The following is a 144179-nucleotide window of genomic DNA, read 5'->3' as shown; positions in this document are numbered from 1 at the left end:
TTCTCACACAACCAATTTATCACAAAATACATTTCTTGGCAACACAGCTCTAGCAAAGCTTAGGAAAAAGTCGAGGATACAGAAGAACGATAGCTAGACCAGGCAAAAGTAAGCTAGAGTTTATTAACTTTTCGAATCTTTACTGAACCATATGTCCTAGGAGTACTGTATTTATGGTCGTATGTTTATTGGACTGTAAGTATGCATGCCTACTGCCTTTGTTTGTATATGTAGAAATATGATCCCTAAGTTGTGATATGGCGAAAGGGAGCTCTCAGATCTTGTGACCCTCAGGGGCAATGAACAAGCCTACATCTTCACATTAACACCAAAATAATGTATCATGGATAAAGCAGGCTACCACATTGCAAACAGTTTCTCCCGCCATACTTCTTTACTAACAGTTTAATTCTTCTGCAGTAGGTAGTGAACTAGACCAGACTACCAATCCGGACCTTGCTCCATTACTGGCTCCACTGCCCTTTATATTCAGCTTCTAGAATCCTGAACTTAATAGATAGTTGTGATCCTTTCCTTGGATCTAGCACCTGCAATGCTCTATGGTCTGGTGCTCTTCTCTAGATTAGGTTTTCAAGTTGATTAACAGGTTTAGGAGATTAGGATAATTCTTACTACTTTGTCAATTTTATGTGCCTTGTCATCAAGGTCTTGCACTGAAATTCCAACACGTTCTATATTTCATGACATAGGTGGTGTCTCTGCCATAGACCTGGCGGTGAAGACCGCTGCATTATGAGCCAAACCAACACAATGCCGCCAGGGTAGCACCTCCGGCCCGGCAGCTGTGAAAGCGCTGGCGTTATTATGACCCGGCAGACTGCCAGGCTTTCCGTGGTGGTCGCACCGCCTCGAAAACCCTGGAGGTAACAAATTAGGTGACACGAATCTCCATTCCTGTCGCCGGCACCCTCCCCCCCATCCACGCCTTCCCTCCACATCCATGCACATGCAAACACCCTCCCCCACTTCCATGCACATGGAAACACCCCCCACCCAACTGCACACAACCATACACACACCCCGAGTCACACTCACATAGATGCACCCCCTCCTTCAAACATGCACACCCCCACCGCACCCATTCACGCACTCCCCCTTCCTGCATTCATGCACACGCACTCACCCTCTCTGCATTCATACACACGCACTGCCCCCTCCACATTCATGCACACACCCAGACACCGCATCCGTTCACGCACCCAGACACTCCCATTCGCACACATTCACACACCCAGACACCCTCATTTGTACACATTCATGCACCCAGACCACACACATGCACCCAACACCCCCCAGCCCCACCCATCCCCTTTCGGACAATCAACTTACCTTTTCCGGTGAGGTGGATGTCCGGGAGGGGATCGATCCTGGTGTTTTCCACAGCCAGCCCCGCACCACCGACAGGACTCAGCCACGCTTGTTGGCGTGGCGGTGCTGGTGGTGGAACCACCTCTCTTCCTCATTTGGCCAGGCCAACGGGGTTAGATTTCCACCCGTAAATGGGCGGAAATCCCTCCTACCTCAAAATATGACGGTCTTCGGACTGCCAGCACTGGCAGTCTGTTGGCGGCAGCAGCTTTGGCGGTCTTGGAAAAAGACCGCTGAAGTCGTAATGACCACCATAGTTCTAGGGATGTAAATAACACACACACACAGTGATGTTTACATATAGAGGCTGATGCTCTGAATGTTTTCAATGAAATAGTAATGCGACCTTTCAGAGAGATAGTTATTGTTTTTGTAATTTTGTGTGAAATGCAGAAAAAAAGTGTGTACTGCATTCTGCTGGTGAAAAATGATACCACAACCTAGATTTCACTTTAATCAAGTAAATCGGTAGCGGCAAAGGATACACAACAGTAATACTCCTCTTCATCTGGTTAAATTGTTCTTGCTGTCATCCATTTACCCACTATGAGTCTATGGGCACTGGATGAAGTCATTCCACATGCTTCTCTGTCAGACAGGGGGCAGAAGGACTGCACCACATTATCGCTCCTCAGGCAGACCCAGTGTGTTGAAGCAAAACCCTTAACGCAGGAGAATGAATCACTGGTATTAGCATGGGCCTCTTCAGCTCACTCAGGACTAGATTTGCAAGGCCCTATCACCACCGTAGCATCACTTTCTGAGACACTCTGGTGGCGCTAACCACTGTTCCATATTTAGAAGGAGGTGTAACACTACTTTTTGTAAATTTGGGCCCCTCTGATGGAGTTTTCTGCGTCAGAGGGTTGTGCAATGGGTGTTCCAGTGGACGTTTCATCGCAACACCCATTGCTTTTGACGATGCCCCAGATTTACGAGAAATCGTAAATCTGTGGCAACGCCAAATACTAACGCCACCCTAAGGGTGGCGTTACCATGTCAAAAGGAAGGGGAATGCTTTTATTCCTCCTCGTTTTTTGCTTTTTTATGCATATATGGAAAAAGTAAAAGGCCTTGGATGATTGTTGTTGTGCAGGAATGTGTCCCTTCCTGTACATAAACAATCATTCAAAAATGACACTTTTGTACTTCTATGTGGGCTGCATCTTACAGCCCACATAGAAGTGCTGAATCACCATTGTAAATTGTTTATATGCAGGATGGGATAGCTTCTTGCATATAAACAATCACTCCCCTCAACACAGACACCCTTGCACTATGGTGCAAGGATGTCTGCATTGGCACAGGTAGCTTAATTTAGTGCTGGCGCAGGGAAAAACACAGGGCTGTGCTGTATTCTTATGAATACGGCATAGCCCTGCATTTCAAAACTGGTGTGGTGCCGCTGATTTTGGCACTGCACCCGTTTCTTGTAAATCTGACCTTTAGAATCTTACATTCTTTGACTTTCACCCACTTGCATTCTCTGTTATTCAGGCACATCTATGTGGCAGAAAAGATAAGGATAACCATGGCACCTGGCATCGTACCAAGTGTAAAGCATGAACAAGCACAACTATTTGTCAGAAAAGAACAGTTTCAGTTCAGAAGTACCACCTGTCCTAACATCTCAAGGAGATGCATAACCTATGGTTAAATGGCTCACCCTGGACCCTCAGGCTTTGCTATAAGTCCTACCTTCTAAAAGAAAGACAGAAAACAATCATGAGTGTCCAATCAGAGATGCTGGCAAAATCTGAATAATGTGGCCTTCAGGTAGTAATGGAAATGTGAAAGAGAAAAGTGCACACAGAGCACTCAAGCAATATACATATATAATACCAAGATACTTACACTGCAAACCCCATAGATGCCAATTAATCATGGGGTTTTGAGGTGTTTATCTTCGACAAGGGCCTAGATGGAATACCACCATACATGGGATTCTCTGTGCCTCAGTACAAGGCAGAGATAGCAAACCCATATTCTACACAACGTTTAAAATGTATATTCCTGAAGTATAACATGAGAATAGGTGCTGTTAATTCAACAAAGTTGAACATGCTCTTGAATGATTTAAACTCACTTGAAAACTTGTTTAAATAGCAGAAAAAACCATAAAAATAATTGAATAATGGACATTGACAACTAATGGGAAATAGGAAACAGACAATAATAAAATAATATAACCAATTCTATATGGATAAATTCAGAATGACACAAAAAGAGGGCAACTGTAGGCATCAAAAACCTATGCATTGTTGGGGTTCATGGACAATTGTAGATTAAGATTACAAAACTGTTGCGTGGGCTCTCATTATCCTAAATGAGACTACTGGATTTCTAGGCAGCAGGATCGATAACGGTGTGGGGGACTGAGTCTGACCCACGTGTAAGGAACTCTGTCACCCTAAATCCGGTTTTTGCTCCGGCTAACTAGCAGTGCCTCATTTCTCCCACGGGGAAGAAATGATTAGGCAGCCGAGCGCATGACATCTTTGGAACTTCTCAGGGAAGTCGTGGTCACTCAGATCCAAACCAACTCTCTCATTTACAATATGGTCTCATATACAAATGACAGAGACAGTATAAGTTTTATATAATGTTTTAATAAAACGACTGTATTTTAGATAATAAGGCGTGAGCCGCAATAACCAGAACAATACAACATAGTAGGATTGAAATAGTCACCAGGAGAGTAAAACATAAGAACAAAGCTATCATATTGCCTAACAGTTTCTACTCTCCCTCTGCTTGTTCTATTTAGAGCACAGCATGTTAAGCTTCTAGCTTGCCTTTCCGAATCACCGGGGAAACATAAGCCCTCATACCTGAGCAAAGGCCTGTGATTTGGTTCAGCATCTGCAACGAGGCAGTCAGCGTCTAGCTGTGGGTCTCTGGTCGGAATCTCCCTCTTGCATGTATTGGGACAAGGAAGTGATTTTATAACTAACATGTCATCGTGATCACAAAATGTCCCTACGCAGGAATGCCAAATCTAAACTCCTACCACATCTATCGGCAATGTACCAGACTGTATCCTTGACTGAAGAACAGAGTGAATATGTTATGAAGAACTCCAGTGCTGAAGTAGGCAAAACAGTGATATGAATAAAAAACAACACCGTAGAACTGGCTATTTGAAAAATAACAGTACGAAGCCTAATAAAAAGCATTTAGAGCAAAGTGCACAGAGGCTCTAAGCTGTCAGCAAATGAATAAAATACATTCAGGGCAAAGTGCACAAAGGCCTAAAGCCTGAAGCTAATGCGCAAAGTATACGTAAAACTAACCACACTACAAAACCACATCTTTAAAAATGTGTAACATCTTCTTTAATTCACTCAACTACACAGCTGTTTAAAAATGTAAAAACAGATGATCATTGGAAACCTTTCTTTTAATGCTTGCAAAATATAATCTCCCAGTTCACATGCTATATACCTTGTTCTAGAAAGCGGCCACGTAAAACTATATTATCCAACATTTTGATAGACTACTCCTCAAGTATATTCAAAGCATCACCTACTTACTCAATTTACCATGGAAAACCTAATAACTTCGGAGGTTAGATACTAACTAAAAACTAGGCTTGGGTGGTACACTCCCCTCATCCAGCAGAGTTTGCGAAGTTTTTCCCATTCCACGCTGTGCTACGAGCAGAGAGTTCTGGAAATACCTTGCCAACTGCCGCGTGGAAGAGTTTCTTCTTCTGCGTGGCTTGCCAAGTGAGGAAATGAAACACTAGACTGCATCCTGGGAAGATTTCTCAAGGCAGGCAGTCTTAGCAAGTTGCCACTCGAGTTGAGAAAGAATCAGCTCAAGTAGTAAATCTACATGAGCGGCAGAAAGAAGTAGCGCCTTTTGGTGCACCGCATGGTACCATTCGCACTGATTGTGCAGCAAGGGACAATTTTCAGGCACTGAAAATCAGTGTTAGCACCGTGACGTACCGAATTTTGCCCCTCACAGAACACCACAGAATCTTGCTGAACACCATAAAATCTTTGCGGAACTCTGTGGAATCTTGCTGAATTTTTAGGCACCTCTGTAGTATTCCAAAGAGTGAAACTCCACAAGTTCCACCCAGGCCTACTAAGAACACAATTTCCACTACTGCCACATAAGATCACTATAGTTGTTGGCTCAAAAGCAGGATGATATTATTAAAAAGGCTGGGTTGGCAACTTACAGTATTTCATCCACAAGAGGAGAAAAGAAGGCGTTAGCATGTCCATAGCAATGGTCAGTGGTTTTAGTATTGCTGATTATTGACTTTTTACTTTTGGATTGTTTTGGAGTAGAAAACATGTTAAGAGATATTTGAAGTGTTGATTTGATGCATAAGGATAATGGTATGATGTTCTAAACTCATGTATCAGCATGAGTGTATGAATATTTTATTTAATTATGTTGGTTACTATGTTATTGCTTCAGGCACTATATACCTTTTTTGTCCTTTGTTGTGCTTTGAAGTACAGCTTCATAAAAATTTTGCTCTATTCCTTGTTTGAATGTGATCAATACCATTGATTTTGAAGTTGTCAGCCTAATCTTTATACGTTTGGGGATGTTTAAGAAGTACACATTGTTGACTGCCGTAATTCATGTATATGTATATATATATATATATATATATATATATATATATATATATATATATATGTATATATATATATATATATATATTTATATATATATATATATATATATATATATATATATATAGATAGATAGCTGCTCTCACTGTTTGAATTCCATTACATCCTACCTTGTGCGCTTAAAACCTAATTTAGAATTTGGCAGAGCAGGAGTCATTCCGACAATCAGCAGGGCTCAAACTTTGCCAAAACCATGGTTTGACCACTCATTTAGAGGAGAGAAGCATAAGATTTTAGAAGATGGACCCTCAACTAGCTCCTGCATCAGAAACATCTGACCATATATTCCCTATCATGTAGCTATCTTGTCACATTGATGGTGCCATGCCCTATATTGAGTGTGGTGCCCATGACTAGATTTCGATTTATGGACTGCCATCCACAGCTTGACCATTCTGGTCGGAAAATCCACCAGTGGATCCCACATACAGGGAGAACAATCCCTGTATGGCAGGGCTATTGCATTTTCTGTTTTTCAAGAACCATCTCCCATTCTGACTGAGAGTTGATTCCTGAAAAACTAAAAAGAAGTTGCTGAGCAGGTACAAAAAAACATGGTGCCCACTCAGCATGCCCTTCAGCCTTTTGAATAACTGCCTAACTGGAGGCACCACTCACTGTGTCTCCCAAACGCACCACGCCCTTCACCACGGAAGGCTAGACGATAGCTTCCACTTAACTGCCATGCCGCCGGGCCATTCACCACGATCTAAATGACCTGTGACGTAAGGGTGTGTGCATGACCAGTTTTCTCTGAAAGTCCAGATTTCCAGTGCAGATGTTTAAGTGTCAGTTATACACCTATACGTGATGCCAACAAATGTGCCAACATTTGTACATTGGGACCACATTCCCCTTAGTCCCTCAATACAATTTGCACAACACCCTCCACACACGTATTTACCAGTAACAATCAGTAACACCCCACCAGTATCTTGCAATTAAAACTTAAACCCCATGGAAAGGCGAATGCCTGTGCAGGCCTGGTTTTACTGGGCGTTATTCCCTGTTCTGTTGGGCTTAATGCTAACATTTACCACCTGACCTGATGAATAAGTAAATGTGGCCTGAGACGGGGGCTCAAGGTGGGAGTGGAAGTAGGATGCTCAGAGGTTGGGGAACGAGGAGAAAGGTACTCTCTGCTTGCTGGGAAAAAAACCAGCAGTGATGGGGACAGAGACCTCAGGTAATTTTATCAGTCGTTCTCTAGGCATTAAAATTGGGCACAGTGAGGACAACCCCCATATGGTCGGATAGGCAGGAATTCCACACATTAATTCCGCTCCACCCAACTTGTAGCAAGGGCCTTAAAATGACACTGGCTACATGATAACATACTTTTCGCTGCTGCCGTGTTTCAGTGGGAAAATACCAACTCTAAGGGAAGTGATATAAGTGTATTTTTTTTTCTGTTCGTTGTGGCCCATGGGGGATTTCCCCTTTTTTCACTCACAGTATACTTGCAGTGAGTGATTAGATACCAACCAACTTTTCTCATTTTCTAGGCGACTGTGTTTATTTCCTTTGGCACTTCTCCAATTGTTTTTTTTACGATTTCTTTCCAAGGGTAGGAAAATACAAATCTTTGACTTTATAACTTACAACTTTCAGATAATAGCTTGAAACACCCAGAACAAAAACATACATATGGGTATTTTATGCCCAGTGTTGTTATGGATTCATTTGAACTCAGAAAAGCCGCATGTTGAAAAGTTAATTGCATTATAATTCATCACATATTTAACCATGTACAACATCTCCTGCAGAACTGCAGCAGAGAGACTTATTTGCGCTGGCATCCCTAGCTGAAAAAAATTGTCAGCGATCCAAGCCATTGAAAGCATGTGGAATTTCCGAGTTCACGAACTTGGTAGAGCACATTGGCAGCAGATTCAGTGCACGTGAATCAGCACATCTCCTTACTTATGGGTCCACGTGTGGAATGTTTATCGAAAACAGATATTTTCTTCTCTCTGTGGATGCTGTCATTTAACCGATGTAAGTGGCGGAACATTTAGGAAGTGAATGCGCGTTTTATTTTTATCATGAACTGTCCATTCTTCCTAGCTATCTAAATATATTAATTGCATGGCTGGCTGCATGGCGTTTAAAATGATGTGTGTATATATATATATATATATATATATAGATATATATATATATATATATATAGATATATATATACATAGATATTATATAAATTCGCAAACTGTGGTCACAAATTGCATACCATCTTTTTGATCACAATTTTATTCCGCTATCTGGCCATTGCACAAATAGTTCGGGTCACAAAATAATGAATCACAGGGGTCACAAAACGACCTGCCTCCAAATATATAGTATGCAGGTCTCAGTTTGCTATCACCTATGATTGGCTACAATCATAGGCACAGTGACCTGCAATGAACCACATACAACCATCCACCATTCCTGTGACTGTATTCCAAAAGGGAACCTTTTATTTAAAGCAGGCAGAGTTCCCTATAAAAAAAAAATACTACTACCCACTCCCAAAACTGTCACCAGGATTCTCAAAGGGAACCTTTTCAAATCGATTACCTCCCGGCTCGGAAGTCTGTAACTGATCAACAGGAATTACAGTCAGAAAATACTGATGCATATGCTACCAATTCACAATTTGTGTAGAAAGCTCCTTCCAAATTGCGAACCAATAACAATTTCTCAACATATTTTGTGAGTCAGAAAAGCCTTTCTGAATCGGAAATGGTTTTGGAACGTGAGAAAAAGTGATTTAATGCCGCACACTCTGTAAATTATTGATTCTCAGGGTCTGCACTCACTAGATCACTTTGCACATATGGGGCCATGTGTGTGACCCTCAGTGTTTGCGACTCGCAATTTGAATTTTTTGCAACTCGCAAATTGTGAGTCGCAAACATTGATGTCCAATAGAGTCTGAGACACTAATTGCAATTCCCAAATGGGTTGCAAATGCCTTGCCTCACAAATATTCATGAGGCGGGTTGCATTTTACAACTCATTAGGAATGGCTGGCACTCACAGGGATGGTGGCCTGGTTGGGTCAGCAGACAACCAAGTTCTCTTCATTTTTTAAGAGTAGGCATTGGTCTTTGTGAATGTTGGTGCCCCCATACACAAAGAAGAAGAAGTTCCTAGTGGCCCCTTTCCTGATTGCGAATGGGTTACTGTCTCCTCTCCTTCAAGGAGTCGGTAAAGTATAAATGTTTTGTGACCACATTGCCGGTCACAAAACATTCATACATACACAATGCGACTCGCTATTAGGAAAGACATCCTTTACATGCCCCTTCCTAATACCGAATCACAAAAACAAAATGCGAGTCAGTAACTCAGGGTAATTTTGCTTTTGGTACATGCCAAAACGCATTTTACTGGAGGACAGACACATTATCCTAACCTACAGACTTGATCGGGCCACAGTCCAAGAACTGTGTGCCCAATTGGAGCCAGACCTGATTTCAGCTATCCGCCACCCCACAGGTATCCCCCTTCTAGTGCAGGTCCTGTTAGTGCTTCATTTCCTGGCAAGTGGTCCCTTCCAAACAACAGTGGCCATGGCGTCAGGGATGTCTCAGCCAATGTTCTCCAACGTGTTGACCAGAGTGTTGTCTGCCCTGCTGAAACACAGAAGCAACCACATTGTATTCCCCCAGGTGGAGGATTTGGCCACAGTGAAGGCTGACTTTTATGCCCTGGGACACATCCCCAACATCATTGGTGCCATTGATGGTACCCATGTAGCATTTGTCCCCCCCCGCCCCCCGGAGAAATGAACAAGTGTTCAGGAATAGAAAAAGCTATCACTCTCTGAATGTGCAGATGGTGTGTTTGGTGGACCAGTACATCTCCCATGTGAATGCCAAGTATCCTGGGTCTGTGCATGACATCTTTATCTTGAGGAATAGCAGCATCCCATATGTGATGGCTCAACTCCAGAGGCACTGGGTGTCGCTAATTGGTGAGCCCAAGGTCCCCACCCAGTATATATTGGTGTATGGGTATGGGGTTGTTCCTAAGGGTGAGTGTGTGGCTAACAGGTATCCCTCGATATTTGCAGGTGACTCTGGTTACCCCAACCTCTCATGACTACTGACCCCAGTGAGAAATGCCAGGACAAGGGCAGAGGAACGTTACAATGAGACATATGGGCGAACAAGGCGGATAATTGAGAGAATCTTTGGCCTCCTGAAGGCCAGGTTCAGGTGCCTCCATCTGACTGGTGGATCCCTGTACTACTCACCCAAGAAGGTGTGCCAGATCATCATTGCATGTTGCACAACCTGGCCTTGAGACGCCAGGTGCCTTTTCTGCAGGAGGATGAGCCTGGAGATGGTCTTGTGGCAGCGATGGAGCCTGTGGACAGTGAGGAAGAGGAGGTAGAGGATGAAGAGGTGGCCAACAGACGTTCTCTCATACAGCAGTACTTCCAGTGACACACAGGTAAGACACTGTAACTTCACTTTACATTGCAGTTTTGTGTTGGACATTGGCAGGGCTGCGTGATTTCCCTATGTCTATGGCCACTTACTGTACCCTTTGGCATCTCTATTTTCAGATCTCTGTGCCCTACTCTGGCTCCTGGTGTGTTTACTGCTGCCAAGTACAGGTCATACCAATGTATATATAACTGTATATATGAATTGCAATGTTTACAGATTGTTGAACTAATACAGTTTTCAATCAATTGACAGACTCCAGACTTGTATTTGTTCCAAGGGTGTTAATTTAAGTGCTAGGAAGTTGAGGGGGATGTGCAATGGGCTTGGGTGATGGTGGAGGAATGTCCAGTTAAAGTCCAGTCTCTTTGTTTCACAGGTGCATTGTCCAATGGGGCAAAGGAAGGGGAGCACTGGCAGTTCAAGGTGGACAGGGTAACAGAGTGGGACACAAGGGTGACAATCAGGAGAGTCTTATTTCCTGGCGGGAGTCCTGGCAATGTTCTCTGGCTTCTGCATGGATCGCAGGGACCGTTTGTGGGGTGGTTCTCCTTCTGCAGAGGGTGGGGTGCTGGTTGCCTGTTGTTCCAGTGGTGGGGCCTCCTGTCCACTAGCGTTGGCGGAGGTGGAGGGCTGTTCTTCGGTGTGGCTAGTGTCAGGGGCCTGTTGGTGTGCCACTGCCTCCCTCATGGTGTTGGCTATGTCAGCCAACACCCCTGCAATGGTGACCAGGATGGTGTGGATGTGTTTGAGGTCCTCCCTGATCCCCAGGAACTGTCCCTCCTGCAGCAGCTGGGTCTCCTGCAACTTGGCCAGTATCTGGTCCAAGGTCTCCTGTGAATGGTGGTATGCTCCCAGGATCCCTGCAAGTGCCTTGTGGAGAGTAGGTTCCCTGGGCCTGTCCTCCCCCTGTCTCACAGCAGTCCTCCCAGCTTCCCTGTTGTCCTGTGCCTCTGTCTCCTGAACCGTGTGCCCACTGCCACTGTCCCCAGGTCCCTGATTGTCTTAGGTTTGTGGGGGTGCCTGGGGTGCCTGTAGTGTTGGACACACTGCTGATTAACTTGTCCTGGTGACAGTGGTATGGGCCCACTGGGTGGGTGCTGTGCTGGTATTTCATGAGGGGGGAGGGTCTGTAGTGGTATGGGACTGTGTCTAGGTACCCGACTGTCCTGAGGTCCCTGATGGGCCAGGTTGGTCATCGTGATCCCGGAAGCAGAGCTGCTGTCATCACTGTGGGCCTCTTCTGTGGGGGGACTGGATGTTGGTGGCACCTCCTCTCCGGTGACGTTGAGTGCGGGTCTTGTGGGGATGTAAATGCAGTGTTATTGTATCTACATGTGCCATCTTGTGCGTGGGTGTGTTTCCCTGTATGGTTGTGATTGCCCTGTCAGCTTTGTCTTGTGTGCGTGGTGATTTTGTGGGCTAGGTGATTCTCTCTAATGGGCATGTTTTAGTGATGGGTGTCCCTGACTCTTCGCCATAGCTCCATCTTCCTAGCAATGGAGGTCTGCTGCACTTGTGATCCGAATAGATGTGGCTCTACCCTGATGATTTCCTCCAACATGACCCTGAGCTCCTCCTCTGAAAACCTGGGGTGTCTTTGGGGTGCCATGGATGTGGTGTGAGTGCTATGTGTGAGGATGTGTGGGGTGATGTGTTGCGGTGTCTGCTTTGAGGTGCGTGGGTGGTGTATGGGTGATGGTGTTCTATGGCTCAGATTGAGTGGGTGCTCCTGGCTTGTCTCTCTCGCTGTTAGCTATCTTTTTTTTCATTGAAGGGCTTGTGGGTAATGTGTGTGTGTGTTTTATAGTGGTGTGGGTGTGTGGTGTGTGTATCAGGTGGGTGTAGTGTGAGTTGTGCAATGTAGTGGAGTTTTGTAAGTGTGTGTGTATTATGAGAGCGGCGGTGTATACTGCCAATGGTTTACTGCGGTTGAAAGACCGCTGCGGTGATTTGTGGGTCCTGATACTGTCGGCGTATTCCTGTTGGCGTAACGGTGTGGGTTTTGGTACCGCCAGTTAATCACTGACCTTTGGTCTGGCGAACTTGTGTGGGTGTCTGTATAGTGGCAGATTTCTCTGTGTGGGTCATAATACCCGTAGCGGTATACCGCCATGGTCATGGTATGTTGGAGGCCGTCAGCACTGAGGTAGGTGGCATTTAGCACCAATATTTTAATGAGGGTCCAATTGTCTCCAAAAATTCATCAATTGTTTCACCAAATTTAAGTTCTCTCTAGCTGAAAATCTATCTTTTGTATTCGACTTTTGGCATTGGATTGAACTTGAGATGTAATGCTTTTTTGATTTGACGGTATGTAATTTTTACTGTTTCACCAGCAAGATTTTTGAGGTATTTGACAATCTTTCTGTTGTCTGTTTCTTCCAGTGCATTAATGAAATCATCAAACATTTCTATCCAGGCAGTCAATCGGTCACCAATATTTTGCTTTTTAGCTGTATCAAAGGAAGAAGGTGGTTTCAAAAAGGCAGTCGCGCCATATTTTATGCATTTTCCAGCAGCTATTGAAAAAGTTTGCATTTCTGACCACCACTTGCAGCCTTTCAGTCAGTCTTAAGTGAATCACCAGCCTTGTAAGTACAACTCCCATATTGTGTCTTGGGTTGCGACACCTGAGTTGCTTTCTACAGGTCTTCCCGGTAAGCGATATACCTGGTCATCACCACCTCTAATGCTTCTCTGCATTTATCTGCTTCTCCTCTCTTACATCTGGGTTTCACTATTCATTGTATTTTCTGTAACTGGTTGTTACTGCCTTTTGTGTTTCTTTGTACCTGGTTGTTGCTGCCTTTAGCGTTTTTGTACGGTATGAGTGTCACATAGCGGCGCAGTACCTCTTTCACTGCCTTATTAGCAAGTTTTTGGCCAATGATGCATAAACATCTCAATGAGGCTTTCATTATCTTCAACTGCTTCACATTGGCTGGAGTGGCACTTTGACTCCACACATGACACACGCCAATCTTCGCTTCGACTGAAGAACGTGTGACACTCACAAGCAGTATGTTGGACCACAGCAAACTCTGTGGGACTGCACTGTCGATCTTCGGGCTATGTATTCCCTATCTCGTTGCCAGTTGTAGCATCTTCCCCATCCTAGGTACTCATAAATGACTACGCCACACAGGAAGCTTGGTCGTACATGTTTTTATTGCTCTCTGTGTAACTGTGAACTCAACATTCTAACCTGAAATCTATTCACCGCACCCAAACACTTATGTCACAGTTCTACTGAGTCCATTAGGAACCAAAAGGGGTCCATCATTGCTAACACACAAGACACTACAATTCATAGACCACATTATAGCATAGGCACATATATATATATAAATTTCCCTTGGTTAGACAGACAACACCACCAGTGGGGGATATTCACCCTACCAGTGACTAGGGCAATACATAATACCAGTGGCTACAGTAAAGATGGAAATTTGGGATAAGGTGGTAGTGGCAATGAGGATGGCCATGTTGTGGCTCTTTTCACTGCCTAGCAGGGTAATCTAGAACTTTCTCCAGCAATAGCAGAAAGTAGATTTGGGGCCCTAGCTTTGAGGACCTGTTTGATTACACTGGCATTACATTTTGTAACTATATTTAAAAGGAATTACGTTTGGCAGAGACAGCTAGCTACTGCTATTATCAGATGCACCAATTGGGTACTACACCACTCCATTAGATCTCAATCATCCTGACCTCTTTTGAAATTTGAGAAATGACAAATGATCATGATCATGATGATTACCTAAATGATAATGATTAAAAGCACATACAAGGCATTCATGGATGTTAACAGACCTTGGAAGATGATGGGATCATTGGGATAGGGGCCCTAGTGGGCAGAGTTGCAGCATTTTTTCACAAAAAGTGAATGGAAAAAAATATTCGGAATAATGAGATCCACTGTAAGGAACGCAGCTGTAAAGGAGGTAACTGCCAAATTGTATTTAATTGGTGCTACACCGGCACCAATGGTACCAGTAGAAAACTAGATAAGTGTTGGTGGGATTGGGGGAGAGAGGCACATTAGCTCACTTACTGTGTCACTTCACTGGGTTCCAGAGATTTAGAGTTTTTGGAGGGATGTACTGAATACCATTGACAATACGTTTGATATTGATGGCCACAGATTTCTAGTGTATGTAGTGCTGGATGCATTAAATAATCAAACATTCATTTTACAGTCCTGAGTGGATAAAAACATGACATTGTGTTCTCTCTGATGGAAAGAAGTTTACAGGAGTTCAGGGACAGGTTACACAGACTGTGGGACTGGCTGAGAATGAAGAATACACGGTTGCAGGACCAAAATGTAATACCTTTTATGGTGGAATGGCCCTATTCTTGGATATTCACTGAATTCAGGGAATTCCTGCTGCCCGATATCTAAGGGTCCTTGGTATCATCCTGCAGTGTTACTTCACATTACATGGCTTTTGGGGTAACAACACAGTTTGGAAGGTAGGACCTGTACTATTGGAGCCTAGCTCTGCATCAAAGCATAGGAGTCCTGGGATGATCTCTCACTACAGTAGCTAAATGTAGGTTTGTGCTAAGGGGCCTGAGAGTTACTATGAGGGGGTAAGTTACATTTAGATTTTGCTGTGAAACTAACATATTACTAATGTTGTCCACCTCACTGGCCGATGGTTGTAGGAGGATACATCTGTCAGTGATTCTAAAAGATAAATAAAATAGATTTGATTCCAAATATGTTAAGAACTGCAATGCCATGTCTTGTGATATTGCCAATACTTTGGTTATGGGGTGGTGATTTGCCACATTAGTTAGAGCTACAAATTTAGATTGAAATCTTAATGTCCCTACAGCTATTTATGTATTACAAAGCTGTGATGGTGCATCCCTTATGGTTACTATTCAATTACCATTGAAACAGCATTTTTTATTTGCTTATAACATTGGGACTATTGATGGATTTGTACCTTATTTGACACACACAATTATTGCAGCCAGATAAGAATTAAAATGTCAGGATTTGCAAAGATCCACCCAGTGTTATAAAAGTTGAAGGGTGGGATCAAAGGAAGCATGTCTCATTTTAGGTCTCATAGACTTTTTACTACATCCCACAATAAAAATGGTAAAGAGACTACAAAATGAGTAACTATGTAATATGGCCCTAATTTCCCGTCAAGGGGTTCTGGTGCAATCACAGTGCATTAGGTCGAAGGACCACTAGTTTGTATATTCCACCAGAACCCTGAGAAGGCAATATAGGACCTGTTAGAAATGGAGTCTTTGGTTGGCAGTCAGGTTACCCCCTGTCACTCTAGTCAGGGTAAATCATACACAATCCAAATTATCCTGTGCCCACCCCCTGGTAGCTTCACACTGAGCAGTCAGGCTTAACTTAGAAGGCAATGTGTAAAGTATTTGTGCAATAAATCATACAATAACACCATGTAGCACCACAAAAATACACCACACAGTGTTTAGAAAAACATGTAATATTGATCTGATAAGATGCAGGTCAAAACAATTAAAATGCAATAAGTATATGTTGAGATATCACTGAAAAGTTATATAAAGTGTCTTAAGTCTTTTAAATGCAAACAAAGTCTCTTTCAAGCTCAAAGTACCTGGTTCGCGTGAAAAATCTCCGCAAAGAACTGCAGAGGAGGAGAAGCGTGGAAACAAAGTGGTGTGCGCCGATTTCTCGGGCCGCACACGGCAATGCGTCATTTAGTTCTCATGCAGGGACGGCTGTGTGTCAATTTCTGGCACGCGGTCGTGGATCCTCTTCGTGTTGCGGGGTTTTCAGACGCCCCGGGGATGATGCATGGATTTTCTGCGCTGGCAGGAAGAAGTCACAGGAGCTGCGTGGATCCAGTGAGTGTTGTGTCGAATTTTCTACCGCACGGCAGGTGCTGCATCAATTCCTCTCTGGTAGTCGGGCTGCGTCGTTCCGGCTCGGCTATGCATCGATCCAGTGGGCAGAGTGTTGAATTTCCAGTCGCTACGCTGGCGCTGCATTGATCTTCTCGTTGTGAAGTTGGGCTGCGTCGTTCCAGTTCGAATTTTGCCGCACAAGTAGACCTTCTTGTAGAGAGAAAGTCTTTTTGGTCCTGAGACTTCAGGGAACAGGAGGCCAGCTCTATCCAAGCCTTTGGAGAGAACTTCTTCACCTCAGCCAGAGAGCAGCAAGGCAGCAGGGCAACAGCAAGGCAGCAGTCCTTCACAGGAAGCAGTCAGGTGAGTCCTTTGGGCAGCCAGTCAGTTCTTCTGGGCAGGATTCAGGTTGTGGTTCAAGTTTCTTCGCCAGGAAGTGTCTGAGTTGGTAGGGGCAGAGGCCCTGTTTATATACCCAAATGTGCCTTTGAAGTGGGGGAGACTTCAAAGAGTGGCTTAGAAGTGCACCAGGTCCTCTTTCAGTTCAATTCTCTCTGCCATGGTCCCAGTAGGGGGTGTGGCAGTCCTTTGTGTGAAGGCAGGTCCCCACTCTCCCAGCCCAGGAAGACCCATTCAGAATGCAGATGTATGCAAGTGAGGCTGAGTATCCTATGTTTGGGGTGTGTCTGAGTGAATGCACAAGGAGCTGTCAACTAAACCCAGCCTGACGTGGATTGGAAGGCACAGAAAGATTTAAGTGCAGAGAAATGCTCACTTTCTAAAAGTGGCATTTCTAAAATAGTAATATTAAATGCAACTTCAGTCAGCAGGATTTTATATCACCATTCTGGCCAAACTAAATATGACATTCCTACTCCTTTCAGATCAGCAGCTACCACTCAAACAATGTATGAGGGCAGCCCCAATGTTAGCCTATGAAGGGAGCAGGCCTCACAGCACTGTAACAACAAATTTAGGAGTTTTACACTACCAGGACATGCAAACTACATAGGTACATGTCCTGCCTTTTGCCTACAAAGCACCCTGCCCTATGGGTTACCTAGAGCATACCTTTGGGGTGTCTTATATGTAGAAAAAGGGGAGCTTTCGGCTTGGCAAGTACTTTTAAAAGCCAAGTCGAATTGGCAGTGAAACTGCACACCCAGGCCTTGCAATGGGAGGCCAGAGACAAGGTTAAAAGACTACTTAAGTGGGTGGCACAATCAGTGCTGCAGGCCCACTAGTAGCATTTAATCTACAGGCTCTGGACACAGTTAGTCCAATTGGGTATGATCCAATGTTACCATGTTTAAAGGGAGAGAGCATATGCACTTTAGCACTGGTTTGCAGTGGTAAAGTGAGCAGAGTCTTAAAACCAGCAAAAACAGTATCTAAGAAGTGGAGGGAGGCAGGCAAAAAGTTAGGGGTGACCACCTTAAGGCTGTCAGGTCTAACAGGACCATATTACATTTAACTGATTGCTAAACTTGGCCTCCTTGGCCTAGTCTCCCCTAATTTTTTACCTCTCCTTCCCAGGTAGTTGATGAGTGCTTTACTCTGTTTTTGCTGTTTTTGATACTGTGGTCACTTTACCATTGCTAACCAGTGCTAACGTGCAAGTGCTCCTGTGTAAAATGTATGTGTGACTGGCTTTCCATGATTGCCATATTTGATTTACTACTACAACCCTAGTACAGTGCACTAGAGGGGCCCAGGGCCTGTAAGTGAAATGCTACTAGTGGGCCTGCAGCACTAGTTGTGCCACCCACCTAAGTAGCCCTATAAACATGGCTGAGACCTGCCACTGCAGTATCTGTGTGTGCAGTTTTAATCTGCAAATTCGACTTGGCAGGTGTACCCACTTGCCAGGCCTAAATCTTCCCTTTTCTATACATGTAAGGCATCCCTAAGGTAGGTCCTAGGTATCCCCATGGGCAGGGTGCAGTGTATGTTACAGGTGGGACATGTACTGATGTGTTTTACTTGTTCTAACAGTGAAATACTGCCAAATTCGGTTTTCACTGTTGCAAAGCTTATCCCTCTCCTAGGTTAACATGGGGGCTGTCTTTAAATATTCTTAAAGTGCAGATTCCCTTTGAGAGCAGATGGAAAGGTGGAGTTTGGTCTCTCTGGACTCACAATTTAAAAATACATCTGTTAGTGGAATTGATTTTTAGCTTGTTAGTTTGAAAATGCCACTTTTAGAAAGTAGGCATTTTCTTGCTTAAACCATTCAGTGACTCTGCTGTTTGTGGATTCCCTGTTTGGGTCAGTTTGACAGTTAGGCTGTTTGCACCTCTCCCCTAGACAGTGACGCAAAGGAAGCTGAGGAGTAGCCTGCATAGCCTGGTGAGAGGGGAAGGAGGAGTGGCCACTTACACCTGAATGGGCTGTGCGTGCCCTCACACAATGTAGTCTCCAACCCCCTGGTGTGTGTCTGGGGCCTGGCCTGGGCAAGGCAAGATCTTGTGAACAACAGAGACTTTTCTTTGAAGTTTTCCAACTTCAAAGGAAGAAAGGGGTATAAGTAGTGGCCCTCAAACCCCAGATTTTAGATCGCTTCTGGATCAATGAGGAACTCTGCCTAGAGAAGAGCTGAAGGGATGAGGAGAAGTGTTGCCCTGGCCTGTGACTGTGTTTTGTCGGGCTATCCTGCAGTTGCTGCCTCTGTCTGTGCAAGGGGACAGAGGCTGGACTTGTGCATTCCTGCTTGAGAGGTATCTCCAAGGGCTTGGAGTAGAGCTTGCCTCCTGTTTTGAAGCCTCAGGGATAGCAAAGGCTTCACCATCCATTTTTGAGTTTGCATGCTGTGGACTCTAGCTTGCCAGAGGGTGCCTTTCCAGTTCCTGGGCCCCTGGAAGTGAATTTCTGGAGAAAACCTGCCTACCAACGCCAGACAACACTGTGCATCTTCACAAAAGATGTTGCTGCATGAAAATTGCAATGCCACCTGCCCCGAAGCCGTGGACCTTGCAGAAGTGCAATGACCCCATTGACTCTACAGGCTTCGCGTCACCGCAGCCTCTGACCCTGCACGAATTCACAGATCGGAGTGTTGTAAGTCTGACGTCTGTGACATCCGATGTCATTACAGTGCCTGCAGCCCTGTGACGTCATTGCGACCCCGTAAGGTTGGCCCTGGAGGCATCGTGACTTCACCGGACTCAGTACCAGCCGGAACCAAGGCACTGATAATTCACAACCGGCGCCGCCTCAACTCCCCCGCTGTGCAGTAAGGACCACATTGGATCCAGGAGTGCCTCACTCCTCAACTCCGTGCACTGGCCTGTTTTCTACTTGTTTTGCTAAGCTACTGTACCTGGGGGTCGTACGGAAGTGGCGTCAGTGGTGTCGCATTGTAGGAAATGACTCCATCACAATGCCGCTTAACAGCAAATTGCAGCATTTGTGCCTTTAGGCACTATTTTTGAGTTTTTAATTGCTAAGATCATATTTTTTATGGTGTATTGTGGATTGTGTATCATATTTGGTCTTGTTTATTTCGATAAAATATTTACTATTCTTCTAAAGTTGTGTTGTGTCATTTTGTAGTGGTTCACTGTATTAGTGTGTGTTTTGGTACAAATACTTAGCACATTGTCTCTGATTTAAGCCTACCTGCTGTTGCCAAGCTACCAAGGTGGTGAGTGGGGGTTAGCTGAGTCTGATTCTCCTGACTAGAGTGAGCATCCTTCCTTGGACAGGGGGCAACCTGACTGCCAACCAAAGATCCCATTTCTACCACCCATTAGGTTTTTTTTATATTTCATGTTTATTTTGAGGCAGTTAGCTTCAAAGGGGTGTTTCCTCAAACAGAGTAATGTTCACTGAAAATAGTAAGCAAAATATTAGACTTGTCTATAATAAAAAGAAGAGAAAAATGCTTTGTAACACAGTAAAGAACAAAGGATTTTAGAAAAAATTGATTTTCTTTGTTTAATAAACGGAGTCTGTTAGCAGAAGTGAGATTATTGAAGCTGGTGTTTGCATGTTGCCCCAAACATTTGCCACATAACCGAGTTATAAGTTTTAAAATGTGTTTAACATTCACGAATATTATGTTTATTTAATACTATTATGAACGCCCACCTTTAACAGCTACAGAAGCTTAACAGAAGAATTGCACTGAGACCAACACTATGGTTATCTGGGCTAAATGTGATTACTTCTTAGTGGAAAGCTTCTGTCTGCAGGTTTGGAGACAAAATTCACAAGTAATCCTTCATAGGAATAAAATATCAGGCCCGAGGGGACGGAGTTGCGAGCTGCCGAACTACTAAGAGAAAAGGAAGCTATTAAGATGGGGAAAAGGTACAGTGAAAGAAGGAAAGGGGGCGTATGGGAGAGAGGAAAGCAAGAAAGAAAAGATCGGGAGGGTATAATAAAAAAGTGGATAGGTATAGGAAAGGGAATAAAGGAAGATATGGAGGAAGGGAGAAAGCAGGGAAGGCTGATAGGAGTGAAAAAAAACGTGTAAGGAAGGTCTACAGAAAAGGAGAAAAGAAGGAAGAACGGAAGAAGGCAGACCAGACAGAAGAAAAAGGAAGGAAAAAGAGATGAAATGATGGATCGATGAAAGGTGAAAGGATTGGTGGATTGATGGCTGATTAGACGTGTGTATAGGCAACAGTATCGAGGGTAATGCCCATATAACCCCCTGATTCTGGGCTATCAATATCAGAACTTGGACATGTGAGCAGATGGATAAATGGAACGGTCATTGTCTGTAAATGTAAATATGTGGCTGTAAATGTAAATGTTTATTGGTTGATTGATTACTTAAAACCATTATAAAATGTTCTAAAAACATTAAAATCATTAAAATATAGGACAATTACAACACAAATCACAGTACTTCATGATTAAAACAAGTTAAAAAAAACTAGTTTGAAGTGAGATCCTTATTTTTGCTGCTACTATCAAATTGAAGTTTCCCTTTATAAACATATGCTCGATGGACACCGTCATACAGAGTAGTCAGAGCGTTCTCTCTAATTAAATGACATTTTAAATGCGTATTAAAATCATAAATTACTATGGGCCTCATTATGACCCTGGCGGCCGGCAGTAAGCTAGCGGAACACCGCCAACACCGCCATGGAAAGGCTGGCGGTAAGGGGAACCTGGGGTGGGACCCTGCACTGCCCATGCACTTGGCAGTGCAGGGGCCCCCAGGCATAGCCCTGTCGTGCATTCCACTGCCCGAATTTCGGGCAGTGAAATGCGCGACAAGAGCTACTGCACCCGCTGCACATCAGCATTGCCGCCGGCTCTATTACGAGCCGGCAGCAATGTTGATGTGACTTTTCCGCTGGCCCCAGCGGAAAAAGTCATAATAGGGAGCCAGAAATACCGCTGCCACTGGCGGTATTCTGGCTCCTGCAGCCTCGGCGGTCTTTTGAAAACATCGCCGAGGTTGTAATGAGGGCCTATATCATTTGTCTGGATTCAGCAGGTTATCAGTAATTCATTGATGACGACTCTTAGACGTGATCTATTAATGGATTTAAAGCTGGGGATCTGGAGATCAAGCGAACAAAGGCACTCCAAAAAATAAGCTCTCACAAGCAGTCGTATACTGAGAATTAATCATTTCCTGCCAACAAAGCTTGGCTAAAGTGTTTGATTCAAATAAAAATAACACATGAAGACATTTTGAAAAGCAGCCTGTACTGCTAACGCATGATTTTGGTATCCAAACTCAAAACGGATTTCAGTGTGGCCTATGTCCTTTGGCACTTTAAAAATGGATTTATAAGCCTCTATTTGTATCTTATTCAAGAGACGAGCGAGAGGGCCACAAAAGATGAATGATCCATAGGCCAGTCCAGGAACCAATTTTGCCCACATAACTTTAACCGAATGTGCATAGTTTGAGCATAGTAGCTTGCTTTGCAAGATCTTAAAAGGGGACTCGTTAGCAAAAGCATAGGTATTAGTTGCATTTTTGCAGTCAAATGGTAAAATAGCCTTTGAATGGCACTCTATTGTCAAACATAATACAAAGATATCTATATGATCTCACATATTCTCTAGGCTCGCCCCTGATAGTCCAAGTCCGAAATGTCACATTAGGATGACCTGCTGAGATGATTTTTGCTTTTTTAGAGTTGATTTCCAAGCCATTAGCAGATACATAGCCATTGAAAGCACTTGTCTGCTGTAATCCTATTGATGTATTGCTTTGTAGTACCGTGTCATCGGAATACTGCAGGTACTTAAAGGTGGGCACATGGGCACTCATGTTTTCCAGATGTTTTGTGAGATCAGCCATGAACAGTTTGAACAAGCAAGGCACAAGAACACAGACCTGCTTCAGGTCCCGTCTGGTGCTACATTTCTGGGACAAACTAGTACCCTCCCCCCAACTTCAACTGAACCCACATATCGGTATACAGCAAGATTAAAAGATCAAGGAGAGAATGAGGCACACCCCGAGCTGCAAGTTTTGCCCATAACTGGTCTCTTGGATCAGAGTCTAATCCAGCCTTCAGGTCCACAAAGTAGATATATATCTTCAGTTTCTTTAAAATACCTCTTTCGCTATAAGAGTAAGGATCAGTAGGGTAGTTATTGTCGACTGGCCTTTCCTAAAGCCTGATTGATAGATGGGTATTATATTTTGTGCAGCAGACCAATCTTCGAGCTCCTTAAGGAGGTATGCTAATATTTTTGACTCAACATAAAGTAATGAGACAATAGTTTGAAGGATTATCAGTCTGCCCAGTCTTGTAAATAGTTTAAATAATACTCCCCTGCTATGCTTCCGGGACATACTTAGTTAAAATCTCTGCCCACAGCTCAGGATTAGCTTTGAAAATAGCGTTGGGGAGGCTGTTTGGGCCAGGTGCTTCATTCATTCTAATCCTTTTAATCGGGTTAATAACCTGATACTTGTTAATTCACTCCATCAGGTGAGTTGTATTTTCTGACAAGATCAAACGTGCCAAAGTAGATTGACCTTCTGTCGTAAACGCCCTTTCCTGACCTACATTTTTCATAGGTATGGTCAATTTGTGCTGCTGCACAGGTTGAGATCCCAAGCATCCACCATACAAGTCAGACAAAAAGCTACCCCAGGCAGCATCTGGAATATTGGCAGAATCGGCACTACAGCCATTATTTTGGAGATCATTTACAATTCCCAAACATGCCTTTATATTGTTTCTTTTACTGAGATGTTGAAGTTTTATTCACAAGATCTCATAATAGGCTTTCCATAAATCCTGATTGTTTGATCTTTGCTAAAATCCAAGCGATCTCTTATGAGCAGAAAACAATGTGTGATTTAAATGCCTAGAAAGGACTTTGGTTGCTTTATTAAGCACACTTTTATATTGATGTAGCTTTGATGAGCGCCATCTATTATTCGAAGTGGTTATTGGGTTCCCTCTACGTGTGGCTTTAGAAGAGAATGTCTCATGTAGTGCCAGATGAATCAAACAAAACAAATGCATTTTGGTATGTAACAAGGCCAATTTGTGATTCGGTAACTTGTTAGCGAATCGAAAATTGGATTTGCGACTACATACCGATTCGGTATTAGGAAGGGGCGTGTTAAGGGCGTCCTTTCCTAATACTCAATCGCAGAGGTATGTATGATTGTTTTGTGACCGGGAGTATGGTCGCAAAATAATCACAGTTACCACCTACTTCAAGAAGGTGGTAACCTATTCGCAAAGGGGAAGGGGTCCCCAAGGGACCCCTTCCCCTTTGTGAATGCATGCAAAAATGTTTTTTAAGAGCAGGCAGTGGTCCCACAGACCACTGCCAACTCTTAAAAAATAAAAAGAAAACATTTTAGTTTTAATTTTTAAACGCATTCCGTTTTCCTCTAAGGAAAACGGGCTGCATTTTTAAAAAAAAAGATTGCTTTATTGAAAGGCAGAGGTATGTATGATTGTTTTGTGACCGGGAATGTGGTTGCAAAACAATCACAGTTACCACCTACTTCAAGAAGGTGGTAACCCATTCGCAAAGGGGAAGGGATCCCCAAGGGACCCATTCCCCTTTGTGAATGCATACGAAAATGTTTTTTAAGAGCAGGCAGTGGTCCCACAGACCACTGCCAACTCTTAAAAAATGAAAAGAAAACATTTCATTTGTAAACGCATCCCGTTTTCCTCTAAGGAAAACGGGATGCATTTTGTTTTTAAAAGATTGCTTTATTGAAAAGCAATCACAGACATGGTGGTCTGGTGAGCCCAGCAGGCCACCATCCCTGTGATTGTAGCCATTCGCAATGGCTTGCAAATTGCAACCTACCTCATGAATATTGTGAATAGCAAATACTTAATTGTGATTCTCAAAACATCGCAATTAGGTAATCGCTATTGGATACAATGATACATCTGGCCCTTGGTCTCCTGCATAGTTCGTTCAAGTGTCTTTCTCTGCTACTACTAAATGGCAGTTTAGTTTGAAGATATGATTTGCTGTTTAGCAAAATGTATTATCTCTTGCTGTTTAGAAGAATGCCAAACCAATCTTTTCAGATTATAGATGGTTTGAAGTTGTTAGATGACGTTTACTTTTGGGTGCTAAGAGACATAAAGCGGTAACACTATTACCTGCGTGTTGTGATTGCTCTTTTTTTTCATATATCTTTTTATTGGGAGTAGCGTAGTCAAGACATAACCACATACAGCAATAGATAAAAAGGTGAAAAAACAACATAAGCAAAGCAATATCCGATCCAACATTTAACCATGCCACGTTTCATAAATTAATAGTCCTACAGAAGTTGCAGACTACAAGTAAATCAGTAAATCAGGGGGGACAGCAGCCCGATCATCAGAATCTGATGTGAGTTAGTGGAATAGCGTAATTAACTTGACCCCCAAGCGGAGCCCAGACACTCCCAAGGAGCCAAACTCAGGGGGAGCAAAGCTGCCCTCAGCATGCACGCACGGAACAAATGTGTGAAACCAGGTAACGATCCATATGGGGGGGATGCGCCCGCCACCGTGGGAGACACTCAGGGCAGGCCAGCGCTAACACTCTAATGGCACGCGGTGGACTAGCGTGCAGGGGGGACCATGGAGCTATTTAAGAGGAGGTGGAGGTAGTCTCAGAGCATTCAGGGGGGGCATGTGTCATTTTTGGCTTCAATGTGTACTATGAATGCGTCCCAAATTTCATAGCCTCCATCTGACAGAACCTTTGAATGTAATAGCCGTAGGGTTTGTGCCTCTGCCTGGGACCGTTGCAGCAAGTCATGCAGCCACATTGTATGTGTGGGGGCATGAGGGGCCTTCCAGTGAGTTGCATTAAGGCATTTAAATGTTATGTAAGCCAGGTCCACAAATCTATGGAGATGTTTGTCTCCCTTCGCATAACGACACAGCCCCAGCAAGCAGGAAACCGGGGACAGGGTCAAGGCATGATCGGTGATTTCCGCTATTGTTGTAGTGATATGGCCCCTAACCTCCACTAACGGTGGGCAGTCCCAAACCATGTGATAAAAGTCTGCTAGCGGCTTAGCATATCTAGGGCATAAGGGGTCTGAAGTAGGGAACATGCACTTGATGTCGGAGGGAGACAAATAAGAGTGGTGTAAATGGTTAAACTGGGTATGGCGAAGTCTAGAGTTCCATGAGATGCACTTAACGGAAGAAAGAGCAGTGTTCCAGGCTGCCTGTGACAAGGGAGTAGGGAGCACTGCATCCCAGAGGCCAGGACAGGCCTCCGGTAGTAGACTGTTGTATATCAGTGTAATTACCTTTTTGGTGCCCCTAATAGAAAGAATAATCGTGAGAATTTGTGATGTCTGTGGTTCATCATCCCTGAGTCCCAAGTGAGGCGCAGTAAGTGACGTATTGAGCAGTATGTCAAGAAGGCACCTGCAGGGATCCCTCTGGTTTCTATTAGTTCATTGAACGTCAGTAGTGTAGCCTCCGAGTAGAAGTCACCCACGATCACAAGCCCCGCCTCCTGCCAAGGGGCCATGTTGTGGTGCACCAGTAGATCTCGGGCTCTTGGTAATTGCAGCAGTGGGATCAAAGGTGAGTATGGCACGTGAGGGCCCTTTCCGTGTACATATCGCAGCCAGCATGTTTTAGCAGTGTCTAATATGATATGACCACAAGGTGCGGGCATGCCCTATCCAGTAGCCAAGCCAGCGGCTAAGTTGGGGCAAGCGAGTCCATCAGCACCTCCCTCTCAGCTAAGCATTGACCCCCTCAGCCAGCAAGCTGGCCACTACAATTGAGCAGCAGCGTAATATAGTTTGAGGTTAGGCATACCCAGAACCCCGTTCTCCCGTGTGTTTTGTGTCTTGGTCAGCGCTACACGACGTCTGTTCATCCCCCACAGCAGTTCGGTTAGAATGCTCTATAGGGACTTAAAGAGTGAACGGGGGAGAACTATCGGCAGCGCCACAAAATGATATAATGATATATAAACAAACCCAATAAAATAATCTGGGGAGGATGAGCATTTTGGCTATGGCCACTCTGCCCATGAGGGATAAGGGGAGAGAACCCTAGAAGGGAAGAGAGCCTCTTATTGAATGAATTACTCAGTCTATGTCACCCTCCCTAATGTCCTCTATGGTATGGTACACCTGAATTCCCAGATACTTAAAGGTGGTGTGGCACCAAGACAGGTGGTACACTGGTAGGTCTGGTTGAAGATCCAGGGGGACAGGTGTTAAGGGGAATATACAGGATTTAGACCAATTTACTGGGAGTCCAGATATTACAGCAAATGAGTCACGTGCCTCCATGACCCCGGGCATGGAAACCATATGGTCTTGCAGGTAGATCAGGGCATCGTCTGCATATAGAGATATAGGGCCTGATTACAACCTTGGCCGAGGGTGTGTAATCTGTCCAAAATGTGATGGATATGCCGCCCACCATATTACGAGTACCATAGGATATAGTGGACTCGACTCGTAATACGGCGGGCGAGATATCCGTCACATTTGGGACAGTTTAACCCTCTCCTCCAAAGTTGTAATCAGGCCCATAATATGGTAGGTATGTAATTCCGGGATGCCCCATTGGTGTGTGTGTTTACGAAGCTGAGCGGCTAGGGGTTCTATGGCTATGGCAAACAAAAGTGGAGAAAGCGGGCAACCTTGTCTAGTACCCCTATATATGGGGAAGGGGTTTAAAATATTCTGCCCTGTTTTAACCTGAGCCAAAGGGTTAGAATATAAGGTGATAATCCATACTATGAACCCCCTGCCAAAAAGGCATGGCGCCTAACGTCTTAATGAGGAAATCCCAGTTAAGAGTATCAAACGCCTTCTCAATCTCCAATGATACGGCTTCTCCCCGATGGTAGGTCCCCGAGTTATGATGCAAAATACAAAATACTCGTCTGATATTCTGGAAGGTGTGAACCCTGTGGATCACAGATGTCGGTGTCAATATAAGATCAATTCTAATGTCAAGGGCATGGACAGGGGAGTAAACGGAAAATTCACAATCAGTGGGATGCCCCATACGCCATAGGTCGCATAGGTTATTTGCCACCCTCCAGAACTCAAATTCATGAGAAGTGTGCCTATTTGGTGCGGATGGAAGTGGGGGGGGAAGAGCAGTCCACATGGACGTCGGGAGCACAGTTAAAGTCTCCCCCCATAAACTCTCTCCAAAGGGGTCCCGAAGCAACCCAGGCGACATCGTATACAAGAAGCCACTTTGGTTGGTATTGGGTGCATATAGTGCTACTAGGGACAATGGAGCACAATTGAGAAGGCCTTCGATGACTACATATCTGCCATCGGGGTCCACCTGTGTACGATCGACCGCATAAGGCACTCCGGGGCCGATCCAGACCTCCACCCACGGGCAAAGGATAATGAGGTGGTTCCAAAGGTCTGGCCCTTCCAACTAGAGCGTAACCTCCCCAGGGTGGCATCCGATAAGTGTTTTTCCTGCAGCATAGCAATATGCACCAAGTGTCGCCACAAGTAAGCGTGCACGCAGTGTCTCCTACGCAGGGTGGCCATACCTCTGACATCCCATATGATCACATTATAGCATGATGTTTGTGTTCTCGATAGTGTAGCCATGTCTATATGATAATGTGAAAATGTAGGGTACCCGGAGAGGATGGGACCACCCTCAACCCGGCAGGACTTGACTGTGATGACCTCGAGGAAGTGTTCCCAATCCACATGCTATGGCTGCTCCCCCCTTTTATTTCACATAGAATGATGAGTGGCAATGAGAAAACAAACCCAACAAAATATAAAGAAGAGAACCCGTGCAGGTCGAATAGATGAACAGCATCTTGATCTATTAACAACATAAGAACAAGGTCAAAACTCAGCCTGGAAGCAGGCGTGGGGAACAACTGGTCCATATGGAGTGGGGTTCAGGGGGTGAAAGCCAGGCAGCCAACTCTGTGCACCCGGCCCGTCGAATGTCAATCTGGTACCTGTCCCCTCCTGGCACCACCACATTCTTTGCGGGCAGCGGGCAGCTCTGAGTTTCAATACCATTCTCCAGCATCCCGCACCTCGCGGGCCAATTCCAAGCAGGTGGTTGACCGAAGGATCCTCGGAAACGTGTCCCCCCAACAACTCTAGAAGCAGGACTCAGATATCATCTGCAGATCTCAGGGTGAGCATTGGTCTGTATGGGGAGCTCCCAGAATAGGAGCAGTCTCCCTGATCAATGTCTGTGACTTCGGGCTCTCGCAGGGTTGTAAATGGATTAGAAACAAAATATGAAGTCTCAAGCAGCAAGGGAGAGCGGTCCGCTCCCGCCTGGGCCAGCGAGGGCCTCGTTCTCGTCCGCGTCCGGATCCGGCATGTACCTTTGGGGGAGGTCCACCACTCCTCCGAGTCACCCGATCGTGCTGGGTGAGCAATCCCCTTGGCATGAAGCCATGTCCAGGCGTCCTCCGAGTAGGCAAAGATATGTACCTTGGGGTCATCTTGTATGAACAGTTTCGCAGGGTACAAGAGGGCATACTTTATGATGTGCTCACGGAGGGGTTGTTTCACCTGGTTGAAGGAGCTGTGCTTCTTTTTGACTTCAGCGGTGAAGTCAGGGTAGGCGGAGATGAGTGCGTTTTCAATTTTCTGCGGACTTTCTTTTCGGAAAAGCTGTAACACCAGGTCCTTGACCCGGTAATTGAGCAGGCGGGCAATCAATGGGCGGGGGCTCTCCAGGCGGAGGGGGCCTGCCCGGCACCCGGTGCGCCCGCTCCACCGAGAACAATTTCTGAATTTTGCCCTGCAGGACCGTGTCAGATAGCCACTGCTCCAGGAATAGTTCTGCATTTGGGCCCTCTGCCTGCTCTGGGAAGCCTACCAGGCGGATGTAGTTGAGCTGCAATCTCCCTTCTTCGTCCTCCGCTCTGCGTTTCTGTGTATCAACGTCCGTAGACAAGCACAGTATTTTTTCTTGAAGTTCTGTCATGGCTGGGCACAAGTCAGCCACCACTTTCTCTGTCTCTGTGACTCTCTCAGACAACGTGTGGTGGTCCGCTCGCACTGCATCAATCTTTAACTCCAAAGTGACAGCACCTTTTCAAACTGCGATGTGTGAATGTGTAATGTGATATCCATTTGTTTTAAGGCCTAAGAGGTCACGTCCGGGTTTGCAGGAGGGGTGTCTTGGGTAGACATGGTCGCCACCGGCGGCCGAGTAGGCCTCGGTTTGCCCATTCGAGCTCCAACCTCCGGGGCACTGCCTGGATGTGTGGCACTACTATTAGCACTCCAGACAGCGCAATGTGGGCCGCGATCGCCTACGGAGGTGGAAGCAAGCAACCCCATGCGATCAGCGGAACTCGGAACTCGGCGTGGGCCCCAGACTCTCGTTGGTCAGGTCCTGCACCCCACGCAGTGGGCAGCACTCGCAGTGGTCCGTGGCGCTCAGTCCACAGCACAGTCAAATTTGCAGTGCTTCAAAGGAGCATTACCTCAGCTCCTCAGGAGGGACATAAGGACTACTTGAACTCGTAGTGTTCCCTCAGTTCAATGTCCAGGTACTCGCATCCGGGCCCATGGGCCAGGCCATCCACTGCACTCCTCCATTCGGGCCCAGCTAAAGTTCTCGGCGGCTCTGAAGCTGCGTTGCTAGGGAGCCCAAGCGCTGCGGTGCCTGCAGGGTCCCCTCAGAGCAGGCGGCAGACGCCATCAATTATCCAAGCCAGGAACAGCCAGCTCCACTCTCGCCGGGATCAGTGCCTGGGTAGCACCTCTGTTGCCCCAGGTCTCGGGCCGCCCATGCGCATAAACACGCGCCCCTCCCGCTGCCGGCTGCGTCAGCCCCCAAGCCGGGCCCCCGCTTCCTGATGCTCACCACTCTCGGGGCTGCGTCCTGCCCAAGCAGTGTTTCTTGTCGTGTCCATCCGAGGCGACGCACCTCATCTCAACGAGCCTTCCAGGCAAGTCCAAGTGGCGTCCTAGCAGCAGCGCCGTCACCGCACCAAAACTGCACGGATCTCCTGACGGTGGCCCAGGGTTCACGGCGATCGACCGAAAGAAGCCGACGATCACCTGGGTTCAGGAGTTGCGTTAGCTGGGTGCGGAGCTTGGGAATTATGCTGTCCCGGTCTTGGCCCCGCCCCGTGTTGTGATTGCTCTTAACATGGAGTATAACATAATGCCTTCTGATATGATATTCCAAGGCCTTGGAAATGGTGGTGTAGTCAATAATTCATGAAGATTTGCAGTTTTTAAAAGTCCGTACTGACAAAGACTATTCTTCTATTTATCATTCAAAAGTATCAGGCCAAGTTTGTGCAATTGATTTCGACATGAGTGAATGTTACCATTGCTTCTTTTTTCAGATCCTATTGTAGGAATTGGGCAGGTGTTAAAGTCCCCAGATACAAATGATTTTCCTGCTGGAAATTGATAAGAGAGATTTTTAATCGTTTCCCAAATGGTAGTCAACTGAGTGGTCTTGATAGACTTCCTTACGCTTAGATAAACATTCAATAAAATGATTATGTCTTGGCCATATAATTTCACACATTGCAACCAAGACAGTTGAAAATCAACCTCCTAGACCTTCAGGTTTAAATATGTGGGTATATATATATAGGGACCACTTTACGCACATCACTTGAGGAAAGTGCGAATTGCTGGAATAAGAAATTCACAATACCCAATAATTTGGGAGAATGACTCCGTCCAAGTTTCTTGAAACATTACAATTTCTAAGAAACTGCATCAGGATCTAATAATAACCTGGCAAGTCCGTGCACATTTCAGAAGCATATCTTGATCAGCTTCCATAATTGGTCACTAGTGGGCAAACATCAATCATCAACTTCAGACTTTTGTTAATATTGATGGCAGCCATGCCCAATGTCCAATCTGAACATGCTTTTTTTGAGACCTTTTTACAGATACGCAATCCGGGCTTCAAATTTGTTATTTTAAGTGCAAGAGCTGTTCCAGGATTAAAAGGTGGGCCAATGGCTCACCTTAATAGAGAACCATTATGGTTAGGACACTTAGCAGATCTTTGATCATACAGCTTTATTTTCTTTATTGATTCTGTAGGCATTAAAACGGCTGGGTAATTTGCTTTTGTGCACTTCTTAACTTCAATACCCTATTTTTCAAACTGTAATCGACAATTATATATCTTGTTGGAATTCTCATTATTTAGCCATGTAGTGCAAGTAGTTTTTTGTGAAGGAAAATGCTTATTGTGTTTAAACTGCACAGCTACAAGGTCATCTGTTGTCATAGGCGAAAGAGCTGGTATTGAGGCCGTTAATTTCAATATATTACCACAATTAATATTGTGGGGCCGTAAATATTCGTACAGTGGACAAAAATGAATTTTTGGGGAGGAATTACTAATTGGCCAGTTGTTTTGTGCATAAGACCGTTTGGCCAGAAATTGAGGAGATGGTCAATGGATGAATGGAAAGATGGAATAAAGCATGAATGATGAATCCGTGATAGGTAGGACGGGTGGGGGACTTTTCTAGAGATAAGGCTTACTTGCTTTTTGATTGGGTGGGGGGTATTTTAATTTTCTGGCTGCTCTCTTGATTTCTAAAGCAACACCTATATTGTACCAATAACCCTACTGGTCAGGTTTACTTGAAGGAATCATTAACCTCTGTCATCCAAGTGGTAAAACGTTCCTCTACATTTTTAGATCGACTGTTGTTCTACCCTGACATAGAATATGTCGACAGGGAATCATGTAAGCACTCGAGAAACAGGAGTAGCCGATGTTGTGTTGGTACCTTCTGTAAAGGACTGAGAAATACATTATATTGCACCTCTGTTCACTGAGTGGGTAGTCAAGAAAGGTGTATTTTCATCGAAGCGGGGGTAGCATATTTAAATAATTAATCAAAGGATAGTGTATTTATATTTCCTTCACCAAGAACTATTAATTCAAATAATCAATGTGTCTGTACGAAGCGGTAGCACCTGACAACTGATGAGGCCTGAGGACTGAGCATCTGCCAAATGTAGGTTAGCTGTTTCCAAAATATGCATGCATCGCCTTAGGGCGAATCTCATTTGTTTCAACCATAAGCAGTCTTCGTAGATGTCACGGATCCTGAGTCTGCAGAATTAGTTTTGCCTTTAAAAAAAAGTAAATTCTGAAACAAAAAAAATGAGTTGATAAACATAAGTGATGAATTTAAGCTACTGAAATCATTGTACCCTAAACAGTGCCAGAAAATGAATACAGCTAATCCTGTGTTTTTGAGTTTGTATACGGATTTAATAAATAGTAAGTCTAGGAACGTAAGTTATTTGTATACAGAGATATTGTGAGCTCACATATGCAACATTTGTTTTCTCTGAGTCTGTTTCTAAGAGCCTCCACTTTTCTGATATCCAAGCTGATAAAAGGAAATGCCAAACCAAGTGCCTGATTTATACTTTTATAGCACCTGAGTTGCGTCATTTTTTGACGCAAAAGTGGTGCAAACTTACAAAAATTCATTATATTTTGTAAGTTTGCGCCGCTTTTGCTCAAAAACTGATGCAAATGCGGAGCTAAAAAAGTATAAATTAAGCCCAAGTGACTGTAAATATTGTCCTATATTTTCCTCTATATTTGGGTGCTGTGTTGTACAATTTCATAGTTTAAGTGCAATCATTTTAATTTCTGGACGCCCCTTGAGCTACTGAAGCACAATTTATTTTCTACTGCCCATGGGTCACTGTTGAGTGATCTTGACGCAGTATAACCAACATGATTATGTATTTTCATATTTACTATATTTACATTCATTGAGTTTTAAGTGTCTGGTTTCACCTTTTTGAAAAAGAGAATTACAATACAGCAAAATGCATTTTGTTTCATTTTGCAATGTGCTTTCTTTATTATTGTGGACTTATCAAGAATTGTATTTTTGTGCATGATATTGAGGTGTATGAAAAAGCCTAGGGGCCATATTATGCTAAGGACACACTTTTCTTGGTTGAGCCACGGCGCACCTTTAAACAGGTGAACCATGTACAAACAAGGAAAGTGTGCCCTATTACGTTGAATGTGCAGCCCTCAGTGCAGCCACAAACTCTAGCTGCCCTGGCGCCAGCGCATTCAAGTGAAATATGGAGCCCTTGCTTCAAAGCCACTCTGTGTTTTACAGTGCAGGTAGCACCCCCACGCACTTTCAAGGGATTAGAGATTACCTTGCAGGTGGGTGCAGTGAGAGACTGCACCCGCCTGCAAGGAAATGTCTGGAGGGTTCAAGGGACCCTATTTCATCCCTTGAGAGGGCTGGCCTCATGGGGCTCATTGACAGTGTGCCACCTTTTTGTGGTTCACAATCAGAGTGCATCCTGTCAGCTTCTTTGCCTTTGCACCCATGTCCATAACATGGCATGGATGCAGAGGCAAACAGATTCCCTCATCTACAGTAGACCACAAATCCCTTGAAAATGAGGGAACACTCACTTGAGATTGCTCTGGCACTACATGTGCACCAGTGCTATCAGTATTACAGAAGGGGCTGCACAAGTTTCTGCACTTCCATCTTTAATAGTAAAATGCCCTGGGGACGCACAAAGTGGGAGGACATGCCCATTGCGCCTTGGGGCACTTTCTGGAATATGGTCCCAGGTTTACTAGACTGCTAACCTCTCCAAAGTACTGTCACTCATGGGTAACCTTACATCGGCAACACAAGCAAACACAGATATAGTTAAATCTTTTTGAGCCTCTTGACTGAGATCCACTCTGCGACACTGGAAACACCAAAGCGCATGTCCACCTGCTGTTTCACCTTGGAGCTCTGGCATTTTGACTAGCACTGTAACTATGGTTTGGTAAACAGCCTGAGCCACGGGTTCTCTTCAAAAACGAGGTGTCTTTGTAAGTACCTGTCCTGCATTCTCAGCTGATGTGCAACTGCAGTGGTTGTCTTTCAGGGCCTTGGGATGACCCTGGGAAGTAACAAAATAATGTTAACTACTGCACTTTAAGGGCTAGGTGAAAGTGTAGGCCATCCTGTCGGATTAGGGTCAGCTACGCAATTGTGTAGCCTGGTATGTATACACCTACACTTTAAAATGAATAGCTTGCAGCTTCTGAAGCTGCTGTGTTTCCTGACAACTCTGTTGCTGGGCACATTTCTGGTACACTTAACATTCATTAAGTCAGCATTTTGGAATTTAGGATAATTGTAATGAATAATATAAATTGCATATCCTATTTTTAATTTGGCATTGAAATAACAAATAAGCCGTTAAATTTGCATTAACTAATCTAGCTTTTAAAATTATGAGATCTGAACTAGTGAAGGCTGAGCCAGCTTTGGTATATTGATGAGATCCACTCTTGTGACTGGAGGAGTCCAACCACTACAATCGTCTAATCTTTAAGCGTAGTAACATTTCGGCTTAAACTGTTTTCTGGGCGAGGAGCTTTCAAGAGAACACATGCAATATAGAAGAAGTCGGGGGGGGGGGGTTGATCTGGGCTCAGTCACTGTCCACTTTCCATTGAATAGTCTAGAAGTCACCTCTTTTCCATTAAGAAAAAGGTCTGAGTCAGACTCTGTGTATTTAGAGTTCTGTGACACATCCTGGAATAGTGCCAGCAAAAGTTGATAAAATGCTGTTCATTTTAAATGGACTCCACTGATTATATATGGGTGGTTTAGCAAGGATAAAGGGCCCTCGTCAGTAGAAGGAACTTAGAAAAGCCAAAACATAATTTGGTGGCCTTTGCCAGGCATTTATTTTTTGTTAACAGATGCCCCCCTTGGCAAGGGACATGATTTGAAACCTTCCTCGTCCAGCTAGTTCCCCTCATGGGCAAAGGGATAATCTCCATCTATACTTTTCCAATACATCGAAAGGTCTGATTCTTAGACACCTCACACTTTTGTCCTCATAGAGGTGATGCAGGCATTCGGGAAAAATGTTATTAGATCTCAATTGACTACCAAGTGCCTTGAGCTCTTATTTGGCTCCAGAAGGAATGATAATTCTCTCAAATTCTGTCATGCTGCTATTAAAGTTTGCAGCTGGAATAGACATGATGCTATTATTGGGGTATACCGGCATAATATACAATAATGATAAAGGCATCTGTATATTAGTCTCCCTTAAAGTGATGCTAACGTTGCTGTGGCATGGACTGCGAAAAAAGTCAATTTGAATCAACGCATTCCTGTTATTGCATTCCCAATAACCATCACAGCAGCTCCAGGCTACTTCTGCATCACAGCAAGACATACCTGTCAACAAAAGCAGCATTTACAAGCTATCCTTTTCTCAATTTATTTATGTACTGTATATCAAACAGGCGGCGCTCCATCTTTTCTTCCCATGCCCTAACGTTTTAGGACAAGGAGAAATTGCACAATCGGAATGTGAGAACTACCCTCGGATTTTTATTCTGATCATGTCAAGGAATCTGGTTAAGCCTAGGTACTCTGCTTGACATATGACACGCATGTGCATTGGAAGATAGTTTTGAAGCCCTCTGTTTTACATTTGATAGGGCCCTAAATTCACATTTTCAATAAAGAAAAGGAGAATTCCATGATTTTGGGACTAATTTACATACTTGGGAGATATGCCATGCAGTCTCATGAGGCATCCAACATACAGAACCAAATCAATGCAGCTTGAAAGCCATTCTAAATTTGGCAAGGCGGTAATATATATAACATGTTCACCTAAACTGGCTTTACTTGTCAAACATTTAAACCAGTATTCTCTACTTGGTGATCCGTTCCTGAAAGTACACAATAGATGTGAGCTGAGCCTAAAAGAATGAAAAAGTAAATTATGCGTAGTTATTTGGAGACTTATTTCACAGACCTCTTCCCATTCCACGTACACCCCAATCGAATTCATCAATGCAGTAGTATTTATTCTGAACTATCACATGAGAATATGTGCTGATATGTGGTCTGAACTTATGAATTTACTTGATTTCTGGTCCTTGAATTAGGGTGACTAGACCTCCCAGATTTCTCCAGACAGACCCAATTTTCAAGGTCTGTCCTGGAGTATAGACAATGTTTGGTAAACTAAATTCATGTGCCAGTTTTTGAAGAGGGTCTTGCAAGCACGACCATGACAGTGTAGTTCTCACGTTTTCAGCAATGGTCTTATCACACCAAGGAGGGAAAATCTATGCTTGAAACATGCTGCCTTCTTTGCTGCTTTATTCATGCAGCAAAGCAGGGGTTCGTGAGGGGCGAATCAGCATTCATTGCATCACTAAAGTGCCTCTGGGACCCATCCCAGTATGAGGGAGGTAAGATCGGCATTTGTAGAGTTAGGGTAACTCAGACCAGATCAGGGCCTCAGGTAGTTGTGAGGTGTTGTGAGGTGGGGTAGGAGGCATTTCAGTGAGGATATAAGGATCTAAGTTGAACTGCTCATCTGTCCACCACCTCCATCTCCCCTTTACAGAAACACAAATTGAAGCTTGTCCAGTCCTGTTTTCGAGTACTTTTAGTTTTTTAACCATAATAAATAGAGGACTACAAGTCCAAGAATGCAAAGAAAACTGGACTAAGTTTGGGTTGGTCAAATGTTTTTGAAATGGAGGGAAGCTCAGGGCCTCTGAAACACATAATTTTTTACTATATGTTGTCTTTTTCATCTATTTGTTGATTTCTTCCGTGTGTTCCTATGTTTCCATGTTGTCATTGTAAAGCATCCATGCCTCGGGTGAGTGCCAAAGTTTGTCCTCTTTCTATATCTAGGAATGTCCACATTTTTTTCTAAATATCTGATTACCATACCATAAATAAACATCTAAAACATCTAAGGAACAACATCTAATCATATCAGAAAGTTACAATGGGTTCCACACGTTGGTAATTAATATAATTCTAAGAGGAATGGGTACATGTGCATAACATATGCACCTGTAGCAAATTAAGGACATTTGAGTGCTGGAAACCAGACACCACCTCTGAACTGGAAACATCCGCTTCCAATGTACTTTTTGCATAATGTCTGCTTTCTGTGCAAACCCTGCAGAGTGCATAGTTTAAGAGCAGTGACAATTCATACTGCTGTCATACTGTGACATTTGTAATTGAACAATAGGGCTTATGTGAGTGGGAAGCAAGTGTAGATTTCAGACAACACCTTGCTCAAAACTACAATGAAGACTCTATTACACAAAATGTGCTCTCCAAAAGTGCCCTGAGCAGCATACCCTTCATGGAAAGAAACATTTGTTGCCTCCAAAATCTTGTGCTGGCGACACAGCTTGCAGTTTTAAAGACTGGCTACCTAGAAATTCCAATGAAAATGCACATACTCAGTTCAAACTCACTACTGATACATTTCTCAAGATAGTTTCTCATCAATGAGCTCAGAGCTTGTAATAGTCCACTATGACCAAGTCCAGAAATTAATGTGTCAGGACCCCTTTGAGAGGGCCAAGGGGCAAGCAAAGGTTACTGGGCCCAACTGTGGCCTTGTACTCCTGATATCCTAAGGCCTGACTTACTATGGATTATGTATAACTGAACCAAGTACCCCTTTTGTTCATATGCATAGTCAACTTTGTTCAAGGCTCTTGGGGGGAGGTAATGATTTGTGGATACAAGGGAGTGAGCCCAGGCTCACAATTCTAAATGCACTAGCAATAATTAATTGTCCAGCCAAATACACACTTTTATGAAAAAAGAAAAATATTAATTTTTCTATTGCTACCAAAACTAAGGAGAAATGCAACATTCACAAAGAATTGTGTTACCACGTCTGACCTTAATAAGTAAACTTGTATGGGGACGCAAATAGGTCGATGAACCTTTGGACTTGCAACTAAGATGATCCCACCATAATTCCAGTACATGCAGATCAATAATCAATAAACAATATCAATAATCAACAATAATCAGTGACATTAATAATCAATTGGAGTCAGTAACTGTCACACACCATGACCTTTCAGTCATGAATAACCACACCTTTTAGTAAAAGTTAGAATATTTATTTCCCTATATTAACAATGCTAACTTCATGTAAATTAATCTCAAAATCAAATGATACGCATGCAGAAACAACACTGGCTGTCCAAGTCTGCGGAAGAACCTCAATCTAATTAAAGCCTGAACTATTACACATTCTAAGGGTACAGTGCAAATTAATAACAAGAATAATTGTGCAAACAATATCACATACATCTAGATTCAGCAGAGAAATTCATCAAACATTATTCCCTATTGGCAGACTTTCATTAGTGAGAATCCTTATCTAACTTCAGATTAACATCAGCATATTGGGATTCATGCAAAAAAAATTAGAAACACAAATTTGGAAAACATCTAACTATGGCTCTATCAAACAGTGCGGTTGGTACCGATGAAAGAAAAGCAAATAGACATAACAGACACATGGGTACAGTAATACCTCTTCTCAATTGGATCGGCAAGCTAAAATAGTCATCGTCATCAGGACATCAGTTCAGTCAGCAAGGCATCAGGATTCAGCATCAAAGTTCATAAACGCAAAGTCCTTAAGCAACTCAAAAGAATAGAGTTAAACCCTCCAGAAGAATAGAGAGAATGGTGACCTCTCCCCTCTATGCAGTCTTGTTAAGTTAAATTCCCTAAAACTACTTCCCAAATCCCTTTTGGCCAAGGGATTGCATGCTGCCACTTTGTCCAATTAAACTAAAACTTCAAATCTATGAATTCTACCATTACTCCATTCACATGTCAGTGATTGATTTCTACTGCAATGTTCTCATCATCCAGCTCGTCAAGTAACAATATTGCTGAAGCTTCTACTCCAGTCAGTGTCTCCATGGTTCTCCTCATGAGAAAGTCAGTCTTACACACATTACACACATATTGTTACATTTAGCAAGAACAGCATCTTCTAGCAATCGGTTCTCATGAGAAAAGATTCTCAGCTACGGGCACATTTACACAATACAATGGAAAATCACATTTAATTCTCTAGGACAGCCATTTTATTAAACTTTAGGAAATACAGCATGACATGAGGAAGGGCAACTAGTCCAAGACCTTCGCTAAGTTAAGGCCTACAATCAATAAAGCTAATACATAATGCATAACACACATTAATCAAACATATACTCAACATTTCATAGTATTAGACTATTAATAAGTACACTTCATGAACATTGGCGGCCACTTATTGTGATCACATTTTCAAATGTGTGCATTATTTTTCTATTGTTATTTCATTTTCCATGCAAATCCATTACTCAAGAATACATGGACTCTCATTAATATTTCTATTAAAACACCTGCTCTAGCAATCCCTCCTCTGATGACTAAATGTGTCATCACACTAGACTATTACCCACAAATGTTTGCATCCGCTAAAATTCTGTTAATTTAATCCCTTCATACTTTTGTTCCCTTTTTGAATTTTCCCCAAAATTTTTCCCTTTTCTTTTCTTCCCTCCTCTGATCATTCTCTGACCTTTTCAATGTAATCCTTTTGCATAATTTACACAGTCCACATATTCCTATTAAGCAAACCACAATAATTAATAGTCGCTGCCAGATTTTCAAAAGAATCCCATTCCAAATGTTGCTGAGCCAATTTCCCACTGAAGCAAAACCCTTGCCAACTTTTTCCAAACACCTGGTTCTTTCAATTCTTTCAAATCAGCACTTTCATTAGTCAGATTAGTAATTAAGTGTCTAATTTCTTTACTACTATTAGGAATACATGAGCAACAATGCCTAGAATAAATCATTCTACAAACTCCACCATCCTTCGCTAAGAGAATGTCTAAAGCAAGACGATTCTGAAGTCATATCTCTTTCAGCAGCTAATTCAGTATCCATCAGGAGTATCGCCCCTGAAAAATTTGTCAGCATGTTATCCACAATAGTAGACAACTTTTGAATCTTTATTGAATTCAGAACAACTCCCACAGAAGGAATCATTGCTCCAAATATATCTCCTACTATACCAGAAGGAGACCCCCTCCTCTGTCTCATATGATGTAATTCAGTCACTTTCAGAAACATCTTCAAATCGTTCATTTGATAAATCTTTGGGAAAACTATCCCCAAGTAATATGTCCCATACTATCCTCTTGGAAGACGGTAGTAAGCATTAGTACCACAGATGTAATAAATCCCAGGAATAGCTTGGTCCTGTCCATTCAACATTAATGTCCATTTACTCTGAAACAAAAACACATTCCTACATTCGGTCGTTCCCACAAATAAAGTGTCAGTGCGTAATCTAGGCATCTATATATGTGCGTAATCTATATATATATAGAGCTAATTTCCCTTGCGTTTTAATTGCACTATAAGTATAATCATTCCTGTAAGACCTTTTCTCTAAGCCTTTTTCTTACTTCTCCTTCAACGCCTTTCTCCTGTCATCTGTGTAATCTAAGAAGCTTTCCTCTAAAGGTGTAAGCAAGCATGGTAAATTACTGCAGTGTGCATAAGCTGTGCCAAACATCAATGTAGGTTCAAAGAAATCTCTAAGTAATACTACGTCATTATCCTTAGCTACTCTACTCAAATACCTAATTATAGGGACAAACGAGAACACCACATCGTAATTCGAGTAAAAGTACTGGATGTACTCCTGGTTATACAATCTTGTTAGTAGCAGACTACAACTCATCCCATATGTTAGTGGCAGACTATGCTACATAACTCCTTCCTCAACTGATGAAGGAATCTGCGTACACACATAGCAATTCCTCGCATCCATTGTCTCAACATACTCACTCAACAAGCGATAGAAGCATTAGTACCCTCATACAAAAACGTCTCATCTAACTTAAACCTCTCTATTGCCACTAGTGCAGTAGTTGTCTCAAAAGCAGAAGTATGGTTAGCTTCACCCTTATCAAGAACAGAAATATCCACAATCAATACTACAAACAATATCCCACATTTAATTGCCAAACCAAAACTCATACATTTACAGCGCCTAGTACTTCTACCTTGCTGACTAACGTTACTCATGATCTGCAAAGAATAAGAAATCAGGAGAAAAATTTGGAAAAACTGCATCAAAAATCAAAAACAAACAACTCTTCTTTCATCAGTCCTTTACAGCTTTCAGTCTCACTTCCAGGATCCCTTGTCAAAATCGGTAAGCAGCTTGTCAAAATAAGGTCTCAAAAGTCAAATCAGGTTATCAATGTCTCTTCTGGTTACTTTCAACAGTCTTTTGTCATTATTTCTCTCAGATTGTTTCAACAGTTCGGTTCATCAGCTTACTTAAAGTGCCAAAATATTGACCCAGAATGTCTCGATCAAAAATAAAAGACAAAAATTCCTGCTGCCATTCACTTGTAGTTGTATATGCCCAATCAGGACCTATGTATCTTCGACTTGCTATTCTCTTTTTTTTTCAACTTTCGATCCCCATTTAATTCTCCTTCACTTAGATCTTCTCTCCTTGATGTATTTACTTCCTTCTCGATTGTTGTCTCAACAACCACTGCCTTTCCGTTTCCTTGCGAATCCAGCCACTTATCTCTTTTCAGTGGCCCTTTTGTCAGTGTTCTCTTCAGAGTCGAACTTGAAACTTCTCGTTTGTTTGCAGTGTTTTCTCTTGATGGACCTGCAACAGGTTCAGGAGGAGTCAGATCACAGTGACTTTGATCCACCTCAACTCCTTTCCCCTGTGGGTCTGGCAATTGCTGTGTTTGTCTCTCAATATCTTCTGCTTCTGGGAAAGTCCTTCTCTGACTAGGCTCTCCTGCTGCCTCAATTGAGATAGGCTCTCCATCACCTTCCTGGAGGTCTTCTCCTTCATCTCGCACAGGAGTGACTGAACCATCCTCAACGGGCTCAGATCTGGTCTCAGTTCCTCTTTGTTCTCTTTCCTGCCCTGAGACTTGTTTTGCTGTTGTTGGTATTTTCAACAACTCTTCTTCATGATCCAGTGGACATGCCACTTTCTTCGTGTGACTGGAAAGGATCCAATTCTGAATTCCAGCGCACTTTACATCTGTGGTAGTTGTCAGAACTACCTGGAAAGGTCCCTTCCAACAAGACTCCAAACACGTTTTCCTCACGTGTTTCCGGACCACAACCCAGGCTCCGGCTCTCAGGTTGTGCCCTGTGTCATGGATTGGTGGCAGTGTGGTAGGCTCCACCTGCTGAGAGTAAGAGTGAACCACATCAGCCAGACCTTTGCAGTAGTCCAACACCATGTCATCTGTAATGTTGACAAGTGCATTTGCAGGCACTGCTGGAAACCTCATGGCTCAACCCATAAGGATCTCATGCAGCGACAATCCTGTCTTCCTGTCGGGTGCGTTTCTAACGGACATCAAAACTAAAGGCAATCTGTCAGGCCATTTAAAATTTGTGGACACAAACATCTTTGCAACTTTTGACTTCAAGGTACCTTTCATCTGCTCCATTCGTCCTGATGCTTCAGCGCAGTAACTACAATGCAACTTCTGCTCAATGTTCAATGCTGCACGCAGTAATTTAATTACTACATTGTTGAAGTGACTTCCCCTATCTGATTCTAAAGAGATCGGAAACTGGAAACACGGTATCAGTTCCCTAAGCAGTAGTTTCGTCACTGTGAGACTGTAATTTCTCCATGTAGGGTAAGATTCAATCCAGTGAATAAAAATGCAAACATTCACCAACACATATTTCAAACATCCACACACAGGCATCTCAATAAAATCCATCTGCAATCTGGTGAATGGACCCCTGCTCTTCCAATGTGGCTCAAATTGACCACTGACCCTTTCTGCGCATTCAATTGTTGGCAAATGACACAACGAAGGCAAACTGCTTCAGCAACCTGTCTAAACCTTGGGTTGAACCAATCATGTTTAAACAAACGAATCATGGCATCTCTCCCGACATGTACTTGACCATGATAATACCTAGCCATTTGAGACAACAGACTGTTTGGCAAAACCAATTGACCCTCTTCTGAAACCCACAACTCATCTTGTTGTTGCACACATTTCATTTTACTCCATGAACGTTTTTCCTCCCTGTCAACATTATTCTGCAACATTTTCAATTCCTCTAAGGTGTCAATTACTTTTAATGCAAAACTTGGACATATTTTGTCTTCTTCAGGTAACATTTCCCACTTATCTTTGAACGATATACAGTTCAATGCGCAAAACCTTGCAACTTGATCCGCATATCCATTTCCCAATGATACGAAGGCCTGCGGCTTCAGATCTGCACTGCATTTCACAACAGCAATCTTTTCAGGCATTTGAATAGCATGCAATAGTTCTCTAATCATTTCACCATTTCTCACTGGTGAACCAGAAGAGGTCATGAAACCTCTCTGTGACCACAACTGGCCAAAATCATGGACTATTCCAAATCCATACTGGTTATCCATACAGATTGTAACTTTCAGCTGAGCAGAAACATGGCACGCTATAGTAAGGGCAACCGGTTCCTCTACTTGGACAGAATACACTCCGCGAAGCCAAGAAGCTTCCAGAATACCAGTAATTGTACACATGGCATTTCCTGCTCTCAGTGTCCCTGCATTGTCTCTCAGACAAGAACCATCAACAAAGATAATTTGGTCATTCTCTTCCAATCGGGTATCTCTCATGTCAGGTCTCGGTTTTGTGCACAAGTCAGTTACTTCAAGACAATCATGCTCAATGTCTTCCAATTTCTCAATTTCAACATTTTCATTGGGAAGTAAGGTTGCCGGGTTCAGCACTGTACATCTTTTCAATGACACATTTAGTGACCCTAGAATACTCATTTCATATCTGGTCAACCTCTCACCAGTCAAATATTGGGTTTTCGTCCTGGTAAGTAGAATCTCAATAGAGTGAGGGACCATTATTGTCAGGGGATGTCCCATCACAATGCCCTCACACTGTGTAAGGCTTTGACCAACCTATGCAACTGCGTGCAAACAACTTGGTAAGCCTGTTGCAACTGGGTCCAAAGTAGCTGAAAAATATGCTACTGGGGGGTTTACACCTCCATGGACCTGTGTCAAGACAGACAATGAACATGCATCGCACTCATGACAAAACAATGTGAAAGGTTTTGTGTAGTCAGGCATACTGACTACCCAAAGCCTTGCACAGAATCTCAATTCAGTGAGCACTTTCATTTTAGCATGGACTCATAAGGAATCAGTGACTTCCTTATGAGTCATCTTCTGCAATGGTCTCGAAATAACCGAAAAATTTGGAATCCATTGGCGACAGTAGCCTACCATCCCTAAAAACATTCTGACATCTCTCTGTGTGGTCAGGGGATTTATCTGCAATATGGCTGTAATCCTTTCTCTGGATATCTTTCTGGATCCTTTCTCAATCTGGTGACCCAAGTATTTCACTACTTTATGATAGTATTGCAATTTAAGTGGAGACACCTTATGGACATTCTTTCCCAAATGGTTCAACAGGGCAATCGTATCATACTTGCACTCGTCCTTTGTTTTGGACGCAATCAGCAAGTCATCAATGTACTGTACCAAGGTCGATTGGAAAGGCAATTCCAATGACTCCAAATTATTTTTCAATATCTGATTGAATATGGAAGATGACTCTGAAAACCCTTGAGGAGTTCTGCACCAGCAAAAAACTTGGTCCAAAAACTTGAAACAAAAGAGAAATTGGCTGTCCTCATGAAAAGAAGGCCTGCGACAAATCAATGACAGTGAAACACTCAGCATCACATGGAATCTGAAACATTATCTCAGCTGGATTTGGTACCACGGGACAACATTTGACCACAATCTCATTTATTTTTCTCAAATCCTGGACAATTGAAACTTTCCCACAGTGCTTTTGCAAACCATTGTCAGTGAATTACATGGGCTGCTCAATGCTTCTTTCAAAACCCCTTGTTTCACAAAGTTTGCAATTATCTGTGCAACCTTCATAAGGACATATTGTGGCATGTGATACTGTGGAATTTGAGGAAAAACTGCTGTTGGCTTTACAGTAACTTTAACTGGCTCAACTCCCTTTATCAGACCTACTTCTTTTCCTGTCAAACCCCACACTTTCTCTTTAACCATTCCCTGCGAATCAGGATGAAGCTCAATCACTGTGAACATTGGGAACATTTCCCAGAGGGTACTTCTCATTTGTAGTTTCACACTCTATCTCTGGGGCTTGGTCAGCTTCATCATCTCTATCCATCTGAGTCTCAATTCCATCATTTGAACAAGTAATCAAGCATTTGGTCTTAGACAGCAAGACTCTTCTCAGTAGGGATACTGGACTTGAATCGCAGACTACAAATTTGTGCAATCCCTGAAAGTTGCCAATTGTAACCTTAACTGGTTCTGTACATACTGATTCACCACTCCTACAATCTAAACTGTTCTCCCTGGAAGGGGCAAGTTTGGAATTTCTGCACTTCACCCTGTAGAGCGTGTAGCTCCTGTGTCAACCAAGAGTGAAACTCTGTGACCCATAACCTTCCCCTTCACATAGGGACCTGTCTTATATGCCTCTAAGGAAGTTGCAAGCACACATGGCTCCTCATCTGAACTGTCGCACATCCAATCATCATTTATTCCATTCTCACTGTGTAACTGGAATTGGTGTACTGTGTTATTACTTTGGTTAAGCCGCTGACCTGAGACCTATTGAGAAAGCATAATCTGTTGCTGTTCCATTGGGGCTTGATGTATTTATATTTGCTGTCTAGGTACCATGGGAACATGCTGCTGCATTGGCTGCAACTGTGTCATTTGTACACATGGCATTTGCACCTGCTGCATGGGTTGAAAGTTCTGCACTTGATTCACATTATTTTGAAAATTTGTATTAGGACCTCTCACTCTCGGTCCTCTCATGTTCTGGAACAAATTGATGTCATTACTTTGCCGAACAACACCTTCCTCCACCATCATCAGACACTCCAGTCTCCAATGTCCAATGGCTCTGTAAACGTAACTTGGCAATCATTTCTTCATTCCCTGCACATCATTCTGAACCCTTACAGTACCCAAGTCTTGACCATGATTCGTATTACCTCCGTGGCCGCTATCTCTCATCTGGGTCTGAAACATCATATTTCCCTGCTGTTGCTATGGTAACTGTTGTGGAAAATTCCCTTGCATGCCAGCCTGAGCAGCTTTAATCTGCCTCACCATCGCCTTCTCTTTAAGCTTTCTCTGCTTCAACTCAGTCTCATCACTACAGTACTTTGCATACTCCAACACCTCATCAATCAGCTTTGCTTGCCAGCAAATCAAATGACTCTTAATCATCTGGCTAACCTCAGGTCTCAACCCTTCCACAAGTCTGAACACAAAATAAATCATGTCTTTCGCCTCTATTGTCTCTGTACCACTGTAGTATTTGAACGCCTGTAACAATCTCTCATAATACGCATGTATAGATTCCTTTGCTTCCTGAGCTGTCCTGTCAATCCTCTGCTAATCAATGTTCTTGGGGGAAATTCTCGTTTTCAAAAACTCAATCATCTTATAGTAATATTTCATTACCTCAGGAGATGGTGCACCTGTATTCTTGTCTCTCTCTCTGGTTCGCTTGTCAGCCAATCTACACTCCTCTTACACTCTAAACACAGATGAGCTGGAACCACTATCTCCAGAAATGTACCCAAGTCCTCCCACAGGCAATTTGCAAGTTTTACAAACCTGTCTGTCTGCTGGTGCCACTCTACTGGCTTTTCTCTCAATTTTGGATAATCATTTGTAAATGATAGAATATCACTTCTGCTCCAAGGGACATGAATAGAATTCCCTCCAGGAACCTCACTCATCGGTAAAATCTTCACTGGATCTTTATCCTGCTGCACATTTGCAGTCAGCTCCACAGAATCCCTTTTTCTCTTGTCTCTTTTATTTACCCATCTGCCTTCCCATTTGTCTAATGCACCCCTAGTCTGGGCACTTTGAAGCAATTCCTTAAGGTGTGCCTTCATTCTGACAGATCTCATGTGTTCAAAATCTTTAGTCTCAAAATCTAATCTGTAACTTCTTTTCAAATGCTTTGTTTTCTCTATTTCTATGCCATATTCCTCTGCCAGGTCTGCTAGTTTCTGATGCACATTGCTCACTTCCTTTGTAATCTTCGTGCACAAATATCTCAACTCTGCTTCTGTGATTGATGCTAACCTGTTCACCCCCAATTCTCTCAATGAGTTCACCCGCTTCCCTGCTTAGCCTAGCATAATTCAAACACTCCCCTACCTTAGGGGCACTCAGCGGGGTATTCAGCTTGTCTAAACATTCAATCAACTGCTGAGCTGTCAAACCTTGCAACAAAATGTTACTGGCTTGGACTGATGGCACCTTCTGTGCAACTACATTCGGGGTCTGCGGTGTCAACAATTTCAAACTCTGGCTAACGTTTGACCCTACCATAGAATCTGGAAGTGCTACAAATGGACTGAGGTCTAACAATGATATTGATCTGTCAAAAGTCTCACACAGGAGAGAGTACTCGAGCATTGTCGTTATGTCTTCCCCTCGCTACATTTTGTGTCATGACCCCCTGTTCACCTACACCAGCCTTTTTCTATGCAAATAGGGGTACAGCTGGACCAACGGTATAGTTAAAGATATAGCATCTGGGGTTGTTCTGGTACTTAAGTTCTGGGGAAGAGTAACTCCCATCTTCTGAATAATCATTGGAGTCATCTCTGACTGTGTCCCTGTTACTAGAGTGAATCTTGGCATGACTTGTGGCTGCACTTGGGGCAGGAAAAGTGGAGTTTGTTCAGTCTGAACTAACATCGGTCACAGAAAAAGCTGTTCCATAGGCACCATTAAATTCAAAGTAATTTCCATAATGGGCACATCAGGGTAAATTTTTTGAACCTGTGGCAGTTGCACCTGGCTTTGTACTACAGGAGTAGTAGGTGCATTAAGACCACTCTACATCACATTTTGTATCAGGCTAGCATTAACTTGCATCAGACTCACTGTCCCATTAACCTGTGTCAGAGCTGTGGGATCAGCACTGGTACTCGTACCACTCTCATGTGCTGCATATGGTGGTCGGCGATTTCTCAATAACTTCAAAATAAACTCATCATCATCTGATTCTTCCTCCAATGTTGAAGACTTTCTAGCCTCCCTACTTTCAGACGGACTTATGTTAGTCTTTCTAGTGGCTTTCCTTCCTTCCTTCTCATTGTCCTGCTTAAATGCCGGAAACAACTTAATTCCGTGCAAAGTCTCCATCCTCCAAACTCTCTGATCACCGTCCCACCTAACCTCTCTCAAAGGCTTTTCTGCCTTTCTCTTTCTCCTCTTGAATTTCTATTGCTGTTGCTGTCTGGCTACTAGCTCCCAAATCACTAATGCCTCAAACTGTGCTGGTCTGGGAAGGGGCTTTCATTCATGTAGCACCGTTCTTAAATGCTCCAAAACCCTCAAATTGGACATCCCATTTGTAGGAAATGCTAAGTTCCCATCCTTCTCTGTCACTTTGCACAATTGCTTTAGCCAAAGACATGGCGCAACACCCTTCTCTTCCATTACAATGTAAGCTGGTGTACCTTCTGGCGGTGTAGCCTCACCTATACTAGTAATATATGTATCTCCCCTTAAAGCACTTTTTAAAACTTTGAAAAATTATACCTTGTTGATCTTTTGTTATTCAAAATCAAATCAGGAAATGAGTTTTAATCCCAAAATTCCCTTCACCTATTTTCTCAACCAATTGCCTCTCACGGACGGCTGCCAATCTGTGCGTGACTCTTCTCACTAACCGACCTATCCCAGCGTGGCTCCAATGACGTCACACTGACACGTACACCGGCTGACAAAGTCTTGGGGCTTGTCCTCCCAAAACCCAATTCACACAAAACTAATGCACAATTGCGAGCACTAATCAAAACCAAAAAACAAATCTGCTGGTTTACTACAGGAAAGGTAACACAATCGCTTCCAAAACTTTACTGATTTTTCACTGACGGCTCTTCCCGCACTTACATCTACTCCTACTTTCTCAGTCTCCCACATTCGCAAGCAAAATTCTACCAGCAAATTTTACTCTCAACTGATCAGTGGGTCTGTCCTGGTGCACATAGGACTCACCAGATCTCAGTCAAAAAATTATTTCACTCAGTTTGACTCACACTCTGACTTGTCGACCATTCCAGATCAACCTATTAAACCAGACAAATTACAACATAAAACCAAGCGTCTCATACACGTTTCAATATACCATGGAGTCTTAGACCACACAGGGTCCGTACATCAACAACCATCTTGACAATTTTTTAGCACGAAGAGCCACACACATATGAAGTTCGACCACTTCCCTACTCTCACACTGCGGAGTACGCACACTCCTTCTACAACATAATTTGGAGTACGCAAACTCTCTAAATCTTCACAAACCTCACAATTCATCTACAATTTGTATAAGCTATGCAAGCGCAACCTACTTCATTCACACTGCCACTAGAACACCAGGAACATACTCAAGCAACCATTAGCAAGATCCGAGATTTTGGGAAAGTCATTTCCGGATTTAGGAAAAATGTTTTCCTGTCATTTCTGCAATTTGTATCATAAAAAAATCCAAATCTCAGTAATACTGAATTCTCAAAACACCAAATCATCAAGCTACCACCATCTCTGGGAACACCTACAACGGGCTCTTAGGAAGAGGAACAATCCATCTCTTCTCCGTACCTGACGTCAATGGAGACAAATCATCACCTCTGCTACCATCACTGTTAGCGCGTCTGACCTTAATCAGTAAACTTACAAGGGGACGCAAATAGGTTGATAAACCTTTGGACTCGCAATTAACCCCTTCTGTGCCCAGGACGTAATGGTTACGTCCTGAGGCACAGTGCTGCTGTGCCCAGGACGTAACCATTACGTCCTGTGCACAGAGCCCAGAGGGAGCGCTCTCGCTCCCTCTGTGGGGTTCCCCCCCACCCCCCCAAGTCAGGGATGGAAGGGGAAGCCCTTCCCCTCCCACCCCGACCCCCCCAACCCCCCCTGTGACGTCAGCGCGCGAGTGCGCGCTGATTAGTCACAGGGTCTCCCCCATCGCGCTGAAAGCAGAGCTTCCAGCGCGATTGAAAAAGAAATGCTTTTGCATTTCTTTTTCAATCCCATGGGGGAGGCCCCGAGAGGCTTCAAAGGGAAGGAAATGTATTTCCTTCCCTTTGAAGTCTCTCACAGGTTTCAAAAGCCGGATTGCTTGCAAGCCGGCTTTTGAAACCCCACTAGACACCAGGGATTTTTTTTTTCTTCTTGAAATTGGCAAAAGGGAGCGACCCCTTGGGCAAGGGTCGCTCCCAGGGGGGCATTTTTTTAGGAAGGCCTTTTCTGCCCCCCCTGGGGACAGATTGGCCTATTATTAGGCCGATCTGCCCCCAGGGGGGGCAGAAACCTCTAGGCACCAGGGACCTTTTTTTTTTTTTTTTGTGATGAATTCTTTTTTTTTAGGTGGGGAGCGATCCCTTAGGCAAGGGTCGCTCCCCTACGGGGCAATATATATTTAGGCCATTTCTGCCCCCCTTGGGGGCAGATTGGCCTATTTTGATAAGGCCAATCTGCCCCCAAGGGGGGCAGAAACCATTAGACACCAGGGAGTTTGTTTTTGCGCGCGAATGTCACGCAGCAAAGCGACCCCTTTGGCAAGGGTCGCTCCCAGGGGGGGCAATTTTTTGGGAAGGCCTTTTCTGCCCCCCCTGGGGGCAGATCGGCCTATTATTAGGCCGATCTGCCCCCAGGGGGGGAAGAAACCTCTAGGAGCCAGGGCAATTTTTTTTTTTGTGTTTTTTTTTTTTGTTCTTTTTTTTTTTTTAGAGATGGGGAGCGACCCATCAGGCAAGGGTCGCTCCCCTGGGGGGCAAATTGTATTTAGACCATTTCTGCCCCCCTGGGGGCAGATTGGCCGATTTTAAGTCAATCTGCCCCCAAGGGGGTAGAAACCACTAGGCACCGGGGATTTGTTTTTTGGCGCCAATGTCACGCAGGGGGAGCGACCCCGTAGACAAGGGTCGCTCCCGGGGGGGGGGGGGGGTCGGGGTTGGGGGGGCAAATTTATTTTAGGCCATTTCTGCCCCCCCGGGGGACAGATCGGCCTATTATTAGGCCGAACTGCCCCCGGGGGGGGGGCAGAACACTCTAGGCGCCAGGGCAATTTTTTTTTTGTGTTTTTTTTTTTGTTGTTTCTTTTTTTAGAGATGGGGAGCGACCCATCAGGCAAGGGTCGCTCCCCTGGGGGGGGCAAATTGTATTTAGACCATTTCTGCCCCCCTGGGGGAAGATTGGCCAATTTTAGGTCAATCTGCCCCCAAGGGGGCAGAAACCACTAGGCACCGGGGATTTGTTTTTTGGCACCAATGTCACGCAGGGGGGGCGACCCCGTAGGCAAGGGTCGCTCCCGGGGTGGGGGGGGTGTTGGGGGGGCAAATTTATTTTAGGCCATTTCTGCCCCCCGGGGGGGGGGGGCAGAACACTCTAGGCGCCAGGGCAATTTTTTTTTTGTGTGTTTTTTTGTTGTTGTTTCTTTTTTTAGAGATGGGGAGCGACCCATCAGGCAAGGGTCGCTCCCCTGGGGGGGCAAATTGTATTTAGACCATTTCGGCCCCCCTGGGGGCAGATTGTCCAATTTTAGGTCAATCTGCCCCCAAGGGGGCAGAAACCACTAGGCACCGGGGATTTGTTTTTTGGCGCCAATGTCACGCAGGGGGAGCGACCCCGTAGGCAAGGGTCGCTCCCGGGGGGGGTTGGGGGTTGGGGGGGCAAATTTATTTTAGGCCATTTCTGCCCCCCGGGGGACAGATCGGCCTATTATTAGGCCGAACTGCCCCCGGGGGGGGGGCAGAACACTCTAGGCGCCAGGGCAATTTTTTTTTTGTGTTTTTTTTTTTTGTTGTTTCTTTTTTTAGAGATGGGGAGCGACCCATCAGGCAAGGGTCGCTCCCCTGGGGGGGGCAAATTGTATTTAGACCATTTCTGCCCCCCTGGGGGCAGATTGGCCAATTTTAGGTCAATCTGCCCCCAAGGGGGCAGAAACCACTAGGCACCGGGGATTTGTTTTTTGGCGCCAATGTCTCGCAGGGGGAGCGACCCCGTAGGCAAGGGTCGCTCCCGGGGGGGGGGGTGGGGGTTGGGGGGGCAAATTTATTTTAGGCCATTTCTGCCCCCCCCGGGGGACAGATCGGCCTATTATTAGGCCGAACTGCCCCCGGGGGGGGGGCAGAACACTCTAGGCGCCAGGGCAATTTTTTTTTTGTGTTTTTTTTTTTTGTTGTTTCTTTTTTTAGAGATGGGGAGCGACCCATCAGGCAAGGGTCGCTCCCCTGGGGGGGGGCAAATTGTATTTAGACCATTTCTGCCCCCCTGGGGGCAGATTGGCCAATTTTAGGTCAATCTGCCCCCAAGGGGGCAGAAACCACTAGGCACCGGGGATTTGTTTTTTGGCACCAATGTCACGCAGGGGGAGCGACCCCGTAGGCAAGGGTCGCTCCCGGGGGGGGGGGGGGTTGGGGGGGCAAATTTATTTTAGGCCATTTCTGCCCCCCCGGGGGACAGATCGGCCTATTATTAGGCCGAACTGCCCCCCGGGGGGGGGCAGAACACTCTAGGCGCCAGGGCAATTTTTTTTTTGTGTGTTTTTTTTTTGTTGTTTCTTTTTTTAGAGATGGGGAGCGACCCATCAGGCAAGGGTCGCTCCCCTGGGGGGGCAAATTGTATTTAGACCAATTCTGCCCCCCTGGGGGCAGATTGGCCAATTTTAGGTCAATCTGCCCCCAAGGGGGCAGAAACCACTAGGCACCGGGGATTTGTTTTTTGGCGCCAATGTCACGCAGGGGGAGCGACCCCGTAGGCAAGGATCGCTCCGGGGGGGGGGGGGGGTTGGGGGGGCAAATTTATTTTAGGCCATTTCTGCCCCCCCGGGGGACAGATCGGCCTATTATTAGGCCGAACTGCCCCCGGGGGGGGGGCAGAACACTCTAGGCACCAGGGCAATTTTTTTTTTGTGTTTTTTTTTTTTTGTTTCTTTTTTTTAGAGATGGGGAGCGACCCATCAGGCAAGGGTCGCTCCCCTGGGGGGGCAAATTGTATTTAGACCATTTCTGCCCCCCTGGGGGCAGATTGGCCAATTTTAGGTCAAAAAACCACTAGGCACCGGGGATTTGTTTTTTGGCGCCAATGTCACGCAGGGGGAGCGACCCCGTAGGCAAGGGTCGCTCCCGGGGGGGGGGTGGGTGTTGGGGGGGCAAATTTATTTTAGGCCATTTCTGCCCCCGGGGGGGGGGGCAGAAACCTCTAGGCGCCAGGGGAATTTTTCTTTTTTTTCTTTTTTTTTTTTTTTTTAGAGATGGGGAGCGACCCCTCAGGCAAAAGTCGCTCCCCTGGGGGACAAATTGTATTTAGGCCATTTCTGCCCCCCTTTAGGCAAGGGTCGCTCCCGGCGGGGGAGGGTGGGGGTTGGGGGGGCAAATTTATTTTAGGGCATTTCTGCCCCCCCCCCCCTGGGGCCGGCTGAGCTACAGGCCCAACACCACAGGTAGGCACCTTGCAAAAAACACCTCTGTTTTCTGTGAAAAAATATGTTGTGTCCACGTTGTGTTTTGGGCCATTTCCTTTTGTGGGCGCTAGGCCTACCCACAGAAGTGATGTACCATTTTTATCGAGAGACTTAGGGGAACGCTGGGTGGAAGGAAATTTGTGGCTCCTCTCAGATTCCAGAACTTTCTGTCACCGAAATGAGAGGAAAAAGTGTTTTTTGGGCCAAATTTTGATGTTTGCAAAGGATTCTGGGTAACATAACCTGGTCAGAGCCCCGCAAGTCACCCCATCTTGGATTCCCCTGGGTTTCTAGTTTTCAAAAATGCACTGGTTTGCTAGGTTTCCTCAGGTGTCGGCTGAGCTACAGGCCAAAATCCACAGGTAGGCACTGCTTTTTATAAAAAAATGTGATGTGTCCACGTTGTGTTTTGGGCCCTTTCCTTTCGTGGGCGCTAGTCCTACCCACACAAGTGAGGTATCATTTTTATCGGGAGACTTGGGGGAACGCTGGGTAGAAGGAAATTTGTGGCTCCTCTCAGATTCCAGAACTTTCTGCCACAGAAATGTGAGGAACATGTGTTTTTTTAGCCAAATTTTGAGGTTTGCAAAGGATTCTGGGTAACAGAACCTGGTCCGAGCCACACAAGTCACCCCTCCTTGGATTCCCCTAGGTCTCTAGTTTTCAGAAATGCACAGGTTTGGTAGGTTTCCCTAGGTGCCGGCTGAGCTAGAGGCCAAAATCTACAGGTAGGCACTTCGCAAAAAACACCTCTGTTTTTTTCCAAAATTTAGGATGTGTCCACGTTGCGCTTTGGGGTGTTTCCTGTCGCCGGCGCTAGGCCTACCCACGCAAGTGAGGTATCATTTGTATCGGGAGACTTGGGGGAACGCTGGGTGGAAGGAAATTTGTAGCTCCTCTCAGATTCCAGAACTTTCTGCCACAGAAATGTGAGGGACATGTGTTTTTTTAGCCAAATTTTGAGGTTTGCAAAGGATTCTGGGTAACAGAACCTGGTCCGAGCCACACAAGTCACCCCTCCTTGGATTTCCCTAGGTCTCTAGTTTTCAGAAATGTACAGGTTTGGTAGGTTTCCCTAGGTGGCGGCTGAGCTAGAGGCCAAAATCTCCAGGTAGTCACTTTGCTAAAAACAGCTCTGTTTTCTGTGATGTTTCCACGTTGTGTTTTGGGGCATATCCTGTCGCGGGCGCTAGGCCTACCCACACAAGTGAGGTATCATTTTTATCGGGAGATGTGGGGGAACGCTGGGTGGAAGGAAATTTGTGGCTCCTCTCAGATTCCAGAACTTTCTGCCACAGAAATGTGAGGAAAATGTGTTTTTTTAGCCAAATTTTGAGGTTTGCAAAGGATTCTGGGTAACAGAACCTGGTCCGAGCCACACAAGTCACCCCTCCTTGGATTCCCCTAGGTCTCTAGTTTTCAGAAATGCACAGGTTTGGTAGGTTTCCCTAGGTGCCGGCTGAGCTAGAGGCCAAAATCTACAGGTAGTCACTTTGCTAAAAACAGCTCTGTTTTCTGTGATATGTCCACGTTGTGTTTTGGGGCATATCCTGTCGCGGGGCGCTAGGCCTACCCACACAAGTGAGGTATCATTTTTATCGGGAGACGTGGGGGAACGCTGGGTGAAGGAAATTTGTGGCTCCTCTCAGATTCCAGAACTTTCTGGCACAGAAATGTGAGTAACATGTGTATTTTTAGCCAAATTTTGAGGTTTGCAAAGGATTCTGGGTAAGAGAACCTGGTCCGAGCCCCGCAAGTCACCCCTCCTTGGATTCCCCTAGGTCTCTAGTTTTCAGAAATGCACAGGTTTGGTAGGTTTCCCTAGGTGCCGGCTGAGCTAGAGGCCAAAATCTACAGGTAGGCACTTCGCAAAAAACACCTCTGTTTTTTTCCAAAATTTAGGATGTGTCCACGTTGCGCTTTGGGGTGTTTCCTGTCGCCGGCGCTAGGCCTACCCACGCAAGTGAGGTATCATTTTTATCGGGAGACTTGGGGGAACGCTGGGTAGAAGGAAATTTGTGGCTCCTCTCAGATTCCAGAACTTTCTGCCACAGAAATGTGAGTAACATGTGTCTTTTTAGCCAAATTTTGAGGTTTGCAAAGGATTCTGGGTAACAGAACCTGGTCCGAGCCCCGCAAGTCACCCCTCCTTGGATTCCCCTAGGTCTCTAGTTTTCAGAAATGCACAGGTTTGGTAGGTTTCCCTAGGTGCCGGCTGAGCTAGAGGCCAAAATCTACAGGTAGGCACTTCGCAAAAAACACCTCTGTTTTTTTCCAAAATTTAGGATGTGTCCACGTTGCGCTTTGGGGTGTTTCCTGTCGCCGGCGCTAGGCCTACCCACGCAAGTGAGGTATCATTTTTATCGGGAGACTTGGGGGAACGCTGGGTAGAAGGAAATTTGTGGCTCCTCTCAGATTCCAGAACTTTCTGCCACAGAAATGTGAGGAACATGTGTTTTTTTAGCCAAATTTTGAGGTTTGCAAAGGATTCTGGGTAACAGAACCTGGTCCGAGCCACACAAGTCACCCCTCCTTGGATTCCCCTAGGTCTCTAGTTTTCAGAAATGCACAGGTTTGGTAGGTTTCCCTAGGTGCCGGCTGAGCTAGAGGCCAAAATCTACAGGTAGGCACTTCGCAAAAAACACCTCTGTTTTTTTCCAAAATTTAGGATGTGTCCACGTTGCGCTTTGGGGTGTTTCCTGTCGCCGGCGCTAGGCCTACCCACGCAAGTGAGGTATCATTTGTATCGGGAGACTTGGGGGAACGCTGGGTGGAAGGAAATTTGTAGCTCCTCTCAGATTCCAGAACTTTCTGCCACAGAAATGTGAGGGACATGTGTTTTTTTAGCCAAATTTTGAGGTTTGCAAAGGATTCTGGGTAACAGAACCTGGTCCGAGCCACACAAGTCACCCCTCCTTGGATTTCCCTAGGTCTCTAGTTTTCAGAAATGTACAGGTTTGGTAGGTTTCCCTAGGTGGCGGCTGAGCTAGAGGCCAAAATCTCCAGGTAGTCACTTTGCTAAAAACAGCTCTGTTTTCTGTGATGTTTCCACGTTGTGTTTTGGGGCATATCCTGTCGCGGGCGCTAGGCCTACCCACACAAGTGAGGTATCATTTTTATCGGGAGATGTGGGGGAACGCTGGGTGGAAGGAAATTTGTGGCTCCTCTCAGATTCCAGAACTTTCTGCCACAGAAATGTGAGGAAAATGTGTTTTTTTAGCCAAATTTTGAGGTTTGCAAAGGATTCTGGGTAACAGAACCTGGTCCGAGCCACACAAGTCACCCCTCCTTGGATTCCCCTAGGTCTCTAGTTTTCAGAAATGCACAGGTTTGGTAGGTTTCCCTAGGTGCCGGCTGAGCTAGAGGCCAAAATCTACAGGTAGTCACTTTGCTAAAAACAGCTCTGTTTTCTGTGATATGTCCACGTTGTGTTTTGGGGCATATCCTGTCGCGGGCGCTAGGCCTACCCACACAAGTGAGGTATCATTTTTATCGGGAGACGTGGGGGGAACGCTGGGTGGAAGGAAATTTGTGGCTCCTCTCAGATTCCAGAACTTTCTGGCACAGAAATGTGAGTAACATGTGTATTTTTAGCCAAATTTTGAGGTTTGCAAAGGATTCTGGGTAACAGAACCTGGTCCGAGCCCCGCAAGTCACCCCTCCTTGGATTCCCCTAGGTCTCTAGTTTTCAGAAATGCACAGGTTTGGTAGTTTTCCCTAGGTGCCGGCTGAGCTAGAGGCCAAAATCTACAGGTAGGCACTTCGCAAAAAACACCTCTGTTTTTTTCCAAAATTTAGGATGTGTCCACGTTGCGCTTTGGGGTGTTTCCTGTCGCCGGCGCTAGGCCTACCCACGCAAGTGAGGTATCATTTTTATCGGGAGACTTGGGGGAATGCTGGGTGGAAGGAAATTTGTAGCTCCTCTCAGATTCCAGAACTTTCTGCCACAGAAATGTGAGGGACATGTGTTTTTTTTAGCCAAATTTTGAGGTTTGCAAAGGATTCTGGGTAACAGAAACCTGGTCCGAGCCACACAAGTCACCCCTCCTTGGATTCCCCTAGGTCTCTAGTTTTCAGAAATGTACAGGTTTGGTAGGTTTCCCTAGGTGGCGGCTGAGCTAGAGGCCAAAATCTCCAGGTAGTCACTTTGCTAAAAACAGCTCTGTTTTCTGTGATGTGTCCACGTTGTGTTTTGGGGCATATCCTGTCGCGGGCGCTAGGCCTACCCACACAAGTGAGGTATCATTTTTATCGGGAGACGTGGGGGAACGCTGGGTGGAAGGAAATTTGTGGCTCCTCTCAGATTCCAGAACTTTCTGCCACAGAAATGTGAGGAACATGTGTTTTTTTAGCCAAATTTTGAGGGTTTGCAAAGGATTCTGGGTAACAGAACCTGGTCCGAGCCACACAAGTCACCCCTCCTTGGATTCCCCTAGGTCTCTAGTTTTCAGAAATGCACAGGTTTGGTAGGTTTCCCTAGGTGCCGGCTGAGCTAGAGGCCAAAATCTACAGGTAGTCACTTTGCTAAAAACAGCTCTGTTTTCTGTGATATGTCCACGTTGTGTTTTGGGGCATATCCTGTCGCGGGCGCTAGGCTTACCCACACAAGTGAGGTATCATTTTTATCGGGAGACATGGGGGAACGCTGGGTGGAAGGAAATTTGTGGCTCCTCTCAGATTCCAGAACTTTCTGCCACAGAAATGTGAGGAACATGTGTTTTTTTTAGCCAAATTTTGAGATTTGCAAAGGATTCTGGGTAACAGAACCTGGCCCGCAAGTCACCCCTCCTTGGATTCCCCTAGGTCTCTAGTTTTCAGAAATGCACAGGTTTGGTAGGTTTCCCTAGGTGGCGGCTGAGCTAGAGGCCAAAATCTACAGGTAGTCACTTTGCTAAAAACAGCTCTGTTTTCTGTGATATATCCACGTTGTGTTTTGGGGCATATCCTGTCGCGGGCGCTAGGCCTACCCACACAAGTGAGGTATCATTTTTATTGGGAGATGTGGGGGAACGCTGGGTGGAAGGAAATTTGTGGCTCCTCTCAGATTCCAGAACTTTCTGCCACAGAAATGTGAGGAACATGTGTTTTTTTAGCCAAATTTTGAGGTTTGCAAAGGATTCTGGGTAACAGAACCTGGTCCGAGCCCCGCAAGTCACCCCTCCTTGGATTCCCCTAGGTCTCTAGTTTTCAGAAATGCACAGGTTTGGTAGGTTTCCCTAGGTGGCGGCTGAGCTAGAGGCCAAAATCTACAGGTAGTCACTTTGCTAAAAACAGCTCTGTTTTCTGTGATATGTCCACGTTGTGTTTTGGGGTATATCCTGTCGCGGGCGCTAGGCCTACCCACACAAGTGAGGTATCATTTTTATCGGGAGACGTGGGGGAACGCTGGGTGGAAGGAAATTTGTGGCTCCTCTCAGATTCCAGAACTTTCTGCCACAGAAATGTGAGGAACATGTGTTTTTTTAGCCAAATTTTGAGGTTTGCAAAGGATTCTGGGTAACAGAACCTGGACCGAGCCACACAAGTCACCCCTCCTTGGATTCCCCTAGGTCTCTAGTTTTCAGAAATGCACAGGTTTGGTAGGTTTCCCTAGGTGGCGGCTGAGCTAGAGGCCAAAATCTACAGGTAGTCACTTTGCTAAAAACAGCTCTGTTTTCTGTGATGTGTCCACGTTGTGTTTTGGGGCATATCCTGTCGCGGGTGCTAGGCCTACCCACACAAGTGAGGTATCATTTTTATCGGGAGACGTGGGGGAACGCTGGGTGGAAGGAAATTTGTGGCTCCTCTCAGATTCCAGAACTTTCTGCCACAGAAATATGAGGAACATGTGTTTTTTTAGCCAAATTTTGAGGTTTGCAAAGGATTCTGGGTAACAGAACCTGGTCCGAGCCACACAAGTCACCCCTCCTTGGATTCCCCTAGGTCTCTAGTTTTCAGAAATGCACAGGTTTGGTAGGTTTCCCTAGGTGGCGGCTGAGCTAGAGGCCAAAATCTACAGGTAGTCACTTTGCTAAAAACAGCTCTGTTTTCTGTGATGTGTCCACGTTGTGTTTTGGGGCATATCCTGTCGCGGGTGCTAGGCCTACCCACACAAGTGAGGTATCATTTTTATCGGGAGACTTGGGGGAACATAGATTAGCAAAACAAGTACTATTGCCCCTTGTCTTTCTCTACATTTTTTCCTTCCAAATATAGGAGTGTGTGTAAAAAAGACATCTATTTGAGAAATTCCCTGTAATTCACGTGCTACTATGGTCACCCCGGAATTCAGAGATGTGCAAATAACCACTGCTCCTCAACACCTTATCTTGTGCCCTTTTTGGAAATGCAAAGGTTTTCTTGATAGCAATTTTTTACTCCTTATATTTCAGCAAATGAATTGCTGTATACCCGGTATAGAATGAAAACGCACTGCAGGGTGCAGCTCATTTATTGGCTCTGGGTTCCTCGGGTTCTTGATGAACCTACAAACCCTATATATCCCCGCAACCAGAGGAGTCCAGCAGACGTAACGGTATATTGCTTTCGATAATCTGACATTGCAGGGAAAAGTTACAGAGTAAAACGTAGAGAAACATTGATGGTTTTTTCACCTCAATTTCAATATTTTTCTTTTTCAGCTGTTATTTTCTGTAGGAAACCCTTGTAGGATCTACACAAATGACCCCTTGCTGAATTCAGAATTTTGTCTACTTTTCAGAAATGTTTAGGTTTCTGGGATCCAGCATTGGTTTCATGACCATTCCTGTCACTGACTGGAAGGAGGCTGAAAGCACAAAAAATTGCACAAATGGGGTATGCCCCAGTAAAATGCCAAAATTGTGTTGAAAAATTGGGTTTTCTGATTCAAGTCTGCCTGTTCCTGAAAGCTGGGAAGCTGCTGAGTTTAGCACCGCAAACCCTTTGTTGATGCCATTTTCAGGGGAAAAACCACAACCCTTCTTCTGCAGCCACTTTTTCCAATTTTTTTGAAAAAAACGAAATTTTCACTGTATTTTGGCCAATTTCTTGGCCTCCTTCAGGGGAACCCACAAAGTCTGGGTACCTCTAGAATCCCTAGGATGTTGGAAAAAAAGGACGCAAATTTGGCTTGGTTAGCTTATGTGGACAAAAAGTTATGAGGGCCTAAGCGCGAACTGCCCCAAATAGGAAAAAAAAGGCCTGGCACAGGAGGGGGAAAAGGCCTGGCAGCGAAGGGGTTAAGATGATCCCGCCGTAGTTCAAGTACATGCAGATCAATAATCAACAATCTATAAGCAATATCAATAATCAACAATAATCAATTACATAAATAATTTGCTGGAGTCAGTAATTGCCATACACCATGACCTTTCAGTCATGAATAACCACACCTTTTAGTAAAAGTTAGAATATTTAGTTTCCTATATTAACAATGCTAACTGCATGTAAATTAATCTCAAAATCAAATGATACACATACAGAAACAACACTGGCTGTCCAAATATGCAGAAGAACCGCAATCTGATCAAAGCTTGAACTATTACACATTCTATGGTTACAGTGCAAATTAATAACAAGAATAATTGTGCAAACGATATCACATACATCTAGATTCAGCAGAGGAATTCATCCAACACTATTCCCTATTGGCAGACTTTCATTAATGAGAATCCTTATCTAACATCAGATTAGTATCAGCATATTGGACTTCATGCAAAACAATTTAGTAACTCAAATTTGGAAAACATCTAACTATGGCTCTATCAAACAGTACGGCTGATACCTAAAAAGAAAAAGCAAATAGACATAAAAGACACATGGGTACAGTAATACCTCTCCTCAATTGGATCGTCAAGCTAAAATAATCATCGTCATCAGGACATCAGTTCAGTCAGCAAGGCATCAGGATTCAGCATCAAAGTTCAGAAACACAAAGGTGGTCATTCCAACCTCGGCGGTAAAAGGCGCTTACCGCCGTGCAGAAGACCGCCATAACACCGCCGCGGCCGTGGTAAACCGCCACGGTCATTCTGACCCACAACAGGCAAACCGCCAAAATACAGACATCCACAAAAGCCCGCCACACCAAAGGCCAGCGAGAAACTGTCGATGACCAGACCTCCACCGTCACGCTAACAGAAATACGCCCACACTATCATGACACACAAATCCACGCGGCGGTCTTTCAACCGCGGTATTCTATTGGCGGTACACACAGCTGCGCTCAAAATACACACACATCTCCAAAACACAGCCACATTGGATAATTCGAAATACACACACCTGATACACATACAAACAACACTGCCACACACCCAACACAATATAAAACACACACCCACATCACCCATAAACCCCCACTCCTAGAGATTCGTGAACACGCACAGAGATAAGAGACCCGAGCACCCAGACGCGCAATTCACTGTCACCCAGCAATATTACCACGCACTTCAAACTACACACCAATACACATCACCACACTTAGCACCACACAATCCACCCCACACATCACCCAAACCACCCCATGGCACCGCAAAGACACCCCAGGTTTTCTGAGGCTGAACTCAGGGTCATGGTGGAGGAAATTGTACGGGTAGAGCCACAGCTCTTCGGGACACAGGTGCAGCACACCACCATTGCCAGGAAGATGGAGCTATGGAGCAGAATAGTGGATAGGGTCAACGCTGTGGGACAGCACCCAAGAAATCGGGACGACATCAGGAAGCGGTGTAACGACCTACGGGGGAAGGTGCGTTCCATGGTATCCAGGCACAACATCGCGGTGCATCGGACTGGCGGCGGACCCCCACCTCCTCCCCAGAATTTACAACATGGGAGGAGCAGGTCTTGGCGATCCTGCATCCTGAGGGCCTCGCAGGAGTAGGCGGAGGAATGGACTCTGGTAAGTCAAATCTTAACTACTTCATCCCCCCCCACCCCACCAGCATGCCAACTCATCCCCCCACCCTCACCCCCACCCCCATCACACCTACTCCTTGCAAATGTCTCACCATCACAACCTACCCATCCCAACACCAAGCCCTGCATGCGACCACAAAGCATGGACACCCATCACCTAAACATGCCCACTGCACATACCCATCCCCCCGCCAAACCACCGTCACAAAAGCCCCCACACAGGAATGCAAGCACAGGGGTACACGGGCACCCACCCTTTGCACGCTATGGCACACACAGAAGCAATAATCATACTTTTATACCCCCTGCAGGACCCAAACGCCACGTCACCGCACAGGAGGGTCCACAAATGTCCACTCCAGCCCCAGAAGAGGCCCACAGTGATGACAGCAGCTCTGTCTCCCTGGATCTAGATGACCAGCCCGGCCCATCGGGGACCTCTGGACAGTCGGTTCCCCTCAGACAGCCACAGCAGACCTTCCCCCCTCTGGGAACACCAGCACAGCACCCACACAGCGGGCCGTTTCTCTGTCCCCAGGACACGTCAATCAGCGGTGTGTCCACCACTACAGGGCACCCAGGTTAACCCACCACCCCAACAACAACAGGGACCTGGGGGCAGTGGTAGTGGGCACACGGTCCAGGTGACAGAGGCACAGGAACACAGGGGAACTGGGAGGGCTGCTGTGCGACAGGGGGGGGGACAGGCCCAGGGAACCCACTCTCCACGAGGCCCTCTACTCCATCATGGGAGCATACCACCACTCCCAGGAGACGATGGCCACGGTCCTGGCCAGGTTTCAGGAGATCCAGCTTCTGCAGGAGCAACAGTATATGGGGTTCAGGGAAGAACTAAGAAACATCAGTTCCGCCATGGGCACCATCGTAGTGGCTCTGAATCAGGTAGTCACCACATTGCGGGACACTGTTGCACCACAAAGGGCCCCTGGCACTAGCATGGACCAAGAACTGCCTACCACCTCCGCCGGCGCTAGTGGACAGGAGGCCCCGACACAAGACCAACAGGCCAACAGAACCCCACCCCCTGCAGAAGGAGAACCACCCCGCAAGCGGGCCCTGAGATCCAGGAAGAAGACAGAGTAAGATGCCAAGACCCCAGCCAGGAAAGGATACCTCCCTGATTGTCATCCCACTGTCCCACATTGACACCCTGTCCAACCTTACACTGCCCCTGCTCCACTTTCCACAGGCATATGGACAATGCACCTGTGATACTGATAGTCTGGACTCTTGCATGGACAATCCTCCACCATCACACCTCAACGATTTGCAACCACCCACCAATTTAGAGCACTGTAATAAACACACTTATTGCATAAAACAATCTGGAGTCTGTGATTTTGTACAAATGTATTAGACATTACCGTACCAAATGGCATATTCACATTGTGATGCCAACATACCAATGTCACACAGCTGTAGTCCATGGGGAAATAAAGCAGATGTCACGCAGTGGGGCCCACATCTCTGAAATCAGAAGGGAAAGTCACAACTCAGTTACCATACACTGGGGGAAAAGGTCAGACAGTAGAGAGGTAGTAGGGGTTAAGTATATGTAATATGCCGGTGTGGATTCTTACCTGTGTGTCATTGAAAATACTGCTGTATTACTGTGTTCCTGTTCTCTATGTCGTCCTCTTCGCCTTCCTCCTCTTCACTCTCCACAGGCTCCACAGCTGCTACAACACCACCATCTTGACCATCCTCCTACAGAAAAGGCACCTGGGGTCGCAAAGCCAGGTTGTGAAGCATACAGCAGGCCACGATGATCTGGCACACCTTCTTTGGTGAGAACATTAGGGATCCACCAGTCATATGGAGGCATCTAAACCTGGCCTTCAGGAGGCCGAAGGTCCGCTCGATCACCCTCCTAGTTCTCTCATGGGCCTCATTGTACCGTTCCTCTGCCCTTGTCCTGGGATTCCTCGCTGGGGTCAGTAGACATGACAGGTTGGGGTAACCAGAGTCTCCTAATAGCCACACACGGTGCCTCTGGAGTTGACCCATCACGTAAGGGATGCTGCTATTCCGCATGATGTACGCGTCATGCACTGACCCAGGGAACTTGGCATTAACATGGGAGATGTACTGGTCAGCCAAACACACCATCTGGACATTCATGGAATGATAACTCTTCCTGTTCCTGTACACCTGTTCACTCCTGCTGGGGGGGACCAAAGCAACATGTGTCCCATCAATGGATCCAATGATGTTGGGTATATGTCCAAGGGCATAGAAATCAGCCTTCACTGTAGCCAAATCCCCCACCTCAGGGAAGACGATGTAGCTCCGCATGTGTTTGAGCAGGGCAGACAACACTCTGGACAACACCTTGGAAAACATGGGCTGGGACATTCCTGATGATATGGCCACTGTTGTTTGAAATGACCCACTTGCTAGGAAATGGAGTACTGACAGCACCTGCACTAGAGGGGGGATCCCTGTGGGTTGGTGGATTGGTGACATCAGGTCTGGCTCCAGCTGGGCACACAGTTCCTGTATAGTGTCTCGGTCAAGCCTGTATGTCAGTATGACATGTCTTTCCTCCATTGTCGACAGGTCCACCAGCGGTCTGTACACGGGAAGATTTCTCCATCTCCTCGCATGTCCCAGCGGACGGTGCCTATGAAGGACAACAGCGAGCACAGAGTCAATCAACCCACAGGTACGTAACCACAGCTTGCACATAACACGATTCCCAATGCATTGAATGGCTTGTATGAGTGTTGATGCAAGGCATAGGTATGTGTGACGCAGTAGAAAATAAGGCATGTGGGCCCTTGAAATGGCGGCTGCCTGACCTGTGAAGTGCGACAATGGGATGTGAGGTCAATGCGCTGGCGTGGCACACCGTGGCGGTAGGCGGTCAAAGACCGTGGCGCAAAGCTGCATTGGTTAACATTGAACCCTATGGGTCTCAGGAGCCAATGACGATGTGCGCCGGCGGTCGCGGTACGCACCGCCGCGGGCGTGACCGCCATTTTCTATCTGCTCAATCACTCGATACCTGATCTTCGACAGGAGAGGACCTACACTGCAAGTGCTGCTGTAACCACGGTCTGGAAGAGACAATGGTTCATGCGACTGGGGAAAGGGCCCCTGCCTTCACTGCTCAGGAGTTGGAGAAACTCGTGGATGGGGTCCTCCCCCAGTATGCGCTACTCTACAGTCCTCCAGACCAACAGGTAAGTACACTGGGACCATGCTTTGTGGCCAATGCCTGTGTTGAGTGGGGTGGATGAAAGATGGTGGTGAGGGGAGCGATTGAGGCATGCATCAAACGACAGATGAGAGCATGTGCCACATGGCAAGGGTGGGGATGGGGGGTCCACTCACATCGAGCATGCAGAAGGTCATGATTATTCTTCTCTCCCTGTACATGTCACATAGGTCAGCGCCCACCAGACAATCTATATTTGGCGTGCCATCGCCAAGGACGTCCGGACCCTGGGGGTCCACCACAGGCGGGGCACCCACTGCCGGAAGAGATGGGAGGACATCCGACGCTGGAGCAGGAAGACGGCGGAGGCTCAGCTGGGGATGGCGTCCCAACGTGGGAGGGGTGCCAGTCGTACTTTGACCCCCCTGATATCCCGGATCCTGGCGGTGGCCTACCCCGATTTGGATGGGCGCGTGAGGACATCACAGCAGACACAAGGGGGTGAGTACACTCAAATCCTGGTGACTTTGCGCGCAGTGGAGGTGTCTGGGTGGGGGAGGAGGGCTGTGGGTATCCCTAGGCCAGGGCGATATCTGTAGGCTAGGCCCCTCCGTAAGGCATGGCCCTGTGCCCCCGCCTCCCACCTCTGTAGGGTGCCAAGTACAGCTATTCATTGCCCTGTGTCATGTATGTGAGCAGAGGTCGCCCATAGGCTTGTAGGCCATGTCCCACGGATTGCGTAGTCGACCCCAAGTGCGCGGCGAAGTGCAGGGGGCTTCTGTGTCTGTCCTGTCCGCCAACGGTGTCGCCAATGCATGCACTCAATATTTCTTTATTTTTCCCCACCCCCCTTTTTTGTTGTCTTCCTGTTCATTTGTGCATTAGCATCATCAGGCGGAGGAGAAGTGGCATCGGAGCACGAGGGAGTTGCATCTCACATGGCCATGGCGGGCCATGCAACTGAATCGGAATTCACCAGTGAGACGGAGGGCGAGGGGAGCTCCACAGCGGGGACTCGTGCGGATGTCAGTGACAGCGACTCGTCCTCTGAAGGGAGCTCCCTTGTGGTGGCGGCAACATCCGTGCCCCCCGCAACAACAGGTACAGCCGCCACCCAGCGCACCAGCACCGCCCTCCCAGCAGCCCCTCAGCGTTTGCCCTGTGCCCGCTCACCCAGGAAGGTGGGCATCTCCTTTGCCCCAGGCACCTCAGGCCCTGCCCCAGTCACCCTTGCTGCCCTCAGTGAAGAGGTCATTGACCTCCTGAGGACGCTCATTGTTGGGCAGTCTACCCTTTTGAATGCCATCCAGGGTGTAGAAAGGGAGGTGCACCAGAGTAATGCATACCTGGTGGGCATTCATTCTGGTCAGGCTGCCCATCAGCGATCGTTCAACGCTCTGGCCTCAGCACTGATGGCAGCAATTGTCCCTGTCTCTAGCCTCCCCCCTCCAACTTCCTCCACCCATACCCAATCCCCTGTACCTCTGCCTATCCCAGACACACCATCAGACCAGCCTGCACACACCTCAACACCCAAGGGAAGCTCATCCAGACATAAGCACCACACATCACACAAGCATTCACACAAGCAACATCCACATGCAGACATACCAACACCCACTGCCTCCACTGTGTCCCCCTCCTCCTCCCTCCCTGTCACGTCTCCACTCACACCTGCATGCACAACATCTTCAGCCACTACATCCATCACCAGCACACACACCAGAACCCCCCGCACACGTGCAGTCACCACCCCCACTACCATTCACACGTCCCCTGTGTCCTCTCCCAGTGTGTCTGTCACCCCCTCTTCCAAGCTACACAAACGCAGGCAGCCACCCACCCAACAGCCATCCACCTCACGACAGCCTCCAGCCCAAGCACCTGCACCCAAAGACAGCAGACTTCAAACTCCTACAACCACAACCTCTTCCTTCACTCCCATACCTACTACATCTACCCGTCCCTCTCTTCCTAAACTTATTTTCCTATCAAAACATGACCTCTTTCCAACAACTCCCCCACCCCGTCCATCTAATAGGACTCCAGTCAGCACCTCAGCCACCACAAAAGCGGGCCCTGTGAAGACAGTCTGCCATGGACTGTGGAGTCCCCCACCCTCAAGGGCAGCCAGTTCAGTAGGGAGCCAAGGCATGGCCAGCCCACCCCCGCAAAAACATGCGAAGATTGTCAATGGCCGGCACGAGAGGCCTAAAACACCTGGGACCAAAATGCCTACCATGGCTCCGGCAGGGAGTGTGGTGCCAGCTGGCACACCGCCAAAGGTGGGGAAGGGCCACAGGCGAACAGGGAAGGCTGGGAAGGGCAGCACGCCCGACAAGACCGCCAGCAGCCCAGCTGTGCAGGAGGGCTCCGCATGCCCCATCCCAGGTGGGCAGGAGGACACCAACAGGCCCGGTACTGCAGCCCAGGAGGGCCCCACCAGGCCCATCCCAGGTGGGCAGGAAGGCGCAGCCAGCCACAGGTCAGGTGGCGAATGACCTCCACGCCATGGGCGGATCCGCTGAACTGGGCAGTCATCCGAAGCACCGCTGAACTGGGCACCGCCGTCTCAAGCACCGCTGAACTGGGCACCGCCGTCTCAAGCACCGCTGAACTGGGCCCTTCATCTCAAGCACCGCTGAACTGGGCACCGTCGTCTCAAGCACCGCTGAACTGGGCACCGCCGTCTCAAGCACCGCTGAACTGGGCCCTTCATCTCAAGCACCGCTGCGCTGGGCCCTTCATCTCAAGCACCGCTGAACTGGGCACCGCAGTCTCAAGCACCGCTGAACTGGGCACCGCCGTCTCAAGCACCGCTGAACTGGTCACCGCCATCTCAAGCACCGCTGCGCTGGGCCCTTCATCTCAAGCACCGCTGCGCTGGGCACCGCCGTCTCAAGCACCGCTGAACTGGGCACCGCCGTCTCAAGCACCGCTGCGCTGGGCCCTTCATCTCAAGTACCGCTGCGCTGGGCCCTTCATCTCAAGCACCGCTGCGCTGGGCACCGCCGTCTCAAGCACCGCTGAACTGGGCACCGCCGTCTCAAGCACCGCTGAACTGGGCCCTTCATCTCAAGCACTGCTGCGCTGGGCCCTTCATCTCAAGCACCGCTGAACTGGGCACCGCCGTCTCAAGCACCGCTGAACTGGGCACCGCCGTCTCAAGCACCGCTGAACTGGGCACCGCCGTCTCAAGCACCGCTGAGCTGGGCACCGCCGTCTCAAGCACCGCTGCGCTGGGCACCGCCGTCTCAAGCACCGCTGAACTGGGCACCGCCATCTCAAGCACCGCTGAACTGGGCACCGCCGTCTCAAGCACCGCTGAACTGGGCACCGGTGTCTCAAGCACCGCTGAACTGGGCACCGCCGTCTCAAGCACCGCTGGCCCATTGGCGGAAGGGGCAGGCCCGCATCTGTGTCGGGCAGGGCTGCACGAAGCACTCTGGGCACTAGTCCCCCTCCAGTACCAGTGGAGACTGATATTGACTTGAGAGACTGTGGCTTTGCACTCCCCAGGATGTAACAGTGGGCAAGCCACCCACTGTAGAGACTTGAGAGACTGTGGCTTTGCACTCCCCAGGATGGAACAGTGGGCAAGCCACCCACTGTAGAGACTTGAGAGACTGTGGCTTTGCACTCCCCAGGATGGGACGTTGGCCATGGAGGCCCCTCGTGGCGTCGTGGACTCATCTGGCTGAGGTGCCCCCCCTTCCCTTCCCCCTGAGGTGCCTGTAGTTTTGGTATCTGATGCCCCTGCAGTGTTCTCTCCATTGGAGTCAGGTATCCTGTGTGGGCTTTGCCCATGTGATTTGGGCCCAGTGGTCCACGAACAATGCCTGATACAAATATCGGACTGGACAATTTATGTATATAAAAGTTTTAGATGTGTGATATATTTTAAAGCCAGTGATACAATATATTCCAATGTTTATAATCATTTCCTTTTGTCTTTGCATTCTTCCGGGGGGTTTGGGGGGGTAACTGTGATGTGTTGTTATGCATTGATGTGTGTGTTGTAGTGGGTGAGGGTTAGGGTGGGTGTGTCGCATATGTGTGTCCCCGTAATTTTTTGCCTCCCCCTCCCCTGTGTCGTAGGTGCACTACTCACCATTGTCTTCTGCGCCGGCGTTCGTGCTCCTGGTAGAGGAGCAGGAAGACAATCGCTGGGAGGATGTGGAGTTCGGGTTCCATGCTGTCCAGATTCCTCGTGGGGTGTATGGAGGTGAGCATTTTCCGTTTGAAATGGCTGTTTCCGCCGTGTTTTTATCGGCGGGGCTGCCGCCCCGGAAAAGGTGGTGGATTGGTGGGTTATGATAGGGTGGGTGGTACATTGTCTCCCGCCTGTCTGTTGGCGGTGACCGCCGCACTGTTTGTTTGTTCCGCCGTGGCGGGCGGTGTGTTGAAGTGGCGGTCTCTGTTGGCGGTTTCTGGCAGGGTCGGAATTGCATTTTTTTTACTGCCAGCCTGTTAGCGGTTTTGCCGCCGCTTTAACACCGACCGCCAGGGTTGGAATGACCCCCAAAGTCTTTAAGCAACTCAAAAGAATAGAGGTAAACCCTCTAGAAGAATAGAGAGAATGGGGACCTCTCCCCTCAGTGCAGTTTCATTAAGTTAAATTCGCTAAAAGTACTTCCCAAATCTCTATTGATCAAGGGATCGCATGTTCCCACTTTGTCCAATAAAACTAAAACTTCAAATCTATGAATTCTACCATTACTCCGTTCGCATGTCGCTGATTGGTTTCTCCTGCAATGTTCTCATCATCCGGCTCGTCAGAAAACAATATTGTTGCAGCTTCTACTCCAGTCAGTGCCTCCATTGTTCTCCTCCTGAGAAAGTCAGTGTTACACACATTACACACATATTGTTACATTTAGTAAGAACAGCATCTTCTAGCAATCGGTTCTCATGAGAACAGGTTCTCAGCTACGGGCACATTTACACAATACAATGGAAAATCACAGTTAACGCTCTAGGACAGCCATTTTTTCAAACGTTGGGAAATACAGCTTGAGATGAGCCGGGCAACTAGGCCAAGACCTTCACTAAGTTATGGCCTACAGTCAATCAAGCTAATACATAATGCATAACCGTCTATATAATACATTACTACATTAATCAAACATATACTCAACATTTCATAGTATTAGACTATTAATAAGTACACTTTGTGAACATTGGCGGCCACTCATCGTGTCCACATTTTCAAATGTGTGCATCATTTTTCTATCATTATTTAATTTTCTATGCAAATCCATTACTCAGAATACATGAACACGAATTAATATTTTTATTGAAACACCTGTGCTAGCAATTGCACAGTCCCCACTTGAGGTTGAGGCTCTAGTGTTTCTATGTTGATTGCCTGTCCCACTCCCTCCTCCATTAGCAGTAGTGATTACTCCCCATTTACTATTGGTAGCATCTGGGGTATGGCCCAATAGAAGCCTGAGTCTCAAGAGTCTACTTTGACACTAAATTAAAGTCAATAGTGTTCCAGCACTACCGCACTAATTGGCAGCAAGTTCCCACATGGCTGACAGGTCCAAAATCAGTTATGCACCAGCAGGAGTGTCTGAAGATCCTAAGCATGCCCCTTCTGCGTGTGCTCAAAGCAGCTGAGTTCAGGTGAGGATGCTGCATGAAGTCATGCTCCTGAAGCAGTCTGAAGTTCTCTGTGGCTCCTCCTGTGAGGTAACTGTCCAGTTCATCTCCCAGCGGGGGTGATTGCAATAATTCTGTTGCGGGTCCCACATCTGGGTAATGGTGTGCATGGTCTGCATGGCTTCCTCACCTCTCCATTGAGAGGTTGATGAACAGGTCACAATTCCTTTGGTTCCCAGTGAGCCCCTCTGGCATACAAGGTCACCATATCTCACTGTACATGGGGTCCTGCCCATAGGTATGCTGCATTCTTCAGAGAAGGCCCCTCCTGATGTACAGGGATGTATCCTTCTACTGCACATGGCTATGACCCTTACCACACACAAGTCTTTTTCACAGCGGCACCTCCTGGCACACAGGGTCACTGACTCAGCTCTGTGCATGGACACCAGCCCGATCGGCGCAGCACAACACACAACTCACTTCACAGTGGCCCTACCAGGGCATACAGGGGCTGTTGACTCTGTCCTGTACTCTGGCCATCACCCGATCTGTATAGCAGCTGTTTTCTCACAACTTGCAGCAGGAGTCCACTCAACAGGGCTCCCCACTCTCCTATGCTCTCTTTTCCCTCACAACACACTGGTCTGGCAAGCAGTCAGGTGCTTTGCTCCAGGTTCCAGGGCAAGTGGTCTTGGATTCCCTGGGTGATGTCCCCTCCCCCAGCAGGAAGACTAGCAGGCTTTGGTCCCCAGTCACAGTCACAGGAAGAAGTCTTGCATAGAATGCCCTCCTCACACAGCCCATCTGGCTGCTTGGAAGATGACAATTGTTGGAGTTTCAAACCATCTTATAGTCCATTTCCAGACATCAAATATGATTTGGGCCAAAGTCCTTGACGTTTGATGACGGGGTCTGTTTCTTCTGAAATGTCCACTCCTCTGTTCTCTCTTCCTGTGAAAAGCAGCCTGTCACAGCAGGAGCAATCCAAAGCTGATAGTCCCCAAACACAGGCCATGGGAATTACTAGAGTTGAGACCTGGATGTCAGCCACAGTAATGTGCGCAACAAAAGGTTAGCCCAGGGCCCCCAGCCGTACCCATTATGATTCACTTAACTGCCTCGTCAGCCTCATCTCCTTCTTGAGATGTGCCCAGGCCCCTTCCTTGTGACCTCTCACTGAATCAAAGATACCCTTTGAAGTGTACAGGGGCAGCCTGCCTCTCCCTTCTTCCATTTATGTCTCAACCAGCTTGCAGGAATGTAAGAATACACCAATCTGTCCAGAAGCATTCCTTTACCTTCTCCCAAAGTTCCATCATGCAGGCCTGGGTCTTCCGAAGTGGAATCCAGGGCTCTACATGTATTGTACCATTCACAGGTACACACACATCCAGCATATGTATTCAGCATGCACACACTGCACAACACTGCATCCTCCATGGATTCTACCATTCGTAGGCACACATACACCCAGCACAGGTACTCACCATGCACACACTGCTCAGGTATGCATTATTCTTGCATTGTACCTTTCCCAGTCACACATACACCCACTGCAGTTACACCAGTCCTGCGCTCTGCAGCACTTCTCAACAAACCAATGTTGGCCAAGGTTGCTTTAAGCACACAGCAGCAGACCTTGAAAATTGAGTCAGCCGGTAGTCCTCACTCCAGTGACATACATTAAAAAGGACATACTCACTCCTACTGATCATTATACTATACTTAACTCCTGGTGAAAGCAGTAGCCTTTCACCACTATGAGGGAAAGGGCTTTGGGTGCCAATCAAGGTCCAACATTACCTAAGTCCATGAAATAGACCTATGCTATGGTGGACATGCATGATCTCTGTTTGACTATGACAACAACAAAAAATCAGTATTAGTGATCCAGACATCAGTACAGTTGGATCACTCAGGACAGGGGTACAAGTCCATTACTATGCAGACAACTTTCTGTCCCAAGATACAGATATCTGAGATATTAGTACTTTCGGGTTCATTAATACTTCCACTGACCATGTATTCTTAGCTGCACTCAAATATTTTAAATTGCCCATGATTCCTGACCATTATAGGGTGCCATAGTAACATCTCAATCGAAGTAAGAGATGGATATGGTCCCAAAGGTCCCTTTGCCCCTTCAGAAAGACCGGCTCTCTAAAATGACACTGCAAATGTGTTTGAATGGATGAAAAGAAGCCTTCCTTCCCGAAATGCTGTGTATAGTGACTACAAAGTAAATAAGTGTGCAGTTGTTTTAAGTGGGTGCAGTTAGAACTGTGAGTGATGCAGTAGAGTTTGTCATTACGTTCAGTTTGCTTAATCCAGTTGCAGATCCTATGAAAATGTGACCTTATACCCCTACTAAAAAGCATGCTAAACTGGCAAAAGTATGTCTAAACTCCCGCCTTCACTCCTACAATTTTGTTGTATCCAGGTTTGCAATAGTGGCATCTAAGAGGCCTAATTTTCTATAGAGGAAAATAATAGGTCTATCCAAAAATCTCAACTGTGTCTGAGGTAAGGTGTTTTAGCTACTGTCTTCCAGTGCAGAAGCAGATCTGGTATAACATAATCTCCCTCTTCCAAAAGGCAGTTTTTTGCAGAGGTCCCAAATTAATTTGTAATATCACCACCCAATGTATGCAAGGCTTCTTGCATATAAAATCTTGCAGTCCACTGCAAACCTTTTGATGGTTCTTTGCTTGAGGAGAGTAAGTCATGGAGGCTCTGGGCCTGATTTATATGTTGTCCGATGGGTTACTCGTCATAACGGTGATGGATATCCTGTGTGCCAAAATCTAAATCCCATAGGATAGAATGCGATTTAGATTTCAGCAGACATGATATCCGTCACTGTTGTGATGGAGCAACCCGTCTGCTAAGTTTTAAATCAGGCCCTCTGCCTCAAAGTGCATAATCTGCTGATGAAAAAAAAAAATAGAAACTCAAAACATCTTTAGAGACTTAAAGATTTTCTTAAATGTTTACTTCTTTGGTTGGTACTCTTAACTTGCAGTGCTACGAAGCCTTTCAATATTTTGTCTTGCAATGTCTTGACAAAATGTAATACATACACGGCAGAATTTAAGGAAAGTGGTGCTACATTCAATGCAGCGCCACTTATCTTGCACCCTCCTGCACCATGTGTGCGCCATATTTATGATATGGCACACCATAGCGATATTAGGAACAATAGTGTCAAACTTTTTGACGTTATTGTGGCGCTTTGCTCCACTAGCGTAAAAACTGTTGACGCTAGTGGAGCAAAGTGCAAGGAGGCCCATTGATTATAATGGGTGAGTCCTTTTAACGTCTGCTATCAGCAGGCGTTAAAAATGGCGCAATGAAATCTTGTACATTTGATGGCGCCATTTTTTTGGGCCTTTTTGCGTCAGAACACCCCCTTTGCGTACATCATGTCTGGCGCATGCATAATGTGGGGGAAGGGGTCGCAAAGAGGCGCGATGCATGCATTGCGCCATTTTGTCAATATGGCGCAGGAATTTTGCAAGCCTAATGCCACATTAACATATAAAAAATGATGCTAATATAGCGCTAGGCATTCTTAAATTTGTGCCCCAATTTCTACTAAACATATCATGGATTCTATATTTTTTTTATTTAGATGGGTATTTTGTTGGGCATATGCCTGGGGGCTGGATGGTTTACCACGTTTGGTATTACAGATTACTAAATTTATTTCCAGTTATCTACTGGAACTATATAAAAGGTATTACACTGTGTTTCCAAATATGACATTATGCAATTTGCTGTCTCCCTTTTCCATGTCGTGACCTAATTCTTGAAATTATATCCTGGTATTGCACATTTGAAGTAGACGCTTGATCATTGCTATCACATAGTGTCACACTTTTTCAGAAAGTCATTTGAAAATAATCTGAAATACAGATGTTTAGCTTTGCAATTAATGTCATATAACGTTATTTCTAGAACGACACATTTGCGAGCTTACCTACTGTACAAGCAGCGGAAAAGATTAATTGCAGACGGAGACGTGTTAATGGCGTCTTTTCATCAAGGCTTAATTTCAAAGGCTTCCTTTCACCATCTGGTGGCACTTGAAACAGCTTATCGTGCAGTGCTCTGCTATATGTCATTCACAGGAGCGGAGATAACGGGCTCAGCCTGGGTGGTACTTCACAGGTATCTTATCTCTGCAGAGTTTCCTGCACAATGTCCTTGAGTTGTTTTCAATTAGTGGGTTATGTACTTTTCAGAAACATATTGCATACTGTATATTGCATCTATCATTAATTGCTAGGAAAGTTCTTTATAGGCGTTAATATCTGTTACTGCAATGTAATGCTAGATATGTACTAAGCAATGCTTAATTTGTCAATAAAAATGTGCCGGTGCCCAAAGCCCACCTCCTATACATGCGGCTACTGCAATTAAATGTGCGAACACTGAAAACTGAGGCAGAGTAATCCTTAAACCATCAGGGGCCTCTTCAATCCATTTAAAGCCACTCGCTGACCCTCAGCTCACTCTTGCAGCTTTCTGCTTTCTCTCATTGTGACGCTTTTTCGTTTTTCTCTTCCTCCGTCTTTCCCGTAGGCCTCTTTTGCTCGCAGTAAATGCTTGAGGCAGAAAAATAACTGCCGGCCCTCAAAAATAAGTGCCGGTGCTCCGCACAGGAAAAATCAAGCGCAAACTAAGCACTGGTACTAAGATATAATTCTCTGTATTCTGAAACCTCAAACACCAATGAAATTCTCCAGTTTAAATTATCTCAAGTAACTAACACTAAGTTAACAATAAAGGGCCTTGGCCATGCACAGTTTTGTAATCAATGATGTCATGGGAAATGTTGCATTTGTTGAGTGTGGGAAGGGCTATGAAGGGCAATGAATCACGGGAGGTGAAGCCTCCAGTGGGTTTTGATGCCCTTCCCCTCACCACCTTCACTGAGTGCATCTGCAAATATGTTACATGCCTTGGAACTGTTTCTTGCGCATTTGTTTTAATATACAATATATATGATATGCAACTACCCAGGATGCAATGGGTTAAATTTTTGCAATAACGCAAAACCACATTGAAGGGTCCTTTTGAACCCTAGAACAGTTGTTTCCCTTGGCAAATATATTGTTCCAAGCAATGCATGAGATAAATAGTGATTTTCTCATATCAATTTACTGTGGTAATAATCTCACATTTTTCCTTTGCACCATAGCAATAAATGTGTAATTGTGCATTTATTACTACACTTGCTCTAAATAACACGTTTAAAGTATCTATCTATCTATCTATCTATCTATCTATCTATCTATCTATCTATCTATCTATCTATCTATCTATCTATCTGCAATAAATGTGTAATTGTGCATTTATTACCCTTGCTCTAAATAACACGTTTAAAGTATCTATCTATCTATCTATCTATCTATCTATCTATCTATCTATCTATCTATCTATCTATCTATCTATCTATCTATCTATTCACAGAAAAAAACACAAAGGTTAATTGGATACTATAGTTAGGTGACAATGTCTGTCATAATGTTAATTTTAAACCCCAAAAACCATGACATTTGCCAGTTATAGTTCAGCAAGGTACCTATAACTTGCAATCCCCACAATTCCCTGCTTATGACCTCACTTATTGCATAACTCCTGACATGTTCAATTACATCATTGATAACATTACTGAAGACATTACACATAGCATCATTGATTACATCCGTGATAACATAATCCAATGAGTGTAAAAGATTAGAATATTCTTTTTACACTGGATTTCTATTGCTGCTTTACGGACAAGAGGTGTACTCTTTGGCAACATGCTCCTAATGGGTCATGGTTGATTTTAGGCAGTGACCTCTCCGTGAATAGCTGTGCACAGGGAGACCACTGCACGCAGCAGAGACTTCCCCACTTGTGTCTTTTTGATTGTCCACAAGAGGTCGGCTAATTGCAGAAGCTTTGCTACAGGGCGAAGGTTGTTGATAGTAGGTTCTTAGTCTACTAAGGGAGCTTGAGTGTCTTGAGGGAGTAGACTGCATTAGAAGTAGTGAAGGCTGTATGCACCTTTTAGTTGCCTATCAATCTGTGCTTAATTGCCCACAAGAGTTTGGCTATGTACAAACTGCTCTGTACACTGTTAAGTCTGTGCATAGTAGGTGCTTCACCCTCTAAGGGACCCTCGGTGTCTAGAGGAAGTGGGCTCTCCACGGAAGTGCATAGGGCAGACTTTTTGCAATAGGTGGTTTCTCACCAATGTCTGGTTATTTGCCCATGAGAGGTCAGCTACCCCGAAAGGGATTTGTACAGCCAAGACTGTGTGTTATAGGGACGCAGACAACGAATGGGACTTGGGTGTCTGCAGGAACTGAGTTTTCCATGAAGAGTTGTTCACAGGGCAAAGGCCGTGTGTAGCAGGGACATCCCCATCCATGTCTGGTCACCCACATGAGGTAAGATATTCAGAAATTGTTCAGTACGGGACAAAGAGTATACATAGGAGGAGCTTAGCTCATATATGGTAGTTTGTGTGTCTGAAGGGTAATCTAAGCTTTATATGATTCTGTACTGTTAAGTACTTACTGTCATATTTGAAATGCTGTACTGGTTTGTAGAGTAATTTCAACAGCATTAGGTTGGATTATGTCATCAGTGATGTCATCAAAGACGCAATTTGAGATGTCATCAGTGATTTTATTAATGACATCATTTGTCATGTCATAAGTGATGCAATATGTGAGGTCAGAAGCAGTGCAGTGCGGGGGCACAAATTATAGTTATCTTGCTAAACTATAACTGGCAAATGTCAGTGTTTTTTCAAAGTTAAAATGTTACGTTATGACTGATATTGTCATCTACTTATAACATCCCTCTAACCTTTGATTTTTTTTGTGACTTTCACTTTTAATTAAAGTAAGTTGATGTTTATTTTCATACTTAACTATAACAACACTTTCACTTTTGTGTGTTTTTCTGTGAGTTTCTATGGTAAAATTCTATTATCACCTAACCATAACTTTGTTATAACCTTTGTTTTTATCAGTTAATATTTGAGGTTTTGTTTAACACAAATTAAGATCTTATCAGAGTAGTTAGGTAAAACATCAATATTATATTCAGTTTTTCTAGTGCATTTTTAGTAGTGTGTGTTAATTTTTTAACTTAAAGGCTGGTTTTCATTTTATTTGTGTATTTATTTATTTGTGATTTTCCACAGGTCCCAAGGAACTCCCGCAGGACTCCTACAACCAATGGGAAGGTTCTGCAGAGTTTCATGGTGATTTTGCTTCCTGTTCCAAGTCCTGTGGGAGTACCCCATGACCCCCCAAAAAATAAAAAGAATTGGGTGAAGTATGAGAGTGCTTTTATATGCGTATTCATGAAGGTTTTCTAATTGTGTCAATTAATGCGGATCCCTTGAGACCTTTTTGTGAAATTACCACTTTTTAGGCGGTTGCTAAAAGGTCAAAGGTGTGCGCTGTAGGAGCTTGGCTGGACAAGGGGTCTGGGTGTCCGGAGTGAATGGGCTTACATGAAGACTTCTGTACAAGGTGAAGGCTGTGTGTTTTAGGGACTTGGCCATCCATTTCACATTGATTGTGTTTAAGAGACCACCTAGCCACAAAGAGTCAGGTACAGGTGAATGGTCGAACTCACAGGGATGGTGGTTTGCTGGGGACAGCAGACCACCATGCCTGTGACTGCTTTTAAATAAAGCAGTGTTTTTTTTTTTTAAATGCAGACTGTTTTCCTTAAAGGAAAAATGCAAAATCCATTCACAAAGGGGTCCCATGGGTGCCAAATGCAATTGTTTTGTGACCGCATTCACGGTCACAAAACAATCATACATTGCACTGTGACTCGCAATTAGGAAGGGAATGCCCCTTCCTAACTGCGACTCGCAAGCCCTTTTTGCTATTCGGTAAATAGATTACCAAATAGCAAAAGTGGGTCTGTGCATCGCAAAATGCTTTTTTCTTGTCGCAAATGGCATGATTTGGCGAATCGGGCCGTTTGCAACAAGGAAAAAGCTTTGAACATCTGGCCCTTGACCACCTAATGGGTGTGGGTGTATGGATTGAGTGAGTTCTCCAAGCAAGCTTCTGTACAAGGTGTATGCTGTGTTTTTAGGATTTCACTGATGACATACAAGAAGTTACCCACCCGCAAATGGTCAGGTACAGGGCAAAGGGTATGTGTAGCAAGTGCTTGGTCACCTAAAGGGACTCATGTTTTATTTAATTTTTACCTTTTTTCACTGAATTTGACTGTGTGCTTTTGCAGGAATCCCACACAACCACACCTGGATCTGTGCAGGCTCCTACGGTAGTACTGCAGGACCGGCATCCCAAACTATATATATATTTTTTTATCCCTTTTTGCCCCCCATACGTGTAAGGGAGTCAGGGTACCTCTACCCTACCATATATCTTTATTTTTAGTTCAAGACACAGATATTGGATCCCTGTGTCCTGTAGTGGCAGCTTCAACATCTGTTTGGATGGAGCCAGCTAATAAGATCACTCAGTCCAAAAAAGCCCTCTTGGCATGTCAGATCACTCTGTTGTTTGAATTTGCTGTACCCCGTAAGTGCCTCAGAACTATGGCGGGACCAACCATCCAGATATCATTAACTTTTTTTACTTTAATTTCTCCAAAACTACTGATTTACACCAACTCACAAAAACATGCCTTTTAAGTAAAGAACTAATTTTCTGACAAATATCTACATGATGACAGGTAGAACAGTCCACAACCGCAGTGAACCCTGAACCCTACATCCACATGTACTAGGCACAATACAAATGGGTGTACCTATCAAAAGTCAAGACTACTGATTTTTCAGGGTGTAACCCCTTTATTAAAAGTAGAAATATGTCACAATGGAGTTTTGTATTTGGAAATTCATATAGTTTATATTCAGATCAGATCCACTTAAAATTATTCTGTTGAGCTTGACATTTCTATATCTATGCTGAGTATGTGGAAAGTGATTGTATATACTATGCAAAAAAATCTCAAAAAGAGGATTCCAAAAAAAAATGTTACAATAAACCAGTGCAAATCCTTTAAAACTGTTATGGCTTGTATCATCTTAAAATGACATTCATTAGGGCATGTAATGATGACTGTTGACTTTGTAAGTGTCAATAAATATTTCAACGACCTTCAATAATACATGTAATGGTTCACTATTTGTCATGTCATTACCAACAAAGCATTTCAATGACCTTCATTGACACATACAATGTTTCAATGATAACTTTGCCTTTGTCAATAAATCATTTTAATTTTTAATAAATTGTGTACAGAAGTCTTTATTTTTTTCTACTTTCATACTTACTGCAGCACAGCCTTAGAAGCCACCAACACAGACCTCTGCACTACAGAGTCTCAGGGTCCCAACTCAAAAAGTGTGTGGCGACATGTCGAGGAGACTCCCCATGTCAATATTACAAGCACCTGGAGACCTACAGCAATGGGGTAATGTTAACATGAGGATCTGGGGAGCCTGGGGAATGGCTCACCACTGCTCCCAGGGGGTGACCAGAGGTGCCTTCCTTGCACTGTAGTGCCCCTGCACGTCTGAGCAATGTGCACAGTGTCCATAGCTCACTGTTTTTTGTTTTTTTTGTGAAGGGTGTCCTGGTCCCAAAGGAGGTGCCCAATTCCGCTATGCTGAGGGCCACTAGAGAGCAGAGCATATTAGACATAAGAGGTCTCATTTTGCTTCTGGTGACGTTCCAGCCTCCTGGACACTAAAATGTTATATTCTTGTAAAAGTGTACTTTTGATGCACTCTAGCGCCATACTCTGGGCATGTCCTCTGTCCAGCGCCTGTTGTTCTTCTTGGTTTGGGGTCACCTCCAAAGGCACCTCACAATCTTCAAATCAGAAAACCCTCAATGCCTTTATATTCAGGTCCCCTAGCATCTGTGGCCATTTGAAGGGCACCAGTATAAAAGCAGAAGTCAGAAGGTGGTCCTCTGACAAGCATGCAGGTGGAGTTGTTATTGTTACCCACTCCTGTCATCTCTTCCCAGAGACCACTGCTGCTTATATGTGACATACAGGTGGCAATATCCCAAGAATGTCAGCAAATGGCAGCACTCAATCTAGTGAAACAGAAAAATGAGAGCATTGTTGCCACAGATCAACAACTGGCATTTGACACAGTCCACAGGCTTCCAGCGGGGAGTGAAAGTAGAGAATGACACGCGACCATCGCAATATGTCAAGGCCAAATTGCTCAAGGAGGTCATTTCTTTTAAGAAAAATATTTTGAGACTTGATAACGCGTCCAGCCCTTATAAATTACCTGTACCTGGACACGTTGGAGGTCGGTGAATCTTTTAACCGAGTCGGGCTCTCCTCATCCTAAAATAGTCGAGTCACTCAGATCAATAATCAATAACTATTGTAATCGGTAATCAATACTCAATTAATAGATCAATATAGCACATCAGAAATCAATAACAGTTGGTATTTCGGCGCACTATGACCTTTCAGTCATGAATAACCACACCAGTTTATTAAAAGTTAGTGAATTTATTTCCCTATATTAACAAAGCTAGCACAATGTATATATGTCTCAAAACCAATTGATATATGTATATGAACATTACTAGCTGTCCATAACGGCGGAAGAAACGCAATCTACATAAAATCTGAATAATGATACACTCTGTTATCGTAATGCAAATCACCAATATGACTAACTGTATTTGACTAATTGCATACATTGGTCAGCATAACAAGATTTCAATTTAGCATGGTACATTGAATGAATACCTTGACTAACCTCTAATTAGCATCGGCATGTGGGGCTTCATGCAAAACAAATTTAGTCAACACAAATTTGGAAAACTTCTAGCTAGGACCCTATCAAAATAGCATTTGGTACCTAAAAGGAAAAACACAATGCATAATACATTTATCCTTTCATATTTACCAAATACAATCAGCATTCAAGAAAAGTCTTCGTCCTTCAGGTACCGGTTGATCAGCATGGGGCAAATTTCAAAGGGGCAAAGTTAAGGGCAAGCTTCCTTGCAGCGGCAAGGAGAATGGGGCAAAGTTACTGCATGGGCAAGACGGGGGCAAATCAAAGTTAAAGTCTCTAAGGTGAGAATTCTTAAAGTCTCTTTCTCTCAGATAGAGAAAAGGGCATCAGGGTGTCGTCCAAAATGGAGTCTGGCATCAGGCTTCAAACTGGCATCGAGGAAAATGGCTGACTTCTCTTTGTCCGGTGGGTTTAAGTAAGAAACATTCCAAATTCTGCAGGGTCTTCCATTGGAGGGTTCATAGGTTGGCTTCAAATTGTCCAATCAAAATTGTCTTTTACTAGCGCTCATTTATGCATACACTGTCCTTGGAGCCTTGGAACACAAATTGTAACATGGTTTGCCAAATATTTTACTATCTGTACCTTCATTGTCCGCACCTGCAGAGACTGACCTTGTATCAAAGGGGATGAAACCGGCCTAGTACGAAACCTTGGAGATAAGTGTACCAATCAGCTCTACTGGAAAAATACAACTTCAAGCAAGAATATATGTTTCATTAGTTCAAGGAAAAACCACGCAGTTAAAATTTGAAACCAGGCAACTAGGCCAAAGCCTGTACTAAATTCAAGCTAAGCAAAACAGTTTTCAAACAAGAAATCATGGCATACATTTGCGTTTATGACGGATTACTACATTTTCAATACTTCATGATTAATAAAGCTTGTTTACAATGATGGCGAACTACCCCGAGGGCACAATTTCCCTCGTACATTATTTTCTTTACTAAAATCACACTTCATTATATTTTGATTACTCGATATGTATGAATATATGTCGGACCTTCTTTTTCTGCGTCATCAGACTTTCTGTGAACATTTAGAAGAAATATCGCAAAAATATTAATTTTACGTTGGATGAATCAGTGCAGGGGATTTCATTTAAAAATGTGTTATGATCTATTAAAGAACTTAAGTAGGATACGTGTATTCAACACACTTGCCAAAATTGTGATTTGATGTCTTAGTTTCATTCCCACTGTAAAGTGATGTTATAACAATATCCTTTACCTCTAACCCTTGGCAGCGTCACGTCACGCGTGTGCCACATTACTGCCTATAGCGAATCCTAACATAATCGGTACGTTTCGACCATAGTTAATTTGCCAGCTGGACAAACATAACGTTCCCCCTTATGATTATATTGACAGACACCCAACTCCATAGTAGTGGTAATTATGGGAGAAGTTAAGTCAGAAAGTCTAGGCAGCGTGCAACATCGTGAAGGGACAATGACAATTCAACAGGAAAAAACAGCAATCTCTGAGGTATTTTGGTCCCTGCCAGGCTCCATAAAGCCCTTGACTCGCAGCAAAATAAAAGGTAACTTATTCCTTGGAGAACTGGGGACCGAGTTTTCTTTACTATCAAATGCGAAAGGTCTTTTTTCCAGATTTGCTCAGAATGCTTTCATCTTAATAATCGAGGAACTTTATAAACGCACGACTGCCTTGGTTCATTAGTAAGAAAGGGATAGCGACGGTGTGTAACACTCTCACTGAGTGGGGCTTTTCCGTTGTAACTATTATTTACATTAAGGCAAGTGACTGTAGACCGTAGAATACTTTAGGTCACCATATGCGCTAAACTATGGTGCGAGTTAAATCTGAAAGTAGCATTACTCGAATATATCTGGGCATGTTTCTACTCATTTTCTAGGTATATATATATATACATATATCTCCCCACTCCTGTCTCTTTAGGAGAGCGGGGGCCACACACTCACCTCTACCCCTCTGCAGTCTCCTCAGGCGGTTCTTCTTTCTTTCAGCTGGCACTGCGGCTCTCTCTGCCTAGAGACAAGTTCACTGCTGCAGTTGCACTCCAGGGCTTGCCCACTCTTCCTCCATAGTTGTTCCTCCTCCGACCCAGCTCGATATTCAACCTCTTCATGCCAAGGCCAGCCCGCTGCCCCAGTTATGCAGCTCTAACCCTGCCCATCTCAGATTGTCAGTTACAGATCCTCCCCTACTCCACCCCAGGTCAGGCTCAGCATTCATATGTAGCAGTCCCCAATGCGCCTTCCCAAGGCCAGGCAAACTCTTTGCAGACACACTGTCATCTCCAAACACCAGACCCAAACCACTCCACGACCAGCCAGACAGTCTCCACCTGTTAAGAGGCCACACCCGAGCTGTCCTAAGCCCTGTTCACTTTGTGTCTCAGCCATACCTCTTGCCATCTCTTCTCCAGGCAGAGACACATTCAAATTTAAATCAACTTTATTGGCATGATAAGTGATGCATAGTCAAGATACACCGCAAGTGCAGCAGTGCCAGAACTCCACTCCACCGTCCGTAGGTGGAGTTTTTTTGCTGAACTCTGCGCTGTTTAGCAAAAACTCTGAGAACTCTGCCAGCGGAGCGGAGTTTGTCACTACCCCTACTCTGAATCCCCTCACATTTTAAACATTTTAAGGCCTACAAGCAGTCATCACCAGTCCCTGAACGGTCTTTCCATGACAGATGCCTGTGTGCATAAATCAAGCTGAGTTGAAAGGTATCCCACTTGCTCAGTCTGCACATGTGTGCACAGCTTGTTTTAAAGTGCTGACACTGGCAGAGAGCATTCCCAAACCATTTTTTAACGTTTAAGTGAGTGAGGCTCACTCACAGTAGAAGTGCAAAAACAGGTAGTAATCAAGCAAAATATTTAGGGGGATAAATGATTAACCCTTCTTATTGAGAGCTTCCCATTAGTTTCAAGGTTCATATTTCACAGAAAAGAGTTCTTAACTGTAAGTTATTTCCTGTAATTCACAGTGCTATATTATTTTTGCAGGCTATTAAGGGTCCAAAATTAATAAATAACCAAAATGGATTGTTAAGGGAGTTTTTCACCTTTCTTTCTCTGCTGGTAAAAATGCTACTGTTGCTTTCATAGTACTAAACAGCACACTTGACAAGCTCATACTTGCAGGCCCAACTTTGATGTAATCATCTGCCAATGAATCCTCCCACGCTATATCTGCAAAGAGTTACACTGTCCTACATTGCACTTTTTTTTCTTTCTTTATAAATATCTTGTTAAACCAACTCTATACTGGCAGTGTACCGGATAAGAAAAACACATTTGATAATGTATATTTTTAAATTCATTGCAAATGTGCTTTGCCTTTAAAATACGACATTACTAGGCCTTAGAATTTTTAATTACACCGGTGTAATTGGCATAACTTTGTACAACAAATGTTATACACAATTACTGAGATCACAGTATTACTCCATATTGTGTAATTCTGAAATTCTAATGAAAAATGTACCATTGGGGTAAATTTTGAATGCAAGTGGCATTTCAGGTAGATTATTACCTCAAGCATTCTATCGGGTAATTTTTTAGCTCACAACTATAAATCCGAACATGTGCAGCAGCTTCTTGAATATTAGCAGCACCAAATATTTCAGGTGGATTTGTTTGCCTGAGCGGCACACGCAGGTAATTTTGTTGCACAAAACAATAAATCTGAACATGAGCAGCAGTGTTTTGATTGCAATCAACCAGGAATTAACTTGATTTTCGAGTTGAATTTTCACATAAACAGACCGTTCAGGTAATTTTTTGAGCGCAAAATCCATATTGCATAATTATGCATGATTGCACATAATTACTCTAAAGTAAATTATGTAAGGTTCATACACCCCTGCTTGTAATAATACACACTGGCGCATGAAGCACATTTTAAATATTAGCACACTATCCCCAACAAAAACACACATTTCTTAAAATATTGTCAGTCTTATCTTCAGTTTTAGGCAACTAATGAATTCTAAAAGAATGATGTTCATGTGCTCCAAATCTTTCTAAACTGTATTAAACTCAATTGATCTTTTTGAGATTCTGATTTGCAAATGTCGCCAGAACCCATTGACGGCAATATAGGCCTAGAGGACTTACGGTAACTAAAACTCGCACCCTCGCCATGCACTGCTGATTACTCCAGATATTTCAGCACTCATGACAACTGCTATAACGTCATTAAGAATATAAATGAAACATTAGCAGTTAAATTATTGAAGAAAGAATTGTGCATAGTGGGGTGCGAGTTATAGTTACCTTAGGGCGTGAGTTATAGATACTTGAAATATCTCTAACTATATCTGCTGAAATTCTATGGTTTTGTGCGAGTAAATTCAGAACCTAACTATAACGTCCCTGTAAACTGGCTTTTAAGTGAATTTCTATGTTTTTTTAAATTCTATTTCCTAACTATAACATCCTTGTAACCTTTGGTTTTTTTCGGTGATATGTACATATATAAAAATTTGGTAGATCGCTCCGTCATTTTCAAAATACATGGATGCACGATTTCACAAGAATAAGGTGCATCTCTGTGTTTCTCCCTGCGCTGGTGCAAAATTTGCTGCTGAGCGCCAATGTAGCCGCCTTTGCGTCATAGTGCAAGAAGGATGTGTAAGGGCAAAATTGTTTTTGTGCAGGAAGGAACACCTTCCTCCACAAAAACAATCTTTAATGGCGATTATCTCTTTCTATCTGTACTTCTGAATGCAGCACACATATAAAGAGCAAAAAACGAGGAGAAATTAAAATATTTCTCCTCTCTGCACCCTACTAATGCCACCCCTGGAGTGGCTTTAGATTCGGCACTGCCACAGATTTGAAAAAACCTGTAAATCTGGGGAAGTGTCAAAATGCAATGGGTGTTTCTGTGGCACGCCCACAGCAACACCCAGTACACGCCACTTTTCACGCAAAGTGTTGCATGTGATGGGACCGTATTTACAAGGTGGCCTTAATCCACAAAAAGTGACTTTGGGCCACCTTGCAAATATGGCGCAGTGCATAGCGCCACTGGACCGTCACTAAAAGTGACGTTCCAGTGGCGATAGGGCTTGGTAAATCTAGCCCTTAATAGTTACCTATACTTACCAGGTAAACCTTTACCATGCATATACCTTCACCATTCATGCCTTTACAAATTAAAAAATAATACTTACCTTTAAAAATTTAACCACACACCTGCCTTTGTCAATCATGCCTTTTGAACAAAATCTGTTGTAAAGGCAAGTGTGGTAAAGGTTTATTCGTGGTAAAGGCATACGTAATAATGTCGTGGTAATGGCTTCATGGTAACGGCCATGTGTGGTAATGACTGCGTTGTAATTGTTGTTCCCCACCCCCATTTCTACCTTGTGCACTATTCTGGTACCGTCCTCCTTATCTGCCTCTTTGAACAGCTGTACTCCAAGTCTTTGCAAATTCTCACCTCTTGTTCTTGAAGAAATCTCTAGTCCTTATCCTCAGGGCTTAATTTGAGCCCATGATTGGAGGTGGGAGGCACTGGCACTTATGTTTGGGGACCGGTACTTGTTTTTTCTGTATCAGATATTTACAGAGTGCCAAAGAGAGGAAAACATAAAGATCGAAAAGACAGAAGAAAAAGATGACAAAGCCATCCTAAACAGAAAGCAGGAACCTGCAAGTGTGAGAAAAAGGGGCAGGTAGTCGGTGCACCAACATTTAAGTGTACTGACCACTGGCTTCTGAGCAGAGATTTGGGCACCAGCACTCTTTCTTTAAAAAAATAAGCACTACATATCCCTTAATCCCTAAAATTACGCTTTTGGCCCCATCACTGCCAAAACCTGAAATTCTTTCCTGGGTCAGCTCATATCTTGCAGCAAGCTTCTCTCTTTCCAGAAAGCTTTATACATCGGGCTGTTTTCTTGGTAGGTGATTTGCTCATCTAAACAGTGTTTTCTGATAAAACTCCCTCAGTAACAGGCCACCTTCATTGGTATCATCTTGCTTCAGAAATAGCTCTCTATATATAGAATAGTGCAGTATAATGGCTTGAAACCAGATAGTTTAGAATGGTGTTGAATACAAGATGAGAAAATTGTTTAAGATTTATATGCAAAACATAGTATTTTTCCTTTAACCCCATGGATATGTGAGCTGGGCAAATGGTGGTATGTCAGTAGATAACAGTCACCTGTACAATATATCAATATGGTGGAGACGCTGTGGGTCATGAGAAAAACTTGCAATACTACGCTGGTCTCATGAATTGATCTTTTGAGTGTGAGAAGCAGATGTCATACAAGTTGAGTAAAATAGACTATTGACAAATTGATTCATGATTTTGAGCATAATTCAGTGGCAATCAATGCTGGTTACCAACCCAGGCTTTGAATCTTCTTTCTACACTACAGTACTGCTACGATTGGTACATAGAAATGGAAATTTAAAATTGAATCCCAAAATGGTTCTCCTCTTTTCTGCCCTATCACATTTAGATGACGAAAATGGCCAATCATATCTTGAATCATATCCCCAATGAAGGGCTGCATTAACTAGAGCTCTACATTCGCTGTGACACTGTTTAACCTATATCTGAACTCTCATGATTTTAGGACTTCCGCAGTCATCACCAACTAGTATTTGCATGACATGCTATTTAATTTAAAAACATCTTCCATAAAATACATTTTTGCGCTCTGGTCAAGTCTAATGAAAATACATCAGTGAATGGCAAACAACCTCCTCACGCTAAAGCTTATGACTGGTTGTGCCATCCATTACAATAACCTCTCAAGCATGTCTCAGGCCTGCCGCTGTAAAGCCTGTGTGTGCAGTTTAAACTGTCAATTTGATCTGGCATTCTAAACTGGCGCTGGCAGTACCCACTTGCCAGGCCCAAGCCTTCCTTTTTATTACATGTAGGTTACCCCTAAGGTATGTCCTAGTTAACCCCAAGGACAGGGTGTGGTGTTTTTAAAAAGCTGGCCATGTATTTTTAAGTTTACCATGTCCAGATAGTGCAAAACTCTTACATTCATTTTGTCACTATTGCAAGGACTATCTATCCCATTGGCTAGCATTGGGGTTGCCTTAAAACATCTTTTAAGTGTATTTTCCAATGGGGAAAAGACAGAAAGTTGAGTTTGGTGTCTCTGGACTCACAATTTAAAATACATCTTTTGGTGAAGGTGTTTTTAAAATTTTTGGAAAGTTGGTATTTTCTTACTTTAACCATTTTGTGCCTTAGCCTGTCTCTGAATAAATATCTGGGTTTAGGTGACAACTACATTTGTGCATTCCCTCCAAACAGCCACAACCAGGTAGGGCTGAGTGTGACAGGAGACAAATCTGCATTCATCTGCATACTGATAGTCATCCTGGGCAAGGAGAGGGGAGGCAGTTCACATTACATCTGAATAGGCTGTGTCCTCTCCTCACACACAGGGCTGATTACCTCCTACTGGTAGTCTGGAGCCAGGGCTGGGTTGGAAGGGAACTTTGTGCACTTCAGAGAATTCTTTTGAAGTTGCCCCTACATCAAAGACTTTTTTGTGTATAAGTACTGGTCTTCTGACAACATGGTATGGTGTCAGGAGGGACTGCCAATTTGCTGTTTGCTTTGCTGTGTTGGCCTGCTGCCTGCTACTTCTTTTCTGGGAGTGAGTGGACTGGATCTAACTTTCTACATCTTGCAATCTAAAATTTCTCCAAGGGCTGAGCTTGCCTCCTGTTTCTGAAATGTCATGGATAATAAAGGCTTCACTTGCATCTTGCTACCAGCACATGGGGTCCTCTGCTGTGAATCCTGCTCTACCTAGTGGTACACGTCCAGGGCCCTTTAGATGAGTGTGCTGCTGCAATCAAGAACTGTCACAATGACACAGTTGAGTCACTTTGAACCATCACATCCCACCACAGAAACTCCTTTTGCAGCTGCCTGCACTGAAGCTTCAGACACTGCTCGCCGACTGGCCAACCCAGCACTGATGCATCAGAATCAGTACTCATCGCTTCTGTACATCAATGCATCAACAACATTGCCTGACACAACAAAGGTACTGTCAGTAGATCTGTGTGACTCCTGTACCCGGCCCACGCTTCAACGCATTAGGACTACACTTTTGGGTTTACCCAAGACCAGCGTGACCAGATAGCCTCGGTTGGAGAGATTGTCTTCTAAGAACTGCATTTTGATATAATCTCTGAAAATTCATAACTTCTTCATATGATGGATTTTTGACACTTTAGTCTTGTTTGACTCAGATAAATATTGGCTATGTTTCTAAACTGGTGTAGAGTCCTTTTGTGGTGTTTTCACTGTGTGCGCACAAATAATTAACACAGTGCCTCTTTAGTTTAGCCTGACTCCACTGTGCCAAGCTGCTAGTGGTTGAGCACAGGTAAACGTTTACTGTGTATCTTACTTGCTCTGACTAGAATTGTGAGCCTTACTTGGACAGAGTGCAAACCTCTGCCAACTAGAGACCCGATTTCCAACATGGACCCATTTGTTTTGACTCTTCCTGTTTAGTATTTTGGTAGGTTGATTGTCCCATCCAGTCTGGCTGTGAGATACAGACGATTGGCTTAAATATTGAACTGTAAAAATAATCTTGTTTTGGGGTTGTAGCCCCTTGTCAACTACCCGAGACCAGATGGCATAGTTCGAGAATGTATGTTACGTTGAAAGAAAATCACTTCCAAATCAAGGTACTTTTGTAAGTACAAGGCCTAGAAACTTAAGACATACTTTGCTTTCTTGATGTATACATTCCCAGCCAAAGTATTAGAGAAGACCGTCAACAAACAGCTGACCACCTTCCTGGAAGACAACAACCTGCTCGACCCCTCACAGACCGGATTCCGAACCAACCACAGCACTGAAACCGCCCTCATCTCAGTCACAGACGACATCAGAACCCTGATGGACAACGGTGAAACAGTCGCCCTCATTCTTCTTGACCTCTCGGCTGCCTTTGACACCGTCTGTCACCGTACCCTAATCACCCGCCTCCGCTCCACCGGGATCCAAGACCAGGCCCTGGACTGGATCGCCTCCTTCCTCGTAAACCGCTCCCAAAGAGTCTACCTCCCTCCGTTTCGCTCAGAACCCACTGAGATCATCTGCGGCGTACCTCAAGGCTCATCACTCAGCCCGACACTCTTCAATGTCTACATGAGCCCCCTCGCTAACATCGTACGCAAGCACGACATCATCATCACCTCCTACGCCGACGACACCCAACTTATACTCTCCCTCACCAAGGACCCCGCCAGCGCCAAGACCAACCTACAAGAGGGTATGAAGGACGTCGCAGATTGGATGAGGCTCAGCCGCCTAAAGCTGAACTCTGAAAAAACTGAAGTCCTCATCCTCGGCAACACCCCGTCCGCCTGGGACGACTCCTGGTGGCCCACGGCCCTCGGCACCGCACCGACCCCCGCAGACCACGCCCGCAACCTCGGCTTCATCTTGGACCCCCTTCTCACCATGACCAAGCAAGTCAACGCCGTGTCCTCCGCCTGCTTCCTCACCCTCCGCATGCTCCGCAAGATCTTCCGCTGGATCCCCGCCGACACCAGAAAAACCGTGACCCACGCCCTCGTCACGAGCCGCCTGGACTACGGCAACACCCTCTACGCTGGGACCACCGCCAAACTCCAAAATCGCCTGCAACGCATTCAAAACACCTCAGCCCGCCTCATCCTCGACGTACCCCGCAACAGCCACATCTCCGCACACCTGAGACACCTGCATTGGCTCCCAGTCAGCAAAAGGATCACCTTCCGACTTCTCACCCACGCACACAAAGCCCTCCACGACAAGGGACCGGAATACCTCAACAGACGGCTCAACTTCTACGTCCCCACCCGCCCCCTCCGCTCCTCTGGCCTCGCACTCGCCGCCGTCCCTCGCATCCGACGCTCTACGGCGGGTGGGAGATCTTTCTCCTTCCTGGCGGCCAAGACCTGGAACTCCCTCCCCACCAGCCTCAGGACCACCCAGGACCACTCCGCTTTCCGGAGACTCCTAAAGACCTGGCTGTTCGAGCAGCGATAACCACCCCCTTTGTCCCTAGCGCCTTGAGACCCGCACGGGTGAGTAGCGCGCTTTATAAATGCTAATGATTTGAACATACAGTTTTGAAAGGGATGAGGGATAGATTGTTACAAGGTTGTTATCCTGAATGGATGCTGGCAGCAGGAAGTCAGACAGTACTGTAAGTGAAGCATCAGGCAATAATTATAGAAACCGACGACCAGAGGCATAGCTTGGTCAATAAGATGGGAGGGCGTTGAGCTTCATTTTTCCCAACTATCATGCTGGGATATCTTGTTAAAACACATATATGTAACAAGACAATAGGGGGGGGCTTATGGGGCAGTGGAAAGAGAGAGGAGGGTGGATTATTAGGGGCACTTAAAATGCAACATTTTTTAAACTAATCAAAATTTATTTTTAAGGTCTTCAAAACTGAGATGAGAGAGAGAGAGTGTGTGTTTTTGTCAGTGTGTGCATGTAAAAATCCCAGGTGAAATCCGACAGACACTTCACCATACCCTGCCGAAAGCACTTCTACCAAACTATTAAATAAAGAATACATTTTTAGGGGGATGTAACACCCCAAACGCCTGCTAAAGCTGCACCACTGCTGATGGCGGTATTTACTTTTTTGTGGCATGTGTTCTCACAGTTTTCTGGAATGTGGATTTTGGCTGTTGAGGAATGCAAGCATGTACAGAGAGTGAAACAGTCAGTAGACCTTCTATAGTTTGCCCCGAGGGATCTCAGGATAGATTACATTGAGCTTATGGACATCGCCGTTACTTGAAGACTACCTACTTCATTAGGTATGAAAATGTTGATGCACTTCAGCTTCAAGAAAACTTGTCAAAATGTTTTTCATATTTTGATAGTTTGCCTAATGTTAAACAGAAGCTGTGGAAGGAGAGCTGCAATTTCAGCCCTCTCATATTTTGTCATTTAGAATACTCACAAGAGAAATAATGGGGTATATCTGCCTCTCACAAAGACATGGCAATTGACAATCGACATGGTCTGACAACAAGGTGCCTCTCGAAGTCTTGCAAGATTGCTACTACTTCACAGTAGCTACCTTGAGGTGAGGTCATGAAGAACTGCAAAAAACAAGAAGCCAATAGAGTAGTCTTCATAGGCTCAGGCTTGCACTAAAGTCCTTATAAATGCATAAATGATTGCCTACAGCAGTGCAAAAGTTTTTCAAATATTACTTCTGTGAAGCATGCTTTTGTGAGATATATGATTAGATTAGACACAGATCATTTGCAAAACCTTGGCAATCTTGTACAATATTTGAGATTTTTATTATTCGTTTAAAGTGTTTGCCATGAAATCGAAAAGGATAAAAAAAACAATAAAACATGCTGTTGCCTAAATCATCACACATACTTTTAATAGACCCATGTGGGTACTTCCACGTGGGCAGCTGTGCTTAAAGCAGATCCATAATTCAAATGGCAGGAGAACACAGAAGGAAGGATGTGAATTGAAAGTCTGTGAGAACATGCAATAGGGACACATATTTAAATCTGAAGCATTTGAAGCTCAGAGAAGTAAAGATAATTTGCCAAAAACATCGTAAGCCCAAGGATAGGGCCATGTTTCAAACTCAACAACTTTAACTCAATATCACAACTGTTTTACAAAATGGTTTTGCTTCCCAAACTAAGGCCCTCATTACAAGCAAATGTCTTATTTGAACACAGAGGTTTTTAACAGGTAGCAATTATCTGTGATGGTATTTCCATGTGTGGTTACTAACCCACCTGCAGGAAAATGCCCCTTTTTGCCTGGTCACCCCCATTTTATGTTATTGTTGTTTTTTTGGACTCTGCACATTCAAACACTGCAGTCCAGTGCCCCAGTGTATATGCCAACCACTAAAACATTTAAACATAGGCTGTACACTCAATTTTAATATTTAATTTACCTGCAAGTCCCTAGTATATGGTACAAATGTGGACTACAGCACTTATTGTCCCACCATCAATGTGACAATGCAAAACATGACTGCAGGACTGCCACCAGTAACATGGCTGTGCAGGGTTAAACTGCAACTTCGAACCTGCATAATAACCCCTTTCGACAGGCCTAAACCCTCCTTTTAAATATCAATACTAAGTAGGCCTTATGTGCCCATGAGGCTGGGTGCATGATATTTAAAAGTAGGGCATGTAAAATTTCAACCTGGCGGGAAGCAGGATTTGTAACACGGCTAACGGGATCACAGCCGCTATCTCTTCCTGCCAGTAGGCCTTGAGTGGAGGTCCTTAATCCAATTATTAGGAGTACCAATGATGATGGATCCAGAGTGTAGTCCTCCTGACTAACCCTAAAACCTGGGACTCAGAACCTTTTCAGGACTTTTGTCTGGAAAACTGACCAGAACAAACCCAAGTCAAGTCAAGCCAAGTCAATTCAACAAAGGTGCATTGCTGCTGGCCCAAAGTTTCAGGTTACTCCAACTCTGAGCTTTTCCCCAGCAGATGATCCTTTTAAGGGGACACATCCAGGCTCATGGAGTCCTGTTCAGCTATAGCTTTAAGCTTTGCCCCACTGGATCAATCCAAGCCCCAAAAAAACATAATTGAGTCTGAAGTTAGAAATGTTCATCTGGTGAAGGTGCCAAAGTGAGGGACCTTACTTAGGAGTACCACTCAGAGGCTTCCTGCCAAAAGTCAACTGCTTCAACAGGACTTCTGCCTTCATTTATCCAGCCTTGTGGAACCCATCTTGGCCACAACCTGCTGCTGTGCCTAGCTGAGGATTTTTGACTTTCTTTTCCTTTTACCCTAAACTGTAAATGGGCATGCCAGCATCCAAGTAATTTCAAATTAATTAATTCTCTGAGCCCTCCACAGCTGCCCTTCCTCAGAAGGGAGTAGTCACGTACTTCACACTCAGGTCTTCCTGCCAAGAGGCCTAAGCCATTGTTTCTATGCGGGTGGGCGGAAGGTTTTACATCTCATTAAGGTGAAGCACTGACAGTGGCAGCTGCTGGCAGCTAATGCTAAATAGCTGACTGGAGGTTCAGGTATACAAAGTATAACATTAACCATTACTTTAACAAAATAGGTATTAAACATCAGACTTCACCAGTGAATTGGATATTTAATAAATACTAGAAATAGTAGTTGAATCATTCCTATAGTTTGGGTCAAACCAGAGTTATCAGAAATAGTAATTGATTCTGTACTTTTTTTCTTATGACAGCAATAGCCATTTACAGTGAAAATAGAGTTTGTGGGACAGTCACCATAGGTTCAATCCAACACTACATTTTTGTATGTACCACTTAAAAATACTAGGCACCCTACCTTTTTGGCTAGAAGGCCTGGATAGGGAAAACTTTAGTGTTTAAAAGTTGGGTTCTTTCCTGTCAAAATGGTCATGTTGAAACCCTGGAAATAATACAGAAATGTTTTTTTAAGGAATGCCAAAGTGCAGCTCTTATCTGGGGCCATAGTTGTTTTTAAATGGAAGAGTGTGTAATAATATTATTTTTGGTTAAAATTAGGATGAGAGCCCAAACATTGGCATACATTATGTGGATATTCCAATATACTTCACTTTATGTGGTCTAGGAAATGCCCACTTTTTTGTACATTTCAAGTCCCCAAGCGCATCTAATTATTGGTTATATCTGGATGAGCCCTGGATTCTTCACTGTGGCATGATACTTTTGCTGATACATGCGGGTCATAACTGACTTCTTGGTACTCCTGTCTTGATAATTGATAGGGGTGGGGTGATTGTTTCATTGGGCCCACAGAATTGGCAGAATTTTACACAGCATGTGACCAAATTCTGTCAATCGGCGTGTGTCAGACGTTTTCCAGGAGCTTTCAGAAATGCGAGCAAGATTTGGCATCCCCTGGTGCCAGTTTCTTACGCCGGCGGTTGCAGTCCAGAGTGCTGCTTTTCAAGTAGATGAGCTGCTGCTGGAGTAGATTTCCTACTCTAGCAACAGCAAAATCATCTCTAATGGCTGGGAATTCTTGCACACCGCATGGTGCTGTTCACGCTGTTTATTCAGCACTGCTCGCACCAGTATCACGATAGGCATATTTCTGCCCATTGGTGGAACTCTGCTGAATCTCACGTTCTGTAACTCAGCAGAATTCCACAGAGTAAAACTCAATTAGTTTTGCCCACACCTAATAATTAAGTTTATCGTAGCAATGAGTTTTGTAACAAATGGGCGTTTACCTGTGGCCTGGCAGGGTTAGGGCATGTTTCACTTCCAGCAGGGTATGGTTTTGTTGCCTGCGAATGGCAGGCCATGTTCCATACCTGCAGGATTTCAGCACCTTAAAAATAAACAATGCAAAACACATGCTTTTTGGCATGTTTCAAAACCACATGCTTTTGCATTTGGTTGGTTCTTCTCACCACAATCACCGCTGACCTTCTGGGCTTTTGGGTGGGGGGATCAGTTGTTGCTTGTCTCAGCGAGTCCAGTATATGTAGGATTAAGACCCTTCAAATATCATAATAGTTTATTTATTTATTATGTGGTCATTGAAAAGCACCTCAGGTTAGTACATTAAATTATACCATTGCATCAAGAGGCAAACGTTTTCATTCTTTGAGCCATGCAGCCCTCTCTTTCATTTCCTTTCATCATTTCAATGATTGAACAGGGTTCTATAATAAAAAAATGTGTTGTAAAACATACAGGCCCTCATTATGAGTCTGACGGTCAGTGTACAGCCTCGGTGGTGTTGGCGGGTGCACTGCTGTGGGCCCGGTGGTGAAATCCGCCATATCACAAGTCCTGGAAAGGTACCTGCAGAAGACAGCCAAGTTGCTGGCCCACCACAGTGGAAGGGCTGGCGCTCCAGGCAGCAACCATCTCCAGCTTGGCAGTCAGACAGCATCACATGACCATATTATGAGGTTGCACACCAGCAGGACTTCTGGAATGGAACCGCCGCCACCAAAAGTCTGGCGGAAATGAACACCTACCTTTAGGAACACAGGCATGTCCACAGGCACGCAAATTGCAGCTCCTTCCAATCCTCTACCTGGCCCTGCAACTCCCGGACCAGCGAGGGCGACCATGACACCAACCGTAAGTACATCAGCCCAGCACACACTGGAGGAAACTATGTTAGTACACCACACACAAGACACGGAAGCCATGCCCACACACACAGATGCAAACAAGCACCTGTACCAACACACACACACACGCACACACACACATACACACCAATACCCACAACCATCACACATACATGGTGAATGAAAGCCAGGACTAGGTAGGTAACAACGACACCAATACACCAATGGTATATTGCCGCATAAATACAATATATTTAAAAAACGTGCAATAACCATTGTACATACAGGCCCAAGGGCCAGTCCAAAAGTCATAGTTCTCCGAGCACACTGGGCACGAGATGACACCCTAACTTGTCTCCTCACTGAAAAGTGCAGGCCTCCACAGGGCAGTGGCATCAGGGAATGCAGGCATCTCAGGGGTGAGGGGGAGTGGGGGCGGTCCTCGGGCTTGGTGGGGAGCTCCTTCTGTCTGGGCCTGGGGGGCCCCTTAGGTGTGCCTTCAGATAGGGGGTCCCTGGGCTTGCCCTTGGATTGAGTGGGCTTATCAAGGGGGGCAGTTGGGCTTGGCCTTGGAAGTGGGAGGAGTGGGCTTGGCCTTGGAAGTGGAGGGAGTGGGCTTGGCCTGGGAAGAGGAGGGAGTGGGCCTGGCCTGGGAAAAGGAGGGAGTGAGCTTGGGCTTGGGTTTGGCAGCAGGAGCAGTGGATGCAACCGGGGTGGAAGTGGCAGGTGGTGGAGGGGCATGAGCAGCAGTAGACTGGGATGCGTAAGGCAGGGGCATAGGAAGGATAGCAGGGCACTTGGGGGAAACAGGGACTGGGTCAGTGGTGGTGAACAGGGAAAACTCGTGCAGGAAATGTTTTTTGTGGACACATGGAAGGTCACTGGAAAGACGTTTAGGAGTGGAGGGAGTGGGTATGGTTGTGAGGTGTAAACGTGGATGTGCCATGGGTGCTGGTGCATGATGAAATGTGAGTTCTGGGGGACTGTTGGGTGGGTGAGTGTGCATGTAGATGTACTGGGAGGAGGTGGGGAGGAGCTGCTGGGAGATGGCAGGTGGGTGTATGTTGGGGTGGTGTCTGCTGGTACGGAGGATGTGCTGCATGTGGGTGTGTTGACAGTCGTGATGTCTGTGCCAATGGTGTATGGGGTGCATGAATGGGGGTCTGAAGATGTGGTGACGGTGGCAGTGAGGGTACATGTGGAAGAAACAGTGACTGATGTGATGCTGCTGCAGGTTTGAATGGTTTGTTTACTGTGAGGGGGAGGTGGTTGGGGAGTCAGTGCAGGGGGTGTGATGTTGTCATGTCTGCATGTGTGTCTTGAGTGTGTGCAGGTGGTGGTGGCATCTGTGGCCCTTATGTCTGTCCTTGCGTACCATGTCTGTTGATGTGGATGCATGTGGGTGAGTAGGTGTGCCTTGGATGGGTGAGGGAAGAGGGATGTGGGATTAGGAACAGGTAGCTGGAGGGGGGACGGAAGAAGAAGGGACACTGGCTGCCATCAAGGAGCCTAACACAATCTCTGTAGGCCAGGCAAGGCACCGTGAATGCATTCCAGGAACGCATTGCCTTTGCATCTGGGATGCCAGTCCCTGGATGGCATTCACGATAGTTGTCTGCCCCACAGAGATGGGCCTCAGGAGGTCAATAGCCTCCTCACTGAGGGTAGCAGAGCTGACTAGGGCAGGGGCAGAGGTGCCTGCTGCGAAGGGGATGCCCATCCTCTTGGGTGAGCAGGCATGGGCAACTGGGTGGGGAGCTACAGGGAGGGTGGTGCTGGTAAGGGGGGTGGCGGACAAGGATGCTGCTGGGGTGGTCCCAGATGGGTCCGCCACTGCCAGGGAGCCGCCATCAGAGGAGGAATCTGTAGATGTAGTGGTCGATCCAGTCTGCCCCATGGCACTCCCCTTGCCCTCCGTCCCACTGGTCCCCTCGGCTCTGCTGGTGTCAGCCTCCTCAGTCCGAAGGGCTGCAACTTCCCCACTCACCAGTGCTCCTTCTCCTTTGCTATATGATGCTGATGCACACAAAGACAGAGGAGGACAAGGAGGGAGAATGAGAGACAGGGTGCAATCAGTCTATGCCAGCACAACAGTCACACAGGGTAGAACATCACACCCACCTCTGAACATCCTACAACTTCGGCACACCATGGGGGTAACCACAACAATGCATATGTCAACTGCTGATGGTCTGACTGATGCAAAAATGTGCATAAGGAGTGTCATACTCACCACACTTATCCAGTACCTGCCCACTACCCACCCACTACCCAGGGCTGTTGAGATAAGCTTGCAAAGGACTGCACACCCAACATTAACCTGCACGCCTAGTTGGCAGGCCTCCTTGGCTATTGTCAAGAAGCACTGTCACCACTTGGTGCATATACCCCACCATAAATGCAGTGCCTGCCTGCTGATTGAGGTCACGGATACACCCCTGGCACAGCGGTTAGCCATGTGCTATCACAATGACCTGACACCCCAGCTCTGAAGATCCTGTTGCCAGGTGCCGGCAAGCAGATCTAGCAAGTAGGTGGCCACACAGTTAATCATTGGAGTAGTCTGCCCCGCTACCACTGACTGCATGGCATTACTTACAACTGTGATGTCAATCCTGCCCAGATGGACACTACCCATAGTGCACATCATTGGACCTAGCATCCACGGCAAAGCTTACCAATGGTGCCCACCCAGAGCCACCATGCCAACATATGTCACAAGTGAGAGTAAGTATTTACCCCCACGTGGCTGCTGTGCTGCCCTCAAATGCCCATCCACCTCAGTGTAGGCCACGGCCAAAATGTGGGCAATTAGGGCAGTCAGGGTCCGACTGACACCCCTCCCTTGCTGAGAGGACGTCCCCATCTGGGCCTCCATGGTCTTCCAGGCCCAGGCATCTCAGGTCCTCCCACTGCTTTCTGCAGTGGGTGCTCCGCAGGGCATGGACCTCCAATGTCCACACTTTCTTGATGATGGCACACCAAATCGCCTTCTTCTGATGGGCGCTGACCTGCATGGGTGACGCAGACAGAAGAACACAGTCATGTAGGCTGGCATTCCTGGGACAGTGGGGGACAGCACACATCACATTTCCACACCCACACGTCCTCAGCCAACGTAGCCCCCGGCCCCTCACCCATGACCATGCTCCAATCACACTGCCATCTACCAAGGCCCCCATGCACACAACTCGCAGACAGGACAATGACAATGGGCTCACCTGCTGTTCTGCTGCCCCATATAACTGTCCATACAGGAGCAGGACCCCCTCCACAAGCCGTTCCAACTCTTTCTGGGTGAAGGCTGAGGCCCTGTCACCTGCAGGACACAGCATCTTGGCTACCAGAGTCAGTACACAGCAGCACACACAGGGAAGGTCTTCAGTGCACAAGGTTCAGGAGTCAAGTGAGCATGAGTACATGAAATGGTGGTCACTCCCGCTGCGGACATCACCAGCGGTGATTGCCATTGGCTCCTGCCTCCCATTGGCAACAGTGTGAGCCAAAGGTGAGTAGCACAGCGGTCGTGACCACCTACCGCCATGGCGTGTTACACCGGCGGGATGAACTCACTTCCACCTGTCCCATGCATGCAGACAGGCGACAACCATTTTACATGTACATTGTGTGATGTGTGTGTAATTTAGTGTGTCATAAGTCTATGTTGCACAACATTGTACCGCCTCTCTCCTGTTCCCAGGTACTATGCACGGCTGAGAATGAGGCATGCACGGGTGTACAGGCTCGTACTCGACCTTGCCACCCTAGAGGAGCGTCACATTATCCAGACCTATTGCCTAAACTGAGTAACCATCATGGAACTGGTGGCCCAGTTGGAGCCGGATCTGTTGCTTGCCATTGGTCAGCCCAATGCCATCCCTCCCACAGTGAAGGTGTTGTCAGTCCTCCACTACCTTGCCTCAGGCTCCTTCCAAGTCACAGTGGGCCTCACAGCTGGGATATTACAGCCCATGTTCAGCAACATCCTGAGGGATGTACTGTGTGCCCTGATTAAACATATGTCCAGCTATATCCGGTTCCCCCGATGTGCAGAATTGCTCACTGTTAAAACTGCATTCTACCATGTGGCACACATCCCACACTTGATTGGGGCCATTGATGGCACCCACTTTGCCCTCATGCCAGTCAGGGGGAATGAACAGGTGTACAGAAACTGCCAGAACTTTCATTCGGTCAATGTGCAGGTGGTGTGTCTCGCAGACCAATATATCTCCCAGTTGACATCCAGGTACCCAGGCTGTGTGCATGATTCCTATCCCTCACATGATGAAATCACTCCAGAGGGACCGGGCCTGGCACGTCGGTATGTACCCCAGCATAAGTGTGACCCTTAGCTCTCTGGACTCTTGTGTCCCTTCTCTATTCCCCTATCCCCCTGGTCTTGACATGCCTTTTCTCTCTATACACACAGGTGACTCTGGCTATTACAACCTGCCCTGGCTCATGACACCTGTGAGGCATCTAACCTCAGCTGCACAGGACCGTTATAATGAGGCCCACAGTCATACCAGACAGGTTATTGAGAGAAGCATTGGTCTGCTGAAGGCCAGGTTCTGGTGTTTGCATGTCTCCAGGGGTGCTCTGCTCTACAACCCACAGAAGGTGTGCCAGATTATTATGGTCTGCTGCATGGTGCACAATCTAGCCCTGAGGCATCACATCCTATTGCTGGCTGCAGAGGAGGGGTAGCTTTGCGAGTGGCTGATGAAGGGGACATGGTGAGTGATGAAGAGAAGGATGATGAGGATGCAGATGAATCCAGGGCGGAGCTGATTTGACATTACTTCGGCTGAGATGCAGGCATGTGTAAACTGGGTAGTATGTGTCCTCTAAAACTGTCTACCTTGTCCCTGATACCATCTGTTGTCTGTGACCACTGACACTATTGGTTGCAGTTCAGGCTGGGTTGGGGGAGGGTGTCACATGTGCCCATGACTTAGGTAGTCACAGTGTACAGGTCAGGCCCGTAGTTAGGCTGCTGTTGTGCTGGTGCACTGGTGCCATTAATGTGTATGTAATATGTTCCCTCAGCTGCACAGGGTTGTTGCATGTGTGCAGCATCTATCCTGGAATTCTACATTGGGTGGCAGTGCTACATTGTTGTTGGTGGCAGTGGGCATGGGGTCAGGTCTGGCGCTGAGTGCTGTGTGGGTTGGACCAATGGGTTTTGTTATATGTGTAGGTACTGGCAATATGGTTGTGGAAGTGACTGGCATATCTGCAATGGACTCCTGTACCTACAGTGCATTTGTGTGGAGTTGGCATCTGCAATTCCCACAGTGATTGTTGTCCCTGTCTTGCTCTACTTTCAGGACAATATTGTGGTGTTCTGTGGTTCCCTGCTTGGCCTGTTGCTTCCATTGACACATATGTCCAGCCACTGCCTGCTACACGTCTGTCCTCCAGGGATTGGTTTCTCCCTTCTCTCACTCTCCCATGTCTGAGCAGTTGTACATGTATTGCCAGTTCCATGCATACTCATGACAAATAAATAGGCAAACATGAACTGTGCTCAATAGTTTTTATTTGGTATGCACAGGTGTAAGGGGTGATGAGTGGGGTCATGGCAGCGGATATCATCATAGAGGTGAGGCCAGCTGTAGGTAGTCTGGGTCCAGTGTGCTGGCTATGGGTAGACAGTGATTTGGGAGTGGACAGTCAACAGGGTGTCACAGTCACACACAAGGGAGAATGTTCCGGTGAGCATCACTCTTTGGCATTGGTCGTGGTCTGCCCATCATGTCCGGCTGTGTGCCTAGTTGGATGTCCTCGCTTGCATGGGTGTTCCTCAGCCACAGGGGTCAGGGTGCTGGTGGCCTGCAGGTCCTGTGGTGGCCCTCCATGCCACTGGCTGCCAGTGATGTGGAGGGCTGTGATGGGATGTGGCCAGTGGTAGAAGCATGCTGGTGGGTGGTGGATGCACATGTGACAGTGGTCAGGTCCCTGAGCACCCCTACTATGGAGGCCATGGTGGTGTTGTGGACTGGCCACTGCTGCATGGCCTTCTGATGGTATTGCCCCTGCAGCTGCCAGGCCTCCTGCACAGTATTGAGGATTTGGACCACTGTGTCCTGGGTGTGCTGGTATACACCCGGGACTTGTTTGAGGCCCTCCTAGGCAGTCACTTGGCGTGGCTGTCCTGACCCTTAGCTCACAGTACCCCTTCCACTACCCCTGACCCCTGTGCCTGTGCCCGTGACACAGTGTGCCCACTCCCAGTAGCAGCAGAACCTTCATTGTCTAGGTTGTGTGCCCTTGACTCTGGCCACAGTACTATGGGGCACACCTCTAATTGATGGGTCCCTGAGGTAGAGGTTTGGGGTTCAGAGTCTGTCTGTGCTGTGGTTGCCACATCAGTAGGGGTGTCCGGTGTGTCCAGGGTGGGTGTGCCTTTGGTGGACTGTCCAGTGGCCCAGATGGCAGGCAAGCCGTCCTCATCCACACATCCAGTGAGGTATTAATCCTGGGGAGGGCTGTCTGAGCCTGGCATTCTCTTCAGGGTGTCAGTGGCAGAGATACCTGTGGATGGATATGGTAGATGTTAGTTGTGTGAATGTAATTGTTATGCTCCCTGTTGTGATACTTGCAGTGCCTTAACTGGCGTCCCAGTGCTGGCAATGGCAGCTGCTGCATTGCAGACATTGATTTGGTTAGGATTGTGGGTTCTGTGGTTCTTCACATTGTGTTTGGCATCCAGGCATTAGAGTGTGTGTGTGGGGATGTTGGGAGTGGGGTGGGGTGACATGCAGAGGAGGAGCATGGGATGTTTGGGACGGGGGCAGTGGGGTGGGTGGCAGTGGATTGGGGAATGGTGGGAAGCCATGCTGAGCATGGATGGTTGGTGTATGGGGGTATTGCTGACTTACCAGAGTCGAGCCCTCTGCTGATGCCAGTCAGGTCCTCGGGATGCAAGTTGTCCAGGACCTTCTTGGCCCAGGATGTCAACTGAAGGGGAGGAGGTGGGGGCCCACCGCCAGTCTTGTTTCTGGCTATCCTCTTCCTGGATGGCATGGATTGGACCTTCCCCCTGAGGTAGTTCCACCTCTTTCTGAGTACCTCCCTTGTGCATGGGTATGTGCCAACAGCGTTGACCCTGTTGACGATCCTCTGCCACAACTCTGTCTTTTTGTCTATAAATGTTTGCTGTACCTGGGCTCCTATGAGCTGTGACTCTACTCTGATTATCTTGTCCACCTTGAGCTGCAGCTCACTGTCAATAAACCGTGGGTGTTTCTGCCGTAGCATGTTGTGGGGGGGTATATGTTGTGCGTGTCGGGTGCAGTGTGGGGTGTGTGGTGATGAGTGGGTGTTTGGCTGTGTGTGCCGGTGGGCTGTGGTGTTGATTTGTGCAATGCATGCTGTGTGATGTTTGTTTGCTGTGTTTGGGGTATGCTTTGTCTCAAGTGTGGCTGCGGCTGCTCAGATCTGACGAAAGGGATTGGTGGTATGGGTGATGTGGTCAGGTGTGCGTGGTAGGTGTGTGGTTATCAGATGTGGGTTATTTGAACTGGCCAATGTGGTGTTGGCTACTTTCCGCTGTACCTTTTTGTTCCACTGCAGTGGGAACCGCCAACATTTTCTGCCATGCATGTTTCGCTGTGCTGGATGTTGCCTCAAAATATGATGGTCAGAGTGGTCGCAACGGGGCCGGCAGTTGGTTAGTCACTCTTTCTCCGTGGGTTGACCTGGTGGTGTTGGTCTTGTGTCTGTATTTGGGAGGTTTGTGTTTGATGACGCATAATACCGCTTTACTGCCACCACTGCCAGTCTGGTGCCGCCACTTCGCATGGCGGTCTTGCCCGAAAACCACCATAATCGTAATGAGGGCCACAATATTTGTCATGTTTCTCAAACATTTCTTGAATGCGAACCCCCCCCCCAAAAAAAATATCTGGTGTAGTGATCAGTCTTGCTCGCTGCAGTCACTACATGCAGTACGGAGGCTGGTCTGACAAACATTGCTAAGCTGTTTTTGGTTCACCGTCTTGCACACATTCTTTTTTTTCATTGAAGTGTAATCACATTTTCAGCGCTACAATGAATCACCTTAATGAATAATGAATCGATGACTTATGAATTTTCCTTTTGACTCTATGTGTATTGTATTTCACTTGTTCATCATTATTGCATTGTTGCATTCTAATTAGGTGTGAAACTTTTTGGACTCTGAGGTGGTAATACCTAACTGAGAACATGCAAGGTTGAATTGTGTTTTACATGTGCTGTAGGTTTTACAGAAATATTTTTTCATCATGTCTACATTTCAATCAATCAAATAAAACTTGTTTTAGGATTATCTGTACCTAAATGACTACAGAACAATTAGACCCTTGTTCCCACACAATAGCAATTGGCACAAGCTTTTGGAAACTCTGTTTTGAATTACACTAAAAAAAGATTCTGTCGGTCTTCACTCCTGAAATGGGGAGTACCAGTCATACCAGTCATAGTAAATAGTTATATACCGTATGGTTCCTTTCCACCACAAAACCGCCACTTTTTGCAGTGGTCTATGATGTGTTTTAGTTTTATCCGGGAGCAGCAGCAATTTTCCCGGAAACCATTTTAACTACTAATATTCCACCTGTCTTTAGCATGCTCACTAAATGCTTGTGGAATGTATACAGTGTATGTGTGCAACAGAAAGGAAAGAAGGGATAGTTCATCTTTTTGCTTAATGGTTTGTTTAAGAACATTAGCTAACAGTTCCTTCTCCTATATGCATTTTGCTTATTGGCGTATGAAACAATGAGTATGGCTAGCACTTGCTAGGATGGAAATATGAAACATATGCATAGGACTGTATCTCAAAACACTTAGGTGTGGTCCTCTTTCACATCTGGGTGCTATGTTAAGGCTTTGCTTGGTGCAAACACTTTTTACCATTTCAGTTCGAAAGCACATATCTGCAAATAGCAAGTTGTGACAAGAATGTGAACATTTGTTTTAAGAGATTGTGGTGTGGTAGTGGTGTTCTGTTGAGTATTGTTGTATTGTGACTGATGTACTGTATTCTGTTTTGTGTAGTTGGGTATTTTGTTTATGTTTTTGTGTTATGTTCTGTTGCTTGTTTAGACACAACAAGCTACATTTTCCGCCAAAAGTAGTACATGTCTTCAAAGTTACCATGCAAGCAACCATTTACCACAGTTTATGGTGGTGAAATAGTTTTGCTCTTGCTCTTTAACTATTTATGGCACCAAAAAAGAGGCAGCTAGTTTAATTAACTTTTGCAGTGAACATTTTATGTGACAACCTCAATTAACAATTGCAGGACGCATTTTACGTGAGACAAAACGTACTATTTAGCTGGTAAACATGCCAGGAGGTTGTGAAAAATTTGGAATTTCCTGTGGCTAAGAAATTGGGGAGAGACTACATGAATGATATAATTTGGACCATAGACCCACTCTGAGGACTAATAAGAGTGGATCAGGTAAGGTACAGACACAAAGAAGCCCAAAAAAGCACTTCTGTTACCATGCTAATCTTCAGGAACTATACATGGGACTTCTTTGACGTAACCTTCCATGTATGATGATAGGAGACATTTTCCAGCTTGCTTATCCACTTTAAAAACATAGACAAAACTAGTAGCATTTGGTTTCTGTGAAGTGAAAAGTCGTTTGTGTTCAACCACAGGAAGAAGCTGATGTCAGTCTGTGTTGGAGGAAGGATAAACATTCATTAGGAAGCGTCAAAGGAAAGAGTTTTGAGACTTTAAAAAATGCACGTATGATCCAAGCAGTTAGTCAAATAGGCTATTGCGTTCTTGTGTTCTCTGTGATTTTGCATCCCTAGAACATACGATCATGAATACAGGGGATCTCCATTCACACACGGCTGCATAGGGCCTGTCTACAATGGCTTTATATGGCAAAAGTTTCATAAAAATCTCTTTCTGTAGGGTTTGGTTCCAAGAAGATGGTCATCTTTAGCAGAGGGACTCACTAAAGAGACTTGCCTCAAAAGTCTGTTTTTGAAGGGAGATCTCTTAAGAAGGGATCAATCTACGGATTAAACTCTTGTCAGAAGTATGTCTTTTTCTCCAAGATGTCTCTGTGGAGGAGAGCTTCCCTCTGAAGCTGTCATCACTGATGTCATCAACTACATCATTTATAATGTCATGAGTGATGTAGTATGCGAAGGCATAAGCTATGCATGACAGAGATGCAAGTTATAGTGAGTTGAATAAATATAACTGGTGAATGTCAGTGTCTCAGTGTGTGTTTTTAACTTAGGTTCTTGTCTCATGAATTTAATTAACTTCAGAAGATGTGGTCATAAAATGTGAATAAACAGTTATTTTCATTTGTGAAATGATTTATTTGAGACCACGGAGCTTCAATAATGGACCAATTCATTAAAAGGATTACTTTGTTTTATATTTATTTCCACATTTAATATCATTACAACATGGTAGGAGTGGGAACACTTTAAAGAAAATGGTGGACTTAATTGCTGAGGGGACTTGTAAAAGAAAGCCACTACCTTTGCAGAAGGAGCAATTCAGACGAGGTTTAGACTGCCAGATTTAAGAGTTGTGGTTGTTTTGATGCTTTTATTTGCTTCAGAGGCTCATCTGGACAGATAGTTTTGCATCTGTGTATTGGAATTTGCTGGTGAAATTGACCATATGGCTCATACATATTTTTCATCAGTTTAAGGTCTGATTTGACAACACAGCTGTTGCTTTGCCTTATGTGATAAAAATATGTTTTAAGAGGCATTACAGATAGCTGGATTTTTGTTGCGCTCTCAGGTTAATTTTCATTAATACAGCATTTGAATGGGCAATGTGTGCTTCATCTCAAACAAATGTTTTTATTTCACTTGATGCCTTGTGGGACATCTTGTACAGTGGTACTGAAGTTCTTATCGTGGTAAGCCAATGAGTCACTAAAAAGGTAGTAGATCTAGTGTATTTATTGGCAAAGCCATAATTCAAAGTAAATATCCATTTAAGTGTTGCACTATCTTAAATACTGAAAAGAGATATTAAGTCTTGGTGTTGGGTTCTCCCTCTGACAACCCCTATGGAAGTTAGATTCCTACTTTATGAATCCTTGTTAGGATGTTAGAAGGAGTCATGTTTTGTTATGTGGATTACAATTTTGTGTATATCTGTTTTTATGACTACATAGCTAATGGTTGCCTTTTGGAAAATTCGTATGCACAATGCAGCATGCCTGCGGTGCGTATGGTGAAAAGCTATGGTAAAGCCCACATCGCTGATGGTTCAGTGGGAAAGGTTGTCTCACATGCCTTAGTTTGGATCTGTGTATTATGAAAAGTTAGGGCAAAGGTGATAGGCCTGATGTGTTTGTTACGAAAAGCACATGTTAATGCCAATAATACTTCAGATATGCATTGCTATTACTCTGGTAAATAACTTAGATGGATTTTGTTACATGAAATACTGAGGTAGATGATCTTCAATGTTAGAATTGGTCTTAGACACTCTTAGTGTGGTTGTATATTGTTTTGCTAACTTTTATTTTGTACACATTTACACATTTGTGGTATACCAGTGGTTGCCTTGTTGGAAAGTTTCTGCTCAATGTAAGCAGTGTGTTTTACTGTGAATGGGTTCTTTATGAAACGTTATGTCAGAGGTCTTAGGTCCCACCTATTTAATATGAACATTTATGACAAAAGTAGTGGGCTTAAGTTATTTATAGAAAAATTGATTTGATAAAGGCAAAAAGCGTTTAGGGGTGGAGTGTTACTGGACTATAGTAAAGCCAGTAGACATATGTTACCCTAGCTGGCAAGGGGTTTGGTGTAGGTTGCCCTTCTGGCAAACCCTGGGGGTGGATTTGGACTGTATAAATCCTTCTTATCAGAGTTGTATATCACTTTGACAACTGCAATTATGCACTTATCTATAATTCTGTAACTGTATACTTGTTAGTTGCCTTGTGGGGAAGCTTCTGCCCAGTAGACCAGTGTGTTTTATTGTAAGTGGGCAAGTGAATGCAACAGTAAGTCAATGGATGAATGAATGGATGTGTGGGTGCAAGGATGAGTGACAGAGCAAAAGTTGATGATTTTCTGAATGTCTAAAACCACCGGTTACTGAAGATGCACCTCGTAAGACACCATATACACCACATGACACCATACTATATCAGATTTCTCCACTTCCAGTGTTGTTTCAATAAATAACATTTTACACAATAAATCTAAATATTGATTTCAACTTTTCACAACGGCATTCAATTTCTGCTATAAAACATATTTTACCTGAACTGCTAACAAATTCAACTACTCTGTACACACTATTCTGTAATCTACTCCCAAGCAATCCATCACACATTCCACATTGTATCTCCTTAAAGTTGTATATCCGTGACCGCAGTGGAATAGATAGGATATTCATAGTCTTAGCATGGATAGTTTAGGTGATGCACAAAGAACGCAAAGGTCATCATTTGAAAATTAGCCAACTTCAAACCATGCCATATTGCGATTAATAGCACTTTTCAAGATTTGTTATGCTATGGATTGAGTGGGGGACCTCAATTCAAAAGCTAAACAAATGTTATATACTAGAAACATCATGTAAATATCAGGCACCTTCCTATGTGACTAGCCAAGGTGATAATAGACTCTTCCATCAAAGGAGGTGCACTTGGTGTTCTGAGCTGTAGACATGAAGCAGGGTACAAACAGCTGGTTACTGTTCGAATAATAAGTGCTCTACCAGGTTCAAGTACAATATGAATGTTTTGAAATATTTGTGTACCATTATGATTAAGTTTAATGACAAGGTAATCAATCTAAGTTAGGGCTACTCTGAGTTCTAATCACCCTTAGCTGATATAATCTGGGCAATACCGTTCTGAGTTTTCTGGGTATGGGACCCTCTATAGGCTTTTTGATATATATTTGCAAATGTTCATATTTAGGTCGTAAAAACCTAAGCAGAGATTTAACGTTTCTGTGGCTAATTAGAGCTCTCTGCTTTATCTACATAACATAGTACCAGATATGTATTTTTAAAGTGTACATTTACACTAGGGCGTACTTTGGCATTGAGTAACATATTTGTAGTGCTCCCAAACTCAATCGTACTTGTTTTATCGACCTTGGAAGAATGAATGCCTGAGCCAACCCACTAAGATTTGAGCCTGTGTTCATGGGGACTAACACATATTTATGAATGCAATAGCCCACCGAACCCAGAGATGCAGCATCTACATGGAGGCGCGTCTAAACATGAAAGCTGACAGGAAGACTGCAGATAGATGCTTCCGCCCTCCCTACTTAAATCAGACATCAACATACCAATAGCATATGGGAGAAGGACCTATGCTGTAAAGCACAAGCTTTAGGCTTGAAGAATGTTTGAGAGCCCATGGCAGCGCCTCTGTAGTGCTCACTGGATTGCTGCTTTGCACTATAATGGCCCCTACTGAGAAGCAGAAGCTGCACTATCAGAGAGGATGAGGAATAAAGAGTTATCATTATTTCCACAGCATCCTTATTTAAAATCCGAGTTGATAGTAAATACTCTAGGTCCTTTTGTTAAAACCCCCGCCCTCCGCCCATTTTTCACTCAAATAAATACCATGTACACTTAGAAAAGAACCAATTTAACTACGAGGTTGGAGTGTTTTAATGGGGCAAATTATGTTAGGATCTAAGACAAATTGTTATTTGTCCATTCTTTAACACCCATAAGGACTATTTCTATACATAATTGTTAGCGGTATTACGTTATAGCATTATATTTGTACCAAACAGTTTTATGAATTCCTTATAATGTGTGCAAACCTAATGTGCAGATATAATAAGGCATTTTAACTGAAATTTCTATTTCTAAAGGCCAAATTATAATTAAGTGTTATTTCATCGACTGTGTTGAGCAAACGCCATAAAATATGCAAATTACAAATTACGTTAATTTAATTGCAAATTATGTAAAAAAGTCCTGAACAGCATGTCATCTTTACAATTTGTATTCCAAAGCTTAGCTTACATTAACACTGTTGGAAATTTCAATTTAACCTGTGGACCCTGTATTGCTTTAGGCCACTAAGTGCTTAAATTAGAATGCACGCCGCCGTGCAGCCCTGAGATAAGTAAGGGCTTTCATGAACAAAAAATCAATTAGATGTGTTGGTGCACAAATGTGTGGTTAGGTAATTAGCCTTGTCCCTAGCTGTGGGAAACTCTGGTTTTAATGACACTAAAACTGATTCTGTCAGTTTGAACACTTGAAATGGCATGGGGAGCACAATTCATACTAATTATTTATATAAGGTGCGCTCCCTTTCCACCACAAAACTGACACTTTTTGCATTAGTCCTTGATATATGTGTTAGTTTTATCCGACAGAAGTTTTCCAGGAAGCCGTATGTAACCAGTAATGTGCCACCTGTGTTCATGGCAAGCTCAATACATGAATGTGGAATGTATGCAGTGTATGTGTGCAAGAGAAGGAAAGAGAAGGTAATTCATCTCTAATATTATTTTGTCCAAGAGTGTTGGTTAAGTACCAATTCCAGTGTATGCAGTATACTTATTCCCATGTGAAGCAATGAATATGGCCAACACCACCTAGGATAACTGAAACAAATACATTAGGACGGATTACACAAAACGTTTGACTGGCCCTATTTCATGTCTTGTGTCGTAAATTAAGGCAGTGCTTGGCGCAAACAGTTTTTACCACCATCTTATGAAGCACACCTGTGGAGGTTGTAACGTGTGGAAAGAATGTGCACTTTTGTTGTGAGGCATTTTGTACTGTTGGTGATCTGTTCTGTCGTTAATTTTTTTATTTTGCTGTATTTGTCAGCTGTGTTTTTGCAGTATGACGTTCTGTTGTAGTGCAATTGATGTACTGTGTTCTGTTTCATGTTGTTTTCTACTTTGTGCTACTGTGTTAGTTCTATTGTTTACTTTAGATAGGTCAACAAATGCCGATACATATCCTGCCAAAAGCAGCACATGCCTTCAAAGTTCCTATAATAAGCAACCGTTTACTACAGTATAAGGTTCAGAAATAGCCCTGCCTCAGCTGTTTAACTATTTGTAACTACAGTCGGCCTACTAAAGTAACAGACACTTATCTAATACTTGCAGTGCTCACTTGATGTGAAATGTTCCATAAAATGGGGGGGACTAAATGAGTGATTATTTGGACTCCATTAAACCCATACTGTGTTCGCTTTTATGCAAAATATCTCCAATGATGCCTAAGACATGAGCAGGTAAAATGCAGGCAATTTGGCCCAAATAAGTACTTCGGTTGCAATGCTGAACTCCGTGAACTAAACATGGGTCCACTTTTAAATAAATTTCCATGAATGATGATTGAAGAAAGTTTCCAGTTCATCTATCCACTTTAAAACATAGACAAACCACTGTCCCACGCTCCCCCATCTTCGGGGGAGCTGCACATATGGCAGGTTATGCCGAGCCAGGTGCCTGGTTGGGGCTGGAGGGGAACCTACAACAAAGGGCACAGTGATTGGTCCTGGCACCAGAGCGTCCCCGGAAGCACTGCTAGTGCTTCCGGGTCAAACATATGTTTCACACACATCGGCCCTATCCATAAAAGGGACTGCAGGACGATGAGTGGGCCTTTCACGCCCACTTGCCACCTCACAGAGGATGACACTGCTGTCTCAATGTGCACAGCCTGAGATGAATTGGATAATTTCTGGTCACCTGACTCGAGTTTACTCAGTGGTGGTTCTGGTCAGGGGGGTGGCTGGTGCAGCAGGTGAGTGGGGCATTTATTGGGAGGCAGGCTAATTGTGTGCGGTTAGCATTTCCTGGTCTTGGCTGCCTGAGACCAGTATGAGTTGTTTGGCTTTGTTTTGGTGAATTTATCTCAGCGATTTGGTGAAGTTGTTGACTGACTGGGCTCAGAGGCTAACAGTTGTGTTTTTGTACTGGGCAGTTATAGTTTCCAGTTTTACAGGCAGCTCGCCTTGTCTATTGTTGACGGGTTACTTGCTGCTGATTAATTGCTGCCTCCTTTCTGTTTGTTGAGAACCGTATTTGGATTGTGAGCATCATGTCTCGGAAGGTGCATAGCAGTGCTAAGCGCTCGCAAACTTACTAGTGGCTTTAATGCATAGGATGGATGCTATGGAGCAGGCGCTCATGTCTTTGAAGTTGCAGCTGCCAGGGGTGTCTGCGGAGCAGGCTGAGAGGCCGAGGAGGTCGGAAGTGCCTTCCAAGGAGGCAAGCCCCCTTTTTCCTAACAGGCACGTGGGCAGGGTAGGTGTAAGAAGGGCTCACAGGGGCAGCCAGAAGTTCACCTGGGTGTGGCAGGCGTTCAGGACACTAGACCTTGGTAGTGCCCTGGTGGGACTGACCCTGGTTCCAGTTAATTCGGTCCAGTCTGCAGTACAGTCCAATGCCACAGCAGTAATGGGGCTGTTCTTGGTATCCACTCCGCTGGGACTGACCCTGGTTATGGATAATTCTGGCCAGGTGGCAGTACAGGACAATGCCACAGCAGTAACGGGGCCGGTGGCAGCTGGCGGCATTGTGCAAACATTTGGTGGTGGTATGGCTATCAGGGTGACCTCCACGGGAGGCAACTCAGTCAGATTTGGTGGCTAATTTAGCAACTGTGCTGCCTTGGCTCTCAGATGCTGAACTGCTGTCTGCCCCTTAGTGGGGGGGGTGCCTTGGCGGGAACTGGCAAGAATGAATTTTTGGAGAGGATGAGGCACTTAGTTGCCCACCTAGATAGCGTAGAGAACAGTCAGGGGCCACTGGGGGAGTTGGCTGGGCCTAATGGAGCTCCCCGCTGCTACTGCAGCTCCGGCAGGGAGTCAGACGCAGCAGGACAGGGTGACTGCACCTGAACCAGCAGGCCAAAGGCCTGCCGCATCTGGTACCTCATTGAGTAGCAGAACACCTGAGGGAACCGCAGCAATGGTAACATCTCCCCCCCCCCAACAGGGAGCAGCAATTTCAGATACTGGGCTCTCTTTTCCGGCTGTGGGTTTGGGTGACATTCACTTGGGGCATGAGCAGCTGGGTTCGCATGTGTCAATGGAGGTGAAGGAGAAGATACGGAAGGGTGCATATATGGACATCTTTGACTTGATGGTTGGTAAGTCTGAGAGGGAATAGGACAAGCACTGTAAATAATGTTCACACTCTAGGGACTGTGGCCATTGTAAACACAAGAAAAAAGTTGAAGAAACTCTAGTAAATTGGGTTAGCACTTTCTCAACTTATCAGACCATTATGGCAGAACGTTTCAATAATCTGGGGACTTAGTTGGCATGTTATCAAAACAGGGTTTGAGTGCTCATGATGAGTATGGGGCAGGGGTGGTGTGGAGAGACTATGGTAAAGAGTTTAGCAGAATCCAAGCCAATAAGCCCACCCTGGGATGAGACCAGATTGATATGATTACATTGATGCATTTTATGAAGCAGCCAGATGCTACCAGTAACCATCCCTTTTGGATGGGGACGGAATCTGCTAGTGGCCAGGCAGGGGGGACAAGAAAGAGGGCTTGTTTTGGATTTTGACCGGCGTACCAGTCCAGGACCTCCATGGAAGCTGTAGTTTCAAGCATTGTTGTTTGTTTTGTGGATTGGTATAACACCCAGAATCCAAGTGTTATAAAAAGTTCAAAGAGAAGGGCACCAAAAGTAAGAATGACCAGTTTGAATTCTGAAAAGCTCCCTCTCAGGTTAACTTGACAGCTAGGGTTCCCTGGCTCATTACTTACACTAACCATTCAGCGGCACAGACATTGTATAAGGGTTTAAGGTGGGCTTCAGGATTCCAGCAGAAGGTTATGAGGGCTTCCTTTCCTGTAAGAATCAGCAATCTCTCAGATCCAACCCAGGGCAGCCAGAGCAAAGATTCAAAAAGAGCTAAGGCCCTCATTTTGACCCTGGTGGTCCAAAGGCCGCGAGAGCCGCGGTGGTGGTCTCACCGCCGACAGGCCAGTGGTGAAGACCACCACATTATGAGTGTGGTGGGTTGGCCTCTGCCAGCCCGCCACATCCCCGCTAGTACCGCCAGGGCAGTGGATAGCCGGGCCGGAGATTAGCATCTCCGTCCCAGCGGTCCACTGAAGGCTGCCAGTGGTATAACGAGTCGGCTTTCCGCCAGGCTTTCTGTGGCGGTAGCAGTGCCACAAAAACCCGTGCGGAAAGGCTACCTGTAACAGGAAATGTTTTTCTGTTACCAGCAGACAACCTCCCCAACCCCCCCTGCAAACCCAATATCCCCCTTCCATACCAGCATCCACTACCCCCTTCCAGAACAGCACCCCTTCCCCATCCCCTTCCAGAACAGCACCCCCATCCCCGCCCTCCCTTCAAGAATAGCACCCCTGTCCCCCAAACCCCCTTCCAGAACAGCACCCCCTCCCCTCACCCCTTCTTCCAGAACAGCACCCCTTTCCCCCGCATACACGCACACATGCACCCCGCAGACACTTGTTCATCTACACTTACATACACGCATTCACTCACATGCATCCACACTCACATTCACTCACACGCATTTAAATATGCATTCAAACACCCATAGACACACACGCATATACACACACATTCATACACACATGTGTACACACTTACATTCACACACGCATACAATATCCACTCACACACGCACACACAACACTCCTGCCCTCCCACCTCCTTCCTCTGTCGGACAATCGACTTATCTTGTCCGGCAAGGAGGTCGTCCGGCAGGGAACGGGAACAGGCCCTTCCACCGCTTGCTGTGCCCCGCCATCAGGACACCACCAGGCTGTATTACACGTCGTAATATGGCTGTTTCCGACCACCAGCACGACTACTGGGGAGGATTTCCACCGAAATTGTGGCAAAAATCCCTCAGTACTCATATTATGGTCGTCGGAAGACCGCCAGCACTTGTGGTCTTCTGATGTCCGTGGCTTCAGCGGTCTTCTGAAAAGACTGCCAAAGTCATAATGAGGGCCTAAGTCTTGCTCAGGCCTCTTGGAACTAGCCCCATTGGATAGATTTGTTTATTCACCCTTGGGGGTGTTTTCTAAAAAACAAACAAGAGAGTTCAGATTGATAGATAGCCTTTCCACTCCCAAGAGTCACACAGTGAATGATGCTGTTGATGGGGCTTTATGCTTGATTAAATACACTTCCCTTGATCATGTGACCCAGATGCTATGGGAGCTGCGACCTGAGGCTCTGTTGATTGAAGGTTGTTATTGAATCTGCTTTCCAGTTGCTCCTTGTCCATCCTCAGGATTTTCATCTCCTAGGCTTCCAATTTGAAGGAGTCTTTTACTTTGATGTGTATGCCTATGGGCTGCTCTGTGTCCTGTTCCTCCACGTTCATCTAGTGGGGTTTTAGGCGGAAGTCTGGAGACCAATGGGTACTGCACTACCTAGATGATTTTCTCTCCCTGGGCCCACCTGTCACTGAGCAATGCGCCAAGGCCTTCGGTGGTTTTCAGGAATTGATGAGGAAGTTTGGGGTTCCTCTGGCACAGGGCTAGACACTGGGGCCTGCAAACACAATTGAGTGTTTGGGAATTGAGTTGGATTCCATGGCAGGGGTTTTCAGGCTCCCACTGGAGAAGGTCAAAGTCTTTTCTCAAGCCCCTTAGGCATGCTTTGTTGCTAAGAATGTTGCATTATACCAGTTGCAGGTATTGGCTGGCCAGCTCGATTTCTCGTTACTGATCATTCCCATGGGGCACCCTTTCTCTCGATTCATCACCCAAGCCATGTCCAGGCTAAAGGTAAAGCATTATTGCACCAGGCTGTTTACTGTGGTCATGCATGATATGAGAATAAGGGAGTCCTTCCTGCATGTCTTTAATGGAACGGGAGTTAGGCCTGGCCTTCACAGGACCTACTGAGGAGCTTGCACTCTCTTCTGATGCAGTGGGTAGCGAAGGGTTTGACACCATTTTTGGGACAGCATGTTGTGCACAGCAGTGGCCAGAAGAAAGGGTGCAGTCTGGGTTGGTGGCTAACACTGGTTTTCTGAAGCTGTTTCCAATTCTTGCAGCATTGCCTATTTGAGCAGTTCTGCAACAAATCTATGGTGTTCTAATTTGATAATTAGATGGTGGTGGACTGCATCAACCAGCAAGCTGCAAAATGCAAGATGATTCTGACGGTCCTGAAAGAAATTGTATTCCTATGTTTGACATTGAATTTGCTCTTCAGAGCCAAACATGTGCCTGGTATATTGAACAAAAGTGTGGATGCCTTGTCTCATTTTAAGATGTAGATTTTCATCATCCAGGAGCAGCAGGGTATCCCACGCATTTCCCAGATCATCTGTGGGGGCTTGGTGCCCAAGATTACCCGACCTCATGATTGCCAGTTTAGTGCCCAGGACCAGGAGGACCTATCAGGGGATGTTTAGCACTTCTTCTGAATTCTAGGCATGCAGAGGAACCAAAAATTGGTTTGCTTTGTCCTCTGTCATGGCATTCCTTGGGGCACTTACGGACGAGGGACGGTCAGTTGCTTGCACCAGACGTCACACCGCAGCAATATCCTTTTTCACACAAATGCCGGGGCACACTGATGGGACCAAGTTGTTTTTAGTGAAGGGGTTGGTAGTGGCTTGAAGAGATTAGATTGGGTTGTAGGTGCCTCATTGATGCAGTGAATTTGGCTGCAATTCTGGAATCTCTGAGAGGCATACGTAGCTCTCTGGGAGCGGTCATCCTATAAGGGTAGCATTTACCCTTGCCTTTTATGGAGCTCTAAGGAGCTCAGGAGCTCTCAGGCTGAGTGAGCTGGAGGCCAAGAACGAGAAGGACACGGGGAGGGGGGCTTCAGCTGCCAGATATTCAGTGGCTGGATGGGGCTCAGTCTCTGGTGATCAACAACCCTGCTCCAAGGTGGATCAGATCGGTAGGGTTGACCACGTCCTGTTGTACAGTGCCCTCAATAATGAGGGCTGCCCTGTCACATCCCATGGCATCATCATTCTGCTTCTAGGTGGCAATGGCTTTGTTCATATTGACCAGCAGCTTCTATTTGAACTTATGATTTCCAAGGTCTGTTGGCTAGCTAAGAGGTTGCCTCAGGTGGTGCTGGCTTGGTCGAATATCATCCCCAGGCTTCAGTAGAGAGGTGGCAAATCTGTCTGGGTCCTGAATGAGTCAGTGAACTGGATAAACAATAAGATTGGTAAGCTGTTCAGACTACCCAGGCTGCCGACCGTACCCCACTGATACATAAAGGGTGAGCATTTCTTCTTACAGGATAGGGTGCACCTGTCGAGGATTGGCAACAAGATGTTCCTAGAGAGCTTGTTGACCTGGTTGGTACACTGCCTTCAATACGATGATAATTGGGAGTGGGGCGGATAGTCGGGTAGCTATGCTGGATGTGACGGGGTGAGAGCATGATTAGTGGGGCAATTTGGCTTACCTTTCCTTTCTTAAGCATGACAGCAATGTCAAGGGTCCCTCCAAGGGGTGCTGGCAGGGAATTAAATCAAACATTCAGCAATAATGGCTGGCTTATGGTCCTTATGGATTACCACTCATGCTTTCACAGTGGGCATGAAGCTGGCACAGGCCCTTGGGGTGAGGTCTGAGGAGTGAGAGGGTGCCCAAGGTAGCTATCCTGGTGGGCAGGCAGGCCCCCTGCACAAAGTGTGCCCCGGGAGGAGTTCCAGGGGGGTGGGGTCCTCCCATAAGGAGGGGCCCACGCTGGGTCACTTAGACAGAGGGGGTGGAATCGGGACCAGGAGACACCACTGCGACCAGTCATGATCTCATTCACAGCCATTGAATTGTGATGCGCAGAAACATGTTTAGATAGTGTTAGGTAACTGGATGTATTAGCACCTCTGTTAAGGCTAGATATCTACACATTTAAATAAAGCTGTAAATACTAAGGGTTACTGCATATAATATTGGAATAATGAGTGATTTTACGGTAAATGTTTTTGTTCACCAAAAATAAAATAGGCCGGGGTTTGCGAACCCTAACCCAAAGATCTGTGCATTATTGTCTAAATGTGAAATGGGGGAATGTTGTGAGAGGGCTGACTGCAGGACTGGGGAGGGAGGCCTCGACGGTACTGAGCCATATAACGTTTGGTTCCTGTATAGTGAAAAGTAGTTTGTTTTGCACTGTGTTGGAGTACAAGAAAAGCTGCTTTTCCAACAATGATGGAGGAGAGAGAAGAATTCATTGGATGGCGCAGAAGGGGAGATTTTTGAGACTTTGCAATCACATCTAGGGTTCAGCCTGGTGGGTAAATAAGTCATGAAAAAAGAGACACTTTTAACCAGGACACTTGTTCCCCATTTTTTCCCAAAAACTCAGAACTTAACTATATCTTGGCTATTTCCTTGGACCCCTCCAGGAGAATTCACAAACTATGGATACCTTTAGAATCCCATGATTCTGAAAAGAAATGACACACATTTGACATGGATATCTTATGTGGACAAGCAGTTATGGAGAACTAAGCATGAACTACCACAAATCGCCAAAAAACAGGCATAGCACTTGGGGAGAAGGGGAAGGCCTAGCAGTGAAAGGGGTAACAATGTTGATCTTTTTTACTTTTTTAATTGTTTTACCTGTTGAATTATTTTGAAACTTTTTTATATCTTATGTTTGTTGCATACCCATTTGACTTGATGTTTCAGATGCCCATGCATTACTTATGAATTTTTGCATTCGTCTTGCCAGAAGCAACAACCTAAAGATCTTGTTTGCAGAATGTTTCAAAATAATTCATGGTTTCATTAGGCCCAGTTGTAATTTTCATTTTGCTGAGATAATTTGGAGTAATCTCAGAATATTGGGTTGTGAAATTATTTGTACTGACCAAGATTACTCAATGTTGCTGCTTCACATAAACAAGATGTCTGTGGGAAAAAGTATTCTAGGAGCACAGGAACATCATCAGAGCATGGTGGTCGACTGTAAGGGAAATATAATTTGTTTAATTCAGGCAACAATAAATAATTTGAAATGTCATTTTTCGGTAACTTTCTTACCCAAGAGGACAGTCTGAGTAATGTTTGAGTGCAAGGTACAACCATTTTTAATATTAATTTATTTTTGGGGTATACACAGAGGATGTGCCATAGAGAGTGAGGGTACTGTACATACAGCATAAACTTAATCTTCTTAAAGACTCCTCCCTGTGCTTTTTTCAACCCTTTGTCAATTTGAATATGGATTTTGGCAGGTAAAGCATCACTCTTCATTTTCCTTCACTCTGTGCGGTATCAATCAGCTTTTGAAGTTGGAATCTTTACTTTTTTGGAAAATCTGGTAAGTTTTAATTGTTTTTGTTGCTGATGGCATTGAGTATAAGTTAGGAAGGGTGCAGACAAGCCATAATTTCCTATTCCTTTACTCAAAGACACATTCCTTAGCAAAGGTATCTCTACATCATCAGGCAATGACAATGGAGTACAGTTCACATCAGAGGAAAAGAGGATGCCCCTTACTGATTTATGCCATCCTAAAATGGTTTTATATTGTCCCAAGGCCAACGGACTGATAGAAAGGTTCAACAGAATGATGTAAGAATGCCTTCAACTACCCACAATATCTAGAAATGTAATTCCCCTTCAAGACATGCCATAGTCTTATCACACCACACCTATATGAGTAAGTGGAGTATCCCCACTTTTATTTGAAGGTAGACGTCCAGGTGCTTACACCAAATTGGTTGAACATAGGTGATCCAGTATGGGTTCACATAGAGGATGTGAAGGAAAGGATCAGACAACACCAGAATAAATACAAAAAGTGATTTGACACATAACAGGGAGTCAAGGTCTAACATTGACCAGTAGGAGAGTGGATGTTTGTCAAAAGATGCAGCTCTCATAAAGAGAAACACAGAAAATTCTCATGTTCCATGACAATCTCAGAAGTTAAAAGTAATGTAGTTGTCATGAGAGATGGTTTCAAATGGGTTATGGACAGATTGGCATGATGTTCTATCATTCATGAGGCTAGAGAGATGTACCCTAACCAACCAACATTAGGTAACAAATATTGTACCTTTCCTTCAAAGACTCCCAGGATTCAAATGAATCCATCTTTGCACAAAAACTACATAAAGTATAGAATGTTTCCTTAACTTTTATGCCATGTTTTTCACCTCTTCTCTATTTCAGGGAACTACTGGACTTTGTAATAAGTTTAACTTTATATTCTGTTTCAGGGCAATGCATACTCTTATTTATGCCTCCCATACATACAGCAAAATGTTTTGTTTATAGTTAGGTATCTCCTTTTCAATATCTTTATAAAATGCTGTAATGTGTCTTTATGGTACCTACCTTCTCCCCAAAAGTGTTATAATGTGCTAATAATTCATTACCCTATTAGTCCTGTCCTAAACTACCCTTCTTCCCACTTGGTACATCCCTAAATCTCCTCTATTGTGTTACTCACTGTTGGCAGTTAGAATGTTATTGTGAGGTTAAGCAGAATGTGTCTTGCCTGAAAGATGAGTCTAAGAGACGACTTCTAAATCCTGAACAGCCACTTTACCTTAAACCTTTGAAGTTGTTTCTTCACACTCAACCACCACACGCCGTCAAACAATAGGAGCAAGCTTTAAACCTAAAATTAATAGGAATTTATGCCTTCAAGGTCAGAAAGCACAAAAAGAAAGTGTCTGTAATTATAGATACAGGTCTGGCTGATGTATCTGGGAATTTTTCCTTCAGAGGATTTCCTTTCAGTTAATAAATTCTAAGCAGAACCAAGGAGCTATTGAATACAGTGGATGGTACCTATGTGGAAACAATACAATATAAATACTGTTGATTGTACATTTTGACTCTCTGTTCTAGTTGATGATGCAAGGTATTTTGTCCGTCAAAGATGTGTGTACCATTCCCAGTATCAGGGTATTGATTCTATTGGTTATGCATTATTCAACCATGCTTTTACAATCAACTCATTGAGTAGTATTTCAGTTCTCATTTGTGTCTTCTTCTCTCTCAGCCAAACTATTCAGTTTTACTCACTGTCTTCTGGCAACTAGGGCAAGTAGAGATTAGACACCTTCATTGTTGTCTCTTTCATGTCATATATTGGCAGATAATTGCAAAGCATTTGGAATTTGGGTTTTTGAGTTGATTCTGGCAGCTGGGTGCATTTCTCTTATGCTATATATAGATGGCTCATTCAGTGTCAGTCTGCCCTCCCCCCAATGCCTAACAGGTGACCTTCTTAACGGATAAGCCATTACTACCACAACCTCCTATTTTCCATCTTCAGAAGAAATTCTAAACCTAATTACTATTGTGTCACGTGGCATACCTTCAAGTATGTTGTTGAGTTGTGCCAATGCTGGGTGAATTGTGCTAGCCTGGAATAATTTCCATCTGTTTAAATCTGCAACATTTTTTAATTATATAGTGGAAGGAGATCAGCGGGCTTCATTATTATAAAAAACGTCCGGATTCTTGTTTAGATAAACATATTGTGGGGTATTGCAGTGTTTTTCTTCAGTCCACCGTATTTACCATCTTCTGTAACAATTCTTTGACATTGAAAGATTTGCGCTAGAATGGCTTAGTGAGTTTAATGACCACCGCAGACATAAGTAGTCATCTGTAGGTCACCAGTTTGAATTTCGCTCAGCCTTCCGTCATCAGTAAACGGAGAATTAATATATTGGGTAGTTGTAGCACCTGATATTGACTGTGCTTATTTATATATGTGAGAATTGCATTATAAAGTGTTATATAAAAAGCAATTATTAAAAAAGTGGTATTTTCTGCAATATACACTTTGATTATCCTCTCCTTCATTGTAAACTTTTGGCAACATTAAAAGCGTCATGTGTACAATCAAAATAATATTTATACACTAAAAACATTTTAGAGTTTTGGATACAAAAATGAACATTAAAACACACATCATTGTTCCCTAGGAAACAAACTGCCAGAACTTAAATAATTTTACCCCTGAAAGACGCTTGTAGCATCATTTACTACGTTAGGAACCATATTGCCTCTTTACATTTGCTGGAAGCATAATCCATGGATATTTACACAATTAATTTAACCAATTTGAATGACAGTAACATATATTTAATTATCAAGAAATAACATTGTTGCATTAAGAGGCACAACTGACGCCACTACCGATTTATTTTAATTCCACCTAGTGTATTATGTTAAAGCTACTTCTTCTATGAAGGGCATTGTCATTGGATTAACAACCTTCACTAACTAAGGCTCAATATTTCAAGAAAGAGTTTCCTTAACTTAAACTATGAGGTGAGTATTCACCATTGTTCGCCTATGGTTTAATCTATCACAATGAAATCCTCTTTAACAACAGCAATGCCACTTTCAGACAATCTAGAGGGAAAGCCCAAATTATTCCTGAGACCAATCTTGCTATGGGCTAAACCAGACACAGATCTAGGGGCCTGATTCAAATGTTGGCCTTATTTCTGCTTAACTGCCACGGTTGTGGGCCCAAGAAAACCATCAAGTTGACCATCCAGCCAACATTGTTCCACCTGTGGTATTTACACGTGTAGTGGCTGACCCACAGACTGTCATGATGGAGTGCTCTTCCTAGCTGCCATGCTGCCAGGTTCCTGCCACCCATATTTAAATCTCACAGTCCTGCATGCAGTGTACTGGCAGTGGTTTTCTGACAGCGGTTTTCTGGACATCGGACAATGCCAATGGCTATAGAATAGAGGTAAGTCACAAACACACACACACACACTGTACCCTTGCCATGTGTCCCTATGCATCACACATGACACCACATAAACACCATAATCCATTGCCATCCCACTGCAATAGCACACATACATGCCACAAACACACACTGACCTACGTACATCCATGACACACACTATTGACGCTGCACCCACACATGATACAAACAACACAACTACACACTCATCTAAAGAAACACGCGCACACAACACCACACTACACACATCCAACAATTACCACCACACACCAACACTCATCTGAACATTGCACACAGCAACAAAATACACATCACAACATACACAAAATCCAGGCCATGTGCAAGCGCACATGTGCTCACACAACCACATCTCCCACTACATTGGGTCCCCTGTATATGCATGTCAGAATAATTAACAAAAATGACTGTGACATATATATGTCTGCAGTGGTCCAGAGCTCATGTGCAATGACCCGCCAATGTACACAGCCAATGCAGCCTACCTTCATGTCCAGTAATGGGGAGGTCATATGTTCTCCGGGGTCCAGTGGCAGCAGCGACAGAGGGTTGTGTCATGTCATGTCCTGCTGAAAACAGGAGTAGAATTGGGCAAAAGGTGAGTTTTCAACCCTTTTTCCTCCCCAACTTACCAACTCAGAAGTTGAGGTCAGACCACCACATTTTGCTTGGCATCAAGGCACATACAAATCTTCTCTGCAGTAAGTGTGACTGGAGTCCTGCAGCCAGCCACGCCTTCCTATGGTGCCGTGGCAGCGGATTATAATCCTTGGCAGAGTCAGTGGGCCTAAGGCAGGTTATCGTCTATGGGACCACCAACATCTTAATCAGGAGGGTGGACTGCTGAGCTGGTGGATGGTGTTTTCGTCAAAAAAGTGGCATCGAACCCCTTACCGCCAATATCTAAATCAGGTCCTAAGGAAATTTAATTATATGATTCGCCAACATACGTGTGACCAGCTCTGCACAGAAGTAAACCCATAAACACAGCACAGAATACCAGCAGGGTCAGGGCATGTAAATCACAAACTGAAGTAAGCCCCATTTTGAGATAAGTATTATTGAACGTCAAAGTGAGAGATTCATGATCTCAAAAAAGTTGTATTTATCTGAATTATTTTATGAATCTAGATGATGTTAAAAAATATGTTCCCCATAAAATTTAGTTGTGTCTTTTGTTGTGGCTTTTGCTTTTCATGCAGCACCATAGTGTTCAGATGTGCAGGTGTTTGCTCTCCTACCACAGTTGTGATTAAAAAATACAGCAGTCTTGGGTGATTGAGGATGTATGATACTACCATAATTGGGGATGTAAGTGACTACCTCGAGGTCACTTATAGTGACCTAAAAACATATTGCATTAACTACATTGATTACCACTGCAACCTCATTGTAAGTTTATTATTATAATTTCTTCCTCTACATTGAATACCTAACCTTATTAACTAATTAATTTAATTTTAATACTTACTGTGTGATATAGTGGATGCAAAATATATGTCAGGCAGTAAAGTGTAGACAAAGTAGTGAGAGTATGCACATTAAATATTTAGCTGTTTCTAGTATTTATCATTGGATAAAAAAACAACAATTTTTAATAATATGGACTGTGTTCAAACACGACTTTCTAGCAATCAAAACACACCGATTTTTTTTTTAACGAGCATGAAAATAGATGTCTGATTTAAAGTTCATACATTCTTGGGTCTCATTTACAAGGGCAGTGAGCCAAAGGAACGTCACTTTTTTTGATGTTCTGGTGGCACATTGCCCTGCTCCATATTTACAAAGTGGCGTTAAGTCACGTTTTGTGGCTTAACATCACCTTGTAAATACAGCCTGTTAGAAATGGGGTCTTTGGTTGGCAGTCAGGTTACCCCCTGTCCAAGCAAGGTCCCTCACTCTAGTCAGGGTAAGTCACACACAATCCAAATTATCCTGTGCCCACCCTCTGGTAGCTTGGCACTGAGCAGTCAGGCTTAACTTAGAAGGCAATGCGTAAAGTATTTGTGCAAAATATCATGCAATAACTCAGTATAACACCACAAAAATACACCACTCAGTGTTTAGAAAAATATATAATATTCATCTGGTTAACTGCAGGTCAAAACGATCAAGATTTGTTAAGTACAAGTTAAAATATCACTTCAGAGAATGATACAAGAGTATTTAGTCTTTAAAAAGCAACAAGTTTCTCTTGCAAGCACAAAGTACCTCATTTTGCTTTTCTAATTCGATGCAAGGGATCGATGAGGGGGAGATGCGTGGAAAGCGGGCTGGTGTGCGTTGATTTTTCCAGCGACAATGCGTCGATAAGGGCTTCACGCAGGGCAGGCTTTGTGTTGATTCCGGCGCAAAGACTGGGCTCCTCTTTGGGTTGCAGGGTTTTCGGACGCCCCAGTGACGATACGAAGAAATCCTGGGTATGCACGATGAAGTCACAGGGGCTGCGTTGATCTGGTGGGTGATGCGTGGAGATTTCAGTTGCACAGCAGGGGGAGTGTCGATCTCCTCTCATGGAACTGGGCTGCGTCGTTCTGGTTCGGCGTGCAGTGATTTTCTCACAGCGATTCAGACTGTGCGTCGTTTCTTGCAGGCTGTGTGTCAAATTTGCGCCGCACAACGAGTTCTTTGCGGGATGAAGTATTTTTGGTCCTGAGACTTCAAAGAACAGGAGGTAAGCTCTATCCAAGCCCTTGGAGAGCACTTCTCAGCAGAACCAGGGGCAGCAAGGCAGCAGGGCAACAGAAGGGCAGCGGTCCTTTGCAGAAAAGCAGTCAGGTGAGTCCTTTGAGCAGCCAGACAGTTCCTCTTGGCAGGTTGCAGGTTCTGGTTCAGAGTTTCTTCTCCAGTGGTATCTTGTCCAAAAGTGTCTGAGTTGGTAGGGTCAGGGACCCTGCTTAAACACCCCAATGTGTCTTTGAAGTGGGGGAGACTTCTTAGAGTGGCTTAGAAGTGCACATGGTTTCCTTTCAGTTCTATCCTGTCTGCTAGAGTCCCAGTAGGGGATGTGGCAGTCCATTATGTGAGGGCAGGATACTGTCCTTTGACATGTCAGGCCTTCCACCCTCACAGCCCAGGAAGACTCATTCAGTATGCAGATGTGTGCAGCTGTGACTGAGTATCCTGTGTTTAGGGTTTGTCTGAGTGGAATGTACAAGGGAGCTGTCAACTAACCCAGCCCGACGTGGATTGTAAGGCACAGAAGGATTTAAGTGCAGAGAAATGCTCACTTTCTAAAAGTGGCATTTCTAAAATAGTAATATTAAATCCAACTTCAGCAGTCAGCAGGATTGTGTATTACCATTCTGGCCATACTAAATATGACCTTGTTACTTCTTTCAGATCAGAATCTACCACTCAACCAGTATATGAGGGTAGCCCTAATGTTAGCCTATAAAAGGAGCAGACCTCACTGCAGTGTAAAAACAAATTTAGGAGTTTTACACTACCTGGACATATGAACTGCACAGGTACATGTCCTGCCTTTTATCTACATAGCACCCTGCCCTACGGGTTACCTAGGGCCTACCTTAGGGAGGACTTATATGTAGAAAAAGGGGCGTTTAAGGCTTAGCAAATACTTTGAAATGCCAAGTCAAAGTGGCAGTGAAACTGCACACACAGGACTTGCAATGGCAGGCCCGGGGCATGGTTAAGAGGCTACTTAGGTGGGTGGCACCATCACAGCTGCAGGCCCACTAGTAGCATTTAATCTACAGGCCCTGGACACATGTAGTGCACTTTGCTGGGCTCTTATAAGTAGATTAAATACCAATTGGGTATGAACCAATGTCACCATGTTTTAAGGGAGAGAGCACATGCACTTTAGCACTGGTTAGCAGTGGTAAAGTGCGCAGTCCTAAAACCAGCAAAAACAGTGTCCACAAAGTGGAGGGAGGCAGGCAAAAAGTTAGCGGTGACCACCCTAAGGCTGTCAGGTCTAACAAGGCCCCTTTACACACATCACTTTGCTTGAAAGGGGAGTGCAATTGGTTTTGCTATGGGCATTCCACCGCAAAACACCCATTGCATTTTGACGCTGCCCCAGGTTTACTAGAAATCATAAGCCTGAGGCAGCGCCAAAAACTAGGGCCACCTCAAGGGTCGCGTTAGAGTGGTGCAACGAGGAGAAATACTTTTATTTCTCTTTGTTTTTACTTTTTCAATGTGTGCTGCAGAATGCAGCACACATAGAAAGAGCAAAATGCCATTAATGATGGTTTATGTGTAGGAAGGTGTCCTTTCCTGCACATAAACAATCATTAAATAATGACTATTTGCAGAATGCAGCACACATAGAACTAGCAAATCAACATTATTGACTGTTTATGTGCAGGAAGGGACACCTTCCTAAACATAAACAATCATTCCCTGCCACACAGGCACCCTTGCACTATGGTGCAAGGGTGCCTGCGTTGGCGCTTGGCAGCTAATTTTGGCACCAGCACAGGGAAAACACAGGGGTGCGCCATATTGTAGCAAATACTGCATATCCCTGCGTTCCTGAAATGACGTGGCACTTCAAAATTTAGCACAGCGCTGCGCCACTTCTTTGTAAATGAGGCCCTTGGTTTCCAAAAGAGAATTATGTTTTCAGTTTTTCTTTGCAGTATAGTGGTCGTCGGTTGTGGTTTGGAAGAAGAACTGTGTGGCTGGTATCTCTGCAGTTGTAAATTTGATTTAAAGAAACCTGATACTTTTTTATGATCTCAAAATAAAAATTTGTGATCATGATTTTATATGCCCAAATTGAAATTCTCTTTAGGTGTCTTGTTATCAAGTCGATTATTTCTGTTAATGCTCTTTATGTGGTGATATTTTTTAGGTCATATTATTTTACTTGCAAAATCTAACAGTATGCTATGGCTAGTAAATTTCCGGAATAGCCTTGTTCTTTTTATTGGTTCTTTTGGCTTTGTTCGCTTTTGATGTGAGCTTTCTGGATTTTTTTTCTTAGGCTATATGTATTGAAATTGTGGAATTAGATTGTCAAGGATGCTGAATATGGTGTGAGTGAGTGGATCTATGGACAATAAGGAAATATTTGAGAAAGCTGAGCCAGTAGGTTGAACCGGCAGATGATTAGCTAATCCCAGCGGCCTGGCTTCAACTGGAATGGCGGCGTGACAAGACATTGATAATATATGAGATCCAATGTGTGTAGAGCACTGAGGAAATATTATGACGTGCTGTAATAAAAAAAATCATTACATTATGGTGATAGTGAAAGAGATGTATTTGAAAAGAGGCAAACTGAAAGACATCTCTAAGTGCAACTAATAAACATGTAAGCACAATTCCCCGAAGACTTATTGTAAGCAACACTGCTCCCAAGTTGCCCATGTTATGTGTTTGCTTCATCATTAGGTCCTTCATTTAGTACTGAGAGGCATCCTAGATGAAGTGATTCTAACCTCTTTAAAAACTATTTGGGAAAAACTGGAAAATGTAAAAGGGTTCAAATTGGGTGAGGGAGGCCTATTAACTAGCCAGTGACTTTATTTGTGGCCATCATCTACAAAATAAAAACGTGTGGGTTTGTGTCTCAAAACCTGCATGTTATACTAGTCAACATGTTTCAGCACAGTGAGAATAGGCTTTGAACAGCACTGATTTCCATTTAAAGATTGAAAAAAAGGATACAGTGAACCACCAAGCCTAGAATAAATGCTCTGTTCCTAAGGTGACAGTTTACATATTATTAATCAATTTATGTTTATTCAAACCAAGAAGGATTCAGATGTTCCAATAGCACTAGACCTCAAATTAATTATGTCATGCTTGTTCGAGTGAAACATGGACTGTAAAATTATTTATAGAGGTGTCACTTTAGCTATGTGAGGGTGGAAATTAGATCATGTGCTATGAAGATATCCTCACTGGTGGTCTAAATGGTAGCACTACCCAACTTCCGGAGTTCCAGACTAACAGAGGTCCTCTGAGGCTAGGGCTGAGTAGGCACAGAAAAAGTAGGCAATTTGCACAAAAATAGAGCAGAGCATAAGGGCTGACTGGTCGTTTGCATGCCCCTGTGTCCATCCATATCCATAACCAGGTGGGACATTTAGGGACAATGAGGCATCAGGCACATGGTGAGGTCAGGCGAATTGACGTAAGGTGCTCACTTTAGTTTAAGTTTCTTATGGGAAGAATATTTATGAAATTTAGATTACATTGGCAGTTAAAAGATATACTATATTGTTAATATTACAGTTTGTAAATTTTATTTGCTTCCATATATAGCTAAAAGCTAAATGAATGGTGTTTGCTGTCTCATTTTGGCTGCACATGGTGCAACTTCCCCTTGCATGGTGGCGTGTGACCTTCCAAAGCCCCGACATTATCATCTATGTGTTAGGATTTTTTTTGTTATGTGCATTGTATACATACTAATTCGTCACATAGATTGCTCCTCTATTAAGGGCACATAGAGGTTTTGTGTAATTACTGGGTCTACATTGAGTAACAGCCTTTTTATGGTGTGGCTTGACAGTGCAGCTTTCACCAGACACATATGTAAGCATCACTTGAGAAGGGATTTGTCTCCCCCATATGGTGGGAGCTAGGAGTACATGCTTTGATTGGGCAGAAGTTATGTGCTTCCAAAGAAAATACTTGCCCTCCACGGAGCTGTGATCATTTTTGTTTACTTGGGGCAAACTTCAGGGACAAATACATGCCACTGGAATTATGTTAAAGTGTCTTAGATAACTGGATAATTTATATTGTTTTTCTCTGGCAGCAGCACAGATGGGAGAATCGCTATCATTACACTACATGGATTTTTAGTTCTGGCTTGACATTACATCTGTCACCTGACCTTTTACCTTACACCAGTATTGTATTACACAACTATTTTTTGCTGTTTTCTTGTAATTCTTCACTTTACCATATAACATTCATTTAAAGTCAGACCTATTGGCATTGCCAATGCTTCACATATTGTTGACAGGGGTGTAGGTAGTCGCACAGGACATTGAGTCAGTTGGTGGTTTGATGTGATTGTCTAAAAGAGCTTCTAGGCAGTTGTATCATGCCTTTTTCAGAATTGTGTGAGAAGTTTTCCAGGTTCCATTCTGTCCTCTAATGTCTGACTCCGGGGCAGATATTGATGAGGTTAGAGCAATTTAATTTAATTCTTTGATATTGACCAAATAGTACGTTATTGATCATGTTTTGAAAGGTAGCTGCCATATCTAAGAAGAGCGCTCTCATCTGTAGTTTTACTGTGTACTCTGGTAGACTGTTGATTATCGCTAGTCAAAATAATCAGACCAAAGAACATTATTTTAGTTCTGTTTAAGATCTTGGTGAGTTGTATGTATTCGTTCTGAATGTAGAGCCAGCTTAGAAAATTGTGTACTGTTTTTTCATCACTTTTCCAAAAGAATAAAGATGCCATCTATGCAAAAAATATAATGCAAAAATCAGTGGTATTTCTTGTGCTCCGATATTTTCTCTTTGTATTATATGTGCTACATGGCAAATTTGCACATAACTCTGTGATTGTGTTTTGATTAAATCACTTGGGTGGAACAACAATGTTGTTATATCATGATTTACTTTATCAATAGTGACTTTTGTCATTAAGTTTCAATACATACCCAAAACATTTTGGACAAGTAAGTCTTTTATCATGAAAACACATTTTAGATCTTAAACAAGTTACTGAAAATAAAACAGAAAAATATACATTGATCAATAGACAAAGCAGAACATCATAAAAAAAGTTCCCATTCAAGATTTGAGTAAGGGTTCCTTCACATAATACAATCTACATTATTGCTCTATCATACATCATGGTTCTGATGACAACATACACAAGAATGCGTTGCCAACAAACGCTGTGATACTATGAATACTATAACAAACCCGGCATTGTTCAATTTAGAAATGAATGTCATTCATACTTATAAGTTTCAAGTAGACATCTTGTAGAACAGGATAGGAAACCTCATGTATAGAGCAAGCCATAACCAAAAGCAACTTTGTCACCATGGATATAATTACCAAATGTTGATCATTTTACGTGGGAACTTTGTATTCAGAGAATGTTCAGAGTACTGTTTCATACTCATACTGCTTCTGTGAGTAAAAAATACTGGTGATTTAAAAGGCCCTAGTGCCTCCTTGCGCCACATTAGCATCTTTTTCTTACGCTATTGTGGCTCAACGAGGCAAAAATTGCTGCACCATATTTACAAAGTGGAGCAATGAATGCATTGCACCACTTTACGACACTTTGCACCACATTATGCCTACACCAGGCATAATGTATGCAAGAGGGCGTTCGGTGTTAGGAGGCCTGCAAAAATGGCACAATGAAATCTGCAAGATGTTAAAAGGAGGCACCCTTTGAAATCAATGGCCCTCCTTGCATTTTGCTGCACTAGCCATGTTAGTGTGGATAAGCTGTGTGTAGAAGAACACATTTAGACTACTATTTGTATAAACTTGAAAAATCGTTCTCAAACTGTAAAATTTCCAATCTTTTGTTGATGATCCTCTAAATCACAATGCTGTTTGTGGAAAATTTGGAGTCAAAAGTACAATGTGTTGGTACTGTATACATCTTCAGTAATTAGTCCTTTGTTTTGGTAAGCACATTTTCAACAGCTTCTGAAATGATTCCTTTTGGGTTACCCCTATTCCCAAATCAAATAGCGTATTCCGTTTTGACTTCTTTAACTTTAAACACCTGATTGTCAGAGGTAATTCTCTTTAAGTATATAAACTAATATTACAGAAGATGTTTCTTAAGGGAGTCTGGAAGGAAACTCTGAAAATGTAACATATTGTTCTTGTCTGTTCTTTTGCGAAAAACACATGTCTGGGTGATTCCATCTTTAAGTTCAATCAATACATCCAAAAAGCAATATGTGTAGTTTAAGTATTATGACTGAATCTGACGCTGATATTCTTTGTGTTTAATTCAGAAAAAAATGCTTGTTGTGCTCCTTGCCATATGATAAAAATGTCATCTAAGTTTCTCAAATAGATGATCAGGCCATCTATCTATTTCACATCTATGTAGATGTGCTCCGCCTCAGATTTTGCTATGTAAATATTTGCTAAGTAAAAATTAGCATAGCTTGGGGTGCCTGAACAACCCACTTATGTTCAGTTTTTTTGCAAAACAAAAAGGCTTTACTCCAATTAATATAGTTGTGATGAAGGGTAAAATGCAGCAGTTCAATTATAAATATTTTGATAGCCATAGTTTGCTCAGATTGTTGTAGTGCCCATTTTATGCCTCAATTCCCCCTGAATGGGATTTAGGGGTGTACACAGCATTGACATCTGTGTGCTTTAGGCAAGATGTATATTATATGTCTTCAAGGATATGGAGTTTGTAGGATTTTCTTTGTTTTATCTGTGATCCACTCTGGGTTTTCTGCTCTACCCAAGACAAGACCAAAAGTTTTCTGAAATTCCATCATCAAATCTCATTCCAACTTTATATATGTATTGGTATTATTTATATGTTCTTTAACTTTTCTTATATAGTAATCAATTTCCATTATCATCAGGTCTCCTCTTCATTCATCAATTAAAATGTAATGACATTATTAGTGGCTAGGGATTTAAGCATACCTAAATATTTTTCATGGAAATTGCAATGTCCTTTTTTGTTGTATTTGTGCTCAGTGAGAGTGTTCAGTACTCTCCAAGATTTTAAAATTGCTGAAGAAATATTTCAAACATAGATTGGTCATACATTTCTATAATATGATTTCAATTTCTAGTTTGTTAGTTTGGTAAAGAAGGGACAAGTGATGTACCTTTTGATAATGCACTCAGTTGACATTTAGTTAATTGTGTATTAGAGATATTTATTATTACATTTTGACTTGACAATTGAAGTTTCTCCTCTGATTTCTTTTTCTTTGTCCCCTTCTGATTTTTGACTTATCTTGGTTGTTTCTTATCTCTTGTTTGCTGCTGAACTTATGGACAAAAAAGTAGGATCCTTCAAAGTGATTTTCTTCAATTTATTATGTTGTTTCACACTCAGTTTTTGCTTATCTGTACCTGTTATGTTTTTCAAGGTACCCACTAGTTCATCTTCTGAGAGGTTACTTTCTTCTAATGTTTCTGTTGTGTATTTTCTACTGATTCTCTTTCTAGAGTATACTTCGGCCCAAGCCGAATCCAGTCTACAATCAATTGTGTTCCTTGTGAATTTGCTAATATTTTCTTATTTATTATGTAGACGTCAAGTCTAATGTTGATCTCTTCCAGTTTCAAATGGCTGTTGAAAGGGTTAGTATCATTCAAGGCTGTAATCTATTGAAAAGATATGGACAGATAAATTTGCCACATTTAGGGGATTTGACTGTCTGATGTGGTTGATGAATCGTCATCAACACTACCAATTGTAAAGGTCCTATTTAAGGGTGTTTTCTTTTATTTACCCTGTCCTTTTGTGTTCATGGGTTTACTTGTGTGTAATAATTATCCTTTACATACAGATAAGTGCCTCCACGGCTATATTTTAGCAGATGTTCCTTGAGTTTAGCAATTTTCTGATCATTGAAGTATTCATTAAGTTTGTTCTGATCGTTTTTTATCTCAAGTTATTTTTGTAAATGGTAATTGAAGCTAAAACTGTTGCTTTTAAACTGGTTCTTTCTCTGGGATTTTTATCACTATTGCAACTCAGCGTTTTTACGGTTGAGCCCACGAAGGCTCTGTCCCTGTTGTAATCTCTCTGTGGGCTTTTAAACACAACCATGTCATGCCCATCAGTTTGGTGGGTTCGTGGGGCTGCCTTTTGAGATTCGTTTGATTTCATTAGTGAAAGGCATGCATACGTCATGCCTTTTCTGGTGTTTACCCCTCCGCGAGTGCACCGGCCAGCTACTGAAAACATATGAGGCTCCATGTTTTCTGTGTGGTTTCTGGACTACTTTTTCATTTTCTTTTTTTAGGCAGCACAATCTCGCTGGGCTGTAGTTATATGCTTTGCATGACATCGACTCTGTTACATGGATAATTGCACTTTTACCGGTTACATGGATAATTGCAGTTTTGCCAGTAAGTTTGACTGCAAGCGAACTTCTGTGCCCTTTTGTATGTTTGCTTTGCGCTCATGGAGGCCGTCGGTTCGCTTATGTATCAAACTGTTTTACTTTTCATTTTCAGTTTAAGTGTCAAGAAAAGTCTGTTTGGCAGTTTACAACACTAATAGCTCTAACTCGAGCAAAGGCTAGACACATTGCATTGCAAATGCTTGTTAGCTGTGTTAATAATGAGTATACAGTAAACCTGTATCAAATGCACTTCCATGACATGTTGTTTCTCCCATCTAGTCTAAACTGTACTTGGTCAAGAAATGTAGCTGTTTGTAACTAAGAGGCGGTTTGAAGCAGGTAAAGCAGATTTGATCTGATTCTGCTTAAGGGTCAAAAGGGCCTCCCATTCATCTATGTTGGCCATTACTTGTGATTAGATGGTGCTGCCTAGTAAGGATGTGGCAGCTAGGATCACGGCTACCATGTTATAAAAGTGTCATTGCTATGTTGAACATTTCCAGGATGTCAGGGACACTTGCAAGGATCATACTGTCAATAAACTGTCAATTTTCGAGTACATTCCTAGCATCTGTATTTGATTGTCAGTGAGGAAGCTCTCATCTTAGCAGTGAAAGATGCCTTGAAGAAAATAAAAACTGTCACAATCATGTTTACCTTAAAATACAGCGGAATGTCCTCCCCTAGAATCGATCATTAAGAGTTCAACAGTCATGAACTTTAAATCAAGATCTTGTCAGAATACAATAAAATGCAAGCAAAAGTATTATACGGCAAAGCAAAATGATATACCTCTACCATCGCAATCATTGGAATTAGTTTAATAAATAACTACTAAACTAGCAAAACTGTAATAAGTAAAAACACTGCAAAACACAGAACTTTTGCATACATTTTAACAGAAATCATTATGCTCAAAGAAAATCTTAAATAGCAGTGTTGCCGCTTTGCATCATCATCCTGGCCAGCAGGCATAACATCTTCCAAGTTTGCTTTAACTCTGCCTCATACCAGGAAGCCCAGCATAGTGTGCTTACTCATACTATGGCTTTATCTCACCCAACGCACGCTCACACACAAATTGAGTCAAAGACACTTCCGTTGGAAGAGGACATAGAAAGGCTTACTTTAAGAGAACAATTGCAGAGCAAAATAACATCTTATGACTGATAGACTGATTTCTGCATCGATAAACTGAATGGACACTCATTTCCTATTTACATCTCCACATGGCCTGAGAGGGCCCTAGAGGACGGCCAACAGGAATTAATCAAAAGAAGTAGAAAGGTTATTAAATATTAAGGCAATGCTACCAGGAATTGAACATTCAGGCCCATATTTATACTTTTCGACGCAAAACTGAGCAAACGCAGTTTTGTGTCAAAATGTATAGCGCCGGCTTGCGTCATTTCAGAGGGCCAGCCTTGTGCCAAATTTATGGAATCCCACAAACCAGCGCAAAGGGTGGGCTAGCATCTGGGAAAATGACATTAGCCGGGAGGGGGTGGCGGTATGGGGAAGGGGGGGTTTTCACCCAAAAATGACACTAGGTTGGTTAGAGGCAAAAAAATGCCTTCAACCAGCCTAGTGTCATTTCCTGACACCAAACCATCCATACCACATGACTCCTGACTTATAAAAGACATGAGTCATGCCCACCAACCCAATGGCCAGCACAGGGGACAAGGGTCCCCTAGGCCTGGCCATTGCACCATGTAGGGGGGCCCATTTCAGGGCTCCCAATGGCACTTTAAAAATCTTTTTAAAATACTTACCTCTACTTGCCTGGGATGGGGCCACCATCCCCTGGTATCCCTCTGGTGTGGGTGTGGTTGCTCCTGGGGCTTGGGTGGGCACCTGTGGGCTCTTTCCATGGTTTCTGACCATGGAAATGGGTCCACATGTCCCCTAACACCTGCCCTGACCAGGCGTTAAATAATGGCACAGAGCAGGCTTAGCGCCATTATTTAGGCCCACCTCCCCTTGTGCACCTTTTTTTGTATGGGAGGATAAATAGGGCGCTAGGGCCTTTGAGTCATTTTTTGGATGGGAGCGCCTACCTTGCATCTCATTGTTGCAAGGTGGTTTTAAGGATCCAAAAAATGACTTTAACTCCAAATCTTTTTACACTAGACAGGCCTAGCATCAAAATATAAATATGGAGTTAAGTTTGTGCTGAATTAGCATTACAAAAGGAGGCTAATTGAGCGTAAAGAAAGTATACATATGCCCCTCAGTCTTTATAAGGCATACACAAAGGGACCGCATAGCATATGGTCCAGCTGGGGGTAGCCCGTGGTGATGGTGCCACCCCAAGCAACATCCTGGGCACCAGAGGTAGAGCTACAGGATCTGGACCACCAACAGGTAAGCCCTTCCCCTATCCAGGCCCCTTTCCATAGAACATCTAAGGAAGAGGGATTAGATAATAAAGGCAAGGCCAATCTAGCTTATAAGTACTATTTCTTGGCATTTGCGGCCAAAATTAGTCCAGGGAGTCAGTGGTTATGATTTCAGCAATTTGTACATTGCCTGGATTTGACGGACAAAGAGGGTACCTTAGAGTCAACTCAGCCTTTAACTCCTCTGCTCCACTGTTCCTTTCAACTAACCACTTCCGGTCAGTTAACCATACCAGCTGCAAGTCTTGCAGGGAAGCAATGGATGTTTGGAAATACCATTGCCAAATAGGATGGCCCTCTGTAGTGCACGGTGGATTGACCAATGACCCCTTCAACTACTGGCAGGGGGCTTGATCCTTTTCTGTAGTTCCGCAAAATCTTGTGATGCTTGAACCAACCGCAAATTAACTTATGTTGAGCTACTGATGTGGAAGCAGACCATCAAACTCCACTTTTTACTGTACGGTCTGGTTTCTGAGCTCCATTTGTGAACTTCAAAAAGAAATCTGGTAGGGAGAGTTATAAAATTCCATGGAAAACACACAATAAAAACCTGTTTTTTTCTGCACAGGAAGGGCAAACAATTGTAATTCCTTTGAATTTGCTTTCTATGCAAGGAAAATGAGAGATTCAGAGGAATAGCAGACCTATCTCATGGCAATGTTTTGTTCCCAGTTGTGTCAAGTCAGTGTGCCAGGAATATGGCCGGGACAGTGAAAAAATGATGAATGTCATGCTAGAATTAATCTTAAACAGTGGCAATCACTCATTGCATTCAAGTCCTTGCAGCTTCCCTCTACCATTACATACAAAATAACATTATGCAAATCAGTCTTCCCCTGCGGCAAAAGTAACAGTCCAGGCCGAATTGCTAGGCACAGCTAGGAGGAACATCAAACTTGTGCAAACATTATTGTTGTTAGAACAAATACCTTACATTGGAATAATTGAGGTAAGTCAGTATTTTCGAATAGACATCAAAGATTGTACAGAAAATAGTAAAATCTGTCTCGCAGAACTTAAAATATGTGGTACACAAAATTGGCCTCATTGTTCAGTATCTATTCACAGTGATGAGCATTTTCGTTTAAACTTTGTAGATTTTTCGCAAACAATAACTTTTTCCATATTTCAATTTTGTTTTTCCTGAAATAAATGAAGTCACCTACATCGTGCGTTTTTCACGCCAAAACATTAACATTAATGATGTATGTACACTGGCATAGCAAAGGTGCTATAGGCCCAGGTGCAAGTAAAGCCCTCCATTGACGCTAAGCACCTTACAATATGTTTGTATTGTTTAGTGGCGACGCTTGAACTTACCTGGTCCAACCTTAACAAAAATCCTTACTGAATAAAACCGTGCACGCTAAAATATTCAGCCGCACCAAAATGTGTTTTTTTCTAAAAACATGTTTAAATAGTAGCTATAGTACTCGCTCAAATCACATCAATCAAACACAATAGATTTGTTGGCCTCTTCATCTCGGATGTGCTGCTGTGCATGAATGCACTGAGGTGGAAAATACACCACGTGCCTCTAGTCAAGGGTCATACTCATTTCATTGCGCATTCCTTCCTTTGACTACTTTTTCTCTCTAATAGAAAGCAGGCGTGCCCTTTTGTCCAGTCCTTTGACTTATGATCTGTGACTGTGCTTGTATTTGTAGACACAGGATATCAGGCTTAAAGGCACAGATTGTTTTAGTCAGCTTATTTAGAATTGAGAAGAGCAGGAAGTGTACTTGACTTGAGCCGCTATGGGAATACTTTGCACAACACAGAGAGCAAAGAACCGTTCCTAAAAACATAACTCTAACCAGGCGTGAGTTATAACGAAATGGATACGTGATCCATGTATGATTAATTAAAAATCAACTAACTATATACACAAATACATGTTTTCCCCTCAAGATTATGTATCTAACTTTACTATTTAGTACAGCAACTTAAAAATGGGAACAATTTCTACCGCTTGACAATGTTTACTTCTGTCTAAATGTTTATTAATCAGAAAGATTATTCAAGAACTGTTTCTAAAAAACATCTGTGCAGCATAAAGTCAGATCATATGGATAACAGTCTCATATTCTAACTTTACACAGAGAAAGATATTTTCCTAACAGCCGGTACCTATAACATATACTTTGGATTAAAGAAAACGTATTTGTTGTTATAGTAGTCCTGATAACGTTTAAGACCTATGAGGAGCAGGGCAGCAATATTACATTACAATTGTCTGAATAATGTGTTTAAAATTCATTTCTGCGGCATTGTCATATTTTCTTGAATTTAAGAGAGGGAGCGACATCACATAAAACAAAAATAACACGTGTTTGTCTTTGTATAATTCTTGCTTCTATAGCACTGCACATTGCAGTACTAATAAACTGAGGACGGCTGTTCAAAATTAATTGTTATGATGAATTGGTTTTGCATAGCAGTCTTCCCTTGCCTCAATCCTCAATAATTTTTTTTACCAGAGACTCAAAGGTGGAGTTTGGCACTACAAGTTTCAAAATAGTGACCCAGAGTTTCAGCATCAGATCCATTATACAACTTTCTGTTATAAGGTTTCATGAACTTAATAGCCCAGTTGTTGTTTCATTGCAAGGTGAGAAACACTGTGATTCACTTAGGACGTAATTGTGATTGGAGACTAGCAGGTAGATATGGTGGTACACTGACATCATCTTTACACAATAATCGGTTACATAATGAACTTCATGATATACTTTCACAATGTTTGCACAATAGTAGCCGAATAGCGGGGTAAATGTTTGAACATCTCAGACCTTTATATGTGCTATTACCAAATGTTGGAGGGCACTCTACACTTTTACCCATTTGCCTGATTTTCTGAAGAGCTGAAGTGGAAATGCTCTGTATGCTGCTGCTTTGTTTGCAATTGTATGTGTAGTCTACACTTTGGGTCAGTGCTGACGGTGCACATGGGTGTGGAGTTGAAGCACTCAGTATTGTGCCTGGGCTCGAACTGTGTGTATATGTTTCCCATAGTGCTCTACTTAGGATAAAGAAACAATCAAGGCTTCTACACCTGCAAAGGAAACCTCTCATCAACTGCACATCCTGAATCACCTGCCCCATCCATTCCTGTCTGCTGAATGTGGCTAAATTTTTTATGTTATCATCTTGTGACTCCTCTTCTGCATAAACCTACATTAGGTTTGATAGCCAATATAATGCAACACTGAAAAAGTGCTAGATTGTAATACAAAGTGGAGGAAAGAAGAACCAAGATACCCAAATGTGCCTTTGAAGTGGGGGAAACTTCAAACAGTGGTTTTGAAGAGCACCATTTCCTCTTCAGCTCAGTGCTGTTTACCAGGAGATCTGTGGGGGGTTATCAATCCTATGTGTGGGGTCAGGCCACTAGCCTTTGAAGTTTAAGTGAGAGCCTCTCCATCCTTCCTGCCCAGGAAGAACCATCAATATGCAGATGAATGCAGATGTAGCTGAGTGTTCTGTGTTATAGCTGTCTGGGTGGAATGCACAAGGGGAGTTGTCAACCAGTACAGACCAGACGTGGATTGGAGACAGGCTGTAAGGAACTAAGGGCCATATGTACAAAGCCCTTTTGCATTTCTTAACAGTCCGAATCGGTATTTTGGGCTGTTAAGAAATGCAAAACAGTATTTTCTTATGTACAAAGTGTAGGAGGCTGGCCTGGCTTGTAGTGGGTACCAGAGGTACTTACACCTTGTGCCAGGTCCAGTTATCCCTTCTTAGTGTAGAAGAGGTGTTTCTAGCAGCTTAGGCTGATAGAAGGTAGCTATGGCAAAGCAGCTTAGGCTGAACTAGGAGACATGTAAAGCTTCTACTATACCACTGGTGTCATATGCACAATATCATAAGAAAATACAATACACAGAAGTACTAAAAATAAAGGTACTTTATTTTTATGACAATATGCCAAAAGTATCTCAGTGAGTACCCTCAGTATGAGGATAAGTTATATACACAAGATATATGTACACAAAACAAAATTATGCAGGTAATAGCAAGAAAAGTAATGCAAGCAGTGTAAAGTTACAATAGATTGCAATAGGAGCACATAGGTATAGGGGCAACACAAACCATATACTCCAAAAGTGGAATGCGAACCACAAATGGACCCCAAACCTATGTGAGCTTGTAGAGGGTCGCTGGGACTGAAAGAAAACAGTGAGGGTTAGAAAAATATCCCACCCCAAGACCCTGAAAGGTAGGTGTAAAGTGCACCTACTACCCCCAGAGAGCACAGAAGTCGTGATGGGGGATTCTGCAGGAAGAACAAACACCAGCAATGCAACAACAATGGATTTCTGGATCTGAGTACCTGTAAGACAAGGGGACCAAGTCCAATAGTCGTGACAGTGTCGAGAGTGGGCAGGAGCCCAGGAAATGCCAGCTGAGGGTGCAAGGAAGCTGCCACCTGTTGGAAGAAGCTTGGAGTTCTGCAAGAAAGAAGAGGACTAGGAACTTCTCCTTTGGAGGAAGGATGTCCCACGTTGCGATGAAGCTGGCAGAGGTGTTCCCACGCAGAAATACTACAAACAAGCCTTGCTAGCTGCAAGGGTTGCGGTCACGGTTTTTGGGTGCTGCTGTGGCCCAGGAGAGACCAGGATGTCGCCACTTGGAGGAGGAGACAGAGGGGGCGCCCAGCAAGTCAGGGAGCCCTCGCAGAAGCAGGCAGCACCTGCAGAAGTACCTGAACAGGCACTTGGAAGAAGAGTGAACTGGAGTCCACGTGAAGTCACAAAAAGGAGTTCCACGACGCCGGAGGACAACTCAGAAGGTTGTGCACTACAGGAAGAAGTGTCGGGGCCCCAGGCTTGGCTGTGCAGGAAGGAAATCCTGGAAGAGTGCACAGGAGCCGGAGCAGCTGCAAATAACGCGGTACCCAGCAATGCAGTCTAGCGTGGGGAGGCAAGGACTTACCTCCACCAAGCTTGGACTGAAGAGTCACTGGACAGTGGAAGTCACTTAGACAGAGTTGCTGAGTTCCAGGGACCACGCTCGTCATGCTGAGAGGGGACCCAGAGGACCAGTGATGCAGTCTTTTTGTGCCTGCGGTTGCAGGGGGAAGATTCCATCGACACACGGGAGATTTCTTCAGAGCTCCTGGTGCAGAGACGAGGCAGGCTACCCTCAGAGCATGCACCACCTGGAAACAGTTGAGAAAGCCGGCAGGATGAAGCGATACAAGGTTGCTAGTATTCGTCTTGCTACTTTGTTGCGGTTTTGCAGGCGTCCTGAGCAGTCAGCGGTCGATCCTTTGGCAGAAGGTGAAGAAGGAGATGCAGAGGAACTCTGATGAGCTCTTGCATTCGTTATCTGGTGAGATCCCCAAAGCAGAGACCCTAAATAGCCAGAAAAGGAGGTTTGGCTACCTAGGAAGGAGGGTTGGCTACCAAGGGAGGTAAGAGCCTATCAGAAGGGGCCTCTGACATCACCTGCTGGCACTGGCCACTCAGAGCAGTCCAGTGTGCCACAGACACCTCTGTTTCCAAGATGGCAGAGGTCTGGGACACACTGGAGGAGCTCAGGCACCTCCCCTGGGAGGCGCAGGTCAGGGGAGTGGTCACTCCCCTTTCCTTTGTCCAGTTTCGTGCCAGAGCAGGGCTGGGGGATCCCTGAACCGGTGTAGACTGGCTTATGCAGAGATGGGTACCATCTGTGCCCATCAAAGCATTTCCAGAGGCTGGGGGAGGCTACTCCTCCCCAGCCTTCACACCTATTTCCAAAGGGAGAGGGTGTTACACCCTCTCTCAGAGGAAATCCTTTGTTCTGCCTTCCTGGGCCAGGGCTGCCTGGACCCCAGGAGGGCAGAAACCTGCCTGAGGGGTTGGCAGCAGCAGCCGCTGCAATGGAGACCCCGGAAAGGCAGTTTGGCAGTACCCGGGTTCTGTGCTAGAGACCCGGGGGATCATGGAATTGTCCCCCCAATGCCAGAATGTCATTGGGGTGACAATTCCATGATCTTACACATGTTACATGGCCATGTTCGGAGTTACCATTGTGACGCCATACATAGGTAGTGACCTATGTATAGTGCACTCGTGTAATGGTGTCCCCGCACTCACGTTTCCAGGGAATTTGCCCTAAACAATGTGGGGGCACCTTGGCTAGTGCCAGGGTGCCCACACACTAAGTAACTTTGCACCCAACCTTCACCAGGTGAAGGTTAGACATATAGGTGACTTATAAGTTACTTAAGTGCA

The sequence above is a fragment of the Pleurodeles waltl genome, chromosome 3_1 (genome assembly GCF_031143425.1).
Source record: "Pleurodeles waltl isolate 20211129_DDA chromosome 3_1, aPleWal1.hap1.20221129, whole genome shotgun sequence".
Taxonomy (NCBI): Eukaryota; Metazoa; Chordata; class Amphibia; order Caudata; family Salamandridae; genus Pleurodeles; species Pleurodeles waltl.
The sequence above is the reverse complement of the archived record's forward strand: the minus strand, read 5'-3'. Positions refer to the sequence as shown.